Source organism: Lagopus leucura, unplaced genomic scaffold, assembly GCF_019238085.1.
Source record: "Lagopus leucura isolate 7727_CA_CO unplaced genomic scaffold, USGS_WTPT01 Super-Scaffold_100009, whole genome shotgun sequence".
Taxonomy (NCBI): domain Eukaryota; kingdom Metazoa; phylum Chordata; class Aves; order Galliformes; family Phasianidae; genus Lagopus; species Lagopus leucura.
The window spans coordinates 18,593,654-18,737,832 of NW_024962266.1; the positions used below are offsets into that span (position 1 = coordinate 18,593,654).

Consider the following 144,179-nt stretch of genomic DNA (forward strand, 5'->3'; position numbering starts at 1 on the left):
ATTTGGCTGGAAACTGCCATTTTCTTTCTGCTAAGAGGCCTTGATAGAAGCAGAGGGAAGTGATCTGGACATCTTCTGGGGATGAAAAGGTTGACGTTATTTTTGCTACATTGTTTTGGAAAAGAAATTCCAGATGTTTTTTCTTCTTTATTCAGTTAATTAACTGTGAATTGGTAATCAGCTGATTAAAAAGATAGAAGAAAATTTCTGCTCCTATTCAAAACTTCTTTTTCTGAAAAATAAAATCAGAAGGTAATGCAACATGAAATGTATTAAAATTTAAACTTTTAGTAAGATGAAGGCTATGGCAAGCTGAGAAAAAAATATATTTTTTAAAAAGTATTTTGAACAGTCAACTAAATTATGGAAGAAACGTCTGGTGACGACTTAGCTGACTAATGGAAAAAAAAATAAACACCAAATTATTTGTAAGTATTCCTCTAATAGCAACAAAGTGAAGATCTATTTTGAAAACTTAAGGTAAACTCCCTGCTTGTTCCATACTCATAACTAGTTCATTAAAACAGGACTGCTTGAATGAATAAGCAATTAGGAACTGATTACATTCAGGTAAATTGTAGTAGGCTTTACTTTAAAGAATTAATAAATGATTCTCAGCTGATGTCTTAACTGCTCTCAGAAGGTGAATCAAGATCTCTTATCATACAGCCAAGCAGTGAAATTTTTTCTTCAGTACCACAGTGCTGATTTGTAACAAATTTCTATAAAGTCATTTCTTTGTAGAATCATCTTCAACACAGTGGTCACAGTTCCTTAATCATACAATAAAAATCATGCAAATACGTGTTCAGTTTATGCTAAAGACAGGCTTATTTAAATAATGGAACCGATGTTCATTTACTGTACTGTTAATGAAGTCTGACGCAGTGGTTCTAAAAGCAGATCTCTCACCACAAATCCAAGCCTCTCTACAAACAGGGAGCAACACTTTTACTTTTGGTCTGTGACAACCACACTCTAATGGTCTTCTCTATTTTGCTGTATGTTTTACTGTTCCTAGAGCTATATTTTTCTTAGATACTCGTAGCACAAGATGTTACTTCATACTGCATGCAAGCATTCTACAAAGAGCTGCAGCACAAAACTCAGTTTACAATGCACTGACAAGCTGTAACTGCCTTAAAAATTTTCTCAGGCTTAAAAACTGCCTTGCATGTGAATGTAATTCAGGCAGAATTCTTACACTGTGTTTCCTGAAGAGAAAGTCTACACTTTGTGAGAATGCTTCCCATGTAAGTCTGTTCAGCCCAACTGCACTCCCTGTGCAGCACTTTCTTTGTATCATTCACTTTGCCCAAACACTTTCTAAACCCAAGTCCAGATTGACTTTTCAGCCCCTCTTCCCACAGAGGGGTTTAGATTGCTCCATGTTTCCCTGTACAAAATGTGGGACATTGCTCCTAATTCTGCACGCCTTGCTTTTTTCAAATCCTGCATTACAATTTCTTTATTAGATTTCTGTCTATCCAGCCATCCATCTGAACTGGAAAGATGAATATGTATATAACAATAAATCTAGCTCGCTGTCTTTTACTACTACAACCCTTCATGCATCCATGACCCTTTCACCACCGGATTTTATCCTGCGGTATATTAGGCTATGATTGGTTTTAAACTCCAGGGACAAGAAGCAGCCACTTTAAAAGTACTATTTTTATATTAGAGCATTGCCTGTAACCTTCAGATACGTTAGGCATCTCTTCTACAAGGCAGTATACAAATGCAATACATTGCAAATCTCAGTATCTGTCTCAAGAGCTTACAAGAAAGTCAGTCAGTCAGGGAGTAGGAAAACATCATTGTTCTCTTCTTCCAAGCAGGCAGATGAGACATCAAGTCACAGAGGTCTGGGACAGAGTCTGTATTTCGATATAGATATTTATCTCCTATTGTAACAATGGCCCCAGCCTTTGGCATCCAGCACGAACACTTACGGCACTAAACAGTGAAAGATAAGCTATATTAAAAATAAAATCAGTAAGTTACATTTACAGGAGAAAACACAAAGGGCAAGAGGCTTTATAGCTTAGCATCACCTAACAGGAAGAAGAAACCAACGGTCAGAAGGAGGGAAACTGGTAAAGAGATTTTTTTCCCATCCTCAAAGAGTTGCAGCTGATGATGAGAATATACATATGTCATGAACATATAAAATATAGATTTATATGTACAAATATACAATAGGAAATAGTATACAAATACTTACATGTAAAAATATCTTTTTTACTTTCCCCTTTTCATGATTTACAAAAGCATACAAAGTTTCCTATTGGTTAATGTTAAAGTAGTGAGTAAACCCTGTGTGTTGTGTTCCACACGTAATTCTTTCAAGTGTTCACAGTATTGGCTATTACAGTGTTGAATCTCACATTCCAGATGTTAAAATACTCTTAGGACACATTCTAAACTTAAAGCATTCATTTAAATACCGTTTAAATAAAATTCATGGTCATATTACAAATGAATCTGCTGCAGTTGAAAACTTTCTGTGAGAGTAAGCTTGGAAATGCATGTTTCAACTAGAGATGAGTATATTTTAAAATTCTTGAACTGCTTCTTGATGTGTAGATAATACAAAGTGGTGAGTTCTTTCAACTCCATCTGAAGCAATGCAGCTAGGGGAGCTTAGTATTACAAATTATCCTCAGTAGGAAGAAGGACACACAGAGCAATCTGCCGTCAGATCCAGACATGCCATCACTTTCTTCAAATACCCAACGGACAAGAATAAATGACAGGTACCATTGTTTTTGTGGTAAGAATGAATGCACCGTAGCAATCTTTATCAGCAATGTGCTTTATGGATTCATATTAATCCTCACAACTCCCTTGTGAGGTAGATGGTATCATCCCCATTTTTAAAGATGGAGAAGCTGGAAAGATAAATTATGGTGGCTAGAAGGAAATACTGTCAATACTGCCTTTGGATGTTGGAGCAACTCAGAGGCATAACTGGAGAAAATGGAGATGCTCATGTGACAGCCTTACTCTAACCAGCTCGGATACTGACAGCAGGTTAGTTACACCAACAAAAGGTTCAGTGTGGGCTATAAAAGAGAGCCCAGTTCCACACTGCTGGAGCAAAACTGTTGGATAGCACTTTCAAAAAACATAAAACACATCATCCAAGATGGTACAGACTGATCAAGACGGAATGAAGCTGCATTTTAGAAGGTATGAATTAACCCAGAACCTTGAGCAAGTAATATTTTCTGATGAGAGCTGTGTGCAGTTTAAGAACCACGTTTAGCTCATCTCTAATTTTAGCATATACCCAAGCTGCATGTGAAAGTATTGAGATGTTTTTTAACATTTGCTCACTCACAGAAAAGACAACTAGACTTTGGAAGTCCGTATATTTCTTCATATTTCCTTTGTGGGAAATTCCAGCTATTATCACAAGTGAAACTATTTCTGCAGTACTTTTGGAACAGCAATTGAGCCGCAGATATTAATTTTGATTAACTAAGGTGATGGACAAGTTTTAAAGGACAACCAAGTCCCCTGTGTACATCTGCAAACACAGGAAATCTCATCTCTTTTTAACTACTGAAGAAAAATCCAGTTAAAGCATAAAGTGCATTGGATGGAGTAAAACCCTTAGAAATAACAAGCAATGTGTCTGCCTTCCACAGTTTGGTTAACTTTGCTTAACAGCTGAACCATCACCCACTTTGTCTCCTGGTTTTAATTTACTGTTATCCAGGCTGAAAAAAGCCTGCCAGATGTAAGCAAAATTATTGTAAACGGACACAATTTTGTAATATTATGCTATTCAGGGGGAGTTAAGAAAACCAGTATCAAGATACCGTCCAGTTGGGGTGTGTAAATATTATTGTGTGTTTCTTGGCCCACTTAGCAAATACTTTCTTTTCTGTGATAAACCTATGGCCTCCATATGGAGCATTTTCATGCAGAAAGTATTCTTCACACTCATCTCTTCCTGGCTCGTAATAATGGTAGGGAACTTTGCGAAAGCCTTCTGACCTAGGGAAAGAAAAGAGAGACTTAAGAATCATTTCCAAGAACATCATTAATATATACTGCACCTGAATTAACTGAAATCCTTCCCATTTATTGGCACTTCAGCTCCTTCTCTAAGGGCTTTAATTATGGCACAGTTTGTATGAATTGCACTTTAGAAACAGAAGCTAAGTGTACCTCTCAGCATACTGCTGGTGCTGGTATCAGTCTGCAAGAAGCTGAGGGGACAGCTCTTCTGGGTGTTACATATTTACTTTGGCCATGAGGAACTATTAGTCCACAAAGCTCCATTCCTGAAGTGTACTCATTGAGTAGTTCAAAATATTGAAACTGGTCCTTGGACTGGATGAATAAGGTAGTTAGAATCAACGACACTCCAAGTAGGTGATGCAGGCAGAACTGCAGCTTTGAGGAAACCCAACCTTATCTGCTGTCAACAGACTTAAGTGTTATCCACAGCATTAAGTGGTTTTACATCCTGGCAGTGGCAGCTCAGCTGAACTCAGCGAGGACAACTTCAGTTCTGCCACTCCTCATCTCAGGGCACCTAGTGTGTTTTCATAAACAAAGAGCAACATATGTTCATTCCATCTGGATGACTCAGTCAGTGGGATCTGCAAATTCTAAAAAGTCTCTCTCTGCACTTATGATATCCTAATTAAACAGCTGTGACTCAAATGCCTTTTCTGGGAGCTGGTCTACTGGAATGACTGCCACACTGGAGTGATGCAGAATACGAAGTGAGGGTCTGCATGACCTTACTCTAGGAGCTGGGGACCCTCTGCACTGATTATATGCAGGACACGAACCAGCCTAGGTACAGAAAAATAGGCTTAGATTAACATCATTTATTGTTTATGACATTTCCTGCTTTTGTGAATGAGGAATTGTTTCATTTTATATTTGCTGCCTTATACTGTAGGTTCAAGCATTTAACTTGGACTTTTAAAAATAGTGTTTATAGTTATACTTCTGACAATAGAATTAATCCATTGTCACTGTAAGGTCACTAACAGTAGTTGGTTGGAATTTATGTCAGTTTACTGTGATAAAGCCTGCAGGACTTGTTTTATTATCTAATTAGAAACCCCCTACTACTCCAAACAAGCCATATATAAACTAGAAAGTTCAAGTAGGTTGCTCAATGGTGGTAAAATGTAATTTCAGGTAACAATCCAGGGTAATCAGTATCTTTCATTTTCAGGTGCAGTTGGCATACTGAGAACTAGCACATTAGTATTTCTTCTTTAGCAGTAAAGTACATTTCATCAAAATAGCAAGATACTTTATTTCTAGCTAATTCAGAAACTACAGAAGATCTTCAATTAAAAATAGTTCCTTACAACATCTGATATTGGGTTTTGTAAGTGTTTTTATTTTAATCAACAGCAAATGCCATATCAGTACTAAGTATGCTGACAATATAGCCTTACATCAATGCAAAACACTGGGAAATGGCTGCCTGATCCATTTTTTGGGGATTTATGATGTTAAGATCAATTGTGAAATTTTGACAAGACATCAGCATTGTAGATGCATGAAAATAATTTCCTGTGATCTTACTTGCAGTAGGTGTCATTTATCATCCCATAGACGTGAATTCCATAGCAGGCATCCATAGCCAAAATTAAGGTAAACCAACCCGTACTGAGATATGAACCTGACTGGACTCTGTAAAAATACAACATACAGAAAATAAATTGCAATGAGAAATTACCAACACTTTATCAAAGAAATGTAATCTATTACTTGGGACAAAAGACATTAAGCAACTTGACAATCTGTCAAAACTACACAATTATTTTGAATTATTTATAGATACACTCTCATTCTTGCCAGCTTGAGGCCTCCAGCTATTGTCCACAGAAAAAAAAACCTTCAAAGTTAAAATCTGAAGTCAAACAACGCATCTCCCATTAGACAGAAAATTATTTATTTGTACATCCAAAAGATAACAATTACTAGATGTATAACCAAGATGTTATAATCAGAATATAATTGTGTATAATCAATAGATATCAAGATGTTATAATCGCAATATAAACAAGAGAGTAAGGCAAAGCAGACAACGATAACAAAAAGAGAATAAGTGGAAGAGCTTACCCTTCAGGTTGAGCTCACCAGAAGACACCAAGAGAGGTGATCTCCAGAAGAGATCCTTCCCCTCTGGTAGCCAGCTCTTAAATAGGTCCAGGAGAGGTGCAGCCTGGCTCCACCCCTTCCGGCAGCACAGGTGAATTGCCTTCAGCTGTGCTCCTCTGGCTGACTCAAGGCTCACCTCAGGTGATTAATCAGAGGTTCAGGCTGTGACTCAGCAGTTCCCATACACTAGAGCTTGTAAAATAAGATTACGTTCATCAGAAAGCAAACTACTGGCAGAGTTTGAGTTGCATGTATGTGGGTATTCACCATTCTCTTCCACAAGCAGAGCTTTACATCCCCTGCCTGAAAATTTGCACAGAGATTAAAGCTTTAAAGCCATTTTGGTGGAAAGCCAAATGAATATATGGATGATATAATTAAGAAATATACAAGAAAGTTAGGCTAAACAGGTTATCGTGCTAAAGCAGAGTGGATGGAAAGCTCAACCTTGTCCTAGGCTTGCTGAGAAGACTCCAAGAGGAGCAATCTCCAAAAGAGATCCTTCCCCCCTGGCAATCAGCTCTTAAATGGGGTCTAGGAGAGGTGGAGCCAGGCTCCATCCCTTCCAATAGCACAGGTGAATTGCTTTCACCTGTGCCCCCAGGGCTGACTAGTTTCTCACTCAGGTGATCAATCAGATGCTCTGGCCATGATTCAGCAGTTCCCATACAGCTTTACACAACCTTGTGCTATCATTAAGACAACAAAGCAAAGAGAAAGCACAAGACAGCAGTGCCCAAATTGATAACCTTTGCTGAAATAACCAGTTCCATTAAATCAGGCCAAAAGTATTACCTGCATGAGTGAGAACAAATGACACTCAAGGAGTTGACTCACGTATTGGCTATGTAAGCAAATGTGTCAAACAAAACATTGTTAATTACAGACCAAATCTTGTTCACTTTACTCACACAAATGTTACTAATGGTGGACAGGGAGTCAGCAAAACTACACATATAATCTGAGCAAGCAATACATACTGCTTTACTTTGTAAATAAGAACTCAGCACTCAATGTTTACAAGCAGGTTGAAATCCTGCTTTGCACATGTATGGCTTTCAGTTTGTTTGAAATCAATGAAAATCATTATTTTGAAATTATAAATAACTTGTCCAATTTCCAAGAAGTCATAGCCCTAGCTTGAGTTAATAAGTGTGAGAGAACTTGCTATGAGTGAGAGGAGGGGATAATTTAACTTTATGCCATATCTTCCAGCTTTTAGCTCTGGGTACAGCAGGGAGCAGTCTGTTCTCCATCATAAGTTAAAGTAACCTAAGGTTTGCACTCAATTAAGTTTGGCTACAGGAGAACTCCCATGTAGGCCTACGTGCAAATCAGGTTTTCCCAGCAACAATATCTTCTGAAAACATTTTCATCCTGGTGTAGGAATAAAGCCTTCATTTGGAAAAAAAACTGGATAGATAGATAGATAGATAGATAGATAACATAAAGCAACACATCCAGCCTATAAATTCTAGCTTTTCTGTGAGACAGATAAAAGATCTTTGGGGGCTTCTTCCCAATTCAGAGCATGGATGTACCTTGGTAACCTCCGGGTAAATCTGCCAATCAGAAGCTTTTAGCTCAGATTCTCTGTTACTTCCTTGCAGTTTGACAAAATACTAAGAACATGGGTAAAAGTCTACATGTACAAACTTTATAATGACATTTACCTGACACATATGAGACTGAGATTCAAAGTCCTGCCCTGGTGAATGCTTACTATTATGGAAATTAGACTCCAAGAACTTCACATTCCTAAAGAAACTCTAGCTCTTCAAACAGATATTGTTATTTCAGTAAAAAACAACTATCTTAACCCCCACAGAGTTCTTCTTACACAGGAACACTCACACAACTCAAGGCTACATCTTCCATTCCTTGCACATGTCAAGCACTCCTCACAGCTTAGACAGAGTGAACTTCTATTCTTACTCTTTCCAAAAAGTCTTTTCCTTGGGGAACCTCTTCTGTGGAACTGACTTTATTGAGTAAAGGGCCATTCTGGAAGCAAGAAATAAAGGGTTAACAGTGCTGAAAATGGCCAATGGGAATAGAAGGCAGGGTGTTAAATATTCATTTTTCCTTAGATGGAGACCAATTGTAATTACATTTTTTAACTTGACATAGTATAGCCTCAAAACTGTACATTTGTTTGTCTGTTCCTTTAGGATCTCCATTTCTTCAAACAGAATGTTTCTCAAAGAGAATTCCCAACCCATTTCATGTTACTTCAGAGTAGCATCCTGCCATGATAAAAAGCTGCATTGCTTCTAACTTGCTTCCTGCTCTTGCACCAGAACACTACTCTTGAACTTTTAAAGCCATTTAAAATCATAATAATCATTTATAAAACACTATGAAGATCAGGATCCTTCCAATAATGGATATTTATTGGAGAATATTATATTGACAATAACATCTAAAATTTGCTATACTCAGGAGAAAAACAGAATTTTAAAAAAGAATTAATCAATATTTCACGTCCTGTTTTAACATCGTTGAACCTTAGTCCTCTCATCTATATACTACAGTGGCAGAATAAATAAAAACAGGAGAGTGAGTTTCTAGATACCTTCCCTGGGAGATGAAATACATGACAGAATATAGATTATGTGTTTTAAAACAAAGCACTTATATTCCTCTCTTTTTTTTTTTTTTTTTCCTCTGAAGAGACACAGGAATATGAGGGAATACTCTTACGTAGTGGGGACTCTGATGATTTGGTAACACCTTAGAATTCAATCTGTTACTGTAAACGTACTTTCAAAATTCCAGTGAAAGCAATATTAGAAGTGTGAAAACAATTTTAGCTGTCCTTAAAAAGTCATAAATCTTGGAATACCTTTTAAAATATCATCCCATAAAACTGTACTGCAAAGCAGTGTCTCAGCCCTTGCTATTATGCTAACACCATGCATGCAATTTCTTTCTCTACAGGAGAGGTTTTTTTGGCCAGGGCTTTTTGAGTACTATGTGAGAGTTCCTCTTGTTACTGTAATTGCTCTGAAATTTCAAATTTTACTTTTACATTAGAAGTAAAAGAATAGCATACATAGCATCTATGTTACTGCACAAATCTGAAGGTAGAAGAACATTCATCTCCAAATAGGGGAAATAAGAGTTCGCCAAGAGTCATCTGTAGAAGTACAAAAAAAAAAAAAAAAAAAAAAAAGCATAGGCAAATGTACTGTGATATATGTGCATGCAGCAAATCCAGAGTTCTTCCCTATGGCTCCGAGTGACTTTTTCTTATACGGTAAAATTAATGGGGCACCAGATCTAGGCAAGAAATTGTCTCAACAGCTGAAGAGAAACTAACGCACTATTTTTCAAGAAACGCATTTAAAGAAGGATGATTTTGCTTTCAAGAAGTGATTTACAGCTGGGTGCAGTAAGAAAGAAGCAATGCTCACAACAAGTTACTTTGTCGGTTTTTGTTGAAAAGGAAAGTTTACTTTGCATACCTCCTACATTACAAGGATTCTTAAAGAAATGTGTTACTGGGATGTAATTTGTTCTGCTAAATATCATCCAGCATATGCTTAACATTAAACAATTGAAAAGACCAATTAAATCAATTTAATTAAGATGCTTAAAACAAAGTATATGCTTGTCTATCTTGCTCTTATTGAAAGTTTAACTGTTAAACATGTCATTATCTTATCTCATAATATAGAAGTGCCAAGATTACTTGTTATTTGCAAATGGCAAAACGTATAGTTTGCACTTTATCTCTGGTTTCTCACAACATGCTAAGACTTTTCTTCTGTATTTAAGAAGAAAATGGTAAAAATATATCTACAATTATTAGATTTGTCATGTGTGATACAAAAAATTTTAATTAAAAATAATTTTAAGTACAGGCAATTAGACAAAGTTCTTTTGCCTCGGCTTTCTGATATTCTACAAAAAGCATATGAAATGGATATAAAGAAGATGGAGTACAGAATGCCTCATAAAAATACTGCAGACTGAAATTCATCTTGACACCTATAACCATGCTTTGATGTCGGATAAACGAAGGAAAAACTGGTTCTTTCTTTCATCAGAGGAAAATGAAGGTATATTTTTTTAATGCTCAAGTGCATGTGAGTTCAAATTGGGTAAAATTTTTGCTGTCACTTGAGTTCTGATTTTACCATAAGATTCCAGGAGGCTATTTTCTTTATTCGGTTGTCCCAGGCCTTTTATGCGGACAATCAATTCTAGCTCTATGGTTCAGTGGATTGTGATTTCCAGTGAGGAGTTTCATGTTAAAATTTAAAATTGAAAAAAAAAAAAAAAAAAGTTTGTTAAGGTGGAGACAATCAGTAGAAAAGTAATTTCATGTCAATCTGATTCCAGAAAATTATTTAGGAGCTTATTTTTTATTCTTTCCTCGGAGAAACCAAAGAGCACAGAAGGTCAGTAGAGAGTGTTAATTAAGGGGAGAATCTAAGAAATTTCGGACTTCAAGAAGCTATTAAGCTGCAGCCAAAAGTATTAACTAGACAAGTTTTTTCCTCGTTTGAAAATATTGAAGTAAAATGGAATTCAACAATGACAGATTGAAATGACAAGATTCTTCAGGCCAATTAGTTGACAAAAACACATCTTTTCATAAGTGCTGTTTAGAGACTCGGATCCTCAGTTGACCCGCCTACCAAAACTACTGAATCATCAGCAGTTTTACTTATAGCAGCTCGTCAGGCCCTGGATTAGTAAATAAATAAAGGTATTAGTTTAAGCAAAGAGATGTGTAATGCAATCAGTAGAGGCTTAATAGCTTGAGAGGTCCTTCAACACCATAAAAGATTTGTAGAAAATGGTTTAAAACAAATAGAAATATTTTCAGTAACGGAGTCGATGTTTGTTTGAAAGCTGTTCAGGTAGATACGGCCACGGTACTTCTGGATTTCTTCCTGCAGGGCATCAAGATCCCGTTAAATTTCTGGGAGCAGTGCGTGTGCTCTGGCTTTGACTGGCACTGCCACTCAGGGTGAGTGACCCTCAGGAGTGAGGGGCAGAGTGCTTATCCTTCTGTCCTCCCCTGTTGAAGACTTCCAGCTCTCTTTCTCCTAAGGTGACAGTAGGTTTCTGAATAACAGTATGTCCTTACAACTCAAGACAAAGGAAAATAATTATCTACTAGGACAAACCGGTGATCCATTACTCAATCCTATGCAAACCAAATTAACGCTGCCATTGTACTTATCTTGATTGAGATTTCTGTTATTTTTGTTTGTTTGTTTTGTTGGTTTTGTTTCTTTTGTGAAGAAGGAGCTCTGAATGTAACTGCTGAACAGCTCTTCTTTGCTGAATTAAACGTTTGCACTCCCCATGTCAAAGATTTGGTCTTTGTCTTTGCAAGAGTGGATTTGTATCTGTCTGAGGTAACGGACAGAATGCCCCCACCTCAGAAAGAATAGCAATGTTCATTTTCTATGCACCTCTTCTTTGAGAAGAATATATACTTCTCGTGCCAGAACGCTGTTAGAAAGGAAATAAATTTAGGACAGGAGAAGGCTAAGACTCTAAATGCTGAAAAGCATTAGCAATTGCCTAGATTTAATTCTGTTTTCTGTATGACTTGGTGCTTTGTTGCTAATAATTTCATTATATACATTCTGCAGAAAAAATAGCACAAGAAAAGCAATGAGCCAGGCACCAGCACAGAGAATTGATTTCACTTGGTAAAAATGGTTGCTGTTTCTGCATTACAAAGATACCTGTTAGGCAGTCGTTTATCATAATTATTTATTCTTCTGCACGTGTGTGTGTGCACGCATGTGTTTGCTTTGCATTCCTAACGATGCAGGACATCTAATAATAAACAGCCATGCCCCTCAAGCAGTGAGCAGGCTGTCTCACACATTCAAAGGCTCACATGGTGCTTCGGGTCATTCTGAAAAGTGAAACATTTGTATGTGGACAGATGTTTTATTATCCATTGTGTATGGTTTCATGCAAAGCTTAAACAAGTATAATGCATTATGAACAGCACAGACCACATTCCAGATTCAGAGAGTGACTATGCCCAACATGATGTACGTGGGAGTGGAAACGTGATGCCCACCTGCATGCCCAAAGTCTTGGCAGACCATCCTTACATCCTTACAGTGAATCCTGAAAATAAACTGCAGTCAGGTTGCACACTGTCCAACTGATCTACAGAAAATATAGATCTTCTATCTATATTCATGTTATACTGACAGAACATAGAGGAAGAGGGCAAGAGTCCATCTCAGTTGAATTTGCTATGAGTACACATGAAAAGGTGACTCCTGGGTCACAAACCAGCCCAGGAGAATTGAAAAAGAGATGTAAAAATTAATTCCAATGTCAAAATGGCCTTGAAAAAAGACAGAAGGGATGCTGCTGAATTAGAATTAGAATTAGGGAGGAATGTGTTACTGCAACAACTGAAATCCACACAGCATCTGCTTTGGTCAGTGACTTATGCATATAATTCCCATCTTTGTGTTGTGTGTAATATTTTTTTTCTTTCCTCTCTTTCTCTGCTCTACTCAATAAACACATGGAAACCTGGAACCAAGGAGGAAAAGAAAAAATCAGCTTAAAGAAATTGACTTCTGCTGTTCAGGCTTCTGTGTTTTCCTTATTTCTGATTTCTTGACCTGACTTTGATGCATCTCAGCTCAGCTGCGAACTCAAGCAGCAAAAGAAGGAAGTTATTTCACCCAGGCAGAGAGGACTCCTTCAGACACCTGTGCTGCTGAGCTGAAAGGAGAAAAGGACAATTCCTGTTTATCAGTAATAACTATGGAGGTCTAACTTGCTGCAAAGTGCACAGGGAAGGACCTAGACTAATGAACTAGTCTAGAAGCTAGATTAATGTCTTCCTTCCAATATATATGTACCATTTTCAAGCTGATTCTCTTACTGCAAAGCCTGTGCTAGTCTTTTCACATTGAGTGACATTCCCTGTAGAGAACAAGAATTGCTAACTAAATTTCTTACAGCTGTTGAGCTTCTGAAGCCCATACTTACTCTTCAGATACAAATTGTGATGTCGGTGCAGAGCACTTACAGAACAGTAAGCCATACTCTTAGACCCAACAAGATACTATTTTTCTGTACAAACAGACCTCAAATTTCTTTTCTTCTCCACTCTCATTCCTCATCCCACCATTTCCAGAAAAACATATTAACTTGATTTCTTTTGAACACTTGTCTTCATTTCCATTTCATAAGTGGAACATAAGAAACTGTGGTCTGAGGAACAGCTGACGCCATTGCATGTGCTCAAGCTATTAGTAAAAGATGTCTTTTGAAAGTGCCCTGCTTGCAGCTGCCACCTGGGATCAGAAGTCAAGCTGCTCATGCATGATTACCAGTAACCTAAGCTAAGTGTATGGTGCAGAAAGAGAACTTGAATTGCATGGCTCTGCATATCTCCATTAGCACTTGGATTTACTTGACAAGAAAGTAGACGATTAAATAGGAAGGGATCCATCTGTTTGATGTCACTGAAAAATTGATCAGTAATTTTTTCTTTTTTTTTTTTTTAATTATTATACTAATAAGTATCACAACTATACAACTATATTTATAAAGACAGGAAGCTGACAGGAAGCTAAATTCACGTCAGCATATTTGAGAGCCAAGCTGTTGGCATCCTTATATGGTCATTTTTCTCTTTGGAAATCACCTGAGTAAAATTCACTCCACTCTGAACTCATCAGGAAATGTAGCTATTCTGTCCTATGCCAGTTTACAGCTTGCTCTACAGTACAATTAGTTATGCTTGCAGGGACTGAAGCAAATGGGATGTAGTGCCAAATTCCCTTGACAATACTCAATCATGCAAGTTAGTTGTAGCACCGCAGTATCCTCCTGTCCCACTACTCTTCACTTTCCATTCATTTGCTCAAAGCCTTCATTCAAAACAGCTCATCTCTGATAACTGGTGACCTGGGAATTGATGGCTGCAGCCTTGGCACTGGTTTCATGACTTCTGTAGGGCAGCTTTAGTCATTCTTCTCTTCATCAGAAACCCACAGCCAGTTTGGTGTGTGCTGGTTTAGCATTTTCCCATCACACTGAAGGGAGTGGAGAAGGATTTAAATTTTCATTCTTTGTAACTAAAAATGAATCAAACTCAGAAGTATGTCAAGTGGAAATAAAACAACCAGTCCACAACACTGAATTTTTCCTGTATCGACATTTAAATCAACACTTGCTGTCTTGAGTCTGCACATTATTCTCCAGGGAGGATGTAAACTAAACAGAGCTGCAGTTAATCCAGAATCCCTGAAGAGAATTAATTAGGCAGGCTTTCCCACCCTTTTCTTTTGGTAATAAGGGACACTTACTACTCCTAGCTGCATATTTTAGTGAAATCTGTTGTAGGTGAACACAGAAGAAATTTCTCAATAGCTCTTATCTTGTCAAGACAAGAAACCGAAGGGAGTTCCTCTAACCTTGGCTGAAAGCAGCATGCATTTTTCATAAAAACAACTTCTATTAGGTTCTCTATATTGAAAACAAAAAGTAAGAGACAACTTTCTAAAGGTGCACCTTGTAAGTCCGTGACACTGGAATGGGAACACAGGCTATTTATTCCTACAGTGAAAATAAAAGCCAGCACAAGACCGTACCCTAATTCTGTTCATCCAAGTGGGGAAGACACTGCACCCAGTGGTACCTAAGTATTAATTTAACATTCATGCTAAAGTCTCCCCACCAAGTATAGCAGGCAAAATGCAAGACCTTCTACTCCTTTTCCATAGGGACTCCCTACAATACTGTATTACAAAGCCACATTTAATCAGGAACTACAAAGAATGAATTGTGCTCCCTACACTGTCTATTTGTACAAGCCAAAAGATCATTCTAGGTTATGGAACATTAATATTTTTAGCAAAAAATGAAATCTTCAATCCAGACAAATTATTCTGATGTAAAAAAAAAAGGAGTTAAAAATAGAACCTGTGTGGATCTGACTTATAATTCAAATGCAAGAGGCCATAATGTACCTCATCAGTCAAGCTTTGAAGATGAACTGCTAATTAACACAGATGTTACCTTCCCCTTTACTACTGTAACTTTCTCCAGATTAACTTTTTCCTTAACACAGAAAAGGAAAATAGTATTTCTTTTGTCTTTCTTTTCAATGTAAACTTTAATAAAACACACCCATATATAGAAGTATCACACTACTCTTTAGTTATCAATGTTGGGATCTCATTTTATTCTGCTTTCTAACAAACTCACCTCTGTCCAATTACCTAGAAAGAAGCAAATAATCCTAGCCTCTGAGCTACTGAAGCATCTCCTTCCTTCTCCACAGCTCTGTCTGCATAGCAGCTGATTTTCTGACGGGCACCTCTCCACAATGCTCACTGTGATGGAAGATGTAGAGGTCTAATTAAAGGTTCATTTGAAATATAAGGTCCCAAACCCTCACAACATGCAAGATTAGATTTTGTCTCTTCCATTCTCTTCAAGAACCACTGCATTTACGCAATAGGGTTGTCTGGAGACCAGATGCCTGCAGCCATTGAGGTGAGTATTTACCTTCAAAGCAGCATCTTGATGGCAGACAAGACAGATTAGGTAGAACAGACAAAGAACCATGCATTTTTTTCCTCAGACATTTATACTGCAAAAAGTATGACACAGCAAACTATTTAGAGAAGTCAAATAACGCCACAGAGAAGCCTATAGGAAAAGGACCTATAGATCAGGGTAGATTCCCATCTAGTCCACTTTGTTGTTCCCCCAGTATCGAACAGAATATTTTTCCCCCATACTCACTGAATAGACTACAGGAAGGTAACTGAGCAACTGTACAAATGGAAGCTGGGACAAATGCTCTATAGGATTTTTACTGTTTCCCTGCGATTAACTGAAGTAGCAAACTTCTAGTTAGTTTTCTGAGTCTTACCAAATCTAGCTTTTTGATCATATAGGACTAACCACTTAGCCAGCTCACTGTCAGTAAAAGCTAATGCCAAGTTATCAAATATGGTAAAGAGTTTAATTAGCTAGTGACTTGACATTTTCTGTTGAACAAAGTGATGAAGACAGTCACAAAGCCAGATAGTGTCCTCTGCTTTATAAATAAATACTCTGATTACTGCACAGCACAATATACTGCTCTAAGTGACATCCTATCTTTAGTGATTCCTGGTATAAAAAGTTAAGATTCAGATACACTGCCACTGTGCAGGCAAAAAGCTCTTCACAGTGCTGCACACCTGACAGCATACATTATAAGAGGCTGATGCTGTTCTCTGGATATCAAAGCTCAGGACATCAAAGTTTACAGAATTCATATCTAGATGGTTTTCATTACAAACATTAGAAGAAGCTAATTCACTACGACTACAGACTACAGCCCAGTTACACATGAATCCAGACCATATTTATTTGGTATCAAATTGCAAAATTCAAAACTGCCAAAAATTGATTATATAGTTATATTACAGAGAACCTCAGGTAATACTAATAGCTGCATTGCTGGCAGGAATACCAGCTTAAAAATTAACAGTTCAATCACACACAATATAGAGATAGCATCACAATTAGCTTTACAAAACAACATCATTCTTTATGAGTCTTTTTCTTTTCCTCTTCATGCTATTTGCCTGATAAGCCCTTGCCAACAAAGACATTATACTAATTACAATTAGTTATACAAAGTGTGGGACAACTGAAATGATTTATTGATTTTTCCTCACAAAATAAACCTTATTAGGAATTCCAAGTGTACAGGAAGGAGAAGCCCCAGATGGCATGTTTACTCCAACATGTATGAACGTGAACAGGTGTATATAGAGGCACTCAATCCATTTAAAACTTTCATCTTAAAATATTTGCCTGCAAAAATCTGTGTATGGTAGATTCCAAGCAATTAAACAGCGTCTATTGCAACTACTAGATATTTTGTCCTCAGCCTTGACAAGGGAAGGTAAGGTACTTAGGCAAAATATATTTCTTCTTTTTCTTTTTTTTTCTGGTCTGCAAGTCAGCATTATCTGATTAGGTCTACTTCCTACGGCTTGTTCAGTCTCGCTTATCAGACATGCTGGAAAATATTTCCAATAATAAGCCACCAGAAATCTGCCTTCATATCTGGTATCGGGCTACATATAACAGAGATCTTTTCATTTTAGTTTTAAAGTATTGCTCCATTCAACAAGCCGACTGCTGGCTGACACACAATCTAACCTAAAGGCTATGGATCAGCAAGTAAATGCAGAAATTCTATTAGTTTTCAGACCTGAGTTTTACGCCTTTCATTTCAAATGAAATAAAAATCCTACACATGAATAGGTAAAGCACAAAGTAAAGATCCTTTCTTAAAACCATCCATTACTTATTACACGAGAGCGAGGAAGAAAGCAGTTTCTGCATCTTGTAGATACTGTGTTTCTTGTGCTCAGTGACTCTAGCAAGGCTGCTAAATAGCAGACATAAAAGAGATCCATCCTGAAGTAAAATTAAAACCATGAAGAACGTTATATTATGCAATATGAAATCTTGCAGAGGCACAAAGGCAGGCACATGCTTCCTATTAACAAAACCTCTCTAAGCTTGTACAGATAGGACCTCCTTACCCTACTCCTGAATTTAAAAGTTGTAAGAAAACTTCTCTATGCTTGAGGGGTTTGGGAAATAAGCATCTTCATTTAGACTAAAGAAATAGCCCAGAATATTCATGAAAAAAAAAATATATTTTTTTTTAAACCCAAAGAAAAAACAGCAAAAAGGATTTTATTCTTTGGTTCCTTCAGTAAGCATATGTACTTTTGATATATAGTCAGATTGCCTACTCAGCTTTAAAAATAACTGCAAGAGAGAGACTGATGAGTGATTGACATCTGCCTCCATTTTACCATTGGCTCTAAATAGATAAGTTCACTAGAAATTCTCCAAGCACAAGCATCAGCACTTTGGCACAGTATGCAGCCAAAGATTAACAGCAGAGGGTACGACTCACTTCTGGTATGGTCTTGCAAAACTTCACCGAAGTCACTGGAACAACCTCTTCCATCCCAGCTTTGTGGCTTCTAAATCTCTAGATTTCTTTACTATATACACCATTCCTATGTAAATATGCCATACATTGTTTTCCACCAGAATGGTCAATGATGATTGTCTTAGTGAATGAAAATCCATGGTGATTACCTTATCACAATTACCATCACACTGGCAGTTGGGTTTTTTTGCTGTATGTCTCACTGTGCACATCCAGTTAAATAAATTGCTCCATGGTTTTGCTATTTATTCAAAAAATTCTTAAGAAAAGTATGACTTTTTCTACTTGGAAAAATTAGACGTAATGTCTGTCATTGAAGTATGGCATTAAACAGTAAAGAAATCATCTTGTTAGGCTCCTTCATTCTCATTATAGAAGCCTTTTTACATTTTTTATTTGTATTCTGTGCTTGTATTTCGTCTGTTTTCCTTTGACAACAAGTTTGATGGCCTCTCATTTCATTGTGCATGATGCTATTTTATGGCTTGATGATTACAAGTAAGCTGGTAATTCCTTACCACAGCTCATAGCTATTATGATACCAGTCCTATGTATGGATTTTCCACCACAGTTCTCAGATTTTCCCCAAGAAAGGGAGAATTGCAGCTGTTACACAGAAAACCCTCTGCAGTATAAGAAAATTTCACTCTATGTGGTCAGTTGAGTCAAGAAATGTTACCCCAACTGGCTTCCGATAAAAGCAGACAGAAGCCTCAAGATGCCACAGCCAGGTCCAGCTCATTTAAGTTCAATATGCTAACTACATGACAGCTTACAAAATAGTAATAATAATAATAAGCCATGATTTTCTTTTGTCTTACAGAGGGTGATAGTGGAAAGGCTGGTTTTCTAGCCCTTTTGAAAGGTATATACCAGTTATAATGCAGAAGAACTTTTGACAAGGAAACAGAGCTCTGTTCATCCAAAGGCTTCAAAACAGTGCTTCAAAACTGAGATGTTGGTATACGTTAAAATCAGGGTTAAAGAACGCTAATACAAATATTAACAATCTCTATTGCTTATGTAGCTCATTTTGCTCCGAAGGTTCTTGGTAGACAAACACACCCGTACACATTCAGCCACTTGGGGTGTGCAGAAGCTGTATAATGGTGAAGCAGTGATTAAGGATGAATTAGGACAGGGATAAAGAACTATGGACCAAGAAAACTCCTCAACAAAATGGGAGATGCTTGTGCAATGCTGGCAAAGGAGGAATACTGATATAGAGCAGTATCCAAATGCACTCTTGAATTGCCTTGCAAATTGTTCATCTAAGTATTGAACAAATCTGACTACGTTTAACTTTAGATCTGATGAGATCAGGTTGTATGGCTGTAGGTTTGTGATAAGAAGCCCAGGGTTAGAAAGAAACTGCACACCTCAGAAATGCAAAAAATAGAAAATCCACTACCCTAAACTATTCATACGGAAATTATTCAATATAAATAGCTAATTTCTACTTAAGCTGCTCCTATAATTATCTATAACCATCTATCATTATGAAAACTACATGGATACACAAATTATTACCATATTAAATAATGCAGGCATCTGACATCTTGTAGGTTTACTAGCATTGCTCAGGCCTTTGCTATTTTAGAGTAACATCATTATTCTTTATCCTTATGCTGTAGTATTGTCATTATTCTTCCATATTCAGCACACTTTGTCATGCACTACCTCTACAGATGTATATGCAATACTCACAGATTAAGCTAACTGATCTACTGATACCATAGACACACACTGCAATGAGATCTGTCACACGTATTCCTTACACTTACAAGAAGCAGCAAATGAGTTATCTTTTATATACTTGAGGATCACTCTTTGTAAATGTTGAATGATTTTAGTGGTGACATTATGATTTTGTTTTCCTTCAATTTGCTCCTAACAGGATGGAAGAAATAAAAATTTACTGGTAGGAGTAAGAATATAAATTAAACTGTTTTATGAAAGCCATTCCTTAAAATGATTCAGACAATAAATTTCAACAATCATTCATGTTCAAAAGCTCTTGTACCTGAGAACAACAATACAGGTGAAGAAAGAAGAGAGAACATCTTCAGCTGAGAAGATGCAAGCTTGCCATTGACTTTTGTAAGCACCATCAGAGGGCTGCTCTTCAAATGGGGAGCTGTCACTTCTCCTATGGGCCCTGAGTGACACTGTCTTGTTTTACCTGCACGCAAAGAATTAGAAACCAGGCTCATTTTCAAACACAATGGAATAAGTTGTCCATTTCTGCTTCACAAACTGTGAGGTAAACTAGACAGGCTCTATAACCTTTAAATTGGGTTTATAGAAGCCGTTAGAAGCACCTGGAGTGGAAGAGGTTTGTACAGCGCAGTGTTTGAAAAGATGCTAGATATTATCTCACCTCGTCCTGAACTAATACAGAAAATGAACACATAAGGCAAACCTCGTTTTCCCTAGGAAGGGGGCTTTTAACTTTCTAGAGACTTTTGGTGTTTACCTTTAAGAAGAATCTCTGAACAAAGGCATAACAAATGCAAAATTATCTCTTTTGTGTAACTTATATCACTAGTGCATAAATTTCATGAAATGCAATTCTGTATTGCATGAGTGCATGAAAATTAAACATGGGGGAAAATGGATTTTCCACTGTTGTTTGGAACTGAAACATACATTGCTTAAATGCTCTTTTTAAGCAGTTTAATAATGAACATAAGTGAGACCTCAGCATAACGCAAGGTATTCAAGGGTAAAAACTACCATTTAAGAATCTAAAGGGCTGAGACTCAGATGAATAAAGTTAGGTCTATATGGCTCAACCAAATCTATGCTGAGCTTACTTAACATCTTCACTAAAGCTCAGCAGCATGTCAGCCACTGTCTGAATGTTGCTATGTGCTGGATGATGTTACCTCTCCAACTGTTTGTCACCACCAAACGAGTGGAAGTTACTGAACCCACAGTTCAGTTCAGAAAAATACACTCAATCCAGGTCCTAATCATCTTCAAGCAAAATAAATGAACTGGGCTAAGTCATATGTGCTGCAAGCACAACAGCAGGTAGCTACATTCACACCACCACAGGAACCTCCAGTGAACTGGCAGACAGAAGCAGTTAGGAAATGTCTGCGTCTTACAGTAGTCCAGCCAGGAGTCCATGTCTCAGTCCTTTGGGAATGTGCATTCTTGAGATGTGATAGAGCAGCTTCCAAGTATTTTAATAGGAAATTGGGAAAGTAAATGCACCTGAGGACGGAGAGCAAAATATCTGATATTTTGATTGTGGACAAGTAATTGATTTCAAAAAGACTTTGTGATCATAAAGACAATTATCAGAATCACATCTTTTTCAAGTATGCATTGAAATATGCCTAGTATCATCATACAAAGATTATCATGGCAATGGTAACTGCTTTGCCACTCCGAGCATACACTCCAGGAGCCTGAATAGCAGACCAAATATCATTCAGCTCATCTCTTTGTATCTTTTACCTGATACCACACTGTTATTTACCTGAACAGTGCTCATAACCAACCACAATTCTAGTATTACACAATGTGACAGAATATTGCTAACTTGAGAGAAGACCACTAGGGAACTACTTGTCCTTAAGCAAACAGTGGTGAGACCTTTGCAATATCGTGCCTTAGGTGCCTAGCTGTGTTCAAAAATAATCGTGAGGGGAGGCAGCAAATACACTTGACAGAGCGATGAGGTGAAGGCTTTCATTAACAGCAGCTAGATGAATGCACGTTCTAAGAGGTCATTTATCCTTTGATCTATTTGTTTAAAGAAAAAGATTCAATTTTATTTATTTAGTTAATTAATTATTTAATTATTTATTTGCTATAAGAACAAAGGTGTGAGATTATTTATGTTCTTTGAGATCTTCCCTTGGGTTTGGTCTGGCATTACACTGTAGTGTGGTCATGTATAAATGATGCTGGCTTCAGCTGCCAATGTACTAACAGTTGACATTTGCACAAAGAATTATGAAGTTACCTTAAATGTAGTAGTATGAAAGGAGTAGGAGCCTTTCAGATTCTGTTCAGTTTACTGGGAGAATGAACACATGTAAGTTCAGTATGCATTCTGACTTATTAACTGAAGGACACACAAGTTATCAGAGATACCCAAACAGCTTCCTCTTGCTCCCATTGAAATCAACTGCAGTGCTTACTGTCTTCACATTCATATGATCAGTCCCACAGGACCAGCAGCAAATCAGCTAAAGATAAATCTTACTCTCAATCATTTTAAATATGCATAGTAGACTATAGGACAACAGGAAGGCAATGTATTTGGTAAACACAATTTGCACAAAACAACAGCTAAATACAGCACACTCCACAGGGTGTAGGCAGGTATTTACAATATGACCACCTGTGTACAGTTTTGCCTTGCTTTTCTTGAATGTCACTCTTACAGGTGGGAAAAGTGCCAGTAATCACGCGGTTGTGATGGAACAGCAATTGAAGATGCCTGTTTAGATAGAGAAAATCGCTGTCTGCTTCTTCCCTTGAACTTCAAGCAGACATGATGGACCTGATGACTCCCTAGGAGGGAGTGCAAATTTCATAGCTCATCATAAATAATGAAGGGGATATATGCTTAGTTTTGGTATGCAAAGAAAACCATCCTGGTCTTGGATGAATACAGAAATTTTTGAATTAAAGAATTTCCAATAAAATTAAACTCTGCTAAACCCTCTTTCATTGTGCTTCATTGTACAGACTGTTCTTCCACTGAATGCATGCTTGAAATATGGAGGAACTGACTTCTCAGAGTGCTGTTCTTCATCAGCTGAAATTCTTACACGTTTGTTTTCTCAGCCAACCCTGCACATTTCTCTCACTATTGAGTGCACGTCTACTACAGAACAGACATCAGAATGACTACCATGGCACGGAATCCAGGTTTTTACAACCAAGAAATAGAAAAGAGAAGTATATTTTTAAACCCTGTCTTCCAAAATGATGCAGAATTTCCTTCAATGAATTGGCTTAATTTTTGTAGTGGTTTTACATTTCTTTTCCAAAATGTCCTATTCAATAAAGTTTGAATAAATCTTCAAAAATGTAAATTACCCACTCTGGAAAGGGCAAGCAATCAAAGCCAAAGGAAAATGACCTTTTTCATTACAGAATTTATATATCATTTGGAAGCAGTATCTTAATTTTAACCTATATGACACCCACAAATGAGTTTCAGCCTCACCTGCAACATGTAAAACTTGCTGAAAGGAAAAATACACTTGTATCCTATTTCCAAGTTCCAACAGAAGACATGAAATATTCAGGAGGAAAACAACGCCAATACTAGAATACTGAAAATTATATTGAGAAACTGTGAAACCTATTTTTTTTTCTTCCAAAGAGAAGGAAAAAATTTGTGAATGTCTATAACTAATGTATTCTACAATAAGTATTAGGCACAGACGTAAACTACACGAACAAAACAGTATGAAAAATTCTAGTCAAAACTTTTTAATAATTTTTTTAATACTGAATTTTTTTTTTCCTGTAATAAAGATAAGTAAGTACATGAGTGATTTGAAGGAAGAAAAACAATGGCTAATTAATTTGTTTCCAAAGGCAAAAGAATAAAATCCTTAAAATCCTAGATGTATTCACTAAGGGTTTGCTAAGCTATTTCACACCTTCTGAGACATCTGCCAAGAAGAGGTCAGCTGAACTAATCCATGCTTACACCTTGGCATCTCCACTGAAACATCATCTCTCCACTGTAGAGACTGGAGCAGTTATTACTTGCTGCTATGACACTAAGTCTCAGAAACAGCCTAGACTTTATCCTGAACTGATGTGTGACTGATGTGTCTTTTGTAAGCTAAAGAAATCTATACATTGGGTGGCTCAGAAGACCAATAGTTCAACTTCCTTTGGAATATCTTCCTCCTCTCTCTGGCTTTCAGAGCACTCCTTTTCCTGACGCAGTAACTACAGAAGGAAAAAGGAATCATCGACTGAAATTCAACATCAAACAACTAACTTTGCAGACATAGCTCAGAGAAAGGTCGAATATTTTTGCCTATATTCATTTGCCTGAAAAACAGGACTTAAGTACTCACTATTAGCTGTGAATTCACCTTCTCTCCCTGCAGAACCACAGCTTGCCTTGTTGGCCTCATAGTCTGTTTCCATACAAAATGCAAAGCCGTACCTTCTTAAATCGGGAACCCTAAAATCTCATAGTGAATGCCTGGCAGCAAACAAACAAATGAAAAAGCACATCACGGAATAAAAGCATTCACAAAAAGCCCCTCGTGTATAAAAATTAGTTGTCAGATAGCTGACAACTCCATTCTGTCTTCCCACAGCTTGTAACACCTAGGAAACCACCCCTTCGCATTTATCACTGTTTACCAATACTGCTCAGGTCTCGGAGCTTGGACCAGTTACAACTGACACCCACTCCATATTCATGGAATCCATCTCTTTCTCATGACATCTGTTCTTTGTCCCAAACTAATCATGATATATAGGGTGATGTGACTGCTAACTGCTCTGAACACTGCTCCAGGTGTCTTGCCATGGGTTTCAGCAGAATCACAACCGTGAGGCTGCTCATGTAATCTCTAAAGCTGTGGCATAAAACCACTGGAGCAGAGAGGCAAGTTTTAGGACTAACACCACTTCTTATATTGTTATCGTTCCTTCTTCAGTGTCAGAAGAGAGATTCTTTTTGATTTCTTACCACTAGTGTCCTTCAAAGCTACGTTTGGTGCGAATAAATCTGGTGATAATGGCTTCTGTTGGGTAACAAAGGGTCATGTTTCAAAATTGGACTTTGAGCGGACTCAAAGATTTACCTCTGAAAATTAGGCTTTGATGGTCTGTTTGGGAGAAAGGCTGGTTATCAATGATAACATGTGTATTTAGGCTCTTAAAGAAATCAGACATATGCCAGACATAAGGAATTGTCATTTTCCTCTGAGTCTGGCTCCATTACACTTGTGTTCCAATACCATTTTTGTTAGCCAAATCTCTGTTTAAAAATCATTTTACAGGTTTTAAGAAGCCCATAGTCATTTATTCAGAATTTTTCCTTTTTATTTCAGTCAGATTTTAATAGAACAGCAAAGAAAAATGTCCCGATGGTTTAAAGAACACATTTTTCTCCATATCTGCTTCTGCTTACATGAGAGGGAAAAAAGGCTCTGATTATCTACAGTACAAGCATGGAAGGTGTCAAGGGAAAACTTACTTTTTAAAATGCTTTCCTGCATTATTTCAGGTGAAACAGACAGTTAATATGCTAGAGGCTGTTTTTCTGTGTAGCCCAGAAACTGAAAAGCAGCAGTATGCTAAATACCAGCGATAGAGCCCGCATCTAACAGATCAGCTGAGACACTACAGGAAAATCTGTGACAACCTGAGATGGATGTGCAGGGATAAAAGTTTAACCAGTTTTGAAATAAAAAGTTAAATACCAGAGGAAATGTTTCTTACTCTCTGCCCAATATTAAGAACGCTAAATAATTTTAAAAACTACAGCAATGGTAATATATGCAGCAAATCACACAAGACTTTATCCTTGCAAACAAAGTTTGAAAGCATTTTCACTCACAGGAAAAGCATCTTAGTTTGAATTTGTATGATAAGTAAATATTCCCACTTCTCTGCTGGTTTGGAAGAGAGGTTAATAGAGGTGAAACATTCAATGAACATCTCTAACATGCACATTTTTCTGTGCAAGAAATCATTATTATTCCTGCTTCAACATTTTATCAGCCTGGATATAAGATCTAGCAAAATGAAGGATTTCCAAAAGTGAAGATGACTTTTAGAGAAAAATAGAACTATGCATTTATGATTTTGGTCAGAAGGAAAGTTAGGGTCACCATTTCATCGAATAAACAAACCAAGTCATCACCTCTCTCTTTGCTGTGGTCAGTTCTGGATTTGCAGTTCCCATCCACTGAGACTTGGATGTTCAGACCTATCCAGGCTGGTGGCATTCAATCCAGCCAATATTAATATTTAGGTGGATTCTATTTTTTGTTCTGCTTGAATTAGCTGTCTGAAAAATTCATTACTTACATAGTTCAAGGCTCTGTACAAATCCGAATTAGCTTCCATGGAGATTTAGTTCATACACAAATTCAACTGGAACTTCATCAGTGACTTGGGCACAGAACAAAGAAAACATGAAACTTGAGGATGTTAAAATCTGATTTTCTTCATTCACATTAAAACCAAATGTGCATTGTATTGTAGTTTAAAAAATCTTGACGATTACAGCAGAAGTGATAAAATATGGGTCTAATCAAAATGACTCAGTATTGAACACCAAACCATGCAGTACTCAGTTATTCATTTCTGGTTCTGGTAAGGAATGTGATATTCAAAGGTGTAATCTAACCTACAGTCATAAATAACACATATATTAAAAAGAACAGCTTGATGGCAATGCCTCTAAATGCTGTTCTTTTACTGTGTGATATTAGCTTTCAATCCACCAGTAGCAGTAGTAGTAGTAGTACAGTAGTTACATGGTACAGTTTTATTTAAATGCAATCAGGTCCACAGACTCAGCAAAACCATAAAGTGGTGGTGCTCGTCAGGATGCAATACTAATAAACCTGGGTTTGGTATTGGAATGATGTTCCCTTAGAAAAATGATTCACATGTTTTCTTTTGAACTTGTCATTTTGATTTGGCTGGGAGACTCTTCTTGATTCGCCCTGAAAAACCTTATGAGGGAAAAAGAGGGAACTTTTTGGGATGTCTTGTCACATCTTACTGTCCACCCAGTTTGCTAAATACGTGACCTGCCATGCTCGTATTGGTTCACTCGGGCCAAGGCTGAAATTCATTTTGAAGCTCATATTTCACCATTTATCTTCTCAACTTTATTGAGTTTGTTTTGTACAAACACAAAGCTGTCTGTCAGAGAAAAGGAAAGCAACTCAAAAAAAAAAAAAGGAAAAGAGGAAAAGCTCCTGTCATATGCTTTAGGTTGTTTCCCCTGCTCCATTTCAGTTCAAACAAATACCTGTTTTGTGCAGCAGAGATTGGTACAACACCTCATCCATTTCAAAAGAGACTGCTTTATGAACTCATGGAAAACGGTTATTTTATACAGCAACTTGCAGATATGATCCTCTGACAAGCAGCGCTCATTAAAAGAGCATCAGCTGGCTCAAGCAGTAGTCTTGGCTGTTATTGAAGTAAGTCAGACCCTTGGGGATTTTAACACCATTTGTTCAACAAACAGTCTCATTCTGTCCAGCTATAAAAAATTTTCCAATTTAAAAATAAATCTTTTGTAATGGGCTCAAGGAAATCTATCGTATGGGAGGATTGTGAAGTTATCTATTACACAGGCATTCTGTTCAGATGAGGATGATTCTGCCTTGATAAACGAACAGTGACACTATTGGCAAACCTGGGATTTGAAGTAATGGTTCATTAATGCAACTGCACACTAAGTAATGTACTTGGGTGTCAGTGTTCTGCCGGGTTTTCTACCTCATTGTAATGCTCTTTTTCCTCCTAGATATGCTTAAAAATATCCTGGCACTCCTGTCGATATATTAGTTTGAAAAATGTCACCACGGGCCTGGAACTGTTGTGTGTATATGTAACCATGCATCGACACATGCACAGGCTTGATGCATTCCAATGATGCGAGTTCAGTCTCCTGTAGAGATTCAAATTATGATACGATTGGGCTGAGCTTACAGACTTTTCTCATGCTGGGACTGAGATGGTGTGAGGAACTGAAATCGCAAAACAAAGCAACATGCTCATACTGCATGGTTTGAATAGCTCTTACAGCTTCACACAGTGCTTTCTTTAGAGGAAGGAAATAGGGTAAAGCTGAGCTGGGGGTGTGAGACATTTGTTTCTTTCCTTCTATTAAAGAGATATCTCTTCTTCTGACCTGAATTTCCACCATCCATTCCTTCCCTCTTCTTCTTTTTTTTTTTTCAATCCCATTGAAACAGTTCCTATATCAACTTGCCAGGGACCAAATGTCTAATTCAACAGTTTGCATAGCCCATGGCTGTGTTCCAACAGGGTGAGTGCTCAGATGCCCTGGCAACAATATTTCAATGTGTCATTTAGGATTTAGGACTTATTTGAAACGGGCAATTGGAATTGCAACTGCTGGTAAGGCGAAGTTTTAAAGTGCACACACTACAGGAGAGGATCTAACAAGGGAATGACATCCAAAAGGGAAGGACTTAGCAATTTATTCCATCTGTCACCTATAGATGACAGAAAGTTGATTAAGCCATCTTTGTGCTATCAGAGGGGAAAAAAACATTTTCAGCATAATTATGTAGCACCATGTTTAACTGTTTTCGTGTTTGTCAGCAAGAATTGCTAGTCATAGGATAGCTCATGTAAATTTATTTCGTGTAGAGCTCTGAAAAGGTGTAATTGTTTCAAATATGTTTCATTAGATTTTAATTTGTACACTGATGTGTCTGGCACAGAATAAAGTGACCTCATGCTTCCCGCCCCAGGAAATTCTTGGAAATTAGGTATTTCCACTCAATGGGACTCACACTGCAATATATTTTAAATTACGAAGAACCAAGTATTTTGCTTGCAGTTGTCCATCTGTGTTATATTCTTTGATTTACTCCAATAAAGAGAATGTATGGATGACTTCTTATTTACATAGCTTAGCGCATCTTACTCAGAAAAATCGGGAAGGAAATCTCAAAGGCAATTACGTTGGAATTAAACAGCTGCAAGGAATTGTCAAATGCATTCTAGGCAGATCCAACAGGAGTGTTTGAAACAGCCTAGGTTCCTGTGGAAACTCACCTCACGTGGACTTTTTGAAGGAGCATACAAGTCCCTGGTTGGGATTTTTTGATATTTTAGAAAATTGCAAAGTTTTTCTAAGCCCTATGAAGACATTACTAGCAGTCAGCAGCTCTCCCTCCTCATGGCTACTGATTGTAATCCCTTTTCCTACCCCCCACAGGTAGGGAACCTGAACAAATACCCACTGCAGTTAATGGGATCATCTTAAATCCTTCAGAAGCGACTATCCTATTTGATTAACCCACTGGGGACTGGTGGATTGTAACAGAATCCAGAGTGTGGTTTAATTTCTAACCTGTCTCAGTTGCCACAATGTGTCTTAGGGCACCATTTTCCAGTGCATCTTTGCACACAAATGAGGCTGGATGCACTGAAGCAATGAGGATTACCTACTGCTCAAACTGTAAAGTACATCAAGGAGCATGCCTAACTAATTCCACCACTGGGCGAAGATCATGCTGTATTTCTGACAGTAAGCACAGTCTTTCCAGTTTGCCCAGGGGAACTTCCACTCTTCTCGTTCGGCTTTTGATCTGCAGCACCTATGAAATAAAAATACTTAGCAAGCTGCAAACATTAAGGGTGCATTGGAAAACTTGTTCCAAGCCCAGCTATCTAATATTGAATGCGCCCATTGGCACACTGCAAGCAAGAGCAATTTAAAAATCTAAAATGAACATACTATTATTGATCTGACTTTGTCTGCTGTGCAAGGTGCAGGCTGCTTCCCCGAGGTACCTCTGCAGTTCACTTGGTTGGCTGTAGTCCGAAGGCCACTGAATTAGAGAACAAGCTTATTGATTTCCTATTTGTGTCCAGCAGCATTTTGTGGCATTAAATATTATTTAATGGCTCTGATTACATTTTAATGAAATGGACCAAAAAAAAGAAAAAAAAAAAATAAAAAGAGAGACAAAAAAACCCAACAACTAAAAATAACAGAAACCACCTCTCCCCTATTCTATTTATGAAGCAGGAATGTTGTCTGGTTGCATTGGATGGTCACGTCTTGATTAAACTGAGTGTCAAGGGTATTGATAGCATCTTTTCTGTATTTTGGAAAACAGCCATCAATAAAACCTTAACAGAGTACAATGGCTTTTACTTTCTTTTTATTAATCATGAAAATATATTTACAGTTGGAGCAGAAGTGCATTCTACAGAAGCATCAGTTTTCTCAGCTACAGCCACATTACAATTCCCTTTCATTTTATAGGAACTGAAGTCTAAGATGGGAGTCAGTTCTCATGAATCTTCCTGTTGCAAGCAATTATTGTTACTAGAAATCTTCAAGGAAAATCAAAACAAAGCTCACAGGCGAATCAAAATGACAAGTTCAAAACAAAAGCACATTAAAGCTTAAACAAAAAAATAGATCCATTTCCTTTACCAATTCTAACTTAATAAAGATCATGACAAGCACAGTACTGTTATAAATACAGCTGCCTGAATACCCATTCCTGATCATTTTATATGAAACTGTGTCAAGAAACCACACTTTAAATGGTACTAAATGTGGAACATCTCAACTATATTGACTCTAAAGATCTAATGTAGGGGAGAACACTAGGTTACTTTCTTTTTTACGGTAAAATCTTCAATTCTGGACTGCAGCTGTCATTTGTTTGCAAATGGTTTGACTGTCCAGAGGAAGGAGAATGTGGGCAGAATCTTGAGATTTCAAGCAGAGCAGAGGGGACAAGCTTTCTCGTGCAGATCTGCAGTATGTGGTATGGGTCAGACAGACAAGTTTGCCTGTTTTTGGTTTGGTTTGTTTTGTTTTTGGAAAGAATTTACTTCACCTGCTCGCTGTGGATCTACAGCCTCCAAGTTACTTGCTTTACCAATCCCAAGAGGTGCAAATCTCCTGGGACATGACCTGCTATGGTATGCATCTCCTCATGGGAAACACTCAGTGTCTCATGCGATTTGGTCTTAACACACAGAGGCAATGAAAGAAAAAGAATTAAGCTAAACTAACATGCCTGCATGGTTTCTGTGCGTGAAACAAGGAAGCCTTCTGATCACACACTGCAGAGGGTGAGAAGCCATAGAAATGGAGTTCCTAACTAGAAAAAGTTCTGTCTCCTATGTCAATCCCACAGCAAATATTTGCAAGGACAAAGTAAGCATACTTAATTGGCTACTCTTTTTGTAAGCAGAAGTCACAGAAGATGTTCATCTTCAAATCTGATTTCATACCTTAGCTGTCACTGAGGAAATTAAACATTCAGCAAGTCACTATCTCTGTCAAATATGGAGATGGTTGGCAAATGTAGGCCGTAATGGTAGAGATTAATTACCAGCTGCATGAATTGTTGCTGTTTTCCTGTCAGTTACATCATGCTTAATCGAGGAGTGAACTCCTGAGAGTTTTGTATCTGTCATTCCTGCATTTTTATAAATAAAAAGCAAACATAACTAGAGGTCATTCTGAGCACTCTTTGTCTCTGGGCAGAAAAATTTCTGGGAGGCACAGCAGATCGTTCCATCAACACAGATTTAAATGCTTTAATCAGCTTCACAAGATGATTTAAAACTAGCAGATTAAGCCATAGCATAATTTATTTTATGAAGCTGAGTAATATTTAGATACACATTTCTTCTAGTAAAAGAATTTCCGGCCAGTTTTTTCAGGTATTTCTTGCTCTTTGGGGCTCAGAATGGTTTAAATTGGGCTCTGTAAAACTTGTCAGTAATGGTACAGAGCAAAGAATGATACCAAGAAGAATGGAAGAAACGTATGGATTGTAGATCTATCTTCTTAGTCATAATTACTGAGCTAAGCCTTTCTCCCTCTGAGGCCAGGCTGTACTGGATTTCTACCAACAGAATCAGTCATAGCAGATAAAGGCTGAGTTTCATAAAAAGTCAGAAGTGTGGATTGTTATTAAACAACAACAATAAATCAACCCATGTAGGGCAGCCAGCAACACATCAATGTTACAAGCATTCCAGTTTGTTCCACTGTTTTAGAAAAAGCATTATTACAGACATCATTCATTAAATAAATGCAGATATCAGTGTTAGCCAATATCTCCAAAGAATTTCCCACGGTAGACAAAAAGAATACTGCAAAAATGTTGTTAAGGTACACGATAGCTGAGGGAATTAAATCCTCCCAAATACTGATGTGGGACATCAGAGGCACAGATTTAAATTTGCCTTGAATTGCAAGAATGGTCCAATTTAACTCTTATATGAGTTAAGGAGTGTCCTTCTGTCAACTTTGAAACAGGACATGAGCAGATAGACAAGGAAATTATTCTTATCTGTTAGAATTAACCATCAGTTCTTTCCTTCCTACAGATAGTTACGGTCACATTCTAATTAGCACAGTGTCTATCAATACCCCAGAGAGGACTTTGCAAGAGCAAGCATTATTCTCACTCCTACATTATAGAGCCATAAATACCTTTATGGAATATTTTCTTCTTTTCATCTGACACTAAGGAATAGGAAGTTAAAAAGCCTGCTCTGGATCAAATGACAACTCTTGCTGACAGAACTGAAGAAAGAATTTTAATTTCAGACATGAATGAAAATGCTCTTCAATTAAAAAAAAATTAAGACTGCAAAAATTAAGAAAAAACATAGGAATATTTGCATCTAATGACACAATTGAAAGGATCTTTAAATTTTGCAGTTATTTATGTTTCGTACTTAACAATAGTCAGTGATACAGTATGGGTATAAGAGCTGCCTTCGCTCACTTGTGTCAGAACAAGCCATTTGTATCGTTTGAATCAACAAAGATAACAACACCTCAGTCTTAAACTAGAAAGATTGGCAATGCGTAAGATAAGCAAGACATGCTGCTGAGATAAAAAAATAAAACCTAGCAATTACTGAGGGTCTGCTGTTTGAATTTGCGAGAGATAAGCATCACCATCTTTCCTTCCTGCATCACGGAAGATGACTGGGGTAAGTTTTCTGTTGATTCTCGCCTATCAATATAAAGCTCCACATTGCCGAGCAGTTGTGGGAATGTAACAGAAGCTGGAAAATACTTTTGCCTCCACCTGGAAAGTGAATGTACTGAAATATGTTAAACAGGTAAAGCTGTTGCAGGGGTTATGGCAGTTTTGTTGTGAGGAAGGAGAGGTTACAGGAAAGAGGGGACTTTCTTTGTCTAAAGCATAAAAGCTATGCTCTGGTTCAGCTCTTTATCATCTGGCTAGTGAGCTCTGCTGCCCTGCGAGGGACTCAGCAAGGTTACCATTTTGGCACTTCTTTTCACTGAAGTGTATCTTGATCTGAAATGAACCTCCTTTTCATGGCTATTTTCTTTATGCGATTGCAGTGAGATCTAAACCTCCCTGCAGGTGTTATAGAAGTTCAAACCTTAGCATAAATGTTCAAACCCGATACAAGCTGTAGACTGCAACCCCTGCCTACATACAGACTGATGACCTCAATTTATACACACATACATTCTCAAGAAAATAATGCACTTAATTCTTCACTCAAATTGCTGGTAACAAACGAATATTGAGTGACAGAGAACTTGGAGTAAAGAGCTGCAAGGGCTGTCATGACATCCAGACACTTCTGTGAACCACACAACACCAGTTTGGCATGGCAGGAAGGAGGTGGTATTCAGGCTACAATCAAATGAAAACTGGAGTATTCCCATGTACGCTATTATGACTGTAAAAATAATTAATTGGCTTATTAACCAACAATAAGTTTCTGCTAGTTGGGCATGTCCCCTTTGATTACTTCTTCTGCTTACAGGGAATTAGGGACTATTGCTACTTACTGTATCAGCCATTATGAACAATCGCTGAAAAACACTGAAAATATAGGACATTTTCCCTTTTCCAATCTAATTATTATGGTTACGTGGCTTTGCCTTTTTCATTATCTCAATAATACAATCACTATTATTGGTATAAGTACAATCTCTCTTTTTTTTTTTTTTTTTTTTTTTTTTTTTTTTTGCCTTGTTTTAACAATTAGGCAGCTTTCAGACTTGGCCATAGGGTTGTCAAAATTAATTGCAATATGATGATAGAGGTCACAGCTGGGATGAAAAGACCTAAAGCACAACACGGTAATATTAGGTAATGAAGATGAATTTTACAGTGGTAAATTTGTATTGTATACAATCTTGAAGTGAGGCATTTCAGCACATACCTGACTAGTTACTTTCCTGACAGGCATATGCATAACAAATTACGTTCAGTCTCCAGTGGAGAGAGGTTCATTGGTTATTTCTAATTCTTTTCTAGTTCTGAAATAGATCCATGCAATTATCTGAAATCTGCATCTGAAATTAGCTGATTGTTTCAGCTCCTACTTCTTATACAGAAAAAAAAAAAGTGAGGGGAAGAAAGAGAAAGAAACACCACAGAAGTGACAATTTGATTGGATTGCAAACTTACTCAGCCATCACTGAGATGCCTGAAAGGCCAGGCACTTAACTTTCCTTTGTACAGATTAATTAGCCAGCTGTGACTCCTAGATCTCTATTTTTAAATAACGACTTACATAAATCTCTGAAGACAAGAATCTACCACTGCTGCATTACACGCAACTGTGGCTGCAGTTATTACTGCCAGTGGAAATTCAAGTTTGCAGGAAACTGATGTAAAATTTTTCCACAGAGATTACAAAAATTAACCCTGACACCTATACAATTCCACTTGGTCTACCCCCATTTCTGATATAAGATTACAATAAATTGCATATCATACAACTGTGGCATTGGAAATATTCAAAAAATCTGGCATAGTGCCTGTGTTTTAGCTAGAATTAATACTTATTGAATGCAAAACCTGGGAAATGTTGCAGTAAGCAACGGCAGGTGAGTCTGTCCCAAGGCTCCTGAAAACTACATTACACACACACATGGGTACTTATAACTTCAGTGAAGGTAAGCAGAACTATTTTTGCCATTTTTCAGATTGTTTTTGGATCCTTGTGTTTATTACCATTGAGCTCCCGGCTCTCCCCCATTCTGAGCAGATACGCTGAAGTAGATTTAACTATCTGCAGGTTTCAGATAAGAGTTGTTCCTTTTTCCACCTCAGGTTTGGATTCCTCCAATCCATGTAAAATTTCTGTTTGTAATCATGGTAAGACAAAGTGCAAGATGAAAGGAATAGCTGCCTGCTGAGTGAGCCTCGATAGCGCATACCGCAGGATGCTGTCGCCAGCTGGGATAGCATTCAGGATTCAGGTGTCATTTGTAAGCAGGATTTTTAACAAAATGATAATCAGTGGAATTGTCATAGCATTAAAGGGAGAAGGGGGACAAGATATGAAACGTTCCAGAGCTGAAGTGCTATGCTGCAGCATTAAGGAAATTACCAACATTTTGCAGCAGGTTTGCCTCAAGGAACACAAATAACCCAGCTTTGAAACAACCTGGTAGTTATTCAGTTGGCACAAAGGATCAACAGATAATTACAGTGCATTTTGTTAATTACAGTGGATATGATTTATGGTATATTTTAATTACCACAGAGAGCCTAGCATGAAGGATGAATAGTTAAAAGTCAAGACAAATATAAGAATACTTCATCCATAAAAATAAATCCATTAAGTAACATGTACTACATTGATATCTGCAAGAAACTGCAAAACTACAGAATAGCCCTTCTCAATTTGTTCTGCAAACTACTGACATTTACAGGATGGTTTCACTATCTGCAGATTCTTTAGCACAGTTATGTTCCCCATCGTGAGCCTATAGCTTTAAGACATCCAAAGGAAAGAAAACACCCAGTGCTTCACTTTAAATAGGTGACATCAAATGCTATTTTCTTAGCATTATTTCAGCCTTATGCAAATGAATTCCAGCACTGTTGTAGGTGAGTCTCTCCTCAATTATGCAAACTTTGGTCTTCAGTATAGAGGTCATTATGTGACACACAAAAATTGTACAGTAATGAGGTTATTCACATTCAGTTACAGTGCATAAGAATTGAAAGCCAGAAGTGAAATTAACTTTCTTCCTGGTCTTTTTTGTCTTCATAGATTTTAAGATTATTGCACAGTGCTATAGCATGCTTGAGATGTGAATATTTTAGAACACAGCATCATACCAATATAACAGAAGCAAACACCATAGTGGGGAGCATTGCATTAACACCCCGATTCTGAGCTCTAGGAGATGAATTTCATATATAATGCAGCATGATGTTTACCAATTCATTACAATGACCTGCCTTGCTACTTCCTTCCAAAACTGCAAAAATGAAAATGTCACACGTATTTGCATTCAGGGGGTTGCAGTGTATCACTGCACACTTCTCATGCTGTCTAAACAAAAGTCTTTCTGCTGTCAGTCTAATGGCTCAGCTGCTAACCCCATCTGAACTGCCTTTGGGAGGCATCAAGATACTAGTAGCTTGAGGCACAAAAAAGATGAAGCACTTTGTTCCCTAAAGAAAGAGAAAAGCTGCTGTCAGGTCAGTGTATATCCCACAGGATCTTTGTCTGGAAGTTATTAGAAGAGGCTGGAAGTGTGACTACCAACAAGCAGAGCCAGGGGAAGCTGGAACTACTCTGAGCACAGGAAAGGGATTGGCAGATTAGGAAACTGCCTTATCTCAAGCTGGTTGAGAATGCATCTCCAAGGACAAAAGATCACATTTGCCATGTGCATGGATAAGGACACCCACATGCTGGTGTCTCAGCTTAAACTCTGTTCCAACTCACTCTTTGTTGAATCCTTCTACACCCAAAACAGCTTTAGAAAAATGTGTATGATATGTGTGATCCCAATGTCTTTAAAATAAGTCTCCATATAAGCCACCATAGAAAATATCCCCAAAGCATTAAATTAAGATTTTTTTTTTTTTCCTTAAATGATCATTATAAATCAGCTGAAAACCATAAAGTGAAGACTGTAACTTTACTTTGGAGTAAAGTACTTTGGACATGCCAGCGTGGACAGGATGAACTGCCCCGCACCTTAATTTTGTGGGACAACACTGATGTGGAACACACGAGGTGTGTCATCAGACATTTTTTATCTTTAAATTTCCATTTGAAAATGAGTTTTGAATTTTCATTTATTATTTTTCCTGTAAAACAGCAGTAATCTGTTATGCACTATTTTGTGCACACAGCAAACACACCTGAATGAGTCACGATGTGTTCAGAAAATGAGTATGTCTGATTCATTACCAGTAAGAGACAATATTATCCTTTGCTTTTCTGAATGAAGAATACAGCTGTGCAGTACAAAGGAGTGTAATGCAAAAAAAGAGATATCCAACATTAGCTAAGGAATGAAGCACAATTCCATGTCTCCTCCCTGCACTGTAATAGTGCAAGAAATGCCTGTCCAAGTGGCCTCACCTTCTAAAGTAATGAATACCCAGCAGCTACCACTGAGAGTGCTGTACCACAGAATTCATTTAAACTAGAGACATTTTTTAAAGAAGATTTTTCACAAGAAAAACATGCAGTTATGGGAATAGAAATACGAGGCATACCCTACAAAATCTGCTCACTATAAAGCCCTGGAGTGAACATTTAACTTTTGGTACCTAAGTGCATACGCCTTTGTTACGTTTTTCCCTACGTTTTATGAAATAAAACTATTTAAAAGGAATTTTTAATTTCTGGTGACACTTGGTAATTCCTTGAGGCAACTGAGAAGTTAAAACTCCTAATTTAGCTTTTATTTGCTTCCCAGCTCTTCCTCTTTTCCTCTTGCAGGAGACCCGTGGCCCTGTCAGTATGTTCGAAAAAAAAAAGCATGACAGAATGCTGCTGCATAAAATGCTCTTTAAAATACAGGTCTTCCAAAATATTCTCTTCTGCGACTTTCTGGGGAGTCACATGAGGAAGAATCCCATCACGTCTTCACACACCTTCCTGAATATCTCAGCTTTTGGGAGATAATAGATGTTCTCTGACTCCTTTGTGTGAAACGCCAACGTATTTGTGTTGAGATCTAGGGTCTGAGGTTGAAGCATTATTGCAAAAGCAGCAAAGTAGCAAGAAGTTCTAAATGCAATTTTCTGTGAGACAGAAGTACATTCTGTTCCACGTTTACATTCAACAATCTTTTCGTGCTGAATGCAATACCATTATCACATCTATTTGAATTCTTTCTCTGCTAAGGCACAAAAGAAATAATTCTTAATCACACAGCCAACGTAGACTTGCAAGCCATTAGGAGAGCAAAATTTCTCTCTGTGCTGAAAGAGCTACACCACAAGAGATGTGGAGGTGAAGGAGAGCTATTGTTTAGCTGCAGGACAAATCCTGTGCCCTGCACACTGCATGCTGGCACAGTGCCCGGCGTTCTGTTCAGTACAGCTCCAATCTCAAAGAATTATTCTGTATCTGGAGAAACTTCTTGCTAAGACAGTGCCCATTGTTTAGCATCCTTCCACTGGTGCTCAGTGTTCCGCTACTGAGTTTTTGAGGTCTGGTGCAACAACCTATGGATGAGGGCACAAAATTAGTTAGCTCACTTGTCTGTATTCTGTACCTTTACTTGGCTCAGGCAGGCGAGAGACAGATTCTACCTGTCGTATTTGCAAGAAAAAATCTGATTCCATTAAGAAATTGTCTCTGAGATCAGTCAGCCTGTTTACTCAAGTGCAGACCAGCAGAAATCTGAAAATTAGAGAATGTGTAGCTATTGTATCTGACGAGGAGGGAGGGTCTCTCAGGGAAAAATCTGCCCATGTTCTTCCTGCCAGGGTGGGAAGCAGCAGAGATTATAGTCAGAGATTCTCCTTGCTCTCATCCCTGAGGATTTCTGAACAGCAGTGTGAGAAGGGATAGGGTCTTTGTTTCATAGAGAAGCAATACCTTCATGAAGACAAAATCCTGGTATAAACATGCTCTGCTGTAAAAAGTAACTTGGATCAATGTGGCTTTTTGTACTGTCAAATACCAGGACTACTGCATTGCACCATTTTCTCTGTAAGAAACAGCGTAGAGCAGTCACTATTTCAGTACTACCAGAAGTAGAACTAAGGGTAATGTGCTATATTGGTCTGCTGCAGGGCAGTGAAAAAGTGGTGATGGGGAATTCCCATAATGGATGGTTTCAGAGCTTCTGGACTTAAATGAATCTTTCCCTGAATCCCTGGGACTGGGGGATGCCAAATTTATTTATTCAGAAATAAAGGCAATTTTTGTCACAGAGCTGTTTTACATATTATCCATTCTTGATGGTCTTCCAGCAAATAATTCCTGCTCTGTTCTGTGCTTAGTTCTAAAGCTTCAGAGTCATGTTTGCCTTAATATCTGTAAATTATATCCTTGGAGAATGCGATTAATAACCTCTGAGCTTAAAAAGTTCTTAATTCAAACTATGTCCCACACTTTCCTTTGTCATTCACTTTGTCATTCAAATACATAAAAACTTGCAATCTAAAATATTACTTCTGCAAATGACCATGATGACATTTCTAGTCTCTTTGTTACAGCTAGAGAACCTTTAATTCATTCCATCATACAAGAAGGAAAGAACAACACTCCAAACATACACTCTTTTCTCCAAGGTCAGCTTTCTAGGGAGGTGGTTTCCCTACATGATTATAAAACTGCAATCATGAACCTTTCAGGTTAACCCTTTCCTATTGGTTCTAAGTTTAACCCACTACTAGCATTAACATGCAAAAAATCTTCTAGAACGTGCAATTTTTATCATGATTGTTAATAAAATGCAACATTGTAAACAATAAAGTTTAATTAGTAACTAAAGTGTCTATGGCAATTAAATAAGAAGGAAGTGTTCTGGAACGCAGCAGAATGAATTATACTTTCAGTAATTTACATTTCAAATGAATTTTAAAGATGTTATTGATGGCAGTTTGGGGGAAATTGAGATTTTTAGAAAATAAGATATCGACTCTATGACATTCAAGTACATAACTTGGCTGAACACAGTCTTGGTACTGGAAGTGCAGGTGGAGCTAATGGGAACAGCTAATAATAATAACCGTGCTGAAAAAAAAAAAAACATAAAAATATAAAAGCTGGAGAGAAGAACCTAGCGTAATGACAGGACTCATTAGTGTTAAGCCAAAATAGCACTTCAAATTAAAGAATACATCTTCAGTTATTTAGGAAAGAAAAAATGCTAATGTGTTGCATGCCTGAGTGTTTGAAACTGAACTCAGCTGCTTTCTACAGTCATAACTCTACCTGAAATACGATAATCATTTAAGATTCAGAGCAAAGGTCCTTTTTCAAGACAATCTGGCAATAACTTAAGTGGACAAGTAGTGGAACGCTGTCTACTTGTTTCAACTCACAGTTCATTCCACCTGAATTATTCAACCTACAACGGCAAAGCCAGATAATCGTCTGGGTAGGAACAAAAATAGAGGAAAAGAACCAGGCTGCTGTGTCCTGAGGCCAAGATTTCTCCTCTATGACACAAAGGCAAAGAAAGCATTAGTGTTCGCTCTTTTGTGGAAAAAGTCAGTGAAAGATACATGGGGAAAGAATTACCTGTGGCTGATTCACTTGGAAAGTAGGATTTCAGCTTTGCACAGGATGCTTTGAAAGCCACCAAAACTTCCAAACTGGGTTTGTCTGTGGTGTCACCTCCAAACCAGGCTGGTCCTGGATAACACCGAGGCTGAACCGTCTGGCTTGTGTATTATCCACGAAGATATGTTTAAGAAGACACAAACTCTTTGTCTGTGGGTACAGCATTGCTCCCACTGACATTAGAGATTGCAGATTCATTTTCATGATACTGAGAACTGAAAGATACTGCTTTTGATTCTTGCATTTCACAGGTTTCTGTAAAGTCTTGTACTTTTTGGACCAACCTAATCTTTACAACAGTCTGCACTCCTAAGCTGCCCTCATGTTCAGGGCTTCTTCTTGCTGTTGTTGTTTTCTCCTGTCTTCCCCACTGTCCCACGATTGGCATAGCAATCCTAGCGAAATTTAAGACGCAAAATGCTGGGCTTTATTGCTATCTTAGAATTTCCCTTGGTTACATATTGATCCTCGGGACTATCTACTTTCTCCTTAGGGGAAGAAGTCGAGTAAACAAAGCAAAAGGCATTTGCCAATAGCTTCATAAACAAAAACCCTCAGCACTGCTCCTACTCACATTCCTCTTTGTTTGCATATTTACAAACATCCCAGCATCCAAAGATAGGATTTTCAAACGTATTCAGATGTTTGTTTGCTTTGCTTCCCAGTATAATGAAAGGTAAAAGCACCCCTGACCTAATGGGACTCCTGATAAGGCTTTGCTTGTAGCAAATCCTATCTCCCAGGCTTTTCTTCCCAAGAATGTTTGCACAATTAACACCACAAGAAGCTCATACCTCAGCCCAAGGGATGCTTGCTACATGGAGTATGCTCTCCCTGGAATATCCGCTGCTGAGCCACAGGCAAGGGTTGTTCCTGCTACCAGGTGACAAACTTCTTTCTCACTGCTCCTCATTATTACAGGGAGACAGTGCCAGCAGCTTTCTTCTGTTCTAAGGTACAGTGGGCAGAGCAAATCTCCTCAGATCCTCACTTCTGAGAAGTGCTTTGTACTCTGCCATTCACATCTGTGCAACATAAAGGCAACATGAAGGCAGAGAAACCGCGAAAGCAAAAATCCAAATGTGTCATATAAAGGCTTGAAGTTTTCTACTTCATGCTCTTCTAATATTTCTGAAATGAAATAACACTAGATCTTTTTAAGTGCACACAGAAAATCTGATCTTGCAAGTGCTGGCTGCTCCCCTCCTGGTGCTGAGTGCCGCTCCCGATGATTTAGAGCTCTGGCACTCAATGCATTTGCTTAGTACCTGCGGGGCCAATCTCATCATTTATATTTTTATTATCACAAAGTGGAAGAAAAAAACTGAACTCCCAGAGTTTGTATTGTTAGTATATGAGTGGCCACACAGCTGACTTCTGGAGCAAAGCTTAGCAACTGGAGGGCACACACAAATGTCTGCATACAAAGTGGCTGAGAGCTCATTTTTCCTTGAACTCAAACTTCAGATGACATGACATATGGAAATGGCTGCTTCCGGCTCATTCAGCTCTTCACTGGCTCATTACAGCTCTTAAGATCTCTGATTCACCTACTATTCTGAATGCATAAGATTCCAGAACTTTTGTAAATATTAAACAAAATAATGGTATGTGCACAAATGTTTTCAGACAGCTTGAAAAAAAAGCACTTTATATCTGTTGCCACAAAAAAAGCACTTTTTTTTTCTTCTGTGAAGGTCAACACGTGATGGGTGGTGGTGAATTGTGACACGCATAGATCACTCTGCTCACTTAGCCTTGTGCAGATGAGGGATGATAGCGCCTTTCAAGATCAAAACCAGAAAAACATCTAAATTTTGCAAAGGGTTGTGGGTCTTTAAAATGAGCCAAATCTAAATCTCATCTCTGAAAAACACTTGCCTTTGAGATGTTTTCCTACCAGCTAAGCACAGATCAGAGGTCTGGAGTTTGAATTTTTTGTTCCTTGATACCTGTTTCGTTCCTGTGCATAACAATGCAACAAAATAGGGAAGAAAGGCTGCCTTATAATTAGAGCAAAAGGCACAGCGTGAGGAGAGGAGATATTCACACAGCTTAATTGAGACACTTTTCCCCAGGCTTTCTGCAGCCACTGAAGAGAGAGAACTTCAGAAGGCAACTTCTGGGCCACTAAGTAGGGCTCTATTTTTAAACACCTCTCTCTGATGACTCTCAAAAGGTCTTCAACAGCTATGAAGAGGCTTTCTCTCCAATGAATACAGTAGGAGCAAGAAAGCCAACCCTCTAATGCAGGTCTCTAATTAGGAGTTCAATCTTTTGTTGTTTCAGCTTATTCTGGAAGGTTGTGTGCCTGACAAAAAGCAGGTGCCTCCATCATGTCATCTGCAAATTGGGACAGCTGCTCCCCCATCCATCCAGCTCCAGGGCTGCAAGGGTGGTGGTGAAGTCTGAAGCATTGCAGCTGTGCAGTGGGAATACACACACAGCACATAGGGTGTGGTGCTTGGCATCAAGGCACACTGCGTGCTAGCTTGAGCAGCAGATCTCCACAGACAACCAAACTGGAGGGAAAGCTGCTTTACCAGTCCTTAGCTGCTATGACCAGAAGTTAGAATATGAAGAGAAGTACTGACATAAATGCTGTGCATTGTACAGAGAGGCCATTTTCCCTCCTGTAATGCTACCCTGGATGTAGAATAACTATTTTAAAAAGTTCTATGATTTTAGAGCATGCAAAAGGTCAAAGTTTAATAACTATGGTTTATAATTCCCTCTACCTTCAGCTCTGCCTCTAGTGTTATTAACTTATCTACAGTCTGGACATAATACGCAGCGCACAGTTCGAGCAGCGCTCTGCCGAGCTGACAAGATCCGCTTCTCAGGGGATGTAAGGGTAATTCAGCCTCCAACTTCATTGAATCCTCTTTGGACCAAAACCTGCTACTTGAACAAAAGTTGCCACAACGTGTCATATTCTACAGCACAGAAGAGATGTGAGATGCAGTGAACGTTTGTAATTGAAAACACACAGCTGAGCACAAAAGGAAGCTAGCAATATTTCAGAAAATGAGTGAGACAGTTCTACATGGGTAAATAGCAGTTTTCACTAGTGCTAGCCAGAATAGAGAACAACAGGCTTGCTCTTGCTTCCACTGGAAGCAGTCTTGGGCTTTACGTTGATTATGCTAGCCACTGTTCGTTTACCAAGTGAATCAAGGCCTGAGTCAATATGTCACTGCGGGGAAATGCGGGGAAACATTCTTCCGGCATCACCACAGTCAAATTCAAAATTCAGCTAAACTAAACAACATTTTCCATGGAGATGGACCTCCTCAGCTACATCCATGAGGAGATGGATCTAAAACACAAGCCAATGAATGACCACTTTGGGCTTCAATAGCTTCAGTTCAGCACCTCTTTCAATGAATTTGGTCAGCCTTTCCTCTAAAATTGATCACAGATACTTACTAATAAGAATGTAAGCTGTACTGAATTTTTAAATATTCCTGTAACAGTGGTTGGTGGTTTTTCACGTAGGTCAGAGACTTGCTCCTGGCCCAACACTGGATGAGCATTAGCATGCATATTTGCACATTCAAAAGGAAAGCCCTGATTCTACAAATCTCATATATGAAATGTCAAAATTTACTTTCTGTAAACATTTCTACCAGATGAGATTGCTTGAATGTTTGCAGAGTTAATGTGAGAATCGAAAGTAAATTAATTTTAAGATTAAAGTGAATATTCATAGAATTTTTAACTCAAATTACTCATCCAGCTTTGTTTAATACAGAGGCCAAGGAACAAACATGCATGGAAGCAAGAGCTTAATTCCAGTCTTCTTTTCTGCTCCAATCTTTTATGCTTTCTGGGCATGGCATAGCCTGTGACTCTTCAGTGCTGGCAGTCAGAAAACCTTCATTAGTAATAACATTTATATCAAAAAAGAAAGAAGATAATTTCATTTTTCTCATCTCAAGAAACAAATCTGGAAAGAAATGTGACATTTCTCAGCTGTAAATACCCTATACTAGGGATTATCTCCCTTCCTGTGCTTGAGTTTATCTTCAGAATTAGTATTAATGCCATGACACCATGAAACAGACATATGGAAGTGTTATTTCTCATTTACCAAATAGATAAGAATATGGAAATAGTTTCAGTCCATTTGTTTGATGAGCTTCCTAAGCCAGTAATAAACAAATCAATACAATTAGTTTTAGCTCATCATCATTAGAAACCTTCACTACTGAGATACAATTTAATTATACCTCTTGTTACACAGCAACAGAAAACCTTTGAAAATGGGCTACTTTGCCAACTATCGAACCAGGAGGGAGGAGCAAGAGGGTATATCAATGCTGGTAGAGTTATTTTCTAAGCAGGGTGTACAACATATAAAGCATATTGTGTGATACAATTTCCCCGATTGCAAATCTAAAATATTCCTGCCATTAAGTGCTTATGAGCAACCAATGTGAAATCCAGCTGTAAAATGACTGTGTATGACATGCTTCATGAGAATGTTGCAATTAATGTGGCACGCATCAATCACTCTTGGACTTGATTACAAACTGCACTAATCCTAATTGATTAATTAAGCTCCAAAGTTACATATAGCAACGTAGGTCAAAAATCCTCACCATATGTGCTCTAATGTCCCCAAATTCATTCTCACTGTGGAAATTGGTGCTGTTACTTTGCTCTTGGCTGTGCACATAGATTCAGACAAGTAGTGCTGGACTAAACGTGGATAAACCCCAAAAAGGAAATTCTTTGGTGTAGGAGCACAGCTACATCAATGAGAGACACAGGAAATTAGCATCCAAATGAAACCCTTCAGACAGGGTTTTGGGAGGAGAGAAGGAAAAGGCTGAAATCTTAACCCACCTATTCTGCAGAACTCACAAAGCCTACTTCCACCGTGGACACAGAACAGCCCTCACCTTAAGGGGAGAGAAGAGAACCTCAGGTTTTGTTAACTGCATGCGCTTAGAATGACAGCTCTCCAGTGCTGCCCTTCAGTGCTTCAAGACTTTAATTGCTGTTTGCACAGCAACACATTGCACCGCAGGTACAGTCACTGCTCTCTAAACTGTATCTGTATTCATTTCTACAAATGAAGATTACTCCAGAGAGGGGCAGCTGAGGCAGAACAGTGCCAGCCTGCATAGGGAGAGGGGACCCGAGAACACATAGCTGGAGGTGACAGAGCCCTGCAGGGGAGGAGAGAAAGCTCCAGAGAGCTTCCCATTGGGGCTCCTTATCAAAGGCTGTGTTTGCCAGGTTTTATTTGCAATGGTTTCAGTCCTCCAGGAGAAATGTGTCAAAGGTGACTTGATACATAAATAACACTATTGGCATCAGTCAAAAAGCATTACATCCACTGCACATCCAGCACAAAGCTCCCTATTGTATTTATAACAATGCATCTTTGGATGTCACATTTTTAGATCGACTTGTAGGAACTTTTTAAAGAATCAATAACTGTTATCTCCAAATTAATTGCTTAGATATTTAAAAGTGTATTTCTGCTCAGTACCCAGCACCAGACAGTAGTAATCAATGCATTCCATTGTATAATTATTGTCCTAATTATCATCTTATTTTTGAATGGTACCACAAAGAAAGAATAATTTTTAAAATAAAGCAACTGCTGCATATGTACTCGGAAAAAACTGGGTTTATTTTAGTTTTCTATATACAGACTTAACATTGTAACCTCAGAGAGGCACGTACCTTGCTGTAACAAAACATAAACATTACAGTGGGCTGTCCCAGCAGCATCCTGGTTCTGTCCCTCCTGTCCCCTTGTGCCCCTCCAGCCCCATAGTAGGAGTGTTCAAGAAGATGGAAAGCTGAAATGTCCCTGGCTTTGTGCAGTACTTCCAAGCTACAACTGAAACAACAGTGTTGATAACGCACTGCTTTTTCCTCCTAAAGCCTAAACATTGCATCATAGCAGACAGCGTGAAGAAAATCAACTCTGTCCAAACTGACACCAGGCAAGCAGAAACTCACGATGTTGGAAGAATGACAACATGGGCACTGTAAGGCACTGAGATGCAGTCCATGAAAAGGCTCTGCTTTCAGAGTCTGTGAAGTTAGTCTTCACTTTCCACTGGACTCTATCATCACCAGAAAGAATAAGATCAAGAAAATCAACAGAAATAGCTATGAAAGGAAAATTACCCTAAGCTTCTCCAATAGTGCCAAAGTGACACTGCCAATGCAGTATCTCAGCCCTACAGTCCCAGAGTGAGCATCTGAAGATATCCAGAAAATAACAGGATTTTTTTTTTTTTTTTTAACAAGCCTCTTATATGGGACTTTACATTTTGTTTGGCAAAATCTATGAAAAATAATGTGGTCTGCTTTCATGTTTGTTTATGGTTACTTTTGTCACTGGATTCAGTACAGTCTAAAACGTATTTTTGCCACAGGCGTATGCATTTGCTCTTCTTAAGGTTTAACACTTTAGCTTCTCTTCCATCAGGTCTCTGGATCATAATTCAGAAGTAATGTACTAGCATTACTTAAATTGTCATCTGGGTACAAAACTATCGAGTAAAGCTGAGCTGATAAAAAGAAATAAGGTACCACTGGTGAAATGTATTGATAGCTGAGCCCTGTTACAAATTTATCAGTCTATCCTATAACATTATCACTACTAACTGGTGTTGCAGAGTGAAGAGGGCACCGTGTTGTCAGAGTTACTAAAAACACATATTTTTCAAAGGAAGTTTGCACTGTTTAGATTGAAGTGCTCAGGTGTGCTGTACTGTCTTTGCTGCACCTTCTTCAGCCTCACAGGACATGGTGCTGGCTGCAAGCCAATAAAACAAATCGTACAGGAGGCTGCAGTTAAGATGAAAGGGATATGAGTTTGGAGGATGAAATGCAAATTTATTAGCACAGCTGTGCTTGAGGAACATGAGAAGCCAGACCTTTGGCATAGGCAAAGTCTCTCTCAATAGACCTGTGCCTGCCCCGCATGTTGCCACTGCTGAGTCCAGGAGGAAAAGTCAGCAGTAACCTTAACTCACACCTCCCCACAGTGATAAAGGAAAGCTACTGCTAAATATGTTAAATACGTGGCAAGGCCATTTTCTAGGACATCCCACCATCTACAGCACAGTAACCCATCCAAGAAAATGCATGAGATATTTGTCTCATTGAACCCTTGCAGTTCTTCTTGTCTGACAACTTGATGCATATGCTACCATCAATGGCAAGCAAGCCCCTAGGGCTGTCAGGTTTGAGCTTACTGGACAGATGACTAGATGGAAGGTGCCATTTTTGCTAAAGCAAGACAGTTTCTAGCCAACATGATTCCAGAGAACAGCCAGAAGACAAACTCAGAATACAAATGTATGGAATTCCATGCATTTCCTTCTAAAACCCCCATCTTTAGCTTTTCATACCTGGAAATGACGGCATTAGGAAAGCTATTACTTCTGTTCCAAAATCCACACAGGGACTCAGAAAAGCCCCACATTATGTGTTGGTGTGGATGCGATGACAAACACTGGTGCCACTTCCAAAGAGACACCTTCCTGAAGCATCTGCTGTTTTCTTCCAACAGCACTGTTTCTCTGCATCAAATGAGTCAAAGTTCAAAAAGCAAGGAAACCAGCACACATTGGAAAATGAAGGTAAGACAGCTGTCTGACAGTTTGACCTTTTAATGCCAGTGAAAAATACAGGGCTTGTTACTACATGTATGGAAATCCTTTCTGAAGAGAAAATAGGAGTGCTTTTATTTCAGTGAACGTGAACTCAAAAGAGCACACACACTCTGTGCTTTTATCTGAACATCTGGTCATATATATGCAAAACTATTGATTCTTCTGTCATCACCTTGGTAATTCCGTTGTTTTACTGTTTCTTTTAAAACAGTTGATAGCTGCAACTACTGCAATATCGGGCTAAAAGCTTTAAATGTACACAAGCTTACACATGCATTTTCTGTGGTGCCTCACAGTCTGACAGCTCTTCACTGATCAGGTCACTCCAATCCACAGTTATAATGTCCATTAGGATCTTGCAGTGAAATCCGGTGTTTGATTGTTCCAACAGTTTTTCCTAGGAGAATAAAGCAATATGGCCAAATCCTCTATTTCTATAATGTAGTTATAATAATAGGCCTATAATTCCTATAGCAACCATTTAGCCCTATTCACATGCTGTAAAATACAGAAGCTGTGAAATTTAACAGTCATGAGACCCCTCACAATTGCCTCTGCTCTCCAAGATTTAGTTAAGCTTATCTGGGAAATTTATTCCAATGGAGATCATAGAAGTTCATCTGCAGTTGCTGGTTTGAAGGACAATCTTGTGATTTTAGAATATAGCCTTCCATTTTAATTGAACCCAGGATGTTGAAATCATGCTGCTAAGCACAGTCCTTTACCACTGTCTTTTTATCCTTCAAAACTGAGTGGTGCGAGTGGAAATGAATAAAAAATGTCAAGAGATTCTGAATTTCAAGTGTTCTGCTGCTGATATTAGATCAGACAGCATTGTATTACGTAATTAATTGTGTATCTGCCCAGTGTACTCAATTAGAAAGCTTGTTTAAGCCAAAACAAACATTTCTTGAAAGTACGCACCCAGATGGCCAACTTACATGTATGCCCTACAACTGTAACTTGTCCACACCATGCAGTTAAAATCTCAAGGATCCTATTCCATCACCATACTTTCTAGAATTTCATATGATATAAATTCAGCAAGGCACCTAGAAAGCATTTTAGATGAGATAAAACAAACAGAACGTAAAAATTTCACCTAATCTAGAGATCCAGTAACAAGGGACGGCTCCAGTTTTATAGTATTGCTTCAGAAGAGAAAGTCCTTCACATGATCACTCAAAATTTTAATTTCTCGGCACAGAATGAAATTCCAAGTGGTTTTGACAGTGGTAACTCTTATGCAAACCTATTTCATTTTTTCATTTTAGTAGCTGAACATCAATTCATACCGTAATGAAAAGCAAATCTTCAAAGTTATCTCTCGCTTCCCTAGCATTTAATATAAATCGATGACACAACGTGACCGCTATCACAACATCTGTCCTTGCAGATTATTTTCTTAGTTAGCTTCACACATTTAATCAACGATGCTAAGATACCAAAATGACTTTGCTGCCTTTTTTTCAATTTATCAAGACTCAGTCTCCTTGTAACTTTCAGTCAGAGTGTGAGTTAAATAAAGCTGGTTGAACGTGGATTGATTTAGCGGTGATACTTATACTAGAAATAGCACATATTGTATTTAAATCTGGTGATCTAATTTAAACGGAGGAAATTTTGAGTGCATGCATCACAGACAGTGTAGTAGTTTATCTTTCAATAGGTCTCCTGTTATACACTGTAAAGTTCAATCAACAAGCTCAGAAAACATCTTATATATATAAACTGACTCCTAATTTTGTGCTGACATTTGTAATAGCACAACAATCCCACAGATCTTTCTATTTTATTTGGCAAAGCGCTCTTTACAATATCATTCCCTCTCTCTCTGGAGATATATAAAGGTTTAACTGGAGCTTTAGGACACACTGCACACGATTAGAGAATTCATCAACAGCCAGCCAACCTCTTTATTACTCCTTCATTCCCAGGTTTATGAAAAGGGCCGTTAATTCAGGAGGCAGCACATTTACCTCTGTCCCAGTGCTGCCGGAGCGATGGCCCGGATTCCTCCCACACTTGCACTGTTCTGTGTTTGCAATAACTCCAGTGAAACCATCAGTAAGACTGATGCAAAGCCCTTTATCTTTGGGAAAACAAGTGTTCTTTCTTACTGTAATGTAAGTGCCTTTTTCCTACATTGGAGCTATTAAAAATGTCAGAGTTCATCTTGCAAGGCAAGAGACGTTTTACTTTTATAGCCAAATTCCACTTTGAATAATTATAAGAGCCAGTTAAAAATATGTTTTCAACAAAAATAGGGGCAACATTTTCATGAAAACATTTTCTTTCCATGATGCTTTTTCCGCTCTGTGCCAAACACATGCTTGTTCTTTCCTTTTGTTCTTAAATGGCTATATGCTATTCAGCAACCATTGCATTTCATCCCAGAGGTGGCTGCATTTCACAGTGGATAAGAGAGACTCTTTTATAAATAGTAAAGTTAATTATTTCGTCTTATTTCTTCATTTCCACCAAGATTAGCTGTTATAAATAAATACATTTACAGTCATCAAATATTGCTGCCTAATTTCCCATTAGATTCATTCTCCACACTTCTTTCCCATAAACTCAGACTCAGCTTTTTTATACAAAGAGGGTACATGATTTTTAATTCCACCAGGGTTATGTCTTTGGGTCAAAGCATAATTGCCTACAGTAAATAGAAGCACAATAGAGTGACTTGGATATGGTGAGACAACATGCAGGCCTGCTCAAAAGACACCTGGTGCCCCAGTTCACAGATAGCAATGCTGAAGGGCATTTGTTTTCCCCTGCTATGTGGAAATTCAATCTCCTTTGAATGAGGGGGAAATCATATTTTTATCAATTAAAGAGAAAGTAAAAGAGCAGACAGATACCCAGTTTTGGGTGTATCACTACTGCTTTAACTAAAGCACTGCTAGTCTTTATTTCTGTAGGTAGTGATCAGATCTAGGGAGCCAAGGATGTGTCTGTGGGAAGACCAGCAGAGAAACAATTCTAAATCTCTACATTTAGAGCTAGCTTTGGGTTCTACTATTCACTAGAGCAGCATGGCAGGAAGGCATATAATTCTTTGTAAATTAGGAAGAGGTCTCCACTCACCACACTGATGCCAGATGGAAGTGGTGAACTGCAATTAATATTTGTTCCATGCACAGATGAACAGGCTAACTACAAACTGCAAGGGACACAGCTCAGTACTGCTCTGGGAAGGAGATAGGAACAGGCATTTTCAACACCTGGTAGCCAGGAATCCTCAGCATTCTTCCCACCAGTTCAACATTTTCTTGAGTTGCTGCAGCTACCTGCAGGACCCTAAAAGCCACTTACATCTTCTCAATGTCATCATCCATGCCATGACTCCAGGACACGTCTTGTACACAATTCACTTCAACAGTTTAGACTTTGACCCCTCGAGGTTATTTACTCAAAGGGAGTAAGTGCCACTTCAATCAGCTTTAAAGAAGTTGTGAACAGATGAAGCAATAAAAGGCAGCCTTCTAGATCTGGATCCTCTCCATCCAACCATCCTACCTCTACAGGAGCTCCCAAAAGTATAAGAAGGTGATGGGCATTCAGCATCCCCAAATACTGGAGCAGCTGCCATCAACAGGGCTGCTACAAGCCAGCGCTGACTCTGCTGTGAGGGCTGTGGTGAGAAGCCATGGAAGCAACATCATCACGATTTACTGCACACCTCTGCTATGGCCCAGTGGACACACTCTTGTTAGCAGCTCTAGTGCTCATGTGAGCAACAGGAAACGTGGAATAGTAACATCCAGTGCTGAATTGGTTCATGACAGATGGTAAACTTAATTCACTCCTGGACAGCAGATGCTGCAGAAGGTTAGTCACAGAGACACAGGTCTGAGCAGGTAATGCAAATACAGTCTTGCACTAGCTGAAAGGTACCTGACTCCTCTGTGATCGAAGATTTTTCTCTATCTCACTTCCTCTGTGATTTTCAACTCTATACATGGCCTCACATCTCAAAGGAAACTAGCAGTGATCTTAAGCTTAGGGCAGATTCCCACTACAGCCCTCAGACAAGGCTGGCCCAGCTCTGTGGGTCCCACAGGGTGAGATTACAAGAGCAGGACAGTATGCTACAGGGAAAGGACAGACCTGTGAACACTTTCCTTGCTGAATTAAAGAAGAAATGGATTTCAGAAGAAAAGGCAGTCAACTAAAACCACCAACAGCATTCACGTATTTAAGCCCACAGTATTGTTAACTTGAACATCCCAGCTAAGCACAGTCACTGCAGAACTGGAACAAAGCAATTTCTGAACTTTTCTGAACTCAGTTTTTATAATGGAAATATTTCAGACAACTTTGGGCAGTAGTCTCCCAGCAGTGAGATATGTCAATGTATTTCTCTATCAAAGTAAACTCTAATACACCTGGCGTGTTTGTGGAACTTCTGGATAACAGCTGAAGTTTCTTAACACCGTTTCTTACAATAAATGTCATGAATACATGTAGTTCCTACACTTGGAAAAGGCACTCCAGCTACCTGGCCAAACTTCTACAAATGGATTCTTTTTGTTCCTCCCACTTTTCCATGTCCCTTTTTCCCTGCATTCCAGGATGGAACTCATTTTCAGATCAGTTTTCTGCAGCCAGAAATAAATAGTTCTTCAGCACAACTGGAAGGCTACCAGAGAGAATAGTATGACATAGCAAACTGCCTTTCAGTTATACACCTGTCAGAAGATATAATGCACAGTCAGAAGACATATAACTACAATTTACCTCCCCATCTTTAGCTAACAAAGAGCTAAATATGAATTTTTTTTTTTTTTTTTCAGAAAGAAAAGCTGCCTGAAGGGAGAGGCAAGAGAACTATCCAGACCAAACTCCTTATCCCTACCCTTCACATTGCCAAACTGGCCCACTGCAAGTCTACCTTAATTAGTGACTTTATGTCTCAACCTTAAGTCAGTTTCAAGCAAGTTCTCTATAGTTTATATATTAAATGATAAGTATAGAAATGCAGTCAGCTAACTAGGTTCAGTTTAAGCCTTTGGTTTTTTACTGGGTTTGGAGCTCTTGCCTGCAGCAGCTCTCTCCTTTAACATTAACATTCTGTGTCAAGAAGCTGCACCCTATGACATTAAGGATCTAAAACTTTTATGACTGCATTCTGTAGCATTAAAATCAAAGAAACCAACTCTGTGCTGTAGATCACAGGCTGCATCATTGGGAGTTCTTCACTATTAAAAAAAACATTTCTCATCTGCGTTGTAAATACATAATCAATTTTTAAAACATATTTCTCTGAGTGCACAGTGATGGTAATGCGAATGGCAAGAATGTCACTGAGATGCTCTTTCCCAAATCTCTCCCCTGAGCGCAAGAAGTTTTATTGAACTGATCTGTGAAACTATCAAGACAGTCATTATAGACAGACACACAGTTTGTTAGTTATAGCCGGACTCTTTTGTACAACTGAAGGGTGAAGTTATAGCCATTAATAGTGCTAAAAATGGTTTCTGTAAAGCCAGTACTTTTATAGCCCCAGAAAGGGCAGATCTGATGATCAAATCAATTTTCCTTCAATGGATAAGCCAGTAATCCAGGAGAATCCTATCTGCCCCCCCCAAAAGTACTCAGGTGATGACAAACAGGTTACTGTTTCACCCTTGATATTACATGGATAATTAAAGGTGTTTTATTAGGAATCAGACAAGAAAACTTTAAAACAAACAAACAACCAATGAAGCCAGTTTATGAATAAAAACAGACCACACTGTTCCAAATTCTGTTCTGCTACCATGCTTTTGTTTCTTGCATTTCTGTGCATCTGTTAACTACAAGGTGGAAAATGCTGCTGACCGGGCTATCCAGCATCCAAAGAGCATGAAAGAATGAAAAGGGTCTACACCACATCCACAATGCACTTGGTCTCCCTCAGCACTAGGCTGGTATGACTTTACACTATAGCACTGTAAGGTACTTTGGAATTCAATTGTACTTTAAATAGTGATGTCTCCCCCAGGAAGTAGAAGAATCAATTACTGCTTATTAGACACAACAAAGATAACTCTTGTGTGAGCCTCTAATTTGAAACCAATAGACTTAGTCCTCAGTAGAAAAGTATGCATATTGTAACTTAGGTTTTTAAACAGAATTTTCTCAGATGTTTTTCAGCTGAGACTCTGCAAGTTCTATTGTCTTTCTTCCCACTCCTTTCAACTCATTGCTTTTACACATCAGAGACTGAGTTACACTTTGGAGTGTTTCATCGTTAAAGCACTGAGTAAACCGCATGCAGCGGTAGCACAGATCTGCCAAAAGAGTTTAAAAGTATTGCTAAGTAACAAATATCTACAATGGTTTCTGATATCCATTCTTTACTCCACATATTTAAGGCCAAATCTAGACTTCACAAAGCTGATAGTTCCACCAGTTCCTCACAGCAGTTAATGCTCAGTTTACTTGATTTGGACCAGTGATCTTTGCCCAGAAAAGAAGCCAACGCCTTAGAGAACAGTCACAGTGAACTAGCACTGATGCAGACTCACATAACTGGAAAAGCTTTAGTAGGTTCTAGCATATGACATTATTCTGACTCTTTCAAGAGCACTCAAATTATTCAAGCTATTTACACATAAACTAAGATTATCAGAATGAAGGGTACAGACCAGGAGGTTAACTCCAGTTTACAGGGACGAAAAGTCATCACTACTAGATGGCTGATTGTGTGCAAGATGAACTGCTGTCTGTGGTTTTAGAAGGCAGGGAATGCTCACATCACAAAATTATTTCTCTCAAAGCATGTTTTGTGACAGCCTGAAAAGAAATGAATGGGAAGAGAGACCAAGAGCAATGCATTACAAACAATGCATTCTACTCAAGATATAATGTTGATACGTAAATGCATATTTCTTTGCTGTGATATTTGAGCAGAACACTTTTAGACGTGGGTAAAATACATTGAAAACTCTCAACTATCAGTACATTCCCAGTATATCCATCTTTTATCTGCCTTTACTATCATTTCACAATACTAAGATAACTGTAACACCAGCAGTCACACAGAACTCCATCATTCTTAGGAAAAACAGGATGAGATTTAGACTAACGTTACTACAAAATCCCTTATTATTCAATTAATGAAAAGTTCCACATTAGCATTCTGAATTCCACTTGCTTGACATTCCACTGAAACTCCAGATGCTTCAGTAGAATATATATACATATATATATATATATACACACATATACATACATTTATATATATATATAAAGATACTTAACTGCTAAGGAAACGATTTGGAGGTGCTGTATTTGTGCCACGTTCACTGCCTATAGCCAGTAGACATTGATGACCAAGAAATGGAAAAATTCAGCTGCTAACTCAGATTTCCTAAAATTAATCAAAATGTCTTCACCACTTTGAAGAGAGTAACCAGCTCCTCCCACACAGCAATCCCATTTGGGAACAGAAGAACAACATGAAGGCTGACCTCCTGACTCCAGTGAGGAATGTACATGCTGAAAACCAGAATAAAGATCTGCTCTTCCAACCAAACAAGGATTTACAGGGATTTGGTGGCAGTGGGAATAGGGGAAGAAGGAGATCATGTCTGGCTGAAAAAGCTGTAACACTGTTCAATTCATTGTGCAGGTAAAAGGATGTCTGCAGCACACAGCTTCTCCACATTTCTCAAAATGAAAGTTTGGATCTATTTCTATTGATGCTATCGAGGTACCACAACCAAAGCTCACACTTCACCATACTGAGTAAAAGAAATAGCAGCCTATTGTAGGCTGTTTTCATTAGGATTTCTTTAGCTAACTTAATTCATCTCATGCTATAAGAACACTCATAACAATGCAGAAATGCCTAATGAAAAGAGAAATACTGCATCTGATTCCAGTCATGCTATTCTAAGGGAATTAATTGGAGTTGTCATTTCCTTAAACACTCCCATTCAGAGTGGTTTTTACGATGAGCTCTAGAAGAGTAAATGCTGTCTCAAATATGTACCTCTATATATTAAGTCAAATAAATGTATGATGAAGCACTGGCACTTCTTGGCTATAATCCTATTATTGCTTAAAGCCATTTCTAATGCAAATGAAGAATGAATGATGTAGCAGAGCCATTTAGCAATTTTCTTTGAAGGGCAGTACTGACTACCAGAAAGTGACAGGAATGCAACTGCTCAGATGTGGGAGTGCTCCAGCAGGTCTTAGAAGGTTCCTGCCAGGTTTGAAGGACGCTTACCAGCATTTGTGCAACAATATTTTACTCAAACATTTCTACCTGAAGAATGACTTCAAAAAAGGAAAAGCACGGCATGCTGAGATCCATATGTTACAGTGAGAAGGGATGTAACTCTGAGCTCTTCCACAACAGTGGGCAGGGCAATCTGTCCTCGAAGAGCATATTTACAGGAAATCATCAAAGATAAATTTGTGGTTTCCACTTTCCTGATTGGAGCGGATGATGCTGTATGATTGCTATTCCAAGTCCTCAGGTTTCCTGCTGTTTTCAATACTTTGCACTTTAAAACTCTCTTACAACTGACTTTGGTCTTTCGGTTCTGTTGTTTTTTTTCCTCATGAACTTCCATCCTTTTAACTAAAAAATGCTTTCACAGCCCTTAGAAATTTTGAAGCATCACAAATTTAGAAACTGTTGTTAATAATCATTGGGACAAATGGATCCAGAAAATTGCATATTGATGGAAGGAGTTTGTGTTCTTTGCAGTCAAATTCTTCCTTGTAAGTTTCATGCAAAATTACTTGGCCAAATAGATTATCCCAAGACTCTCTCAATAATTAATGTCACTTTCTTTTGTTTCTGGCTTTTCTCCGAACCCATCAGGAGAATGTAAGGCATAATGACACAGGTCTGCTGTCTCCTGTAACCTTCTGGGACTGTTTTCTGTAACATGCCTATTTGAAAATCAGCAATTTTCTGCCAGGAAGAAAAACAAGCCATTTTCCATCTAAATAACACTGATAAAAAATCTGAATGTCACAGAGCCTGCTTACTCATGCAACATTAATTTTTAAAAGAATCAATTTTGTAATCTTTCAATTATATTTTATTATAATGATAATAATCACAGAGAAATCTGTTGTTTTTTTGCTGCTGCTAGTGCTGGCGGCCGTCATCAAATCACATTCAGCAATGCTGAAAACACCTGGACTAATAAAGCAGGCATTATTTATTCATACTTTCGTTTTACTTATTTAGAAGCATATTAAACATCAATTCCCTAAGCAGTTGGTGATGTTACAAAAACTAAAAGCAAATAAATTATATCTGCAGTGCATAAAGACCCAGGAGTTACTGCAAGTCGAGCTCCCCTGTGCTGTCACAGATGAAAAGTACTTACAAAATCTAAAGCAAACCAAACGAACCTTGCTCAGTGCTAACACTATGGAACATGTGAAGTAAGCCTCTTGATGAACACTTTCCATGCTCAAAGCTCACAGAAGGGCTGTGGTCAGGCAGTCGCATGCCAAATCCCTGACTGAAATCCTAGAGCTGAGTGCTTGGTATGCCTCAACATGGACATGAAGCACCTCCAATAGTTCATCTGACAGTGCTGTGGATGGGGGGAATGCAGTTAGTATGCTTCATAGTGCTGCAATTTATAGGTGGCAGGGTCAATATATCCACTGGGTCCAACAAATGCCTGAGGGTGCATTTATTTTACTGTAGTTCCTGGGTGTTTCTAATCCTTCTTTGGGTGTTTCTCCAGCCTAGAATCTCAGAAAATAGAATTTATCCCTGCTGCACGTCACTTCAAATCTATACATGTGTATATCTAGTGAATGTGTACATACATTTATATACACACATATATAAGAATTGCCGAATACCAGCAAGCTCCTACCACTGCTTGCATATACCTCAGAGAACAACACATGTTTCTGTTACATAGCAGGTCACACAAGAGTACTTAACAGCAGAAGCACATTGGGTTCATGTTATGTTCATATTTAAAAATAAAAATTGTCCAGGAAATCACTTGGTTTCTGATCAAAATCTTAGCTCCCTGCTGTTTTAATTCATGTAGCCAACAGTCATCAATAAATAATCATGCACAGCTTCTACATCCCGCTGTGATATTTTGTTTTTGTTTTATGTGCTGGACATATTGAGTTGGGATCTGCAATGCCAGAGCAGTCTTTCAGGAATTCTACTCCAGTATTCAGATGAAGGAGTCAGGGCAAGGGCACGGGCACATAAGGGAGAGTTGTTCCTCATCAGATATCTTGCAGGGCTTTGAGTTGCTTTTAAAAGATTGCACAGAAAACAGGAGGCGTATTTGAGGCAATACATTTCACAATAAAAGGACAAAAGGCTGAAAGGCAAAAGCTATATAGATGACAGAGTTACAAACAATGAGGCAGAAAGTCAAAGAGGAAAAATGTGGAAAATATCTGTAAAGTAATGGGAAAGAAAGGAAGAAAGAAAGAGAGAGAGAGAGACAAAAAGAATATTTGAAAGAAAGCAAGAATTGTGCCAAATAGAAACAAGTATGCTACTGAAGAGAAACATGAACAAGAGTTTGTGACTGAAGTACAGTGGCAGCATGAAAGCCCACAGTTTCATTTAGATAACCCAAATGGAAGAGCCTGAGATGGTCAAAAAGAGAAGCAGGAACAAAAGCTGAAGCCCCTTGGAAATTAGTTAGAGCAATGTAATTCCAACCTTCATGAGTTTGGCATTTAAAGGTAACATTCAGCCATGTCATTATGTATAGAAAATATTGCAAGTAGCACACAATGCAAAGGCCAACATCACTGCATTGTGGAAATCCAGTGTAGTCTGCTCGAGATGTACAAAAACCAAAACAGCTTAATTCTAATGGATGCTCTTGCCCTTAAGATCACTGGGAGCTATGGCTCTACGTTCCTGAACCAAGCACATTTAACTCTGAGCTCAGCATCTCACCATACAAAATGAGAAGCTTCTCTATCCATGTCAAAGCATGACCTAAAGAGAGAATTTATTCTACTGACCGACTTGATGTCAGGCTACCCTTGCTTTTGTAACACAACAAATTAAGATGACCTAAATGTTGTTGTTGTTATTTTTTCCCCTCTTATTTCTGTTCAATATGGCCATGTTGCAAGACACATCTGCCTCAGGAAATCAAATTTCCAAAATGTTCCAAGTCTTAGCCTTTCTGAAGACTGTGTCGACCTTTTGAGAAAATAAAAGTAGCTACTGTTCTAAAAGTAGTCCTACTTGAAGTACACAGAATGCACTGACAAACTTCAGAAAAGCATGCAAATCTACAAACCTAAGCAAAATGTGATATTTACAGGAAATGCAATGGCATTGTTAACTGTAATTAGATACAATCTTCCCTGTTTACATAATGTTGATAGCTAATGAAAAGATAAGCTAAAGCATAGTGACTCTTTTCATTATCACATAATTGTTATTTTAATGGTCACATTATGAGCAATATGACACCATATAGATTTTTACCTTTCACATTCGTAGGCAATTATTTTGAAACTTTCTATTACAATCCACCCACAGAGATGAAAGTATTAATGCCACCATTTTAATATAATGAAGATCCTGTTTTTGAAATCAATGAAGCCTCAGGGAAAAATGTAAAGTAATAATGAAGAAAATATATTATATGCCAGTCTCTGTCCTGGTACATAAGGAAAAGTTTAACTGAAATATACAGAGCTGCTCCTGCTAGTGCTACCCTGAAACTGGTCAAATGTTTATGAAAGCAGTGGCTACTGTTTAAAAAACAGGAGAATTTCGAGATCTAGAAGTAAAAGTTTGAAGGGTTACTAGAATAAGATTGCATTGGTGATATCATCCCCAAGTACCACACCATAAACCACATCTAGAAATATCATCTAAAATACTCTTTCCAACTGATAAACAATGAACTGGCCCTCAGTTATTAATTTGTTCATTACCTTCCTCCTAATCAGGTCAAGTAGCATAGAAGCCACTGATGCTTCAACAGGTCTAAGCAGTATCAAGCTGAGGATATCCTATATAAACATAAATGCCTTCTGTTTCTGCAGGGCACTTTCACGAGTGAGACCTGAAGTACTTTCAGGAGGGAGAATGCTCTGGGATGCCACTGCAGCTGAGATTCCCTGGGAGAATCTGTAATTCAGCTCCCTTGGATAGTCTGCCTTCTTGGGAGAGTAGGTAAGGGACATTTAAGACAATTGGATAAGCCCAGAGGAGGTAAGGACTACTGCTTTTTTCTACTAGTAATACAAAATACATTTTATCAAAAAATACAAAATCACAGCAGCCCACAAAGAGAGCTCCAACTAAGACACAATTCTCCCTTCATGAAAGAAAAAGTCAATTAACATAACAAATGTTAGTCACATTTCTAAATGCAGTGGAGGAAGATGTGGAGATGATGCAGAGAAGAATGGACATTTGATAGGACAACATATAATGCTTGAAATAAAAGTATTGAGAGCAAGATGATTCTTATAGAAATACTGCTTTGCAAATACTCTTCAGATTATTTTCTCTCCTTAATATTTTGACTGATTGCAAAATGTCAAGAGATTACTGCTAATTTCATGTTGAAAGAAGTGCCGGAACATTACTGTGTTTGGCTGAAAACAGGTTATAGAGCAACAGAAAGTTGTTCTCCTATGCAGTTCCACCTGCACAGTTCCAGACTGTTCCAACTCATAATTAGCAACACAGAAGATTGAAACGTCTTCATGGTAAGTATACAAAATTCAAAAAATCCCTATGGCACAAAGTTCTATACAACAATAGCTCCTACTTTCCCCAAGGAAAGTCTCTTTCTCAAGGAAATCAGCTTGTAAAAAGCAGATAAATATTCCTTGCCTCACAGAGGCATTTTGAATCTTAAGCGATATCTGCTATATTTTAGGAAAAGCTGTCATTGGGAAAAGGTTTGGGATGCTCCTCAGAGACAAGAGGGCCAGTGTGTCTAAGATGTGTACTTAAAGGAAAACTCTGAAGCAGCATATGGAGAGGCAACTGAACTCAGTGCATGTATTTCTGACAATATTTGTTAAGATAAAAGCATGCTGTTTGCTCCTTAGGATTTCATCTAGCTATCACTTCCCTTCTCTGTGTCTTATTCTACACTACTGACATCATCTGCAGTAATTTTTAACTTTTGCAGCAAATCCGGTGCATTGGAAGTTTTAATGAGTCATGTAAAGCATGCATTAAGAAGTTCATTTTCCCATTCTGTAACCAATACAAATACAGCAGAGAAGAATAATGGCCTCTGTTGGCGCCAGGAGAGGTTCAGCTTGGATATCAGGAACAATTTTTTCCTCCTACAGAGCAGTGATGCGCTGGCATAGGCTGCCAATGCTGGGCATAGTGGGGTAGGTTGGGCTGGGTAATCTTAGAGGTCTTTTCCAACCCTGAAGATTTCATGGTTGCTGATGCTTTAAAATAAAAGAAAAAGAAGTCTCCAAAGATCAGGATGGTATAGGAACAGAAAACTTGCAAAGAATAAATGAGCATTTGGAAACATTTAATCCTACTGTATTTGCATATTTATTGAACCCTATAATGGGCTGCTCAGGTTCTGAGAAGAGTGCTATCTTTGGCACTCAACATCACTTGTACTGAATGCCACTACTAGCAAGAACTGCTAACGAAGTGCTGGAAACAATGTCTGAATCTTTGAATAACAGAATTGAAGAGTATTCCTTTCACACCCTTTCCTTGGGTGTGGAAACACCCAAACTAAGTTACACACCAATTATCAGTCATAACATCAGGTAAACTCTTTGAGGACAATCCTCAAGGTTTGTAGCAGGTCCCTAGGTTGTGCTGTAGCTTCCAACACCTACTGAAGATGTGAACACATGAGTAAAGTTGTACATGCAGCTCTTGTGCATGTGATTTTTTTAAATGCACAGCTACCTCATCATTAGAAGCTCAGTGAATGTGAGCATTATCAGAACTTCATGAGGACTTACCCAGCGACTGTTTCCTAAATGCAGGTTGTAGTATATCCCAACAGCAACATCAGGCTCACTGATGTGTCTGTGAATCCTGAGTTACCCTCCAAGACATGCACTATAAATCCAAATGCACACACAGCAGCTTCACTGTTCTGAAACTGCAGCCCAACTTCTTTCTATGGAAAAGATCACCAGCAAATGAACTTAATGAGACCCTGGAATTTCACCACTTTCACCCCATTTTCCTCCCACCTGTAAGTATAGGAACTTGCAGAGTTCTTACTCCTTAATTTTTCATTGGAATATTTGTTTCTTAATCTTTCTATACATGTAAGGTTAAACATTCCAAAAGCATTTCCCATTTTTAACCAGTTTTTCCTTCTACTGTGTTGCCTGCCTGTTCCAAGCTTTGAGAAGAAAATATTTTCTCTTTCTCATGTTCTCTTTCACTGAGATTCACTGAGAAATTAGTTTTGAGTCACTTTTATTCTCATACAACTTTTTCTTATGAAAGTCTGTTCTTGTAAACTTTACTAGCTAGCAGGCAGAAAGACATACAGAAAGTCCTTCCTATAAGAACCAACAAATTACTGCAGTGTTTTATTGCTTGCCTCTGAAAGTTGCTACCCTCACTCAAGCAGCAACTCCATAACACAATCTCTCAGCACCTCTCATGTAATTCATTTGCAGAACACGGTATTTTGCTAAATACTGTAAATATGAAGCAGTGCACGTTAGGGAACTTCCATTAGGAAACCCATAGTAATCAGTAAACAATGGGTAACACACTAAAGCCATAGTGATACTGCATTTATTTCCTAATCTATTTAATACATCTTAGAAAAGCATTGTTAAATGACAACCAGGAATAAGCACAGACTTCAATGGTAATCACTGTTTTTAAAGAAAATTATTTCAACTGGCAGAAAGGTTGAGTTTAAAAACAGATTAAATTCTTGGTTTTATTTTAATTAGTTTTGTTCCTTTAAAAACTTAAACTCCTTTAGAAAAAAATCAAGGTCTATTTTAAATGTTGTGATCTGAAAAATCAAAAATGCTGCAGTGGAAGTGCAGCTTCTACGAACACCAAAGGCTTCACTGAAAATCTGCACCTCTTCGCTTTTTCCTCCAAATCTTCTCCCTTTACAGCCACAAAATCCCTTGCACCACAAACAACAGAACAAGAGCAAAGTTGGATCCACAGCGCTACCAGGACTGCCAGCATACGTATCATTGGGTGACCTCATCCTTCAAAAGGATTCATGGGATGTGAGAAAAGTCCGGGAGGGATCTCATCTATATGTGCAATCAGAGTGTAGCTCATAAGAGATAAAACAATGTGATCGTGGCCATAAAAGCTGCAGAACATTCAAAGGACAGGATGAAAAATGTGTGCATGTAATTAGGTCAATATCAAACTTTGTGTAAAGATTTACTATCTAGCTGGTCAGGAGCAGAAAGCATTCAGTGGCACCCAAAGACTCAGTAAATTAAAACAAATAAACCTCAGATGAATTCACACAACATGTGAAAACACACGAAGACAAAGTAGATCCTGATCATGTACGCTTTCACTTACATCATTATTTAAAAAGAAGTACCTCCATGGGTAAAGTCAGCAACCAGCACAGCATCAATAGGTCTCTAAATTCATACTTACGCAGCCACAGTTTTCCACAAAATAATAGATAATATTGCTAATTTTTTAATAATGCATTATTTTACTAAATTACTGTAGTGTAGTGGGAGCTGCATTTCTTGTAAAAAGTGCTTGAGCTTTGAACAGCGTTTACTGCCACGTTAATAAAAAACAGACTTCGATTGAGTTCCATCTGCCTAATAGAGAAAAATGTTCATCTTAATTAGGAAAATCTTCATAAAGAAACATAAATGCAGATACTAATAGGCTGCAGGGAATAAATCTAGGATACTCAGGAACAACTGTTTTTTTTAGCAGGGAAGAGTGAATGAGATACGTGTAAACCCCCAAATGGTTGTTAGCACTCTGGTAATTGACCACAAATAGCAGTAGAGGTTGAGATTTTAAGTGTTTTATAATGAAAAATCTATTTATTTCATTAAGGTTTCATGCTTTAGATCTTCACTTTTTTTTTCCAGGTAATAAAGCAGTCTCAGTTGACAATGAAACTACTTAAGCGCTCTTTGAATTAAGACAGACAAATCCATTAATGTTTTCTGAAGGAATTCCTTTGCAAAAAGAAAGGCTGGAAGTACCAAGCAGTGGTTTGAGAAAGATCTGTAGTCAAGCACTTTAGAAATGGTGACCAGGTCCAGCACAAATTTGGGGGCTTACTCTAATGTTTGCAGGCAACAGAGAACTTTTTGCTTTATTGGTGCAACAGCAGAGAATACATCAACATGACAAAGACTATATCAAATTGTAAACAAGAATTTTTATCCTTAAAATGTTTACGACACATTATGTTTCCCATGTCAGTCTGAATCCTTTTTCCATCATTTTCTTCCAAGAGTTCTATAATTTAAGCATGTAAATGTTCCTTAACTCTGCTTGTTTTCCTTTCCAAGCAAAATGAACGGTTACTCACCTCCCAGTTTTTAGAAAACTCATGTTAATACCAAGTGCAGATGAGAGTATGCCCAACTCCCAAAAACTAACTCTGAGCCAAATTCATTGTCAATGTTCACAACTTCCCAATGAAAAGCTTCATTCTGCAATTATTATCTAACACTGGGTAAGATTTTATATTTTCTCCGATAAGGAAACTAGTATGACTATGAAAGTAAGCGCAAAAGAGTTACTGCATTACTGCAATACTCTATTCAAGCCAAGAAATACAGCACAAAACTTGTGTGATCCAGCCACTGACAGGTTTACCATTTCTGTTCTGAGAGAACTTCCCCAAACAACAGAACTTGCACCCACCTGTATCTCAGAGAAGGTAATTTCATTTATTCAAGACATTTTTACTAGACTACAGTTTTGCGTGGATCAGTCAGACACATCAAAAGCTACGTATTAGCTGAGGTGAAGCTGAGATGACTTCAGTTGCCTAACAGTGTCAATCTGAAATTCAGATGAATATAATTTGTACCTCTAAATGACAGAGATTTAATATAGATCTCACATATTGCCAAGTTTAGAAAAAAATAGCGTGCAGAACTGAGTAAAATAGCAGGTTGAGCGCACCTCCAAGTTTTGAATCTTTATGTAGAAGTCAGCGATCAGAATGATCCATCTTTCTGCCTCAGATGATAAACCAGCTTTGTCACAACCCAACACATCACACCATCTGGCACAGAGGAAACTGAAAACTGGAGAAGCACTAAACTAATTTAACTTCTTCAGAATTGTCCAAGACATTAGCAGAAATCCTTCAGAAACACCAATCTGATTGAAACACAGCTACTTCCAGTGAGCATGCTTGTATAGCTAATAATCTCCATAAAACGTTGAATTCATGGAATCCTTTGAGTTGGAAGGAACAAGTCAAACTGGATTGTTTCAATATGGAGTGGGTATTGTTAGAGTTAAGATAGCGTGTAGTCAAACCTACACCCAAAGGGCTGGCTTTCAGAACATCGTCTGAAGGTCTCTTTACAGGAATTTCAGGGGATCAGAACATATCTCCACAGGAAAGTCTATCAGGCTCTTTTCAGGCAGTTATGTATGAGACGACCTCAGACGTTAAGTGAAGCCATGAATCAGGTGATATCAGCACATGCATTAGTGGCTGTCTGCTGGGGCTCAGTGTCCCCCGCAGGCAGTGTCTGATCACACTGCCAGCCTCAAGGGGGGACTGGAGCTGCACCTGCTGAGTGGTCAGCCTGAAATGTTTGTACAATAAATACAAATGTAGGCTGAAAACAGGATGATATTTGAGTGTCTCAGCAATATTAGCAAAGATTTATTTTATCATTGCATTGAAAAGTCACATTTAACGCAGTCTGTTTTCTAAATGATCCTTAACAGGCACTCCCTTCTTCCTCGTCACCTTCACCTAAGGCAATGACATCCAGTAGCGCTGATCTATGTGCTGCTATTTTTCATTAATTTTACCCTCCCTAAGGGTGGTGCAGCTTTGGTGCCAGCTAATTAAAACCTATTTAGGGCTGTTCAGTGCACTTTATCAGACCAGAATTAGCTCTGCTGCTTTAATGAAGACTACAGTTTTCTCTGTTATTACCAATTAAATGTTGTTATATCATATTGCCTTACCACATAGCAAAGTTATAGATGTCTTTAGAACCACTTACCTGGATTGAAGCAGATACAAACATGCCACAGTTAGTGATTATCCAATGTTTTTTTAAATGTTTCACTTGACTCAATACATGCAATATAACCAAACATTAGTGAAGTATAAGAAGAAGCTGCCAGGTTTATGTTCCCTCTAGGGAAGCACCAAGTAAAAAGCTTTAATGAAAAACCATGAGCGTCTGGTAATGAATATTATTTATGTACAACAATTATTCAAAATGGATGAGTATTCACTGCATTGAACTCAAATGCTTCACTAATGAAGACTCTCAGAAGAAACGTATGTCCTCCAGATTCATAACACTGCATACAAGGTTAATTCTCCAGCACTGATAACTCATATTTCAGGATACTGCTACAGAAAGAATTAAAAAGTTTGCTTCCAACCTATCTGCTAGAAGTTCTTCAGGAACAATCCTTATTTCTTACATGAACTGATATACAATTAATGAATATACTGATGTTATGGTGCAGCAGTGCACAATTAATGAATATACAGATATTATGGTATAGGAGTGCACAATTAATGAATATACAGATGTTATGGTATAGCAGTGCACAATTAACGAATATACAGATGTTATGGTACAACAGAGAGCTTGGCTATGATGTTGCTACACCAAAGCAGGAACCAGAAATGACAGGTACACTCACCCATATCCTGGGCTTGCCTGGGAAACTCCAATAGAGTGGATCTCCAGAAGAGATCCTTCCCCACTGGTGGTCAGCTCTTAAATGGATCTAGGAGAGGTGCAGCCAGGCTCCCCCCCTTCCAGCAGCACAGCTGAATTGCCTTCACCTGTGCTCCTGTGGCTGACTCATGGCTCGCCTCAGGGGATCAATCAGAGGTTCAGGCTGTGATTCAGCAGTCCCCATACAACTGATAATAAACTACGGATCAATAGCAAAGCTGTGGGGCTTGAACCTGTGCCCACTGAATTCAGTGATGAAGCTCCAGCGAGAGTGTAGGACCAGAGCTTTTTTGCAGTAGTGAAACAACTGCAGAACACATCTGTTTGCCACTTCTCAAAACACCCTTTGAAACTTAAGCATCAGTAGGATGAAATTACTTTAAAGTCTCACTGATTACCTGAAAAGATAATACACCAAAAAGTAGAACTAGAAAGCTATTGAAGGCTTGACAGACTAGCAATCTGTTGTAATTTTACTATGCCTTAGTAGAATACACTGTACATAAGGACAGTATTTTAGGATTAAGCTAAAATAGACGTGATTACAATCCACTTGGTACATTTTAAAATATGAGTTGAACTTGGTATCCTTCCAGATTTTTTTCTGGGAACATGCTGAAGCAGACCTCTGTTCTAACTAATACTGCAAGCAGGAGTTGATGTTTCTCTGAGGAATGGAAGGAATATTTGGCTGAGGAACCTGATTCTGTCTCAGCATTGTAACAGTCTGGCATAATGTGCGAAACTATTTTCATCACTCCCAAATTTCTTGCGCTCTGCCTTTAGTGCTTCCACAACTGGCATATACCTCTAAGAGACTCATCACCCTCCCTAGAGAAAGCATAAAGATTCTGTGAATTGAAAATGATTTCCAAATGGAGGCCCCCTGACTAGTAGAGAGCTGGTGACATGTTGACTATTTCCCTCATTTCTAGCTGACAAGTGCACAAAATGATACCACTTGCATTTGATGTGGATAAGCAGAACTGAAAAAGAAAGTTACAGTAGATGCAAGGATGTGATCTGATTGCCACTGTGAGAAGCATTGGCTGACTTCGTAGTGTTAAAGTTATGTACACCACGTCACGTGGATCATGAAGTCCCTCTACAATTTGCCTCTGCTCACAGTGTGAAAATTTTAGTTGTAGTGGCAGATAAAGGAGAAAGACATTGGGCTACTGATGCCAGGATTCCTAAGAACTTTGTTTATAAGCTCTGAGAGAACAGAAGTTCAATCTGTCTTTGACATGGAAAGGATAATTTGTATTGTGTTAATAAGGAACTAATAAAACTTTGTGATGTATTAATTTGTTGAATTAGGAACACATTAGGCTGGAGATTAAGACACTTGAATGATGATGTTTTTTGATAGGCTATGCTAAGGTATCTATTTGCACTGAGCTGCTCTCACAGTAAGGATTTTAATGCAACATTGTTAAGTCTGTGACCTGACAACCATTATCATGGAATATATACAAATTTAAATATAAACAAATTGAAGTTTACAAATGCAATGATATTCTCTCGATCATATTTAGCTTGATGAATAGGTAAACTGGATGCCTTTGATTATTAAAGGACATTTTTGAGAAATGCATCTCGTGCATTTTCTGTTAGCTTCAATTCATCAGCTTCAGTTTAAACCAAAAAAGCAATGACAACCTTGAGACATTTATGGAGAATGGAAGCCCCTTCCAACTCCAGAATTGCAGCAGCCATATATGCACATGCTGAACAAGCCCCATATTTCAATTCATTTTCAAAAAGGCAAAATTGACTCTAACCAAGATTTGGCACTTCAGTAACAAAGGGAATCAAGGGAGACTGAGAGAACAAGCACTTCTACAGCAACAGCCAAGTCAAAAGTTTGGATAAGGTTAAACTATTAGTTAGCATCTGTATTTTTATAATGTGGTCAGAATAGCTACTTTCCTTCACAACTGCAAAATCATGATGTGCAAACTGAAAAATAAATACTGAGACAGAACAGTGGTCTGGAAACTCCTTCCTACTAAGTGTGTAGCAGAGGCTGCCTCAATGCCAAAACACAGAGGTCCCCTTCAATGCCAAAACAAATCCATTTTCACCAAGAAACACAAATAGCACACAACCCTGTGGTTTGTGCTTGAAGTAAAACTAAAGAGAATATCAATAGAGACAAAAATACAATATCCAGAGTTATCCTGAGGTTGTGCACTTGGAAATGTTGTTTGAGTAGGATTATCCCCTTCAAATAAAATATCAATTTAATCAATAGTAAATTGAGCTGAAAACAACACACAGCTTTCAAAACATTTCAGAAAGACATCCAATATTTTTTGGGACTCAAGCCAACAGAAATTGAAAGAACAGAAGGTAGCGTAGGTGGGGTAAATGGGGCCTAGCTGCTGCCTCATCAAGTGCTTATAACAGTCAAAACCACAAAACAATCCATTAAAAACATATCTAGGGATTCATTTAGTAGCTGGCATCCAGCATGGTCTTCTCTCACGTCTTTTATCAAACATTATAATTGCTCTTCACAAGTATAACTTACCGGTCTTTTCCTGTCTCCTTCTTAAACACTGCATCACAGTAGCTCATGCGCTTTTCCGTTGTCACATAGATTTTGGCAGTTGGGTAGCTGTCAACAGCTTTCTTCAGCATGTTGTATACAATGCCATTTCCATCCTTCCTCATGTTTCGAAAAGGTCCCCAGATCACATAAAGAGTGCTGTTGGTTTCCTTGAAAAAGTACTCAGGATTCTTGAGTAGGAGAGGCACACTTGTGTGAGAGACCACTCTGATGGTCGTCCTCTTCCCAACATCCTCCTCATAGCCCTTTGTGGGTGCATTGTTCATTCTCCATATGCAGGAGGACTTGTCTATCTCAGCTCCCACCTTCTGGCCTACCATCTGTCCGGAATTGGAAACGATGGCACAGAGGTCACAGTCCAGTTGTAGAGGCTGGAAGAGAGAAAACAAAAATACATGGCAGGTTCTTCTCTACAGAGCAGACTGAGAATTCAGTTAACAGAAAGACAAGGACAATCCAAAAAACTGACAGCGATACTTCTCTTTATAAAACAAGAAAATCAATCCCCTTGTGGTAGAGCTGATGGAAAAACATACTGCTACACATTTCTAAAAGCAACCCTTTTCAGTGCCTGCAGTCTTTTCCTTTGTTCACCTACTGAAGTCAACTAGAAAAATACTCATTTCTTTTTCTCTCTGGATGTTACTCTTTCCCCTAGAAAATGATAAAAGAAAGCAGCAACAGAAAATAATTTAGATCAAGGCCTGTTTTGAAAAGGTGTCTGCAAGAGGGAAAACGTACAGAAAAAATAATGCTGAAAATTTAACTATACGCTGATTCTGGTTATGTGTCTGAAGGAATAATTCCCAAATTCGTGACACAAGTCAAACATGAAGTGTACTTCTAACAACCAACCTGATAGCACTAAAACCCTGCAGCTGGAAAGAGGTGTAGATAGAGGAATGTGGTGCTCTCTCCAGAGAACTGTTACAACCATGAAAAATGGGAGGCAGATGGAGTGGTGACATGTGACTCAGGAGCTTAATCCTGGGCAAAGAGAAGTCAAAGACAGTATTTCCTGAGTGCGTTCTGGGTTACTATTTCTCCCTTATGTATTGAAAATAGGAATAGTTATCTCCTTAAAGAAATATAGGGACCCAGACAATATTTCATTTGTCTGAATATAAACTGTATATATATTGTCTGGTTCTTTTGCATCAGAGGGATGCGTTACATTTAAGATGCATTTTATTAAAGTTTTACTAGAAATTTAAAACAAATGAAAACTAGATCCATCCAGAAAAACTTAGAGAATAGGGTCCAGGCCACACACCATTTGTAATTTTTTGTATGGTCACCGACTTGATCTTCTAACCCAGCTTTGACTGGGAGTGATTGACATCATTTACATGTCTGTTAGTATTCATTTCTCTTATGTTTTGATGATTTTTAGCTAGATGCTTTTTTGAGTAGCCTTGTGGTTGTTTCTCTTCAAAATCACACCTAATTTACCTGATGTGGATCACATCCTGGCTACATTTGACCACAATGGACCTGGTCTCTTAGATCAGATTTCTTTGATAATGGTGCACAGTATAAGGACAAGAGATAAACACCTCAAGACTATAATAGCCAAATTATAATTGCAAAAATATCAAATGTTTGGGGGACAATTATTATATTTGTATATCAAGTTTCTGCAGTAGGTATCACAACTGCAGCCTTTTCACTTCTCTGCTGTGATTGATTTGATCTCTCTATGTGAGTGGTACCTGAAAACATTCTTTCATCATTTCTTCAGGAGTTAAAGATGTATGACTGTATGCAACAGCACTGATGGCGTTTCCTTTACAGAACACCATGTATTTTTTATAGCTGTTGTAGTTTCAGAGAGTTGTCCTGCTTGGCTGTTTAACAGCAGGGATGAAATCCCAGGAGATACAGCTGAACACAACAGTCTTTCTGTTTACTGCTTAGTTACAGAAATTCTCTCTAAGATACATTATGAGGACATGGCTGTGTGACCTAAACAAATCCATGAGCATAACTCACATCCTAACATGAAGTGAATTGTTCAAGTCCCAGTAGATTAATTTATAGCTTTCAGGGTGAACTTTCAAGCTAACAAATACTGAATATGAAACTGCCAGACAGGAAAAAACAATTTGGTCAAGAATCTGGTCCCATTTAAATTTGTCTCAACATTGATGGGTGTTTTTTTCAGAATATTCTTCTGTCTCCATTGAAATGGAGCTGCTCTCTTAAATTTGGAATTGTTTGATTTTCTGACCTTAGTTAGAAATGCATTGAGCATTTTCTATTCACTGAGTGAAACTGTTCTGCTCGAATAAACTGAGTACACTCACTCCTGCAATTGTGTCCCCCAGTTTTCGAGCTCTTTTGTTGTGATTCATTTATCTTGTTCCAATTTGTAAAGTGCTTTCATAATATTGAATGCCTGCGCTAGGTCAACATATAATCTGCTCTACTTCAGTAGAGGTGGAGGCTTAACCCCTTCCAATCCTATCTCAGAACAGATATTTTTACAACATAGAGAAATTTCAGATGCCCTAATTATGCACATTTGCTAACAGAGATCCTGTGGAGAGTTAAAAGACTGACTGACACCCATGACAAACATTCAACTCATTCCAGCACCATCCACTGAACTCAGTATCTTTTTGCACCACATTTTCTGCAGTATGTGCACAACCACGTATCAGTATTCATTTACTGAGCCCCCATATAGAGACAGCCTTGCTGCCTGTGGTCTTGGTTTATAACAGCTAAAGATAAGAGGGGCAGTTTCTATAATCCATACACAACAGCTTTCTTATTTTCCTCTCTTAGTTCGGCGTCCTGTTTGCTATGACACCACACCTCAGCTATGGCTATGGTGGTGAGGTCTCATTACAGACTCAGAAGATGCTCAAATGTAACTCCTCTGCCAGATGGCTCCTGCAGGAGCCACTCAAGCACAGGGATTTGGGTGCCAGAGGGGTCAGACCAGGGAATTATCAAGGCAGCCGTGGCTGCTATTTCTCTTACCAAACCGGGACAATCTTAATGGCTCCGAGACGACCCCTGAAGAGCTGGAGTAATCTTCTGTTATCTCTCATCACCCCAAACACTGACATCCCTATACCCTTCATAGATTTTTGGTTGGGATAGTTGTTGATTAAAGCCCTAATCTGCATGAGCAACTGTCACTTTTCTATTTAACTTGATGATTTATTTGCATTAAGGATGAACAGACACAGAGAGTCATTTCTTACACAAAGAAACCAGAGTTCAGAGAGATGAAAAACCAGAGAATTAGAGAAAACATGCATTGTTGGTGGACTATTCTGCAATTGTCAGTAACTGTTTATAGGTATCCATATCACAAACTCCAGGATAGCAATTAAATGCTCAGTCATCTGCAACCATATAAGAGAGGCAAAAATAGGCTGCACGGAGGGCAGGCAGCCCTGCCATCCACAGAGAGCAGTCAGCAGCAGATCAGCAAGGGAATACGGAGACCTGTACTGCTGCTATTTGTGCTTTTTAGACAGACCATCACAAATTAAACGTCTACTTCTACCTTTTATGAGATTTTCATCCACTTGTATTGCAGATATATCAGCCAAAGGGAAAAAAAACAACAGAAAACTTTTCTTCTCTTTTTACGCATTTAGACAGATATTTCACCTCCAGACACCATGGGATCTGACCTATTATCTTTGAAGAACTGCTTTTTGCTCCTCGAATATTATTCATTTTGTTGCTGACCAGGAGGACACAGAGCTCCTCAGCAGAGCATCTGGGCACGATTCTGACAAATTATTCCATCTTTTCCCTGAGTGATACATTGTAACTGTTGTGAAGCACTTATATTTTAATCAGTAAAGAAAATGAAATGTCTGACCTTTCCATTTCCTGTGCAAGCTTACAGACAATAGAAAAGATAATTAAAACTGTGAGTTAGGACTTGCAAAACAGTGCTGCTTCTCTAGCAGAGAGAAATAGCTGTGCAATAAAGGTCACTTATCAAACAGTTCTAGTTATTAAATCTTTGCATTTAGCTCTGAAGTAGCTTCACAGAATCAAAGGTCAAATCATTAAATAACAAAAACAGACAGAATTAGAAAAGGTCACAAGCAAATCTAACTAGAAGAAAGTCACAAAACATGATGCTTTTCCACAGAGGATTTCGATATTTGGAAATTTTGTTGCTCTCCAATTTGAAACGCTCCCCCCCATCATTTCATAAGTCTCCAGCAAGAGAATGGCTGCAGAAGACCAAGGTAACATGATGCAGGCTGGGACTTCTTAATATCTTTGCAAAACTTCAGCACAACCCTTCTGATTTCCCGATGTCACTGGAGCCCAACAACACAACATCTTGATGGGCCATTCCCACTCCAAGCTGCCTTCCTAGCCAGGATTGCCAGATTCAGTTTTCCAAGGCTAGCTCAGGACCTAAGCAGATGTAATTTACGCTAATGAAAAGCTCAATTTCTCCTGAGAGTTCTCAGAGCTGAAGGCCCATGTTGTGCTGCAGAGCTCACTCCAACGCACCAACCCCACTTCATTCTGCGAATCCCACAATGAATCATACAGATAGTCGGGAAATTCAGATTAAACTTTCCCAATTGTTACTTTAACAATATGATAGCAATTTTATAAATTGGACGCATTGCCCATTCACTACATAATGAGGCAATTATTAGCAGCTTGCCACATATTAATTTGCTCCTTTAATGTTGAAACAAATGAGATCTTTTCTTGTAATCATCCTATTTGAGTGAATTCTAACAAAGCCGATTGAACAAAGCTCCAGAGAGACTTTCTTTATTTCAATGCCATTTATTCTCCTACTCTTCCTGGATGTCTTTAGAGTTTTAGAGGATACAACATTTATAATGATGCCAGTGGGGAATAGATTTTGCCTTTATTCTTCTTGATGTTCTTCTGAGGTCTTTCAAATGAAAGGTACAAGAGAGGCATTAACCGTCTGGCATTGTTTTTTATTACTTTTCTCTACTTTACAGTAAAAAAATGTATTTTAATTTTTCCTGTGTTTCAGTAACAATTAACTAAGCTGCTCTTAGCAACACTTAGTCCTTTTCTTCAGACCTCTGACTGATGGAAGGACTTGCCAGGTTTCTCTAAGTAAAAATTTAACACATTTAAGGAAAAAAAAAAAAAAAATTGTATGGCCACCCAGTAAGAGTTCTCAATTAAGCAATAAAAATTATATATAAAAAAAAAAATCCACAGGTCTGATTACCCTAAGTTTGTGGTTGTTCCCTTTTCCATCCTGGAAGAAATTTTTTCCCATCTTCAGCTCTTACTTCTGGTCTTAGCCCCTGGCATTGCATCCCAGTAAATACCCGTCTCCATAAAATTTAATGCTAAGATTTCATAAAGATTTTAACATTTTGACATTATTTTGAAATAAGCCCTATGTCAACACACATTCCATTTTCAAATAAATAGAATATGATTTGCCTCTTCGTAAGACTGAGATTGAAGTGCCAGGTCTATTTTATTTAGATGATTGTCACTGATATGTACATAAGTGCTAGCAGGAAGTTTTTATTTAAATTGAATGAATTGGAAGGGAACACATAATAAGACTGATCTGGTAGTAACAGATAGAATAACTAAATGTCACTGAAATTCTTTCTATATGCACTGACCCAGTTTGACTTGCAGCTCGTGTTGAACCTCTCTGAAAGGTCTGGTATCAGTCCTTTTCTTGAATGGGTATCCTGTGCATTCCTGATGTCAGTGGTAAAAAGACAGAAAAGGGAAGGATGCTCAGACCTGGGGCAGAGCTTGAAATTTGATGTCTCCAGCACTATCTAAACTTTCCTTCAGCAAGTGTATTTTTGAAACATTTCAGCTTCCTTTCCCACAGAATGAAAAAAAAAAAAAAAAAAAACCACAAATCTTTCAAACATGAACCATGGTGCAAAGTGATGCAGTGTCATCTTTCTCACTTTGAAGACAGCCCCAGTGACTCCATGCCAGCTAGTACATTTTTCAATGCATAGCAGAGCAAACACTCATCAGAATGTCACTGATTTTGCTGCTGCTATTGGGAAGAATAGAGGCAGCTTTGAAACAAGGCAAGAATCAAGTACAGTTTGTATATCTGAGAATAGAAAAAATAAACACTTAAAATATATGTGAGGAAAAAAGAGTCTCGATATCTCAATTATCAAGTAAAGGCTGAAAAATGGAGACTTCGCAGAGTAATTCAAGAACAGTAGAATGTGTTTTTCCTCTACACATAGGGTTAATGGCAGAAGGAATCTTCCAAATTCAGTGTTTCAAGTACAAGGAACAGACCCAGAAAAGGTTGATGGCCAGGAGATCCGGGATTTGGGGCACTGAGAGAGTGGCAGGTGAAGAAAGTTCTGGCCTAAGGCATTGCCTGAAGGATGTGTAAGAACTGGTCCCACAGGTGCTGGCTGGGAGAACAGAAGCCACAGTTTAGTTTGCTTCTCGGATGGTTGGTAAACTCCTCTCCACATGTACAGTGGTAGTGAAAATGTGCTCTTATTAGCAGAAATGAATACGCTGAAAAAAGGAAGGAAATAATTGGAACTGGGATACCAAAAGAGAAGACAAAAAAGGAATACAGAGAAGTGCAACAGGCTATGGAAATGCAGAATGTAAGTTAGTTTTTGAAAAAGAGACATGTTTGGATATAGAGGATTTGGGAAAAAGTAAAATAATATTTCTATCACCATTGAGCCAGCCCACAATGTTTGGGAATGAAAACTAGCACAAGAGAAGATCCAAAAACCCCTAAAGATATTTGTTAACTTCTGCAAAGGAAGCTTTAACAGATGTGTCAACTAAACAGCTCAGCATTAGGCAGAGAGAATAGCTTTTTTCCCTCAAACTGTAACTGCCCGGGCAGAAAACAAATAAGAAACATAGAGAATCACTTCAGCACATAGTACTACAGGTTGTAGTTAACCAGAAACCCTGACATCAATAGACATATACATGTCTACAGTCCCAGGTCCACCCAGTTAACATCTCTGAATCAGGGGAGAAAAAGAGTAGCAAAGTCTTTTTTGGTATACAAAATATCACAACAAAAATATAAATATACTCAAGAACATACGGAAATATTCATGTCAAACAACTGAAGATTGAATGCCTAATTGTAAAGGGGAAGCAAACTCCTTCCTGCACAGTCTGTGCAGTGATTTCACAGGACAGGCACTGAAATAACATTCACTCTCAAAAACATCCTATGGGGAGAAAGAAGAAAAAAAAAAGACTAGTTTCTCAAATATCCAGGAAAAACAAACTACACCCTTCTAGAGTACCCCTAATTTCATTCCAGTGGTCTAGCTGGTGACCATAAATAACCACATTGTTTGTCACACTCCATCTATCACTCATTTGCAAATACACAGCCTTTGAACTGCCATGGCTTTGTAATAGTTCAGAAGCTGGGAATTCTTCCAACCAAGCACTGTTTGCTGAATGCTGCATCCAATAAGTCATTTATCTTAACACCTGCCACATTGCTCACTTGCTCTCATTAGCACTTCATGACTCTCAAATTTTGTGCATGGAAAACATTACTGGAAACATATTATTAAAACCAAGAACCATCCAATGAACTTCATAAACAACTCCAAATGCAACCAGCAAGTTTAGCTGTGGCACTTTTGCCACTTCATTCTAAAGCTGCATTTGCAGCAGTATGTTCAAAGAATACTTGCTTCCTGCAAGTTATCAGAACTGTCATTTTTAGGCTTACTTTTACCTTCAGCAATTCTCCATTTATATCGCATATCTTTTGCGGAAACTGTATGTAACAATAAGGGAGATAAGAATTTGTTTCTTCTCTATACAGACATATTTGCTCCACAAACAAAACAAAATAAACAAGGAAATAAAATGTCATTTACACCACAAGGAGACATAGAAGTGGGGAATGTACTCTTAGCTGAACAGACTGAATAGCAAATGAATTGCAGTACAAAGGACAACAGCCAGTACATCCAGTTCTGTGCATGGCAGTAGAGTGCAGGGAACACATAATCCATATGAAATGCAATCCTTCCTCTCCAGTGGACTACAGAATTATGACCTTGAAAGCAATGCAGGCCAAAAGGACTCTCTTCACGTAGGCTGCTTTTTTCTTTCTGTATAATACTAAATATCTGTGCAAAAACCTGACAATTCTTCATTCTGATTTTGCTCAATATAAGACTGTATCTAAGGAATTCTTGTTCACATATGTAAGATATTGGAGAGGAAAAGTTACATAATTACTCTATAACCACTAACTTTAATTTGTATTTATTATAAATGCCCACAGATGGCGGTAAAGTATATGATGTATATAGCACGTTTGTTCCAAATTTGCTTTCTCTAATAACCTCCTTCTATCAGCACTCACCATTAATCACAGGCCATTATCTAGGAACTTATTTGGCTGAATTACAGATGCAGGACTGACTGCTAGGCCTCCAGTCTCAATCCATTTGAAAAATTTATATCCAAATAAATTATGAGTCTTCTAATAAGAAGTGCACATCTTACTTCAGGTCAATAGGTCAATTTATTTGGGGAAACTATATCGAAGTAAGCAGAAAAAAAAACTGTCAGAAAAACTAGCTTGGATTCCTTTTTTTTTTTGTAAATGAAAATCCATCTAACAGAGTGGAAGCCTAACCTCTAATTTACTTTAGTTCCATGCTGTCTAGACCTATTATTTAATTTTGTCTCTCCTGGTGGTCTATCTATCAAATTATTTGTATGCATGCAGGAAAAGTGATAAGCTAAAATGCTAATTATCCATTTTTCTGAAATTAAAAAAAAAGTCCATGCCAGGAATAACAATAAGGTTTATTACAATAGCATTAAAAGCAGTTGCATTTTTCATTTGCCAAAATAAGTCTTAAGAAGCTGAGTCCAGTGTTTTTAATTGCAGGATGTCTTATCTGAAAGAAAATACATGCTTGCTTCTGGCCGATTTCATTTATTTTCCCCTTACTGGCATACTGGAAGTATTTGCTCTACAGCACTATGACTGTCAGCTTTTGCCCCAAAATTAAATTCTCTTAAATAGCCTTTAAGATTTTTAAAACACTTTAGTTGCAGAAAGATATAAACTTAAATTACCATTTTTCACCCATCTGAACTTTCAAACACTATAGCATTTTGCGTTAGGGCAGAGATTTATACTGGATAGGAGGATTCTGCTTAAAGAATTAGGAAGACTTATTTTAAACTTTATTTATTTAAAGTCTTATAAGTCATTAATAGAAACTGTGGGAACATAGCTGCAAATTTAAGAACTGTGATGCTAAAGGTCTGTCTCAAATGGAAAATCCGTTGCACATATATTCTCTTCTGATTGCTTTTACAACCCAGTGCATATGTCAACTAACCAGATTTTAATCAGTGCAGAGTTTATTGCAGGCACTAGTTGGTATCATGTCCTAAAATTATCCACAATAACTTTGTAAGCACTCTCAGTTGGGAGCTACTGGGTTAAATGATTTGTAAATAATTCAGAAATCATTCTTTATTGGTCCTCCTTCTCACGGAGCTCAGCAGCGTAGTTTCTGCTATGACCACATTCTGTACCAACTCCCTCGCTTTGAAAGACTTCACTAAAGAAAGGGTCCTGTACACAGTGCCATCCAACGGCATGCTGCAGTCACCAGGGCCTTGTGTCGATTACTACCTCATCACGGAGCTCAGAGGAGCAAGGCCTGAAAGTGCTGAATAGCACAAACGCAAATGAGGTGGTAAGTTATGAAGTAAAGTATGCTATGAGCAATTGCAAGATAAAAGCTAACTAACAAATGAAAATAATAACCCAATCAATCTTTTCTTCGCTATATTGTCTGGCCTTCCAAAGATATAGCTGCTAGAATTAAACAACATTATCACCAAAATGGGTAGTCTAAATTTTATAACTATCCTACCTATAACTTTAAAGTTTTTTCTAATTTAAATTTAAATTAATTTCTAGTCCTTCATATGTCTTAAGGACAAAATTACTCATTACCACTGTCTTGCACCTATGCGCTGGCTTCAAGAAAAATCTACAGCTCATTCATAGCCTCCTTTGCAGTCAAAAGCAAAAACTCCCACTGACACCATTGGAGCCATTATATCACCTAATCTCTGTATTCTTGAATCACATATTTGGGTTCTCAGTTCCTAGGTGTAAAAGCTTTCTGTTTCTAAACAGAGAAACAGCAAGGAAACTTCTTATATAATAAATCTGGCTTGCAGTGAGAATCCATACAAGAGTGGATGGATTAACAAGAACTTCTCTACCCCGAGGAATAAATTTATGCATAGGACCACAATGAAAGACCTCAGAAAAGCATACTCTGTGCCATTACAAAGAATATAGCACTATTCTTTATCCCAGGCAGTAGCAGAAGCCTCTCAGATAAAGTTCTGCTTCCATGTGTAAAAAGGACAAATGGTGTTCAATATAAACTAAGTGTTCACAAAGCCAGATGGCAGTCTTTCCTTCTTTGCATCCATACAAACGTTACCTACAGGATAGGCTTATTTTGTCTCAGTGTCCATTCCTGAGATAGGAGGTCACATTATCTTCCTGTTCCCGGTATCACATGGGTTAAGACAGATCCTATGTTCCAACTTAACTCTGAATACACAAAGTTTGGGTTTTATTTTGTTGTCTTTTTTAAAAAATCTGTTGACCTTAAGGAAGCTTCTGATTCCTAAACCTTGCAAGGACTGTAACCACAGCAGAATATTTGTTGCTTGACAACTTGAAAAGCAACTTTAAGAGTCAACATCAACACTCATCAGTTCCTCTGTAGCTCCAACTAGTGTAGCAAGAACTAGTAGTGTTGACTACTACCTAGGAAGGTACTTGGAGATAGTAATAACAAGGAAAAGTTAGTGCCCCCTGAAAATATCCACATGTTGACCAGTTTGGCTTGTTGGCACCATGAGAATGATGATATATGTGTACAAGTCAACTGAGGCCTTTGCATTCTAGATGGCAAGGGGAAGACTGACAAATACCTTCTATAGCAAACAGGATATGCGTTCCCTTCTCTCCCTCTAGAGAACAATGTTGCTCTGTGCTACAGGCTCTGCTATACCTCAAGCTGCCAGCAGCTCACAACGACACACTGGGAACCAGAGATGCTAAGGTCCACTTCACAGCCTCACTGTACGTTTGGGGGATTGTATTAGATGGCTAAGCAAAAAAATCCATCCTGCGGGAGTCATCAAACGATTGTAAAATAATCATCCAAAATAAATACTCTTAAAATTACAGCTGGTTTTGATCAAAAAGCATGGAAATTAACCTTTGCTTGCATAGAAACAACAACTCTTTATTTCCATGAACATTATATATCAGCGGACCTTTTTCTTAAGTTATGTTAGTCTTATGTTCTCTTGTCTCTGTTGTTTCTTAAAAAAATAAAAATGTGTATTTATATATATGTAGATTCACACATATACAAACAACTAAAAGCAGTGACAGAGGTGTATGTGTGGAGGGTTTAACGATGTATTAAGTTCATTATTAGAAAATATTTTCAAAGCAAATTTGAAAGCTTTGGCATCTCTTCGCTGTGAGTCACATCAGTGTAGAGTTATAGATGCAATACGAAGGAAGAAGTGTGTGTGTTCAATTAGCCCAATATTTGTGGTCTCAGATGTGCACAGTGTTACTGCTAAAAGGACTAAGGGAGATGAGATGAGGAGGGAATACAGGTGGGCTATGCATTTCAGCCGAGATCCATTTTTTAGGGAATATATCTTCATAATACAGAACAAACTTTGGAGCAGGTGCTCAGGAAGACTGGAATTTCCACCTCTAGAGATTTATAAAACCTGCTGAGGCAAAAGTCTGACCTAACCTTGGCGTTAGTCACCATGTTAGACACAGTAAACTCCAGAGGTCCTTTCCAATCCCTTTTTCTTTTTCAATAATTCTGTAATTCTACCATTTTAAGAATCAGGTGGAACCTGTGTGAATTTCTATGAAAATGAAGATGTTTATAATAGTGAGAACTATTCATCATTGAGGGGGTAACAATAAAATATAATTAGCAAAAATAATCATCTTCTTTGTTATCTGTCCTTGGTTGCTTCTACTGCCTCTCACACACACAATTATATAAAATGTAGCAGGAGAGAGAAATATTCCTAATGTGAAAATAGGATGATAAGGTTTGGTCTGCATAACATTTCATGATTCTGCACAGAACCTAAATCTTGCTCCTAAGAAAACATTACTAGCCATGCTTACAATGTTGGAATCCAGATTGATCAAAGATTGTAACAAATACACTCCAGACAGCAGAGCACAGTTTATGGGTGGGCAACGTGATGCAGCTTCCTTCCTGGCATAAATAAACTGGCTCCCAGATCTGCTAACTTGGGTTGTTCAAAGAGTACAGGTAGGTTCGTTTCTCCATGGATACTTGTAGAGACTAAATTTTATTTGAGTCCTCCTCATAGATCTTCTTTCTAAGTCCTGTTAGCAATGAATATAAGGTGATACAAATCACTTCATACCTGGAGACAAAGGCTATGTGTCTTTGTCATTGCTTCCAGCTTTTCTAGCAGTGGTGCAACCCCTACAAATGGAACAGGGCTGAGATGCAGAAGTGGTAGCTCAATGAACTCTGAGATTGGGTGAGGGGTAAGAAGGAAAAAGAAAAAAAGAAAAAAAAATCCAGATTGGATAAATCTTTTCCAAAACAGAAGCCAAAAGTGCTGTCATGTGCCAGTGATCAATAAGCAGTAAGCTGTAGATTTGCAGCTGGAGGACGGTAATTGTAAGATACAGGCTGACAGAGGGGAAGGAGGAGAAGAAGTATGTTGCAAGAAATCAAATGCCCATTGCATTCTAGAAAAATGGGAAAAACTCCCATACAATCAGACCGGCAAAGCTGCAACTATAATACACCAGACTTATTGCAGCTATGAAATGTAGGATGATGAAAATCAATTCTAAAGAATTATATCACGAGTAAATACTGTACTTATCCCCTCCCCTTGGAATAACCTCACTGTAGTAGCAAAAACATAGCCTGTTCTATCACACAATCCTTGCAAAAATTCTGCAGACCCTGTATTTCAAAAGAGTAATAATGAAAAAATAAAGTCCTGTTGTGCTTTTCCTCCATCAGCCCTGTTTATGAATTCATAGCGCAGCATGAAGGTTATTAAAATCCCATATGTGAGCACCACACACAGCACAAGGAGATATGAATTGGCATTCCACAGAGATAATGCTATCTAATGGGCAAAACAAGTAGCATGGTTTCATCCTTATTCAAAGTACATTTGGAAAGGGTAAAGCATCTGTCTGCCGCTCATGGATAGCTGACCAGATACAATCCACTGCTTCTTCTTACCTGTTGATTAGTAAGTTAAATGTAAGGAGCGTGGCTGTTATCTTGCTGGGCCTTGATGTTCCCAGGACACCTTTTTACCCATGAACCATTTATTCTGGAGTGGATTAAATGCTATTTGGACTATCCTGATACAGCAACTATTAAACCCATTGCTGTTTACTTCCACTTAGTCACATTTCAAATAAAAATGTAATTAAGTGTGGAGGTAACCAATACACCTCACAAATGAACTAATTAACACCAGACTCCTGTCCATCTGGTAATTAAATTATTTTCCAGAATTATTCATTTAATTCCCATTTTATTGCTGAAATAAAACAGTTAGTGTTGTCTTTTATTTTGCTGCCAAATGTGATTTGGTCTCAAGCAGCACAGAACTATTTTGAACACCATCACTATCCGGAAGAACTCTGGGGGCTGGGGGGAAGAAAAACTATTTGGGAACAAAGATTTGTGGAAAAACATAAAACCAAAACATAGACATGCACTAAAAGTTTCCTCAGATTTGAAATGCTCTGAAAACTTTCTAACAGAAAGAGAAATGATTCTACAAACCATTGCAAGAGTCAGATGTAATATCTAGAACATATTTAGTTCAGGACAATGGTCAAAGGTTTGTAAGGCTGTTTCTCTGCCTCTCACGTATGATCAATCATCCGTCATGGTGAAACCACAGGTGTCTGATGGCAGTCATCACTAACGACAGAGATGGAAAGCACTCCAAAATAGGCAAGACAGGATCTGCCATGAAGCAACATGAGACACAGCCATCTTCTGGCACAGTTAAAATCCATGTTGTTGCTTGGTACCACTGCTACATTGCTCTCTATCCATGCTGCTGTGAGCACACGCTGCTGCTTAGCCTCCCCCACTTGAAATTCAGAAGTGGGATGATGCTGTGAAGTTTGTGTTCAGATCTGATCTTTTTTTAAATTTTTGGAGCTTTCAGACTCAAGATTCTCATTTCCACCAAATTATACATTCTTTCAGCTACACCTTTCAACCTTGTCACTATGTGATAGGCCCCATCACAATATTACACCATCTGTTTCAGCTGTTGGATATTACTTACATGCTACAATCAACATCACTGTCAGAAATTATAATCCTTATCAATATTTTACAGAGGTAAGGGAGTGAAGACAGTGAAAAGAAATTAAGTTTCAAAACTACAATGAAAAATCCTTTCCTCTAATGACTCCTGCCTTTTACACTGTCTGTCTTTATGCATGAGATAATGTGACTTAGAATTTCGTACCCCATTAGGATTAACAACAGGCTTTGGAACAGGAACCACTCAACAAGAAACACAAAAAGCATAACAATAATTTTCTGCAGCATGCCATCCCAAACAAAGACAGCTACCCTTCCTATCACCCTTGCAAATAGAGCTACAGTTGGGTATTTAATACTATTCCACAAATAATTGCTCTTCGCTTGCATTCAGGATGCAAACGTGAGACTAATAGCTGAGAACTCCAGGTTCTTTGTGAGCAGCCAATTCCCTTGTTCATTTTGTTCAAAGGAGAAGGCATATAGATCTCAAAGGGCAAGAGTTGGGTGACGTTTGGGTTTACAATTCAATGTCAAGATGAGTTGTGGAGATACCTCCACGATCTCATGAGCACTGCCTCACCCCATCACAAGTGTTTATAAATCTAAGGCCATATCTGAAAAGAAATTTAGGTAATAACTAATCCAAAATTCCAGACTCTGACAAACCACACTACTTAGCACACGTTTAGCTCCAGACTTGCAAGGTGCATTCCATTCCAGATTAAAACATTAATTTGGGTTATTTTAAGTTCCACATACCACTGTGGCTACAATTTTCTTACAGCACTGATCTCATATCTCTAATCCATCAGCATCCAATAACAAGACTTAAAAACAAAACCGGAAAAACCACCTGAATCTGGCAGATGACATGAGAGATGGTCTGTCACAGACCTTTAGCTCTCATTTCTCCCTTCCCATCAACTCAAGAAAAACTTCCCTGTGATGCTGCTACAGTTTATTTTCCTCAGAATCTTCAGAATTCTTAAACAAAAATCTTCGAAACGCAGGGTTTTTTTTATTTTAAATTTTTCAGTTTAATTTAGATGTCACCTGTTATTGTTTTCTTTGGAAGGTTATGGGCACATCTGTTTGTTTTCATTGTTGTTTTTTTTTAACAGATTATGGCTGTTCTGAGTCTCTGATATGGGTACAGACTGGTATCAACACTGTCCAGAAAGCAACAGCTGAAATATACAGAAGGAGCCGACCTGCTGATACAAAATTTGACAACACAGTTCCATGGGCATTTCCAAATTATACAGATGCATTCATAGTTCAAAGTAGATTTTGCAGTGCATCATCTAATGAATGCCAGAACTTTTGACTTTGGTGTCAAGGGAAAGCATGTTTATGTCTGTTTATATCTGTAAGTATGTCAAGACTGAAATTCAGGTTGCTGCATTTTTAATGTGGACTCCAACACAGTCCGCATGGACTGCTCAACAGAACACTTCTGCACACCTGCACCTTGAGGTGACATTTCTTTACTTTCTTATTTATGCTATTCCCACCTTAAAACAGACTGATTGCTTTTCTCACCATGAAGTTTTCTGTGTTTCTTCAGTAATGACTCATCAGCTATGATACAGAGGGATTCAGAGTGCAAACATGGGGACTTTGCATTCTTGCTAAATGGTCAGAAACGCAGAACTAAGTCTTCAGCTGCCTCAAAGGGAAAACCAACTTCTCATAATCCTGGCTACAGATAAAGAATGCTCCAGCTTTACCTGGAAATTGGAACAGCCCTACAGCAACTTAATTTTTGAAGATTTGTGGTGAGCAAGCCAGGAGAGTATAAACAGAGTGCACTTATTTCATAGGGATACCAAGATTTCATTGCTTGAACTTGAAACAGAAGGCTGGTATGTATATGTAATTTTTTTCCAGACACATGAAGTAATGATTTGTTGCTTTGAAAAGGCATTTCTACAGGGTTATTGCATTGTGTAATTACAGTCTTTGCACTTTAGAAGAAGCGGAAGGTTAGGTCACTTGCCAGAACAAAGCAAATGACCCTTCTTAAAGAAGTAGATGAAGAAATGTGTTTTCCAGGGCTGTGGAGAGTTCCTGTTTGCAATTACCTTCAGTGGGAGTTCAGCTCTCTCTGAGGATATTCTTTCTGCATCATACTTTTTGGGTGATGCTACGTTTAACATTCTGAGGCTGCAAAATAGCTGTCAGCTTTTCCTCTTTATATAGTGTTGGATTATTTTTACTTCAATCACAAATTTACTGCACTTTGCTCTATGCTGAAGAGCCCACCCCCTTCTCACTGTTACTAACGTTACAAAATGTGAGGGAAACAACTCCATGCTGCTGTTTCCTCAGCTGCTCAAAAGAAGCCTTTCTGCATATCTGTCAAATCTGGGGAATCCCCCCTTCCTTCCCCCCCAAAAAAGAGGAAAAAATCTGACTTCTGTTCTCCTGACCTTGGGAAAAAAAAAATTCGCCAGAGTTTCCCTTCATCTTCGCACTTCATTTCTGCCAAGTCACAGAACAAAATAAACACCCAAGGAAAAAAAGAAAACTTCTAACAGCCTTTTGAATACTTTTGGGACAGAAATCACTTAGAAGTGATGTGTCAGGGCACCTTGTCTGTTCCTTCGTCTCACTTTCTCAGTCTAAGGATGGTATGGAAAAGCAAAAGCACTTACAAGTGCTGTTTGGGGCACAAAATCCCCTGCCATTCATCTCTCACTAGGGCAAATTCTGAAAAGAAAAGCACTCAGAAGTCTCTTTTTGTCTCTATATTTTTTTCTCTTTTTCTCAGATGTGTTTTGAAATAAAAATAGCAATGAAATGCTATTTTCACTGTTTTGATGTTCAAATCAGGCATGCCTCTCCTCTAATTTCCTCCTTTTCCATTTGCTTTGTAGCAAATATCGGTTTTGATCTGTTCTTGATTCCATTATGTCCTCTTTTTAATCTCACCCCTCCACCACCACTATTGAAATAATGAGATTACGACATTATAATCTTATTCTGCTCATGACCTTTGGTTTCTATGGGTTTCTAGTTAAAAAAAAAAAAAAAAAAAAATCTATCTGTTCTGCTGGCCAGATGACAGCAGTGTGAACACTTAGCTAATTTAATTGATGTTTTAACTTTCTACAGTGTCAGTTGTAAACGTGCGCTCAGTGGCAACAAAATCGTCACTACAGTTTCAGTAATGAAAAAGGCAAGTATAATTGTAGGCATGCGCAAAGGGTCATGAAATGATCTTTTCTGTCTATTCAGCAACTGTGACCATTAGTTCAGTCTGGCCATTTGGCTTCAGCACAGATTTGGATCAGCTCCTGAAAGGATAGAAAAAGCAAAAAGAAAAATTCCTGACCTAGAAAACTTGACCAGCAATGGAAGGGCTGGGTTAGTGCAGAGGAGAGAAAAAAGAGATGTGATAAGCATTTCCAAATACATAAAACATGCTGCAAAGGATTCTCCCTGCCTGTTCTACATGAGGAGGGTGGTAAAATGCAAGATTTGGGTTAGACCTTCAGCTACTTTCTAGCAAGTGATGCACTAAAACACAATAACAAACAATCTTGCTGGGGGCACACGAACGAACTAGATAACGTTCTTATCCTATTTGCTATGATTCAATGGTTTTAGTCAGCTGATATGCGTGCAGCTCTTCATAACTCAGCCTTCCTGGAAACCACCAAAGGAAGCAGGTGACATTCCATGCAGAGAAGCAGTGACTGCTACTAGCTCAGCACCGCACCTGCAGCATGCAGAAAGGTAGATATCCAGGTACTCATCAGAGAAACAGGCAGTGGGGCAGCCGCAACAGAAGAGTTGCAGTCAACATGCTGCTGCTGCTGCTGCTACCTGAAATGCTTCTAACAAACTCCTGCTTTTCTACAACGGATGACAAAGTTGTCTTTGAATAAAAGCTGTGAGTCTTCTTAGGTTATGATAACTCCAGGCTTGCAGTCCTTTTTTTCTTCTTCAGTAGAAAGAATGGGAGTAATTGTGGAATGAAGTACCACTCATCATGAGTAAGCAGATCAAATTCTGGTATAGTGTAAGCTCTGTAAAATGATAAGCAATTAGACTCTGCTTTCAAGGTTGCCTAAATAAATAATATATTGTACGAGTTATTCTTCAAAAAACTGCCTAATGTACGGATCACAGTCTGGAATAGCAATGTCTACACTGATTGTGCTAAGTGCATTTTCAAATATTTCTCTCTTTGCAAAAAGAAATGTTTTTAAAACCAGTCTGAGGATGCGCGTTTTTACATTTCTGATCAGCTCTTCACTTCTGCTTTTCCAAAATCTTTGCCATATTGTCAGTGTTATCCTTCATATAGAGCTATCACTGGAAAATGGAACAGACATTGCAAATTGCTCAAGGGCAATGAAGTCTGGAAGTGCCTTTTTGCAGAAAGCTTCTGAACACACAGCCTGAGCCCGTGTTACTCCATGTGTCCTTGGTGGGATTCTGCAGTGATGGCAAACATACGCTTGTTTACTGTGGAGGCAGCATGCATGTCCTACGGTGAAAGAATGCTAGTTCATGGCTAATACATTTGATAATTTATTCACCAAAAAATTATGAGTTCTTTAAAAAACATTGCTACATGACTGAGCCTACTGACCTACAAAACACAGACCGAATCTGCTTTTCACATGCTGCTGGATTCTAAGCTCTTGCAAGCCTACGTACTAACCAAGTCAGTATTTCACATGAAAAAAAACAAAACAAAATAAAATAAATGAAGATGTTCCAATAGCAACAACCTTTGATAAAACACGGGCATGTTGTGTTTAGCCTGGGATGCCTACAGGAGCAGAGTGGTATTGTGAATCCGACACTCAGTCTGCCAACAAAGAAAACCCATCATCACTGGTGGAAATGCCCTTCCAGAGATTCTACTGCAATAGATTTCCACATCCCTCTCTCAGCTGAACTTGTTCAGTGAACTACAGGCTGGCTCGAATACATGCAAATCAGTGTAAGTACTGAACTTTGGCAAAGATCAATCTGTCTACTCTGTTTCCCATATGGAAGCAAATGATGCACAGAGCCCTCTGGAAACAGAACCACTGGCATACAGTTACACAGAGGAGGGGCTCTGCAGCTACAGGGACAAGAGGACAGAAGGACAACAGACTTATGAGATTGAAAAACTGGTCTGCTTTCTGGGCTGCCACCAGAATGCAAGCGCCAGTTTCCTAAAATGTCTTTTATTGTGCTTTGACTTTACCCTTGTAAATAATAAATGTAATAGCACAACAAGGTAACTCTATTCAGGACAGCAACGCTGAGATTTCCTCTAAGATGCCACCTTTTGACTACTATTGACTACTATTCAGTTTATTCCTTTCAGACAGAAAGAGCTGGATTTATACACGGGTAATTTAAAAATACATATATCCCAGCAGTGTGTGAGTCTGCTAATGCACACAATTTCATCGCAAGGAAAAGAAACCTCATTGTCCTTTCACACTAATGTAAACTTGAAATCTTCAGTAAGTCATTTATGCCAGTGGCAGAAGAAAGAAAGCTGCCCTGTGAATTGTAAACCCCTAGAGAGAAATCTAAACAAAAGATTGCATGACTTTCTGATGGGAAACCACTGTGCTGAGGGAAGATATTGCTTCTAGTTTATAATTGTGCTTTTTTACCTTTTGTTACTGTTGCTGAGCATGGAAAATCCCAATTCCGTTCACCAAATGCTGATACATGAGAGAAAATAATGAAAACAGATATTTTTTAGACCAAGACCAGTTGTTTTAAAGTCTTCTGTTTATGTAGGTAGCATTGCTTGAGGTGTATTTAAGAGTACAAAGGAAAGGTAATTTTTCAAGGAGGAGAGTAAGAGCAACAACCCCTGCAAAGAAAAAAACTGCAGAAATTGAGATGGTCTGTGCATGCATGTTCAGATTTTGGAGTCTGCAGTTTGGCAGCCATATCCATTTCTGAATTTCCAAATGGGTAGAGTAGCCAACAGGGCTACTTTTGATATCAAACTATTTCTCAAAGAAATATAAATCTTTTCAGTCTTGAAGCAAATGCATAATAAATGGTATATATAACTCACAATCCCTTAGAGTGCAGGTTTGGTAGCATCACCTTAAGCAGCACTTCCTTCTGAGTAAGTCTTGTATAATCAATAGAGCGAGCCATTGCCTATGTGCAGTAGACCTCAGTTTGATGCAGTATTCATTTTTGTGCATTTTTTTCTGTGCTGTGTAACATTTGCCCCCACCTGTGGGGAAAATCCACAGGCAGTTGCAAGGAGGAAGAAACGGGAATAGGTGTTTAGTAAGGCAGAAGGCAGACAAGAACAGGAGGGCTCACATCTAAAAGCCAGTTAACAACATATGCCTCGAGGCATATATATGTTCTGGTGCCAGGGCAAATCTGAATAGAGAACTCTGAATGGTGAGACCAAGACTTCAGTCTGTTCAGTGACCTGGCAAAAATATCTGATTGGGGTGGGTGGGAGTTATAAAAGCAGCACCCATGCTTTTAGTCTCAGTGATGCCCAGTGATGGGACAAGATATGACAGACACCAAAAGAAATACAAGAAATTCTGTTTAAACACAGAAAAAAACAATACACTGTGAGGGTGACCAAATAGTGTCACTGCCCAGAGAGGCTGTGGAGTCTCCATCAGTGGAGATTTTCAAACCCAACTGGACTGAGTCCTGGGCAACCTACTCCAGCTAAGCCCTCCTTGAAGAGTGAATAGACCACGCAATCTCCAAAGTTTCCAAAGCCAGAGACAGCTAACTTGAACAACACCAACCAAGCTACATTTACAGTAGAGATCAGTCACCATAGGTTTGTAGTTCTGTGTGAAAAAGCTGTTTGCAATCCTCTCGTTATTCAGCAAAGAAAAAGGTGTAAGGGCAGACGTAATTTTTCTGGATCTCAGAAAAATGATTTGATACTGCTTCATCCAACAGATTGATTTCTAAAGCAGGAAAACATGGCATTGAGAAAGACAGAAAACTGAGCAGGTTATAAATCTTTCCAGAGAGAAGAAAACAGGGATGTCTATAAAAGGAACATTTCAAGGTTTTAGCACAGAGAATGTGTGGTGCCATATAGATTCCTACTAGAACTACTTTGGCTTTTTTTTGTACCAGTTGTAGCCATTAGAAATAAAATGATTCAGAGCATCTAACGTGAGTCAAACATAAAAATAGAAAAGCATAGTAAATTTCTGCAAAAGAGAAACAAATGAACTGCAACCTGCTGTGCTAGCCAGTGAGCCTTAGACTTAGTGGGGTAATTTCCAGTCTAACAAGTAGTTTTTATCAATGGTCTCTAATACATATGTTTGGTATGCAAACTGCACATAGATTTAAATATGTATGTATAACTTCACTACATATTACAGTCGCTGCTAAATGCATTTTATTGCTTTTTACTCCCTGTGTAGAACGAGCAATAAGCTGGTCTTTACAGAAAGCTGCAGAGGAATAAATAGGCCCACATGTGCTGATCCAGTTTGGCTGTTTTAAATGCAAGACTACAGAAAGCTGAAATCAAAGTTTTGGGGCAAAACATCAGCAAACTCTATCAGCTTTGTCTTGTCATTCCATAAAGGTATTACAGTGTCAAGACGCAAATGTTGTCCTCTTCTCTGCATCCACTTTGTAGGTAATTACTCCCAAATAATGAAGAATGGGGGGCAACAATTTATAAAGATTGATTTCTACTATGTGTTGAAATTATTTGTTGAAATTTTACAGTTGCTTGTAGGTAGCAGGCTGTATTGGAGAGCTATCCCATAAATCAAAATACATTCTCCCTTTCTCAGGTTCATTCTTATAGACAAAACCCATGTTTTACAAAGGAGTTCAGGAAGGATGCCATGACGAAGTGCGAATTGCTGCAATTGAATAGTAGTAAAAGTCATATAGACCAAATCATGAAAGGAAGAAATGAATAGCACAACCACTAGAACAAGGAAAGGATTTGAAAATAATGATAAATTAAACATTATGCCATCTGTGCAGTATATTTTCAATAGATGTTACTTTCTGAATCTGTCAGAGAATAGAACCACATCAGTAAGTAGCTTCAGTCTTGTTACTTGCAGGTTTACTGTGGATGAAAAATAGAGCATAAAATCAACCAAAATCATGCATGTCTATGATAGAAGAAAGTTGTTAAAGAAAAAAAAATCAAGCAAAACCGATAGAATTGAGGGAATATTGCTTCAGTGTACGCTTGCTGACTACCTCCCTAAAGGGAGAAATTTTATCTATTACAAATTGGAGGCAATTCAACCAATATAGAATTTAGCATGTGCTTAAATGCTTTGGGAGCCATTCCAAAACACATGAAAAATCAATGTCTTTATCTGGTTTTGGATGAAACCACTGTTAAATACATCTGGTGCTAAGCACAAGCTGAAGTGCTTAGCTAAGCAAGTACCAGAGAAAAAGAAGGGTCTCACAGAGGTAATTTCTGCCCATGTATAGGCACTTCATGCTACTAACCTGTCTGAGATACCAAGTTTTAAACAATGTAGGATAAAAATACTTGGACAGATTTTTGAATAATCCTAAATGAAGCAGCAGAAGATACCATAAGTTTTGGATGAGTACAGAGCTGTGCGTGTCCTTCGGCTTGACTTTCCATCTGCATTTGCTATCATCTGATCATCTCTGTGCAGTTATCCATGTTTCTAATTCTAATTCACATGAGCAGTGTGTTACAGCGACTTTACAAATCGTTAACTGTAAAAGTCACGACATTCAGATATGAAGTTTGAAGACAGTACTGTTGTATATCAAAATAACAAAAGGATTGTCAGAGCTTCCGCAGCTTATGTATACTCTAAGGCTGTCAGAACTTGTATCAACCTAAATTAAAAAAAAAAAATTACAAAGGATTGCAAAACATAAGACAAAACAATAATTTTAGGCATAATTCATTGCCAAATGATTTCCATACACTTTAAAAAAGGGAGTTTTGTGAGAACAGAAAGCTTTATAAAAGTCTGATAAAACTGACATGAAAATTACAATAAAGAAGTCAGTATAATTTCAGAGTTAGCCATCTCTTTTCAGTCTTACTACAGGTAATTTGTGAAAGGGTTTCATGGTCTTACAGACTTTTTAATGAGTCATTCCTGAATGCTAAACAATCAAAAGAAACAAAATGCAAAAACCATTCCAGTGGAAAACTGAAATACATGTTAATACTAAGTACAAATAAAAGGGCACTCACAACTTGTTTTCTGTCACTTGAAAGTTACATTATGCTTATTTCCTTCAATTATTCTACTAAAACTCATTTCTTTGTAGGAGGAAAGACAAATATCCCTTCATTCCTGTGCATCAGAGTTTCATTACAGATGCAAACTCTTAGGTAAGGACCATGGAAGTGGATATGCACTGGAGCAAAGGATGTGCCTTCAGGAATGCACAGTGGCAAAGGTGGGTCTAAACGAGCATCCTGCAATTTAAATATCTCATTTCAACCTATTGCTCTGGCAAGCTGAGAAGGGGATCTGGCCTCTGACAAAGGCCTCTCTCCTCACCAGAGAAGTGCAGGAAACAAAGATTCCTTGTCAACCAAGGACATTTTTTCAGAATGATAGCATCCTACCTTCAATTTCAAGTAGGCCACTTCCTAAATAGGTGCACAATCCCACCCTATTGCAGGAGCAAAGCACAGGAGACCACCATCACCAAAGCGCTGAAACAATTTATTTGCACGCACAAAACAAAAAGTCTGGATAAACCTTCTTTACTTTCCTGTCCATCCTTTTCCTGCCCCAGTCTCTACATTTTTCCAGTTTTCTATTTATTGTTCTTCACTGATATTCTCAAAAGTTCCAAATCATACAAGCAAATAATGCCAATTAGAAAGCAGCAGAACTAAAATCATCTAGTTCCAGCTAATATTTTTCCTAAAGGAGTAATGGATGAGATAAAATTATTTTCTTAAATGAGGGCCACAGCTAAAGACTGCTCAGACTCCAGGGAGAAGAGTGTAAGAAACATAATTCTCATTAAAAATATGTTTCATCCATACCATCATCAATAAGCCGTGAAGAATAGATGTAGAAGCAGAACTAGAAATAATTTAACAGTTTAAGAAAAGAGACTGGAATGATTATGCACCAGAAGCATTACTAACTTAAAAATAATTAAGCAAAGAAAACAAATTCATCACCACTGATGTAAAGCCTTCAGAGTTCTGACAGCCAGAAACTTCCTGCTCTGCAGCATGCTGGCCAAGGTTCATTGCAAACCGCTGTTTATCCAACAAGCAGCATTTCTCAGTGGTTCTACCTAATTAACAGCATGGCAATGGAGGAGGCTATGGGGAGCATATATATGTAAATACACCCAGAATATGCTAGAGAACATTAAATGTGTAAAATCAAGCATTGAAAACTTAGGCTAGTGTCAGAATTAAGGTTGCCATGCAGCCCTAATTGGGCAACCTTGTGTGCACACATTATGATGCTATCTTTAATTACCCAACCACCCACTATTTTTTCCACCGGACCCCTGCCTGCACTAACTGACATAATGAGTAGCTCCTCAGTGCCTTTGTTTTCCTGTTATTATTCCACATGTCCCTATGCCTCATTTATTGAGCACCATTCACACAGTGCTCTGAGACTTATTAATTTCTGCCTGGGCTGTCATATGGTACTTATACTCCACCAGCTCCTCACTTCTCAGAAACCGTTCTAAAGAGAGAGAAGATTGTGTTAATCCTCTTGAGTAGAAGGGGTCTTAATAATTAACGTAAAACTTAGTATACACTCTACGAAATGCAGGATCTCAAGCAATTAGAACTCTTTGCTATTTTGTATGTTCAAATAATTTTCATTGACTTGATCCATCTCTGAGAAAGATTGGGTCTGATTTATGAAGCACTAAGGGGCTCAAACTAAGTATTCAGAAAGTAAACAACATGCAATTATTAAAAACATGGCCTGATTAGATGAGAACGATACAGAAATTCCCTAACAGAGGCAATAAGAGAATCTAGCAGCACTAATGCTTAACTGTCACAACCCTGCCTTACATTACTGTAATATCCTGTGCCCTTTATACATTGCCACATCTTCAGCAAATAAAGCAGCAGTCCTAGCAACCATCTTAATACGCTTCCAGCTGATAAGAGAAATGGGGAAATCAGGACAACGAATGATGCCAAAGTTGTCCCACTATACACAGCCACAAATGCATTCAGAAAGTTCTGAATCAAAAGTGGACAGGTGATTTTGCTTACAGCATTTCCCAGTTCCTGAATCTCAGTTTTTAAACTCTATTAGCATTATGACAGCTTCAAAGGTACATAAGCATAATGATAAATCCAGGAAATCTGCCCACAAACAGGAATGATGTTTCTGTTGCCTTTGGCAGGGCCAGAACCTTCTTCCCCACCACCCAGATTTACGCCCTTTCAGCTAACTCCGCAGTAGCAGCAGTAACAAGATAACATACTCAACTTCAGTAGACAATCCATTTTTCTTCTTTAACCATAACCTTATAGTTCTTTTTAGGAATTTTTTTTTCAACCATTTCTATTTAAAACAATTAAACTTCTCCAATCAACAAGTATATGATTAAGAAAAAAAATATTTCTACTAAGGAAGCATCTGAACTTGAGTTTAGCATAGAATCATAGAATCACCAAAGTTGGAAGGGATCTACAGGCTCATCCAGTCCAAACGTCCACCGATCACCAATAGTTTTCACTAAACCATGTCCTTCTATACAACGTCTAAACCTTCCTTGAACACCTCCAGGGTCAGTGACTCAGCCACAGAATCACAGAATCACAGAATGGCCACGGTTGGAAGAGACCTCAAGGATCATGAATCTCCAACCCCCCTGCCACATGCAGGGCCACCAACCTCCGCGTTTAATGCTAAACCACCTTCCTGGGCAGCCCATTCCAGCACCTGACCACTCTTTCAGAAACTAGTATTTCCTAACATCCAACCTAAATCTCCCCTGGCACAACTTGAGGCCATTCCCTCTAGTCATATCACTAGTTACATGAGAGAAGAGGCCGACCCCTAGTTCACTACAACCTCCCTTCAAGGTATTTATAGAGAGCAATAACCTCTTCTCCTCCAGACTGAACAATCCCAGCTCCCTCAGCACGCACTTGTCTTCCGAAACTCAATAAGTTCATTAATATGATGTACTTAATAGGACTATGACCTAGATTGTCTTTTATGCCTTCTTTTCACCAGGTTTTTATTCAGGAGGAGAATCATAGAATGCCTTGGGGTGGAAGGAACCTTTAAGATCACCTTGTTTCAACCTCAGAGCCCCTTTCAACCTGGCCTTGAATACCTCAGGGTGGGAGCATCCACAATTACACTGGGCAACCTGTTCCAGTGTCTTACCACTCTCACAGTAAGCAATTTCTTACTAGGATCTAGTCCAAATGTACCCTCTTCCAATTTAAAACCATTTCCCCTTTTCCTGTCACTACATAGCCTCATAAAAAGTCCCTCCTCAGCTATCCCTAGGCTCCCATTAGAAATTGGAAGGAATACAAGCTATTTGCTGGACACAAACACCTTCCCCACAGACATAGTAAAACAAAGGTCTGGAGGTCAGAAAAGGGCCCTTGGATTCAGGAAGTCAGAGCAGCAGTCTGGTCTGGTGCCAATATGCTGTGTGGTCTCAGAGGTACAGCAACCTCAAGGTCTCATTTTCCCAGCCCTCAAAAACAGGGTTGATACTTAATCTCAGAAAGAACTTGTTATAGTGACAACATTGGCAAAGAGCCTCCCTGCCTCAAAGACCTGCGCACATAAAACTGCATGCGATGGCAAAGTGTTAGCACAGCCCACGTACTCAGAGCATTATCATGCATCCCACAAAACAGCCGTCTTTGCTCCCTGTGCACAGACATGAGCATAGTGATGCCATGCACCTCCCTGCAAGAAGCAGAGCACAGAGCGGTACGTCAGCCCTAAGACTTACAGCAGGGGAACATAAGGCACTGACACAAGCTCCCAGAGTCAAATGTATAAGGAATAAAAAGTGGTTTGCAAAGTTCTTCTAATTTGATGTGGATTTGGCCACTGGTCATCTCTAGACATAACAAAAAAACCAAACAAACATGGGAATCCTACAACAAAAGGACTGATAAAGCACACTCTGTGTTCAGTTTCTCTGCACAACAGATACAGGAATAGTACAGTTAGTAATTTAATATGGTAAAACCTAAACATCTATGTAAATATATTTGAAAGTATGAAGAAGTCGTCTCACTGCTCATAAAATATAGCAAGCAAAGCAACACAGCTTTTCATTATTAATATTCCTTTTGTATGAACACTACAGAAGCTGCAGTGAAAAAACAAAACCAGAAAAAGCAAAATCCAATAATCAGCCAAAATCTTTTCTGTAGACAGGTTTTACTCCTATTTGCTCTGCAAAACATATTAATCCTGAAAGAGTGATATTGCCTTTCTGTTTTGCATAGCAGCATGTACAAATAAAAACGTTAACTGCCTGGACATAATTTTCAGTCTGTTTGTCTTACTTCAGATGTGTGTTTTCTGCTTGGAGCACAGCTGTTCATATTTCCCAACATGAGCTTCAGTGCCGTAAATACCTCCTCCACTGAGGGCTACATTCCCTAAGTACTGTACAGGGGCCACGTGTCCAAATTGCATTAGTGCTGATGTGAGCTGTGTGCATGCAAATCCATGCCTGGCCTGTTGAAAATGCAGAGCATGGACCCTGACCCCACCGCTTTGCCACTGAACCAGAATTGCTTTATTTAATGCTGTGGCTGTGACATACATCAGGATTTTCAAGAGGCTTTTGTTCAGCTAAGAGAACTCTTTCTGGGGTAAAATTTAAACAGATCATGATGCAGAACTGCATTAATGAGGCAAATTACTCTCAGCAACCTGGAAAACAAAATTGTTTGTAAGCTGAAGATAAAATTGTCTGGGGTTTATTGCCACTTGCGATTTTCACAACAGTAGAGATCTGTGTGCATGTGTGTTTAGCTCAATTTCTTTGCTTCTAGATATCAAAAGCGAGTCCTTTCCCTGTCAGCATATCACAGCTGGCAGCACTATTGCCTCTGTGCTGGAAGGTCAGAGATGCACATCTCTGGCCGAGACACAGGCTTGCATCCAGTGCTGACACTGCAGCAGCACGTCTGGGGGATGGTGTTGCACAGTGAGAACTGTCTGCCTTCAGATGAGACATTAAATCAAGGTCATTTCTGCCCATCAGTGGGGACCACCTGGGTGAAAGGTAACAATCCCATGGCAATTTTCACCACAGTAGGACGTAAGTATGACAGTCTGCACAATATTTGCTCCTAACAAATAGCTTCTGGTATCCAAGGTTCTTTGGAAGCAATTGTTAAAGGAAATAATAGAAATCCATGGGACTACCCAAACTATGGCAATGATATTGCCCTCCTCCCTTTGCAAAGCTCCCTGTGTTTGGGAGGAAGGGTAGCATGTTTCTAGACACACTGAGAGAAGTAAGTATAGATGCAAACTATTCTGTTCCTAAAAGCACACTTGAAGCAGTATTTATCAAATTACATTAGAATTATTCATTCAATCTGTTTCTTTAGGAAGAGGCCAAAATGCAAGAAGCATAGGAGTACGGCAAATTAAATAAAAGCTATTTCTACACCATTCTCTTCTAAATTCAGCAGTTGCATTCAGTCTATGGCTGGTGACAAAGGTGGCAGTTGGTGGCCGTTTACCCCCTCTGTGCACCAGCACTGTGACTGCAGGAAAAGAAGCTGATGAACAGACAGGAGCATTTTTTAGCTTTCATAGGATAAAGATATATTGTAAGATCAAGAGCAGAAAAAGAATAGTGCAGCTAATGATGGATGTCAGGATGCCTTTCTGAAATCAGTGAGGTATCGCATCATATCCTTAATAAGAGCTAGAACAATACAGAGATAATGTAACAGGAGGGCATGAAAGCATGGTGCACAGCACTCAGGGAACACAGGCAATCCCCCATTCTGATCAAGGGTTCTACCTCTTCTTCATGGACTACAATCCAGATAGCTCTCTTTCCTCATTTCCTTTTTTTTAATTCCAACACTGTCTGAACAAAAAACAAAGGATAATCACACTCCAAGAAGCTTTTGGTTACAGCAAAAGATTCGATGAAAATAAATAGTAGAAGTCTGAATTGATTTGTAGGCAAAAAAATATATAAAGTGTCTTTTTCTTTCTGAAGAAATTCTCGAAAGGAAATTGAGAGGGTTTGCATCATTTCAGTTATTGATAAATAAGGCTTCTCTTTGTGTTAATTTGAGGGACCCTAAGCAGGCCTCAGGACAAGAAATATGTTACTTTATTCATTCACAAGACAAGTAAAATAAGAATGGAAGAATATCAGATAAAAAGAAAAACGGACTCAGGTCATCTTTCACCACAACTGAAAATTAGAAGTCAAACCTAATATATATATTGCAGAAAGTGAAATAAAATTAAGCATACAAACAGAAATGTTGCTTCTGTAAAAATAAAAAATATCCATACACTTAATACCCAGCATGGGAGAAATTCCAGCGAAGTTACAATTAGATTTTGAGAGTAATTTCAGCAGCAACCTATTTCACTTCTCTAATGGTATAATGATTTCATCAGTAACAAATTCTCTAGGTAGTTTCACACTAAGTTGTAAGGATGGCACCATTAAATAGCATCAGTAACTGTTACAATCAACTGCATATTACAGAAGAAGAAAAGGGAGCATTTGCGGATGAGTTGAATTTTTCCGATTAGCATTTTGCTGAAAGCAAATCTTGGTGCCTTCAAGAATCTATTACCTATAGACCAAAGCTCATGCCAAGTTCATTTTCTGCTGCAAATGAGACTGAGCATCTTTTCACAGTAGAAGTTACACTACAGCTACAAACATTGCTGACTACCATAAACACTATAGAGTTTAGTTATGGGGCAAAACTTGCTTATTTTAAAGGTATTGTGGAGCACAGGGCTGAGAGCTGAGATTAACAGCTGTTGATATATGGTGTTTCTTCAACTTATTTCACACACCACTGTGACTAGTGCTTTGCTAAGAGCAACAGCATTTGTATATGAACCTGAAAAAACAAAATCTATTATACAGTAAGAGCATCTCATAGATACACACTGGTTCCACAAAGCACGTAAATGAACTTGATTTTTCTTTTACAGCAGCACTGGGGGTGAAACTAAACAAGCCATTGAGAAATACATTTGCTTTACCAAAGCCTATAGATCATTAAAAGATAGCACTAACTCTGCGTACAGCTTGGATTTTAAAGATTGTCTGGTCCCAAGTGCACAGGAAGTATTAGAAATCCAAGACATCCTCAGGTAGATGAATACCTTACGGCATCCAGAAATAACTATGGGTTTTGTGCTGAGTTACTCGTAATGGAAAGAAATGAAAAGGCAATATACTTAAATCCTCCAGAAATTTCAACATTTAAAGAGATTCCAAGTGTTATTACACGATATCTACTCAGTCACGTGTAACATAGAAATGCCTGTCAGTTTCTAAAGTTGTATTTACGTTTATAAAGAAGTTGCCAGACAAACTATATTTTTCAAAGAAAAAAAAGGATGTATTTTGCGAATGAAGAGAAAATACAGATGTGCTCTGGTACAGCTTGACAAAAATACTGATTTTTCAGGAATTCAGAAAGCAACTTCCTTTGTAACTGCACAATTAATCCTAAGGTACAAGAACAAGATTTACGCAGAGATGGGTGTTTTATGAACATAAAATGAACAGCTAATTTCTTAACAGATCTGGCACACTCCATTGTGAAAACTATTTCTCTAATGAACAGAAAGACTGAATGGATAAAATGAGGGCCCCAAATCCTCTAAGAACAACTCAAATCTTTCACATGGAATGAAATAAACAAAAAATCACTTTATCTTTTAGCTCTAAATTTCTTTTAATTGACCCATACAACTCAAAGCTCTCTAATCTTTTCCTAGTTACATCAGTCTTATTTTTCCTAACGATCTTCAGGAGAAAATGCATTTGGTATTTGCAAAAAGAGTGGGAAAGCATGAGGAAATACCCAGCTGGGCAACATCCTGGGAACCTGTGAAGTAATTCATCTCATGAGAAAGCATCAAAGGATTTTATGAAACATAAATCACAGGTAATTTGATATCTAGAAGCACAAGTAGCTTTATGTTGTCTGCTTCTTCATTGCAGATGAGTCCCATGCAGAGTTCTGGGAAGCTGAGACAGGCAAGAAGTGAGAAGCAGGGGGACTGGGGCTATTCACAAATTAGGGAAAAATAAGGAAGAGATTTGCTTGATAACTTCAGTGATAAAGATGAAACTGGAAGTGTCTATTTACAGTGAAAGAAAGTAGAGAATAAGAAGTACAAATATTTAATATGCTTAAAGAAGACAGACAGACAAACATAAAACAGGAGTAATATATTCAATTTCTCAGTATGTAAGGAAAAACTGAAGTGGTGAAGTGTTAATTCACCACATGACATTTCTAAAGGATGCAGTCAAAGGCCCCAAAATAGGAAGTATAAAAGCAGACAGGTTAAAACCTGGAATGGGGGTTAATTCATATCCTAGCAGGGAGATGAGCAACCAGTTACATTTTTTTCAGCTCTAGATTTTATTTTTTCGTATATGCAACTACATAGTGCACAAACTAGCAGAGAAGTACATGCATTATTCATGCTACCCATGGTAGACATGCACTGCAGTTTCAGTGAACAGGACTGGAAGTAATACCAGAGGAAATAGAGGCCTTAAAGGAATACACTAATCTCAGAAACCTCAGTGTCACTATAATTTTATTTTTTATTTTTTTAAAAGGATTCTGTTATGATAATAGTACAGTTTGCAGAAAATGATTTCTGCAGTATTCAGATAAATAACCTCAGAAAAGGCCATTTCTTCCCCAGGAAATGAGCAGTAGTTAACATCCAGCAGAATGGGAGAAAACTATTTAATGGCAAGTGCAAGGAGTCCCACAATGTTCATTCCTATGTGATTACCAACAGCCTGAACATCGCAAATGTTTTAGATTTCATGACAGAATTATATCACATTGTGCCCAGCAGAGGCAACTCCTCATTTTAAACAGGAAACAATATCACTCTCATCCACTCCTTGAAAATGACTCCTCATCTACAATTATCTGTCAATTCTGCCTTCTCATTTTCAGCTATCACCACTCTCCGTATTTACAAAAGTCCATTTCTCCTTGATTCTTGTGCTCAGCCCCAAAATAATTTATTAGGAGCTACAAATGCTTATCAAAGACAGACAGAAATTATGCAGAAACTAATGGCAGGTTATGAAAGTCATTATACAATTTATGCCAAAGCTGCTGTTACAGTCCTGGATTGCCTTGTCCTTTGTTAGCCAGAATAAAGCATTAGGATAGTGCAAAGACTATTTTTGTTGTTCTTCCAGTGGCATACTGGCAAGAAGTGATAAGATGTCACAGATCTCAGATCCACCAGCATTTTGTGAGGAGAGTCTCAGTGTGACTGATCCTACTCTGCCTCTTTAACTTGATCAGAAGTTACTTGATCCAGAAATGTCACCTGCTCCTACAAACACGAAGATGCTAAAGTGGTGAAGAGAGGAACTACTTTGATCCAGGCCAATAGAAGGACAGAATCTGAGACTAGTTCTTAAATATTCCACCTTGCTCCTCTGCCCATTCTCTTCTGAGTAGCAGGTCAATATTACCAGTTGCATTATGGTAATGCTACCACCTCCACCACTGATGCTGGTGATAACAAAGCATATGTAAATCAAGGACTAGCTGGAACAGAAAAGAATAGGACAGCTCCAAGACTCATCTGAGTGGGGGATCCCACAGGACTAACCCTCTACCAAGACATTCTCCTGTGGAATTCCCTATTAGTAGGAAGATGCTTGGACCAGATGATCACATAGGTCCTTTCCAACCTTGTGGTTGATTGCTCTGTCGTTGAAAGGATTAATGAAGAAACACCATCTACTACATGTTCGAGAAATTGTATTATTCTGCCCTCTATTCTGAGACCTTGTTTAGCCTCAAAAACATTGAAAAGTGCACACTATAAACTTTTGGAGATTCTGATATGGCTGCAAATAAACTTTTTAGATTAATCCCATTTGATAAAGAAGTAATGTTTGTAAAGACATCTGAAATAAAAACATAAGTGAGATATGAGCTGTGACAATTCTGCCAAAGGTTCTCCTGGTTTGAAATCTATGCCTGGTTGTTCTCCAGAACCTGTTACCCAAAGACTGGATCAATATAATGTACTCATCTTGGGGCTACATCTTGAATCCTATTCAGGAACCAAACCTTGCACAAAATGCAACTGTAGCTGGCTTTTTAAGAACAGCCTGTCCCAAAATCGCAAAGCAATGTCTTAGAAACTGTCCTAAACAATGGTATATGTGCTGGGAAAAGGTAATCTGATGATTTAATGAAAGACATTTTGGGCAGTGAAAGGATAGTCAAATTGGGAGGACGTAGGCTGAAGGAAGTAATCGGCAGTTTTAGACAGTCTGCTGTGAATCCAAAACTAAAGAGTGATAAAGAAATAGAATCACAGAATCACCCAAATGCTAGAAATTAGATGTGTTAAGCTATAGGACATTAATAAATCAATGAAATTAATTACACAATAACACCAGAGAACAAAATTTTCAGTCATGGATAAATTTTATAATATCCTGTATTTTATCAAATATGGAGCTGTTGTTTTACCTAAAGTTACCCATAACTTTGTCCTTCACCTCTGTGGTTAATTTCTGTCACGGGATATTTGTCAGTGCTGCATTGAGCTTTTCAGTGTACCAGCCTGCCAGCGCTTTGGAGCAAGTCTTGTGCACACAGTTAGGCATTTTTAATAGGAATCTGAACTGAATATACCTGAGAAAAAACTTAGAAAAATACTTTTTTAATGAGATCACTCAAAAAATACATGTTCTTTAGAACATGGATCCTAGGCACAAGCATTCAAAAAGGCAGAAGGTTTGGAGGATGGTATCACTGAACTAGAACCAACCCAAACCAACCTGCACTTCAGCAGGTGTAACGTTAATAAAAAGATCTTGAGAATTCTCTGCAGACTCTGAGTGGAACAAGCAAGTTCTACCCCCCAGAGAAATATTGATCCAAGACCGGTGGCACTTTCATCACTTTCAAATTCAAAACTCTAGGTCCTGACTACAAGAGACGCTTAAAGACAAGTTCAAGAAGCTGATCTTCAACAAATGATGCTATTACTTGTGGAAAAGAGTACTAGACTACTATGAACAAGGTGAAGGCAGTAATGTGCACCCCTAGAGTGGGTGAAAAAATGGAGGATAAATTGTTGTTATTAAGTAGACAATTCCAAAATCACTCTAGTAATGTCTTTGCACTGGTTTGGGGAATTTCATTTAAAACTGTGTTTATTCATCTAACGACAACTCAAGAGTTCTCCTGCATGACAGGAAGAAACAGATTACTGTAATCTCTGACTGGCTGAATATGACAAATATATCAAGGGGGAAGATATAGATGAGAGAAAGAAATACTATGAATAAATGGAGAACTTCATTTTCTTTCCATTCCTTCCCAGACTGAATTGCTTTTTCTTTTAGAGTGCAGCCACATGGACACAATTTCCCATGAACTTTTCAGTGTTAGTGGTAATAACCCTTATTGGTATAGAGGTGGTAAAAAATGATTTATGATGAACAGACAGACAAAATTTACAGCTATAACTACGTTTACAGAAAACTTAAGTTACACTGTCTGTAACAAGAGGCTACCAAGTACAGCACTACTAATTATACTCTGCCAGCATACTTAAAACAGTTAGTAACATGACGTTTTTTTATATGGTTCATACAGGATCTCTTAAGGGACAAATGATACATATTTGGTAGTAGGAATGGCTGTATTTAACCAGACAAAGTAACCAGACAAAGGAGACTGTTCAAAGAGCAGAGATTGTTGCTGGTACAGTCTGCATCAGATCTAAGATGGTCTCCAAACTCTTTCTTTCTATGCAAGTGACACCAGGCCACTTGTTCCAGACCAGGCTGAGTCAGACAGCACAGATTAGCAACTGAAAATGCAGTCAAGGTTCACATTTTAATCTACTAAAAAGCTTAAGACAAAAGGCCCATGTGTTACAAACTTTAAATCAACTCAGAGAACAATAGGAGGGACAAAACTATGTATTCAATCTGCAGAATGCAGCAGAACCTGAAGCTGCCAAACACTGCTATGACAGATGGCCAAGGGAACAAACTTGGAAGGCAAAGGCTTAAGGAAGATGGCTGCGGCTTTAAAACTAGCCAGTAAATGGCATGGCTGTCCCTCTAAAAGTCTGTCTCCTGAGCAAGTTCTAGCTGCCGTGTTTACATGCACATCCATGCGTGTACGTGTGCCTGTGGCTGGCACTCAGCTTCCCTGCAGGGAGGTATTAACAGCCTCAGGTCAGCTCAGTGTGGCACAGCTCTGCCAAAATAGCTGTGCTGGGCAAGAGCTCAAAGAGCTCAAATTCCTGACTGCCACAGCCAGCAGAAACCCCTTGCGTAGAAATAATTATGTGAGCAAAACTCCATTTTCACTGGCTCTTTTTATTTCATATTTTACCCACCAAAACAAAGCAATCATCAGTCCATCCAGAACTAGGAACACTTTGCTGCAAGGCTTACCTGGAATGTCTACAAGAAACTAGATTTAAAACAGAGGAAGCTGACTGGACTGGCTATGCTGAAGGCATCTTAATTTTTAAACAGCATCATTGGAAAGAAATTGTATGAACAGTAGGACAGCACTCTCAGCCGATGTAATGAAACACTAAGAAAGCTTGCTTAATGCAAACCAGCCCACCTGCCTTTTGCCTTATTGACAAAAGCTGAAATCATAGCATGGCAACAAAACTCATGAGCACATGCAAGAGCACATCGAGATATAATGAATTTCTCTTCTTTCCCTTTAATAGTAAGCCTTGTTCTTGTTTGTTTATTGCTCTGGTCAGCCTGTCTTTCCCACCTTCTTGTCATTCAAGAAGCCATTTTTACAATAGAGCTCCCTGTTCTATTCCTACCTGTCCATAGGACGCTTCATTCACCTCATCTGGTCTGTCTGCTTTTTAGCTAAAAACAACAAAAGCAAAAAAAAAAAAAAAAAAAAAAGCATTATATATGTCTTTACATTACATAAACCTTTCCCACTCACTAGCAGGAAAAAATTTTTTTAAAAATCCTCAAGAAGGTGGAAGAAATGTCTAGAAATTACACGCAGTCAATGTAGAAAGCAAATCTGTAAAACTAGGCAACTCTTCTGGTATAACCTGTAAACTCTGATCAACAGAGCTGTCCAGCCCACCACTCTATGCCTTATACACATTTATTTCTACCAGTCTAGACTCCTTACGGATTGACTTTTGACTATCACTGGCTGATAGTAATCTCTTCCAATTTTTTTTATTTTATCTTTTTATTTTTTTATTTTTTTCCTGAAAAGGCAGAGCAGCCACACAGGCAGCACTGCTTGGCTCATCACATTCAGGCCCTGTGTGAAGCAGATTTAATTCCTTTGTAAAGAATACTTGTTGTATTTACCCTGGCACTTGACTTTTTCCTCATGAGGCATCAGAGTTGTGGCAGCATTAAAAACCTAAGCCAATTCCATATATAGAGAAGGAGGAAGGCTGAGCTGGCAGGATTACTCTACAGAGGACACACATCATCTGTGTTCCTGTCCCTCTTGTAGGTTCATAACAGCCTGAGTGGTGTCAAGTGGACCTTGCAGATTGTTCCAAAGGTTCACTCTCCTCTAAGGCAAAAGGTGCTGCAAAAAAAGGAAGAAAGCAGCAGGGCCTCCAGCAGTATTTTCTTTAGTAAAATCTGTAACTCTAACTTAAGATGTGCTTCCACTGATTAAAGATTTTGGCAGGAATTTTAACTTTGTGCCTTTAGCTCTCAGAGCCAGCAACGGGAGCTCCAATAACAGTCAGAAAACACAGAAAAAATATATATAATTTATCTACTCTCTCTATATACAACTATTACATACACAGATACAGATCTATATCAGAAGTGTAACAAGCAGTATGTTGTCACTGAAATGTTATGTAGCTAATCCATAACATTTCCAGCAAAAATTGTCCCTGCAAGTTAGTATGGTGGAAGCATAAAAATAACCAGAATATGTAGCATGTTTAGTTTTATGTCCATGATGAGGATTATGAGATTGCTAAAGCTGAAATGATGTGACTAACTAACAGACATAAAACTGTCCCTCATAAAGGTTGTCAGTGATAAATGACTGTGAAACCAATGACCTTTTCTTAACAAAATATCATATGAATTCTTAAACCATAGCAGTGAATAAAATCCCAAAGGAGAAGAAGAGATGGAAGACATGAATGTGTCAAAAATTAAAGACTAAAGCAACTTTTTGTCACACTGAACTCTGGTTGATGCTGCTTCTTTAGTCTACCAAGGACTCAGTTCTTCCCTGCAAGGATATAAAACGCACACCTCTGAAGTTAACTGAACACACCAATGCAAGCTCACAGTTTGTTACTGCCTGTTTTGACGTGAAGCCCAGTGCTATTATCCAAGTTTCTCTTCACTGTAAATGTGATTCTGCATCCACCACAAAGCAAAACTTAAACCTTCCTAGGCTGATCACTAGCTTTGCTTATTCTTAGAATTTCATTTTAAATTAATGCTGATTTCCCATATCTAGAAAGAAACTAACATTAAAATATCCATCATATTCTTTGTGCATTTTTAAATTTAGCTATTAAAGTTTTATAAGAACATGGTCTCTCATTATTTCTATGTCCCCTTCCTATGATTACTCCTAACATGCTTGACAGCTATGCTTTTGCTATTGCTGAAGTTGTATATGCCTTATTTCATGAGCTGATAGCAGCTCACATAGCCTGTATTTTCGAGTTACATTAGTTCTCCCCTACACTTCAAGGTGCTGTTGTTCTTTTAGTTTATGTTTTTTTTTTTTTTTTTCTCCAAATAACTTCATTGCTAATAATAAAAACAGATTATGCAACTAAATTATATGGTCTGCAGCCTCCTCCCATATTTATTAACATCTGGGATATTTCATCTAAATAGAACTTAATGGATGACTCCACCTCATGTGCATTTGAGTTCTACTGGAGAACTTCTAGTGAAAGGAATTGAAAGAATTAGATTTAGACATACACACAGCTCCATGTGCTACACGTAGAAAGCAGCTTATTGCTTGTACACTGATTTATCCAGCCCATGTGACCAAAGCATATGTGCTAAGATAATTCAAATTTATTTATTCAACATCAGCAGTATTGATGTTTTTTTTCAGTTACAAAGAGATTTTAAAAATCCTGACGGTTACAAAGCATGTTCATTTTGTCTAGTGCTCATCACAATACTATGAGATTCTTCAATGTTCGTGACACAAATCCTTTTCTCTCCCTCAGAACTCATTTTAGATTAAGCCATTAGATCTCACAGCTGCAGCTTAATGTAAGGATTTTAGGTCACATCAGAACTTACCCTTTTCCAAGAACGGTTTTAATCTTTGTGTAGTACTTGAATATGCTTCCTATAATTATGTATCAAGTGTTATTGCAGCTATATTTCAGATTTTACATACGTAAGAAAATGCTATATTATTTCAATACTGATGGCAGAATAAAAATCTATTCAAAATTCACCTTTCAGGGAGCACAATCAAATATCCAAGAACCCTATTAGACTTGCTCAGCAGAAAGTTTCAAACTCTTAATGGGCTTTAAATTGGTGCCATAATGCTGCAATTTAAATACATGATGTTCATTAATTTTGCTTGAACTCTTTGTAGAGAACTAGCAGCATGAAAGAGGGAGGAAGATTATATTTTCCATACCTGCTCCTTTTTAGCTGCTTGCCTCGATACACAAGAATTATTGCATACCTTGGGGCAGGTAGATGAAGTTTACTCAAAAGACAATAGGCTTACATTTGCTAACCACTCTGGAGCTATATCACAATAAAAATTTCTATTAAAATAACCAGGAGCAGGAAGAAGATAAAAAGAAGTAACACGATAGACATGGCATTTATTGAAGATGATGTCTTTTTTTCAGCTGGGACAGAAGTGTTCTCTTCAGAGTGCCTGGTACTGTGATATGCTTTGGTTCAAAGAGTAAAACGGTATTGATAACACACTGATTGTTATAGTTGCTGCTAAGCAGCGTTGTATGCAACCAAGGCCACTCCAGTTTCTCAGCAAAGGGCTGGGCAGAGGCCCAAGTAGCTGGGAGGGGACAGAATTAGGACAGCTAACTTAAACTGGCCAAAGGGATTCTCCATGCTGTATGAAATCATGCAGAGAGTATTGAAGTGGGTGGGAGGTTATCTTCCTTCTACTGCTAAGGGGCTGGCTGAGCATTGGTCAGGGGATAGTGAGCAATTGCTTGTGCAGCACATGTTCCATACATAGAGAGAGAGAGAGAGAGAAAGTCATTGCTATTATCATTTTCCTTTTGTCTGTCTTATTAAATAGTGTGCATCTCAATCCATGAGTTCTACTTTGTGCTTTTGGTGTTGTTTTGTTTGTTTGTTTGTTTGTTTCTGATTCTCTTCCTCATTCCACTGGGAAAAGGGGGAGTGAGAAAATGACTGTGTGGTTCTGAGCCACCTGCAGGGTTAAACCACAAAAAATAGATTTAATCATTTCAGAATCAATCACCACAATCCAAAAGGTGCAAAAGAGACAAAACAGGGGACAGAAAAGATAGCAAAGGTCATCTTACCCATATACAGATAGATATAGATATACATCTATACCCATATTCATGTACTTGAATGAGAGAGCAACACTGCATATCAGGCAGCCATCCTCTCAAATCTCAAGGAATTCTCTCAAATGGGGGCACTGAAAAGGGAGAAAAGATCTCATCGTGGAGGGCTAAACTAAAGAATCCTCTGTACTTAAGGAGAGGAAAGGGACTAGATGTAAGCTTTCTGTGAGGAATCATCTATTTCAGAAATATCTCAAAATCCAAATTTAAATGTGTCTAGACATGATGGGTCGGTATAGTACAACACTTCACATCTATTTATACTTCAAATATACTATGTTTACTGTACATAAACTCCATTTTTCTAAAGCTGTTTCTATAGATACAAATCAAGGGAACCATAGCAACAATATTGTATTATGCGCAGCCTTAATTAGGGATTAAGTTATGTCTCTCTTCACAGTTTATATTAAATATTTCTGTATAATCCAGTTATAGTAATCTTAAAATGTTTTCAGAATTTTTTATAACAAAAATTTCATACAATTATACTGTCAAGTCAAATACACAGCATACTTGAAATGTGTCTTTACCACATTATTCTGATCCTAACTAATAATATACATGTTGCTTGCTTTCACTTGAGGTGCAAATGTTCATATTACCACTTTTTCAGAGCTTGTTTAATACAAGGCAATGACCTCCTTAGCCCTAACCACCAAGAAACTGATGAGCCATCATCTTATAAGGTTTCCAAACTCATCCCATTCAGCCTTACCCTGAAAGAAGTAAACTTCTCCTAACTTTGCCTTCTTTTACCCAGGGATTAAAGATGATTGTTATGTTTTCTTTTTCCCTTTTTCCTCAGAGAATAATTATATGAGGTAGGAATGGGAAAGGAATAATAGACATTGACCGAGCTGGTGCTCAGTGCTTTGATTGCTGTGTTTTGTTGACTAAGTGCATGTACTATTTTAAAACACAGAGAAGTTGGGGTGTTGCATGCAGCCAGGCATGCTGCCACAGAGCGGAGCCTGAGAGGAGCAGGTAAAGAAGAACAGAGAAACAGTAAAGAAAGAAAAAAGACGTTGGAATTGGCTGAGGAACAGCAGGCAGCATTATCAGACAGCAGGATACATGTAGGACCTGGTAGGGTGGCAGGCTTCAAAAGACACCCTAGAAGACGATCAACATATGCAATGAGTGTGCACACATTCTCTCAACAAGAGAGGAAAGGTAATTCATATTCTTAAAATTATTTTCTCTGTTATCTTCCCTTTTATTGTGCAATTTTCTAATAACACATTATGCTAGAGTTCCGCCACCTTTTGGTCCTTACCTACCGATGAAATGGCATGAGTCCTTTTTTATAAAAACCTTAGCTACATTTGCTTTGGGCATTAGCAGCACTCACAGAATGGACCTTATATAATCTAGCAGCACAAAAAGACCAGAAAAGAATATATGAACCCAATGAAATGAACAGAAATTGAGAAAGAAATGAGAAGTATGTGTCCAAACTGAACAACTGAGAATTTCCAGCCATCTTAATACAAAGAATGTAAATGCATATTTACATCCTTCTATAAAGCAATCTGCATTATAAAAATTGTAGTCCCAGAAAAGGTCTGAGCACAGGTTAGGAACATGAGATGCGTAAAATCTTTTCACATGGGCAGCATGATAAAACTTTCCCCACACAGGGAATAATTAAGACAGAAGATAGTGCATTCACAATTAGCAGGGCATGTTCTGTTTCTTCATTATCATTTTAATTAGAAAATATTAACGTAATCTACAAATACAAGGGGGAAAACAACTAAAATTACTGAGTTTAAGGGGCCCTTCAAGACCTAAGCTAAATTGAGACAAATGTCTTACTAATCCATATTGGACACCAAATTTCAAGACATTCATTTCCATTTAACATCAGAACTTCCAAGAGTATTATCAAATTTAAGAATGAATTAAGGCTCCCATAAGATATAAGTAACCTCTGAAGAAGGCAATGGTGAATAAAAATGGATTAGATGCTCCTCTCCTCTCCAGTTATCAGTTCAGACTGATAGTGATCAATTGGCCCTGGCAGCTCTATCTCATTCAGATTCCACACCTGCAGCCTTGACATTCACATAACACAGCAGCACACTGAACTGCCCTCTCATTTCAAGTGGGTACCAAGTCCTTTCATATTTGAGATATGCTGGATGAGGCCTTACCCTCTTTGAACTCAGCAGCAGAGCTCCCGCTCACTTCACTGAGACTAGGATTCTCCCTGACTCAAACAAATTTCCTTTCTGGCACTTGTCCTTTTTCTGCTCTGTAGATAAAGTATTTTGTCATCCAGTGCACTCAAAGCTGCATCTTATGCAAACAATTAGAAGCTACCTCCTAAAGACAACAGTTCTTCCTCATTCTGATTTTCATTTTTAACATACTAACAGCAAAATAATAAATAATTTGTCCAGTGTACTTGTAGGACTGAATATCGTGAAGTAGTAAAGTCTTATAAACTATTATAAATAGTACAAAAACAGAGAGGGGAAAATTTTCCAGAAGAAGCACCACCACCACAGGGAACTAGTAATTTTATTAGGTATTTGCCAACTAAGATAGTTCAAAGCTGAATTCTCTGTAAAATACCTTTTTATCAAACTGCTAAGTATGTATTTTGCAAGGCAGCTACGGGTCAACACACTTCATAAATATGGACAAGAGATAGCAAGTTTTAAGTAGCAAATTTCAGAAAAATCCGGTCCATCTCTAGCTCCGCTCCTTCTCTATGCTCACAAATGTTTGTTTCACAAATCACTCTGTTTTCTTCTTCTACGCACACAGAAACATAGATAACTACTTCTTCCTTTGGTGTCTTAAGAAAAATTGTTTTCTTTTGTTTTTAGAATTTCTATTAAAAAATGCACAGGGAGAGTTCATGCATATGGACTGAAGTCTTGGAAATTCATTAGAAAACTTCTCTTTCTTGTGTAAAAGCCAGTCTTAATCATATCCAAGCACAATTTTTGAGACCAGATCACTTTTTGATCCACTTCAGACATTGCAAAAATTCAAATCATTCAGTAGTCATTTAAATGGTAGCACAGTTTTAAGAGACACTTAGCTCAGAAACATTGCCAACTTCTTTTTGTTTTCCCACTGGGCAGTGGAAAGCAGTAATGAGGGATCAAAGAGAGATCTACTGGTCCACTTTGCTGCTTTTTTAATACCAAAACTTACCTCTTGTGTTTTCACGTTTACATATCCATAGTGAGTTCTCAGAAGCTGCCTTTGGCCATTAGAAAATGGTATCCACTTGACACTGGTTTGTCCAAAGCAGTTTAGAATCAAAGGGAAAGTGACTTCATTTGTGAGACGAACAATGATCAGACAGAGGAATGCTGCAATGAAACTCACGGCAACAACAGACTTTCTCTGTAATGAAAAGAAAATAAATCATTAAAATAAGATATATTTTTTTAAATTTACAAAAAAAGTATCTCCTATTGGACGATAGGGAAAAATCCTACAGAAAACTTTATGTAAAATTATTTTGTATGACTGTCACCTTGCTGCAGGAGCACAAAGAGACAGGTGTACTGGGTCATTTTGCTTCAGTGAATACACAAAGAGAAAACACCATTTGTACCCATATCACATAAAGCTTATTTGGAAGAGGAAGATGACTGCAGGTTTTGTTCTTGTGCAAAAGAATTTACACTCTAACCTTAAATATTTTAAAACAAATGGTTGGTGAAGTTAGCACAATATTCTGTTTATTACAGAATCACAGATTTACAAAGGAAGGCATTGGTATCTTGGACAAGATGTTCTTTGTTGCTAATAATATAACAAATCTGAAGTCTGTATCTTAATTAACCTTTGCTTTCCACCTTTAACCTATCCAGCTGGTTGGACTGGTTAATGTAACTCAAAAAACACACAAACTTTTTTCCCTGGGTAAGTCCTCAATCTGCTGGAGAAAAACTTAAAGAAAGCTAAAAATGAGGGAAAAATTTTACTGTTTAAAACATTGCAGCCATTTTTTCCTAGCTACTGAAAAAACAAAAGCAAGAATCACAGCACACAGAAAATTTGAAGGAACATTAGCTAAATAATACATTACAGTGGATGTCAACAGCATGGCTCTGTCTGTTGTGAAGTGTTAGGAGGCTGCAATTAGTACCAAAGAAGAAAAAAAAGGCTGAGATAGGAAACCTGGATGAATGAGGTCACCACAAGGAGAAAAGGAAGAGGATGATGAAGGGCAGCGTCCTGGCAATGGGAATCAGTGAGGAATCTGAGTCAGCTAATGTCCGTTTAATGTGAAATTAAACCCAGCAAATCTTCAGAGGTCACTGTAACCACCACAACCCAATCATGGCTCTCAGCATCCACAAAAGGCACTGCACTTTTCATCAGCTGCATTACAACAGATTTATATTAAATTGCAATAAACTGGCTAGGGAGCACTTCTGTGTCACTTCTCTTTGTGCCAGATGGAGACAGAAACATTTAGCTATATATCAGGGCCTCGTAAGTGTTAAGAGCAGCTGATACGTGAAGCACAAGTGATAATCATAAAGCAGCAAAAAAGCATAGATTAGTCATATTATTTATTGCAAGTATTTAAAAGGGAATCTAGGTATTTATTCCACTACAATGAGATGCTTCAATCAAAATCTCCACAATAGGAAGAAGTGATACTGCCCTACAGGATGCCACTGATTTCCACATATTCTATGCTTCTGGTTTGTCAAATGCCACTCTTTACTTATTTTGTGCAGATATGTTCCAAACTTGAAAACATTGCGATCAGCTCTGTGTGCTTCATGAAAGCAGCTTTTCTCAAATAACCTCTGCCCCAAGAAGAATGCGGGTGGGGTATCTAAACCTTTTGGCCTTCATTAGGATGCCATGTGGTTTTTATATTCCTTCTCTTTGAAAACACTGCAACAGGGAAGAGGGAAAGTACAGATTTCTTTAGTTTTGTCATAGGAAAATGTTGTTCGAAGAAGAAAAATGCAAAGAAAGTTCTATAGGGTGCTTAGCCACAAAGAACCTGCAGTGATCGGAACTGCATGATGAAAGGAATGGATTTGTTTTTGCAACAGACAGAAATCAAGGCATGTGTTTCAAGGGTTTCAAAGAAATCTTGGCATATGTGAACAGAATGCCTGCTCAACAACTTGTACAAAGGGCAACTGTGTTCAAGAGCCACTTCCACTGCAATTTTTATGGAAGGTAAGAGATCAAGCAATTTGCATTCTCCAAAGGAAAGATTATTACAAATCAGAATTTCACCGACTTTATAAATTTCACAGTAAAAATATTAACATACAAACAAGCATCTACTTAAAAATTTCAGCCTTCTTAAAGATCAAGAAAGGCAGCCTGCTCTCTGGCCAAGTCTGCTAAAGGGCACCTCCATAAAACATTGGTTCCCCTTAAGTTCCTCCCTCTTTTATCTGCTGAAGGAAAAATAAAAGAAATCTGCATTATTTGTCGGTAAGCACATCCCGTAGGATCTCCCTTCCTGCAGATAAAGGCTTTTTCCAGATGACTGCCAGAGATCCCAGGAATTGTTCAGACACAACAGAGATGTGTGTGGATGCATATCAGTCTCTAATCCATCTCCAACTTTTCCCTAACACTGAAATATCTTGTGCATAAATCTCAATCTTTATGTTTTCTAATTCAGTATAGATGTTTTTGTGCTGCTAATATTGTAATTAAAATGCATATTTAGTTATAAGCATTTTTGAGACATATTCAGTGATGAATAAACTAAGAAATTTTTAATCAAATGGATCACTGATGACTCACCGCATATTGGCTTTAATAGCATTTTATTTCATTCCCTGAAGTTACACACTGGACCAGTATAACTGACAGTTGCAAGAATAAAAAAAGTACCTATGAATAGAGAATCCTTTTGGAAGAGTGGGGGGCTTTGTTGCTTAATTATATTGAGTCCAAGTAGACGGACATTAACGTGTGTTCTGATCTGTACTGCACCCATGCAGTACAATACCTGAGACCCCACTGGGTAAAAAACAAAATTAGAGTTATTTCTTTTCAACTCTTTTTGTTCAATATCTGCAGTAATAGAAACCTTTTTTCAGTTTTGGTTTTTTCCTTAGACACCAGGCTAACTGTCAAGAGCATATATCAAAATCAATAAGCAATAGGCATGATTCACTCTTCTAAAGCTTGAACTTACATATTGTTCAAGAGATGAAATGAAAACAGGGCTGCCATTCTGGTTAGGATTTCATGAAAATTTGGTGGCAATTATCCCCAGTACTTTCCTGTGTATGTGTGTATATATGTATTATATAATATTATGTATATAATACATGTACATATATTGGTAACATGGTGCCTATTGCTATTTTATAACCTTCACATCTGCTTTTGACTGTTTACCAGTAGAGGGGACATTCATTAACTTCAGTTTGGCAAGAAATTTACAGCTGAGCAAGTCTGTCATTTTTCTTTCTTAATCTTTTAAGAAGCACAGAGAAGACAAGGCCATTTTTTATAGTTCAATAATATCTGATGGAAGAATGAGACAATTTTTTGTGTTGTATACAGTTGTGTAGCTGGGAGGAAGAAGGGAAGTACTTGCAGGATAAGCAGAGAATTTTCTCAAGTTATAAATTTTACAGAGGTATCTAGTAAAATCTTTATTATGCTTTCTAGACCAACAGCAACACTCTGCCATTTCTAACATATAATATGGCAAAGATTGTCAAAACACTTTACAAACAATAATAAGCTCTCACCCTAGTGAGACAAATAGCTAAAAACAAAGCAAAACAAACAAAAAAACCCCAACACTTCCTTAAGATCACAAAGAAATCACAGAATCTACTTCTAAACTTTCTTTCTAGAAAACGTTACCTCTCTGGATTGTTATTTCTATTATTTCTGCCTGAATTTATTACATGCCAGAACAGAATATAGCAGTATGGAAGACTCCAGTAAAGAAACACTGGAACTGCTAAGGCTCTGTTCTACAAGCAGTAATTGAATATAAATATTTTTTCCAGAAATTGATTTTTTTAAAGCATTCATTTCATTCGTTCTCTTCATGGATACATAATGACACTGTGCTTAGAAGGACAAATGAAAGGTAAAGAGTTACACAAGGTTTTATGTATCTTAGATGACAATATGTAGTAAAAATTACAGGTATATTGAATAACTCAATCACTTTAATATCTCCGCACATCCAACTACCACTACTGAGGGACTGATGCAGGGTTTCAGGCTTTTTATTCAAGTGTAACACCAATTGAAAACAATAATGGCTACACTTACTGAATTTGTTTCGTTTTGTAGACCACTATATGGAAAAACTAGCTTTATTTAATTTTCTCTTTTATAGTCTTCAGTATCCTCTTCAAATACTGCTTTCTGTTACAGCAGAGCATAAAATGGAATTCTTTCAACACACCACTTTAGAATACCTTATGATTTCACCAGTTCTGGAAATAAATACACCTTCCAGCTATTCCTTTAGTCCAAACCACCCTCTAACAGGACTGCTGGAGGGATGCTCAGGCAGGGGTCCTGAAACTTTTCAGAGAGGAGCAAGACTACACAGTAAAGATCCATTTAGAAAGAGACATGTATCCAACACTATTTGCATAAAATTGGTAGCTGAGGATTTACTTTTCTCTCCTCCAGAAGTGAAAGTTAATATGAATAGGTTCAAAGGCAGCACTGGAGAGAGCTGTCAATGTTTTCGCTCTCAGGAGAACAAGCTGAGCAGGTAGGGGGTTATGTGAGAAGGATGTATTTTGAGTTAAAAAAAAAAAAAAGAGTAAAACTAAAATTAAAGTTGTCTTTTTTTTTTTTTTCTGGAAAAGGGGACCTTTACTAACCTGAAATTTAAGCAGCCAGGAAACAGTGTGTCTGAATTAATCTTTGAAACTAACATTTAGACAAAGAAGTAAAAATGTTCACATGGCACACAACCCTTCAAGGCAGCAAACTTGTGAGAAACTGGAGATATGTGAAAGAGTTTGTATTTGCTGGACAGTTGCACCATGGTTCAATCTACCTGATGAGCTAATTTTCCAGTACATGAGCAGTATGCTTTCTGCTGGACATACAGCAAATTCATTTCTAGGATGTTTTTATTTGGGTTTGTTTTTGGATAAAGGTATGAGGAACTCATAAAGATACTTTTTATAGTATATATTACCACAGTATTGTAGTATAGAGCATTTCATGTAGGATGCAGATCAACTGTGTTAAATGCCATGCACACAAAGGCAGACTCAAGTTTACGATCCAAGAGAAAAATGGTAGTGAGGCCCACATTTTACACATCTCATTTCTAGATGGGGCTGCACTGAAGACTGCAGTAGCTATACTAACCTGGACAGGCAAATAGCCCATACATTTTAGGCAGAGATTCCCATTTTAAGTACTGGCATGGTCTGACCTTACTTATTTCTCTTAACAAAGTTACAGGAATACGTTTCAGAATATCTTGCCCATTGAGTACAATTGTATTCCTTATATGGGCAGGAGTCTGTTCACTATTCATCCTTGGAAAACATGAAAAGGAAAATATCAGAAGCCACCACAAGAGAGAGATTCCAAATAGCAATGTATATGCAGTTAAATAACGTAATGACCACTCAGATACTGCTTAAGAAGTTGATGACATATTTCTCAGTTGACTAGTCCTTAAATCAGGACACTCAAACTGCATAAAAGCACAGATAAAAGTAGTGGCCTCAATTAAATTACAAGCTTTATCAGTTGTTTAAAAAGGCAGTGAGCTTGCAGTGAGGCCTGGTGGGACGCTGCAGAATGGGCTTCTTGGTGGCTCTGAAACCCAGGGACAAATCCCAATGCACAACCTTTGCCTTCTGTGCTGGTCTCTCACTCCCAGGTGTTAGGAAAACAATGTGTGAACTAGTTCTCATCAGAAGGAAGCAAAACACAATTTCACATTTACAATAAAATCTGTGATCTGAAACATATTTTGTGAATTTACAGACAATAATAGTATAATTACTTTAATAATTATAATAATTAATTAATTAATTAATTAATTTAATTAAATTAATTAATTAATTTAATTAAATTAATTAATTAATTAATTAAATAAATAAATTAATTAAATTAATTAATTTAATTAAATTAATTAATTTAATAATTAATTATAATTATAATTAATAGTATACTAGCAGTGCAATAGCACCCAAAAGCCACAATCAGGAGCCAATCTCCATTGTGCTAAAAGCTATAAATCCTTTGGATTCATTATTTCTGCAGTGTATCTCAATAGGACCTAAAGGAAGTCATAAAAATTGATAGTTTTCCAAAAGAAATTCCTCCAAGCAGTAAAGTTTAATCTCTCACTGATCTGTTATCCAGATAGAATAATACAGGGAGAGTAACATATATATCCTACCCAAACACACATTCTATCACCACATCATACTCTTCTCATGCTGGGTGAGCTAACTGAATTGAACTTGACCTTCAAAGCCCTTGGAATGCAACAAAATATCTCTATTTTCTGACATTTATGGGTAGCTTTTCTGCATGGCTGCTTTTATTGCCTAGAAAATAATGGTGAAAGCTCTGTGTACAAACCTACTATAAACACTGACAAATCACATGAAAGGAAGACAGATTTATTTGGTGTGGATTACTCCAGAACTAATCTAATCAAATCCAAGATTTACATTTTTAAAGCATATCAAAAATTCGCTGAGTTCACATTTTGATACAATAGATATATATTACTATTACTCTAATCTGCAAGTATAATTGAACTGATCTTGATTTTCAGTGCTTTTATTTTTTGCTTTAAAAAAGGCCTTATGTATTTCACATGCAAATGCAGCTTAGAGCTAGCACATACACTAGGAATACCCTCTGGAAAATGCATTCGGAAGAATATCAATCTAATAAAGCTTAGATAAGAAATGCACTTGAATGAATGTATATTAAAAAATGGAGGGCTAGGTACAAAAAGGCAAACATTTCCCATTCACAGTTTCCATTAAAGAAACCACATCTGGTCAGCATAACAGAGGTGATCATGAATACTTATCTGACAGACTGCATCCGCTTTATTGGAACAAACATGACACAGACAGGCACATCACAGTTTTTCATCCCTTAGCCCATGGAACATGGAAGGACTATCAAGGGTCAGAAATTATTCCAAACTCTTCTTCTGCCTCTGTGCACATTTTCCATATTTGCATGCAAAAAGCAAACAAAGTAATGAACATTCAGACTGTCTGCTTGTAAATAAAACTGGCTGTGGCACACTGCCCAGTACAACTTGTGGGCTGTTCTCTAGAGTTAGAGTCATAGAATTGCAGGGGTTGGAAAGGACCTCAATAGATTGAGTTCAATCCACCTGCTAAAGCAGGTTCCCTATAATAGGTTGCATAGGCAGGTGTCCAGATGGGTCTTGAATATCTCTAGATATTCACAATCCCTCTGGGCAGTTTGTTCCAGTGCTCCATCACCCTTACTGTAAAGAAGTTCTTCAGCATATTGGTATGGAACTTCCTCTGTTCAAGTTTTAGGGCAGTGCCCCCTGTCCTAAAAGATGAGGTGGGCCCATGATACAAACAATGCAGCTCCACCATGGGAAGGACACAGACTGCTCCTGTTATGTGGCCTGACGCCAGACAAGTCCTCTCTATTTTCTTTCTTAATTTGACTGTAAAAGTATCCTAACAGCTTCTAGGGAACATTGTTCTAATCTCAGGCAGTAGCTAGCAGTTTAAACCTCTACCTTTACCTCAGTGTTTCTCAAACAGGTACTACCAACAAAACAATAAGTCTGGACAGGACAGAGTGCCCCACTCTCCTGCAGCTACGAGCCGCCATTCACGCCACAGGTTGGCAGCAGCCAACCACCATTCACTGTGCCCGCATCCTCTATCCGAGTGTTTGGGTTTGCAGCACTTCATGCAGCCACTGCAAGTTATGAAAGTATTTTATGATCTACTCCAATCACTACCAGTCAGGAAAATAGTTCCGCAGTGCTCAGTAAAAGAAATAGCAAAGATTTCCTCAGTGAGCCTCCAAGTCTTTCAGCCATAAATCTCAACAAATAATGTCTTTTTTTTTTCTTTTTTTTTTTTAATTTAAGACTACTATACAGATTAATGAGACAAGTTGTCCACAAGTCAGGGGAAGAACACAATGATCCATCTTAACTTGTTTCATTTCCAAATTTATTCATTGTAAATGTTATATAATGTGACATTCACACATTAGAGGAGAAGTTAAGGAACAAAATGCACATCACTAATAAGTTGATCATTTTTCATTTGGCTTTAGATGCCAAAATTAATGATGCCCTTCATTTTTCATTAGTTTTTTTTTTTAATATATACTTTGCTTCACTAAATCAGAAACAGAATAGGTGAGCAATCAAAATATTTTCAATTTCCCTGTATTTCCACAGGTATCTGACCCCACTGCACTAGAAAATAGATTTAATGAGTTTAAATCCTAGGTCTGTTGGGACTCTGACATTTTTCGCTAGGAGATACAAATTCAGATTTCAATGTTCCAAGACATTAAAACCTGATACTTTCTATTTTGCATTCTTTGTCACTCAGCACTCACCACAGATGTCACCATCTAAAATAATAGGAGCAGTTGTGTTTAGGTTTTCGAAAAATGTTCTTCCCCATGTGACAGATAAGTCACGGAAACATATCTTGAGAACAGCATCTCAATCTATTCTTTGGTCTTCAGACAAGTTGAAAGATAGTTCACAATGGCCTTAAGCCACATTACTTGGGAAATATCCCAAGGAAACATGGTGTGTGTGGGCAGTACCATGGCAGGAAAGCTACCACAGCCACGTTATGTTACAGAAGATATATACTTTACCTTTGAACAAAGTGAAATTCTCACACTAAGTGATTTAGCCTCTAAAATTTTGACCAATACCAAGGATGACATACGTTGTCCACTGAAGGGTAAAAGTGTACATAGCATTAAAAAAATGAAGTATATCATGGTTAGAGACATTTTATTCCATCCTTCCTCCTCTCCCCCTTTTTTTTTTATTGAGCACCAGAGCTATCATCTCCTAAAAGCCACATATTGAGGTCTCAAAGACACAGCAGCTGCCATGTCTCTCGAAAGTGAAAGGAAAAGAGGTTTTGTGACACAATGAAACTGGAGGTGACAAAAGTCAACCTGAACACCAATAAGTACAGAAGTATGCTTGTGGCCTGTCTTCCACTTTTGTCCATTGTTTCCATTATATGCTCAAAGAAGTAGAAAAGTAATGTAGCTTCCCCTCATATACCCAATGTATTTCTTTCTAGCAATCCAGTGACTACTGAAAACAAGAAATCTCTTCAGCAATTAAAAATCTCAGTTATTTCCGTCTTTCCTGCCCGTGGAATAGATTCCCATTTCATATTTATATAGAGATAAATTAACATGCTATTTTATTGCACAACAGCCTTGGAGAAAGAAGAATCAGAAGATCATCAAAGATAACCTTTGCCACCTGCAGCCAAAGCTGCTGACTACAGTGAAACAAATCTATAATATTATGTAGGGGCAAATGATTTGATTTTTTGTTAAGTACATCAAGGCCAAGCACAGCTCTTCATAGGAATCAGGAAGGTCAACAAGCCAGACTAAAAGACTATTAAAAACTGTATCAGATAGAAATAAGTGACACAATAATAGTCCACAGTGGTTAAAAAATGTTCTGATCAAAATCCAAACAAGTTCAAAACTTCTCTGTTGCTTACTCTACATAAGATTCAAACCAGGTGAGATGAGCACATCACCAGCAGCAAAATTTGATTTTTTAATTATGCTATTGTCTAGTAATGAATAAATTAGGTTTGATTCATTTTATTCTTCCCTCCCATGCAGCACAATTACAATGGTACTGGAATAAGATTAAGAAATATACCATTTAATCAAAGCTTTTTAATTCCCATATATGATTTAATTTGATCACCAAATTTGATCTATAATGATATTAATAGATAGAAAAATCCATAGTAGAGTCCATTATTGTTGAACTTTATCATCTTCTTAGAAAGTACAATAGTAAAATTTTCTATTAATTAGATTAATTTCAAAGAAGTGTAAATCATCCTGACCCATGATACTTGCTTGCAAAGCTATTGTGAGAGAATAATTAATAGGCAATAGTCCAGAAGTGTTATTCAGAGCAGAAGCGAGCCTTGAACTTCCAGTCACTAGACTCAAATTCTTACCAAGAATACATCATATTACAGAACCTCCAGCATCACAGGGCACTGCAAGAAGGAAACTAAGTAGATTGTTACTGTTACATATATTCTGTGTTACTGCTCTGCATGACCTTGAATTAAAACTGGATATAAGTCAAAATCTCAAGGTGAGAAGGACCACGCCACTCAAATAACAGCTTCCCATATAAAGAACATGTCTTACAAGTCATTTCATTTGTAACCTATTCTGACAGAAAACTGTATGGCCTTGGGCAAGTATTTAACCCTACAGAGTATTTGGCAGTAAATACATACAGAAAGGAAGATGGATGAAACATAAGAATAGGTTTGTGATGGAAAGGTGAGAAAAATTACATAAAATCAATTTGATTCATCAATAGATTAGACCCATCCCAAACACTTAGCTGCTCTCAGGTCCTACATTTAACAATTATATTGTAAGATCTTTATGGCAGCAATAGCATCTGCTAAAAATGAATGGGAAGTAATCAAGACCAGAATCTTATATTCACATGTAAATTTTCAGTGGAAATTAGTTCCTATGTTTTCTGATGAGCTGTATGTCACACTGCACTATCTTTCTAATAAATAGCAATATGTCTTCAGTTGCGATGGATGACGTACTTATCTATGAAACCTCTTTATAATATACTGAGAGACAATCAAAATAATGTACTTAGAAGCTGAAGAGAGGACAGAATTGGTTTTGCGCGCACACAGACTCCCAGGAACATGAAACTGGAACACTGATCGACAGAGAGTGTTACCCCTCTCTACTATGACATTCCCCATGTGACAACTCCAGTTTCAAGTTTTATAACATCAAAGCTTTTAACACAGGGTAGCTAAGATGGCTGTACAGAACAAAAGCAGATCAGTGACCTGAAAACCTCAGGCAGAAAAGATTCCCAGTTGGTTTTTACCTCTAAGTGTTGCACTGTACTGGAGTAACAGAATGTGATAAATAGAATTGCTTAGCTATAATTCTAAGAAAGTGCTAAGCTTGATCGTACTAAGGAAGAATACTTTTGCTTGGGGAAAATATAGCGTTTTTCTGACAGACGGTTTAGCAGATGCTAACTGCTAAATTCAGCAGAATTTCAAAGAATGTCTTAAGTATAGTCAATGGGAGAAGTGCCTCACAGTGCAACCCTTAATTCCAAGTCAGAAGCACTTGGTTCAACACTCACTAACATCTGAAGTTCTTTTATAACCAAGCTTCAAGCAAAAACTCCACCAAAAACATCACCTGTACTTCTACTATCTCTCTAGAAAACTGAGGAAAAAAGATTTTTTTTAATTTATTTTCTAATTAGCAAGGCCATTAGGCACGAGGCACCAAGAGATATGAATGGAGAACAAGCCACATAAAGAAACAGAAGCATCTGAAAGCACCTTTGGTTTGTTGCACAGAGACTTTTTCAGGAGAAATCCCTACATGTGGAAGATCAACCTCTGCCCAGACTGCAGCAGCAGCACCATCAGCCACCCCAGGAACCCGCATGTAGGCAGAGGCCCACACATGCTGTCAACTGCCACCTCCAGAAATCCAAGCCTAAATTTGTCATAAGAACAGGTACCTTTCTCCCAGCTACTGAGACATCCTAGCACATTAGAGACGGTTTCACTAAGAGTCACATACTGTGAATGGCCCATGCAGTACTAAGAAATTCAAATCAGGGATTTGCACATGAGGTGAAAGAATTCATTATCCTCCCCATTCCCATCCTTTTCTTTTAAACCCATGCTCTCATTTCTTGTTCTTTGATTTTATTTTCTCCTGCTTTGATCATCCAGAGCTGACCACGAGGATTTGTTCCATCTAGTCATCTTGCAGCAGAAGCAGGAGCTGGAAGCCAAGCTGAGAGGTGCTGGACAGCAGTATATCCTGCTATAAAGCAAGGGGTCTGATTCTAATCTTATTTATCTGAAAGACCTGCCAGGAAATCAGGAACAGTGTGATACAAATACTATATGTACAATTTTTCATTTTCTGATACTAGAACAGATCAGCACACAGTGACAAAGAGAACAAAGCAGAACTGTTCCCACCCCCATTGCACACATGGTTTCAAATGCACAGATGGTCCTATGAGAGCAGAATGAATTCTTACATGCAGAATTATCGGATACCTTATTCTTTAATATCTGAAAGTGGCAGGAGTAAAAGAAAAATGGAACTTGAAGTGTCTTACTTCAAACAAAAGGGAGGTATTTAAATAGGAGACTCTCATGGGAAAGATATCATATCACTACAAACAGCACACTGGTTCAGAATATAATAGTAATGATAACATTACTAATGGAAGTGAGACATCCTCAATTTCCCTATGGATTGTAAATTAGAGAACCAAGCACTAGAGCCGAGTTACCTATAGCACATGGATGCACACACACCCCCACACACCCCACTCACCCTTCGCAGTCACTCAATTGCCATGTCAGATCAAAGACAGTCAGCACAGATGGAAAGTTCCTCATCTGCACCTACCTGCAGACTTTGTTTGCCACTGGACCCAGACTATAGCATGAAGCAATATTATATGCATTAGTCCCTGGAGGTTTCTACAGTTCATGATCAAACAGAGATGAGTTTTCCATCTTCCTCCTACTGCTTGTGTATCATTTAGCATTACAAGACGTTCTATGAATAATGGAAATAATGAAACCATGTCCTCTAAGAGGCTCTCCCCAGGCCAGAGACACACACGCTGTAGTTATTAAGGAATTACACGTGGCTTGATTAGCTGGCAATTTCTCCAAAGTAGCGCACATGTTACAGCTCAGTTTTGCCTACCTTTCCTTCAGTTGGGACATTATTTTGGGACTTGCTCTTCAAAACAAACACTAACATTCACAAAATGTTAGGAATAAAAGTAGCTCTGAAGTGATCAGGAAATGTAGAAGTTATTTGGACAAGAGGGCTTGACAGACAGGTAGATAGGTGGATAAACAGGGTGGTGAAAGCATTATTTCCAACAAAAGATGGCAACTATTCTTCTGCTTGTTTCCTTTTTGGTTATTGGACACTGCAATTCAAAAATAAATGATAAGATAGACATAACTTATAAGGTGTGTTGGGTTTTTTCCTCATTTATATACAAACTTAATGACCAGAAAGACCACACTCTGTCTGTTCTTAACAAACCTTCACAACCATACAAGTCATCCAAGGATTCAGGTCTGAGGAGCAGCAAGACACGATTCAATTTACTGACTACAGAATAATTTTTTGTAGTACTTAAGTACACTGTAACAGCAAAATTCTTCCGGGACTTATTTAGTAAAGTAGGATACAATACTCTAATTCTGGCTCCATGCTGGCTGAGTACATTGTATAACAAATCCAGGGCCATGCAGGAATTCATGGTTGTAACTGGTTAGCATAGCCAGAAAAAAACACTTTAAAGCAACTAAGATGGAACTGAATCTTGCCAAGGCAAAAAGTCTTTTTTTTTTCCCTTGAATTGTTGCCAAAGAGGACATATCACACAGTTTTAGTTCTGTTTGTTAGAAGCTCACTATTAGTTGAAGAGCAAGACCTACAGGAAGCAAGCATAATTACATGATTCCACAATCTTAAACAGAAGAACTCATTGCTAAAAATATGCTAACATTAGATCTGAGGCGTGTATGGTTTCGTTGTATTTTTCTGATTTTTTCCCCCTTTTTCTTTGCTTAGAACTTTGATGTGACTCATCTGTCTGCTATCCATCCTTTCTAACTCTTGTAACTTAAGTAGACTTCTGGAAATCCCAATGAAATCAGAAAAGCACTAGGCTAGTGTCTTATCTCAGAGGTAACTAAATTCCCAGCAGAGAAATCACAGCTGATCAGATCAACAACCAAAATTGAGGTCAGGTAGGCACAACTCAGCTATTCAGCATTTTGCTTGACGTTTTGCTGGCCAACCACTGTACATGCATAGTGCCTGACTTGACAGATCATTTGCCATCTTGCATGCCAAGAGAACAGCAAGGGAGAGCAGGCAAGCAGGAGTGTATAAGAAGGATAAAGGACACATTAGATGACCACTCATGGAGAAAAACCTGTATATGCAAATGTCACTGATCCTGTAAAGAAACTCTAACAGTATCTCAGCAGACGTAACTATCCAAAATTAAAAGAACCCAATGCTGTCCTATACATAGGTACCTCAAATCTACTTCTGAAGATGCTTTAATGCAACAAGCTAAAAAATACAAGCGTTTGTCTCACATGAAACAAATAGCTCCACAGTCACACCACACTGAGTCTGATTTTTCTCCTCACATACACAAGCTAATGCTGTGCATTATAAGTTTACTGAACTCCTGATTTTTCACCAGTGTGAAAAGAATTAAGTTTAAGATTAATAGACAATTAAAGTGGTATTTTAAACACCACAAGCTAAATGGAAAATGTGTATATGAGAATTCTGGTAGTCACTGATCTCTATCAGATTGTTGTGGTTTTGTTTTCTTTTTATTGTTCTGTATCAGTGGTAAAGTTACAAACTGATAAACAAAGACACAAGGCTAGACAGCCATGCTATTCTAGCATCTCACTGAAGATGAAAGGAAAAAGTACATTACATCAGATTTGAGCACATGGCAGGCTTATTAAAAAAAAAGCCAGCGAGAGGGTGAGAGAGAACAAAAGAAAAAAAAAATCCTGAATTTAGGGAATATACAGTGCATGTGGCTAGAACTATATTTTCCATTCCCAGGGATGTGCTTAAATACTTCCTCAAGCCAGCAACGTGATTACAATGAATTGGTGCATTGAAATGCTCTGAGAATGGAAGCTAATCCAGTTTAAACAAGTGAGAAATGAGGATGCTACAATGTTGAATATTTAATTAACGAAAGAAAAACAGAGAAGATTCACTAGAGACAACTGTTCTGTGTTCCCAGGCTTTGGCTAGCTGGCTTGAGAAACATTTCCACTGCTAAACTCAATTTAAAGAAAGGAAAAGAGGCAGAGGCATGCAAGATCCTGATATCGTTCAATTAACATTTTACCAAAAGATTTTGACACTAGCATCACAAAACAGCCCATTTAATCTGTAGGAAAATGCCTGCTCCGGATTGGTTCAGCATATTCTGGAAATGCTGTCTTATCATTCCTCAACCCAGAAGATTGAGAAAACTATCTTAAAGGATTACAACTTACAGACTTACATTTCAGAGTTGTACAATTGCTGGAGGGCGTTGCTGAGAAAAGGCATTTCAGGAGAGCATTGCACAGAATGTTCATCTCAAGTGTTCTCTACCTGTGAATTCAGCATATCTGCCTTCCTGGACAGCAGCAAATGAAGGACCCAGACAGTTCAGAAAGGAATAAGAGAGAGCAAAACATCATTTTCCTCTATCCCATCTTGTGAACACACTCTTGATAGTGCACAGGTCCATTTGATAAAGCATTTTGACTGATAACAACTGTGCCGTTCTTCTGAAGAGTCCACATGAGTATCACAGATGGTGAGATAACTCACTGTAATTTTCTCACCAAAGAACACGGAATCAGGCTTTCAGCCCACATACCAGTCAATAGTTTCCAATAAAATTAACTATAAGAAGTGGAGATTGTTATCGTTTGATTGAGTTTTTCTGAGGTAGAGAAATTTTTTGCTAGCACTTCCGAGCTTTAGATTTTCCCAACACCTGTGGCTCTGCTGCAGTGCTGGAATCTATTTTGCACTCAGCATGTTAAAAGTTTCTGCCCTGGTGACTCTGAATGCACAGTATCAGTTTTTGACAGTAAGAATTGAAAATATGGGAAAGCAAAATAGGGAAAATGAGAATAATAGTGAACTACAAGTGACTTAACTGAGATGCCAGGATGGTAGTAGGACGTATGGCAGTAGTGGGGTCTGGTAAACGTTTTGTAACATCTTTGCCTTATTCTGTGCTAGTGGGGTAATGAGACTCACTGTGTCCTGCTACTCACAACCTATGTAAAATAATTTAACTCAATTACATTTAGAGTGGATTCATGGGGTGAGGGAATCTAAATCTGAAAACAGACCAACTATTTTGCTGTACCAAAAGTTTATAAAAATTGAAAAAACAAATATATCAGTGTGTACTGTAAAGCCATAAGTAACTTTCTCACATGCTTTCCACATTAAGAGGCAATGCCCAACCATTCTGATTTGCCAAAACAAAATTTCATTCACACCGCAGAGGACTTATTCTTTTCAGCTGGTGGGTTGCAGCATTTTCCTTTGCAGATGTGATGAATATCTGAATTATTACTGTGTGTAATTGCGACATTTACAAAAATCAGATCATTATGCGTAATTTCAAAGTTGGAAACTTTGCCTTCCTGAATAAAGGTCACAGTTCCTGGCAGTGAGGGGAACGTTCTTCATTACGGCCACAGACCCTCAGCTGACTTTCCCAGAATTATGATCAGAGCTCATCCTTTCCTCAACTGCCAGCATACAGGCTCAAAATTAAAAAAAAATAAAAAGAGTCAGCAGAGATTGGCATTAAGAGACAACAGACAGCCCAACTCTAGCATGCTCTTGGATTTTTCAGTCAGAGTGACTAGATGGGTAATAGCTAACTCTAAAAAGCCAGTTTAGACACATCTTCTCTTCCTCCCTCCCCTGATCACTACAGTTCTTTCATTTCAGGCTTTCATATATTCTCAGTGGCATCAGATTTTTTATTAAGTGTTCACTAGTTCACTAAGTGTTCTCTAGGTTCTCTACTAGACCATAAACAGTTAAGATCTCAGACACATCTGGAGTCTCCAGCAAAGATAAGAAACAATATCTGAAGTCAGGTTAGATTAATCCTTTTTTTCTATATCTATTTTACTGGTCTTCTTGCTTCCTCCACACATTCAAGCTACAGCACTGTGCTGTACCAGGACCACATCCAGGAATGAAGTGCTCACCAAAGGCATCTTTCACCTGCTGCCAAATGGCACCATAGGTTTTGCTGAACTTGGTGCTCCAGGCAACTCTCACACCAACTTTGTATTCCATAACAAAGCCACTGAGGTGACAGCAGCATCTACCAAGAAATCCTGCCAGCAGTGCTTAAGATTTCTGAGCTGCACTTCAGCTGTTCTTCTTGTTTCAAAAGCTGAGGAACTATCCTTGCTACTTATGCTTGTGAAATTCATGGTGGCCTCTGCTATTGCCATTCCCCCATGAGTACGTAGAAGAACTATTGCTAATGAGGTAAACTACTGGCTTCCCACTGTAGGATAATACTGCACTTGTGTACTTGCACAAAGGCAGCACACAGCAGTGTTCATGTCATAGTGTAAAGTGTTTGGTAGAGGAACAGACAAGATGATGCTTTTGCCTCACTGAAACAGGATTGTGGAATATTCCTGGGTAGGGATTTTAATTGTTTCAAACCAGCCTTCCATTTCCAGTGGCTCTTCACACTCTCTAAAGCACAGACAGCAGAAATTACCATCTAGCCACTGACAGAAGGAGCAGCACACTTGGATTCTAACATCTCCCTGGACATGCGCACCCATTCTGGTGAAGAAATGCTGTACCAACACAGCAAATATCTGAATCTGAGCTTGTTACTTAAGAAGTAAATGAGAAACATAACTCTCTCCTTATAGCTCAAGGACTGTAGTAACGTTGTTCCCATGAATCTTACATTTTCCCTGAATAGCACCAAACTTTGGAGAGCTGGTTTCCCTGCCAGTGTTTGTCATGCAGGTATCACCCCTGCAGTCTCACCAGGCTGCCCACATGCTCCCTGCCTGCAGAGAAGCCCTAACAGCATTTCTGCTGTGAGCTTTCTTGGAATATGCACAGTACTGGCTATTTGCCTCCAAGCCTCCTCCTCTGTCATTGCTTTCAGTGATCTGTCTGAACAGCTTGCTTTATTTTCAACCCTCACGCCTTTCATTTACTGGCATTTAGTTCTGCGCTCAGCATCTTGCCTCTGGAGAGTTCTTTCCTTTGGGAAGAAATGCCGTAGCTCCATTGATCGGCCTGAGCTCTGTATGTAGCAATTTCACAGGAGCACACTATACTGCTTGAACTCTGTGCCACAATTTCCACTGTTTTGCAACAGCTTCAAAGCTCTCAAAATGGTCTCATCAGCAACACGATTATCTTTTTAAAAAGCTGCACTGCTCCTTGAGTGCTGTCATTCAGTAACCCTGCTTGCACTGAATGGAATAGCATCTGTGCCACAAGTCTAGAGCATACATTGTGCCTTGAAAAAACAAACACTACTTCAACTCAGAAACAGAGCTCCATCTAAACTGCCAAAGGTGCCTTGATTTGCCCTTGCTCCTTTTTACTGCAGCTGATAAAATTGCAATTAAATCTCTTTCTTTGCAATAAAACCTCAGAATTCGCTTCTGTTTTGAAAAGTTCACAACAGTATCTGCTACAACCAGCTCCCACACAGAGAACATGACTAGCTTTTCTTGCCTATTTCCATGCAAATCTCACTTTCAATTTTACGAACCAAATTTAAAGAAAATTGTTCTTCGAATAAAAAATCTATGATTTTAAAATCCTTAAAGACTCTGTTCCCAGAGCAGGAATATAAAAATTTTCATAGAAATCTGGCTTTTAATTTCCTTTCTACAGTCGCATTTTACAGTTATTTTTTCATAACACTGTTTCTGAATTGTCTGTTTTCCAGTCATGCGAAGTGAATCTATTCTTGTTACATCAGCACTGTTGAACAGAAGACATTTTTAACTCCAGCAATACCTAACCTCATCAACTTCCTCAACAAAAAAGGATATATACACATACATACACACACTTCAGTTATTTCATAGGCAAGTAATACATATATATATATATATGTACATATATATATATATTTTTTTTTCCTGTGGAGTGCCCAGTACTTTTCCCTCAACTTTTCCAACGTTATCACTCTTCAGACAGAACAGAGGTCTTCCTCCGATGAGACAGGATGAAAGCTACTAGTCCATTCTTAGCCAAAGCACTTGCAAATCTGAATCTTCCATTGCAGTTGCAGTCAGCCATTGCCTACAGGGGAGTTTTTGGAAAGGTCAGGTCATGCATTTCGTCTTTCTTTCCTGTTTCTTTTTGCTTTGTGTAACACTATTACATTCCCATGCCATGAAAAAAAGTTATTAAGTGTGGTATCAAAAGCAACCAAACAGCAATAAAAACTATTTTCAAAGAAATCCACAGAGGCAGATGACTTTGTGTTTCAATAGAAATCTGATACATCAACTTATCTAATGAGCAACACCCAATGGGCCAATCCCAGCATTTCTGTTGTTTCAGCTACAACACGTTTCAATGACAGAAAAAAACAAACTATAGAAACACACATTTCCCAAAGGACCTGAGTAATTCCATATGTCTCATGCTACCGGCATGGGAGAAGGATCTCCTTCCTATGGAGTATCAATAAAATGAAAGAATAGACTTCAACAGCAATGTCAGCATGAAAGGAGTGAGTTACAGATTTCAGTGAGCACTTTGTTTATTCTGCAGAGCAGGCAGATTCTTGCTCAGCATTCTGCAATTTTGGGGAACTTTAAGAGAGAACAGAACTGACACACATCAATACACTATTTTTTGGTTCCAGAGCACAGTTTATTTCACATCAGTCTGGAAAGGCAAGGGACACCATCCAGCAACTTCATTTTGGCTAATAAAGCAGTCTTGTATTACATCTGAGTGTTCTTGCTTCTAAGACAAAATATTATCCATAAGATTTAGCAACCATGCATGCAACTGCATTAAGCAGGTAGTTAACTGGGGATATTCAAATATCCCCGACTCCAAGGAAGGCATGCCTGTGGTATTCCTGCTAAAGTCCTGCAGAGAAGTACAAAGCTTTTCCAGAGGCTTGTCCACAAGGTGGGGAGAGGAAAAAAAGCTTTCTCTCTCAAGAAGGGCAATAACTAGACTCAGATGCTGCGTAATAGATGTCTAACTTCTAAATTCCAATGAGCACCGATCTCCTGATGCTATATAAGCAATAAGACAATTTTTTTTTATAACATCCCAGCCAATAGTTTTACCTCTGCAGACATGAGAAATATTCTTACTAAAAAAATAATCACAGAATCATTTGAGTTGGAAGGGCCTTTTGAAGGCCATCTAATCCAACTCCCCTGCAATGAACAGGGATACCTACAGACAGATAGGTTACTCAGAGCATTGTCCAGCAGAAATTGCTGCCAAAATCTGTGTATTTGTGAGTGTGGTAATGTTGCCCAATATGCAAGCTCAAGTTTTTCCTGGATTATTCATTAGGAACACAAAATAACTCAACTCTGTATTTCTCCATAAGAAGGCTCCATACACTGAGCCCAGTTAGGAGGTTATAATAGCTTCATTAGAAAGCAGACCCAGAAGGATACAGAGTTTAAGGTTTCACAGTTCACTTCAACGCTGTCACTATTTGCAGTTTTGGCTTTTGAATTCCTTTCTCTGCATCTTCTTTTTAACATTTTTATAGCACTTTCAAGCTGGACAGCTTACTAAAGCAGCTGTGTCATTGCTAGATAAAATTCTAATATAGGAGTCCTTCTCTAAAACAAAACAAATAAATGCAAAGAGTATGTAGTTCCAGCCTTGCACTACTGATTTCAAATCCAACAGGAGTTTCACTACTGTGTTATCATTTACACGATAACTCAGGATAGAATTTGTTAAGTGAAATGTATTGAAGTTTACCCTGGCACTTGACCCCATTAGGGTTCCAGCCTCCTGCATTTTTATTTTGCCTTCAAGTTGAGCATCCATTTTCAAACTGCATCAAAACATACATATGGCTCATGATAAAATTCTCAAGAGGAGGGCCACCAGTTTCTACAGTGGAAGGAACACAAACTTAGCCGTATGAGAAGAAATCTCAGCAAGGCTCTGCCTGATTGAAGTCTTTTTTACATTCAGCGTTTGAATTTTCTACACTATTTATTGCCACTATCAGAAGTTTAATCCTTAAGGTACCATTCTGCATGCAGTTCTCTTATAAGCACATGAAGGTAGCTTAATGCCAATACAGTTACATAAATTATTAACCTCATCTCCAAATACGATGCGCATTTCATCTAAGGAATTGTCTGAAATCCAAAACTTGTGTGGAAACCAAATTTGTTTTCAAGAACTCTTAAGTTATCTTTCAACTGAAGACTCTTTCAGATGCATTTTGTTAACTGCAATCAAAACTAAGAAAAAAATACTCAATTCCAAGTAATTTATCTAATGGAAACATGCATCCAGCCTACATTTCTGAATTGCTCCCTCCAGCAGACCAGACCAACATTTAAAATGCTCTTTTTTTTTTTTCTTTTAGCCTGAACTCTTCAAACAGATTAATCTATAAGTATGTAATTGTAAGGCATCTTGACGTAACTCTGTACTTTGAGTGCACCATACAACTCGGGATGAGACAAATCTCACCAGAGAAAACTCTGCAAGCATCACTTCTATTATTCATTCCTTATTGTCACCCTGAGTGTTCTCAGAAGAGCTCTCCAAATGTCACCTTCCTGCTAACTCTTGCATTGCTACATACATGAGGCTACAAATACTGTTTCAAGTACATCCCAGTGTAAATGTTCAGTTTCCAGATACATGGAAAATGCATTAGTTTCTTGTAAAGTAAAAAGGCAAGAAAAGGAGGAAAAAATAAAAAGTTATGTCCACGAAGCCAGTACATTCTTCTATCTTTGCCTTCTTTTAGTTTTGAGAATAAGTCAATAAGTCAGCTTTAACATCACTACAGTGCTAAAGATACCAAGGTCACTGAAGTACACAAAGACCAATGTTTATTTCCTTCTGCAACAGTCCTGACTACATATTGGGCCCACAACTGCCAGCTCAGTTCACCTGTATTTGTTTCTCAATTATTACTTCTGATGTCATCCTCTAAAATTTACAGCTCAAAAATGTTAACACTGAGCAAAATCTGTATCTTCTACATGAGGAAGTACGTTTATTCTTTGTTAATAGTAGTTTTTTCCTCTTAATTGAGAGGGTTGAGCCATCTAAGGAAAAGAAACAAACTTAAGTAAGCAGTTGTCATATAGAACGCTTTTCACCTGGCAAAGGACTGTTTGGATAAACCACTGGTAAGTACTGCCAATAATTCAGCACAGATCAGTAGAGTTCACTGCTTGCCCAAAACAGAAGAAAATGCTTTGTGTTTTGTACTATGAAATGAAAGCAACTAAAATGTATAAGCATCTTCTGTAAATATTTTCAGATCTTTTATGTGGAATAAATCAAAGATGCAAGAATGAAAATACTGTCTCAGCTGAACCCATTTAACATTTGATCTGAAGCTCAGTTAAGAAATGACAGACACAGTGGGTTTCTACAGAACATTAAACTTGTTTACATAGGCAAGTATGAACAACATCACTGCTACCAAGGAGTGCTTGTGAAGCAGGCATCACACATCTAGAAACTACATTGCTAATACCCACACTTTATTTTTTAGTGTATAATGAATAGCCTTCAGACACAAACTTTGAGAATCCCAATATAACAAATATTTCAAGTGGACTTCAGAATTGTCTGCTCTAGCCTATTAAAATAGCAGTATTTTTCCTCAATTAATAGATCCCTCAGAGTCGATATTCTGCATGAGTAAAATAAACATGAAACTAGAGAAACACATGCAGATCAGTGCAGTAACTCACATCAGGGTGGAAATCACAGCACACCAGATTCATCGCACAAACACCAGGTCCATAGTAGACCATTGATGTGCCTGCTCTCAGCACTCCCTTAGCTATAACACTGTCTTGTTAAAGTAATGCAAACACTGCTATTTCCCTTGCATGCTTTCTTACCTGAAAAAAAATTTTAAAGGATACTTTTTCTTTGAGTATGAAAGAACTGTGCTTCTTACAGCGTACTTTTCATTAGAAATAAGGAGTAGTATCAACTTTTCTCCAAAAATTACCTACGAGGCCTCATCTGGTTTAATTCTTCAAAGATTGCCTTGCTCCATCTCTTTGGCTCTTTATTCTTTGTCATACATTGGCTCGTTTTATGTCTGACAGTTCCTTTATTACCAGATTTCATTTCAAATCCGATTTCCCCCGTCTCATTACTCTGTCTTGCTCTCTGTTTGTTCTCTTTTTCTTTTTCTGTCTGACAGTTCTCCTATTAGTGGATTTGGTTTGGCTTTTGTTTCATACTTTCTGGTTTTTTATTCTCCTGTGTCTTTTTCTTGCTCTTTTACTTAATTTTCTTCTGTCAAGGCCTCCTTTTCTTCCTGCCTATTCTCTCTGCATATACGGAGCTTTTGTTTAAAGCTACAAGATTTCAGCACACTGTGACACTTGTTCATTGCTAGAAATTGTTAGACCCATTTTAGAGTCTTAGTTGCTTCAGCTGCTTTGGCGTAAGAGCACAATCACTAATCTAAGAACCAACACTTCTATATAGCCATCAGCTCTGCTTCTCAGCTCCTAGAACATGCCCTAGATCTAAGCTTATTCAATTATGAATGAGGACGCTGCTTTTGAATTCATTACTTTCTTGCAGCATCATTCATAAGCCATTTAGGTGCCTTCCAGTTAGAAGGAAAATGTGACTGACGCACATGTCATGTTTCCATTCTGCTCCTTGCAGGTTCTCATAACATTATCACTGTAGTAATTGAATGCTGTCCTGGAGCACATTAACAGGCACAATGAACATTACTTGCAGTTTCTTGCATTTCAGCTCCCCCCCAGGGAAACAAACATTTGTGTGTGCAGATCACACAAGTCTTGCTGTAAGACATTTCAAAGCAGAAAAGAGAGGTTTTCTGTGGATTTCATTTGGGAAAAGGTGAAAGGGTTTCTTTTAGAAGCATCCAACTGGTCTCCTAATCCTTTAAAGAACCCTGTGAAAACCATCAGGATTGCACGTATCCATTGAAAGAGGGCAAACATTTTCAAAGCACTCAGGGTACTGAGAAAAAGTCAGCAATACCTCACTTATTTGCCACCTGCACTGTGTACCAAAATACGAGCAAGACCAAGCAAGCACTGCTGGCCTGTTAATGGAGTTGATGGTTGGAGTAGGTGATCTTAGGGGTCTTTTCTAATCTTAATGATTCTACAGTTCTATATCCGAGTGCACTTGCTGCTACTGACTGCAAGGAGAAGGAGCAGAATGTTGTCTCCCTGACATACTCTCTCCCTTCATATTGTTGTCGTGTTTTTCAAATTAGAAAAAAAAATGATAGAGAATTTTCTGCTTATAGAAGAAAGGAGCTTTACTAGATTTCTAGGTGGGAGCTCAAACTGATTTATTATTTGGCAAGAGACACATTAAATAAACTTGGCCTTTTTTGCTGTCATCAGCTGTCTCAAAGACAAGTTACAAGCTCCAGAATTTCTTTTAATGCCACAGCACTTACGTGAGGGAAAGCAGAGTTGAAGAATCTTACATCTGGGAGGAAAGTGTGATTTCAGGGATGAGTGTTAACCTGCTCAAGCTATTCACTAATTCAGTGGGCAAACGGTTCCTGAGCAGGGTCTCTACTGGAGGGGGGGGGCGGAGGGGGCAAAGAAACTAGTAAGTTTTCTTTGGTGAAGTAAAATTTGGTGAATAAAGAGGAGGAGGAAGTGCTGTGTAATTTTTTAGCTTATAACAATGATCTCTACCTAGTGACTCAGCATTCCTTTAAAGGTCATTACTGCCCAAGTGCAAGGACTATACTTCCATTCGGGTATTTTTAGCCTCTCCAATGTCTCCAAAGACAATTTCAAGTCATGTATTGTTGACAGGATCACAAGCCTCTCCCATCTTCCTGTTTTTCAGACTCAAAAATCTGAAGTGGTACTCTTATAATAACCAGCAAAAATAAGAGGACAATGATTTTTGCCTGTGCTTCCAATAACTAACAAAAGAAGCAAATTGTGTGTCACGCTGCAATATAATCACACACTAACATCCCATTCCATTTGGTAATGAAAGCAAGAAAGTAAGAAGCTAAAGTTAAAGTAATAAGTTAAATAATCAAGTAAGTAATAAAATAAGCTAAGTAATAAAGTAAATTAGTAGTAAAGAAAGCAAGAAAGTCAAAAGGGTATCATTGTGTGTATAACGATGGGGCAGTGAATCACAGTGTAAAGGTGTGCAGTCATGCAACTATTTGCCATATTAAAATCCAGTGGATATCCTCAAAACTGCAGCTGTGGGAGCTAGATAGCAATCATCCCTTGCTATGCACAGATTCTGTATTCTTGGACCAATATCAGATTAATCAAACTGAGTCTAAAGTTAGAAAAAAGAAATTAAGACGTTCCTTTGCTTTTGAATAGAGTCATCTGAATCACTTTCTCAGACTTAACAGTATGAATCACATTTCCACAGTAACTCCCATAGCAAAGACAATTCATCTGCTCTGGGGATAAACAACCCATCTCCATTCTGGCAAACCTTGCCCCACCCCAAGTCACTTTGTTCCCTATCTTGTGATTTAGATAACGAAGACTTTCCAGTAACTGTTCACCACTATACAGAAAAAATCCTCTTTGGGTTCTTTGAGTAGCGTAGAACTTGACTAAACTGCAGCAAGCAAGCTGGGATTAGAAATTTCAAAACCATTTGGATGCACAGTTGTAATTTGCCTTTGAGAACAATCCACCCTCACAGCACCTCCTGCTCCTTCCTTCCAAGCAGCACATCTGGCCCACAGGGCCCTTCAAGCCCACCTCAGGTTAATAATGTCTGTGTGCTGCTGAACCCTAGGGCAGAGACCTCTGCCCTGTCAGCCAGCAGCAAAGACTCTTTCCTCCCACTTCAAAGTAGAAATCCAAGGCTAGACCCGACAAATTTAGCCTTAGAACAAACCCAATATAAGCCTAAATAAGTCCTGAAATCAGTCTGTTAATCCACTACATTCTTTGACTCAAAGACCTGGTCCACTCCACGGAGAAGCAAAGAATGGAAGAAAGCCCTTCCCCTGGCCCCCGCCACACTAACTGGAAAACTGTCTCAAAAGGACCCCTGCTGTCACTTCAATAAACGGGTCTGACTGCTTACACCTGAGTACACACCAGCTTCAATTATTGTGTGTAACTAACTTTAGAAAATAAAAATTTTATGAAGTGTTATGACATCTTGAAAAAGTCAAATAGTTCATAAGAGTCAGGATAAGAGGCCACAAGAGAGGAAAGAGTTGATGTTATATGACAACGCAGTATATCTTGCACACAGTTGAAAGAAAGCCTCTTGGCAGCCTCCTGATAGTCACGCAGGCTTCAACCAGACACCCACCAACAGAGCTGTAAGAGATCCATCCTTCAGCATCAGCATCATTCGGCTGTTACCGAGTAACTAAAAGGCAGGACTAAACATAAAGCACAGCTCAGACTGCACATCTACAGAAGTGATCTGAAACAATGAATTTGGTCTTAGGACTTTGATCCACATAAGCATAATTTCTGAACCAGTGAAAGACAATAAATTTCCTGAAATAGAGTCTGCACTTCACAATGATTAGTTGGGTTGTATTCAAATGCAAGAACTCTGTAGGCCAGCTCTTAAGTACGTGCTGACTGTCAATCTGATGCTCCAAACTGATACTGACAAGTAACATTTGTGTCTGCACTACAATTATCAGCAAAATCCAAGCAATCTTAGATGGAAGATGAGTACAGGGCCCCTGGTTCTCACTTTCTCATCCTCTGTGGATTGAATTCAGGACTGGTTCTAATCTGAATGCTCAGCTGGAATCATGAACTGCTTTTAAGCTTCTGCCAGGAGTCCATCTCTACCACATCCAAAGTAATTATGTGCACCAGAACCATCATGGACCCCACACAGTCCTGCCAAAACTCCAACCACTTCACTGGAACTAAAATTCGGCCCAGAGAATGACATTTCTTAATTCAAAGAGCATCTTGTTAAAAATTTGCTAGGAACTATCTGCTAGTTGTTTATCAGCAGGAAGACAAATTTAAAATACAGTTTCTATCTTTCAAAACTAAGAAATGCTGGCTTTATAGTAACACTGCTGACTTGTAAATAAAGAGTAAAAAGCAGGGTAAAAATCTATCTTGCAAGATAATACCTCCCTCATAAATACTCAAATTACATCTACCTAGTAAATACATGGCAAGCAAGGCTTCTGAGACACTTAGCTCTTCAACTGTTTGGAAAAATGCTTTGATATTTTTAGTAGATTAAATGTAAGTTGTGAAATAAATACTCTCTTATTTGCCTTTTACTTAAGGTTACTTGAGATAAATTACCTCAAATGCATCCTTCACAAAACAAACCATTCATATTTACATTTATTTCCTAACACATCTTTCAAAGATGTACGTAATACCACTTTCCATCCCATCCTCAGGAAAAGCCAACAGGATACAGAAAGCAAGAGTCAAACAAGCTGAAGGCTTTGTTCCAATCCACGTATCCTGATTCTTCATCATCAGCTTAATCACAGTTCCCTTACAGTTCAAAAGCATTTAGAGGAAAGTGTCAAGTTAAAGAACATCAACACAAGACTTCAAGAAAAAGGAAAGCAGTATGCAGGTAAAATCAAGTATTAAGGCATCTGCATATTTCAGATCTTAGTTCAGGAATGCTCTCCCTCATAAAGACCTGACTTGGTCAGTAAATAAGGCATCCAGCAAGCAGGCAACCCATATGGCTTCAGAAGACCAAGCTCGGCATGTTGCCAATTTCACAGCCTTTTAAGTCCAGGCCATGGGCTCTCATGATCAAAATACTTCGTTAACTGACAGTAAAAAAATTCTGTGGTAGAAGCATCTCATCTGACTGCTGAAGATGTTACCCTTACATGAACTGAAACGGGTGTGCGCCCTTTCCAACTTCACCTCACTGCCTTCATAGTTATTGTTCTAGAATTTGCAAGTTTCTCCAGATGCTGCATGGGTGAGCTACGGGTCCTCTGCAGCACTGAATCTTTCAGAAGTCAGGACAAAAATAAAGCAACTTATCTGGACCAAAAATACTTACTAAGTCAGTAATTGCAAAGGAATTAGAAAAGGCTTTGCTATTGCTGTGAGGCAAAATAAATTGAAGAAAAAATTACGCTCTAACTATTGTTTATATTCTTGTTTTCAAACAAAAAGCTCTCTTTTGTGCAAGATCACTCTAATCAATTGGTTTTAATCAATTGTTTCAAAACCTATGATTGAATTTTGTACAAACTGTAGGGAGACTGCCAATGAAGTCCATGCCTCACTCCCAGTAAGACTGTTTTATGAGGCACAATATTGCACAAATCTCATCTAAAACTGAGCTCTACCTCTGAACTATTTAACAGTTAGGTGAAAATGCTTTGCTACACTCTTGCTGTAATTCAGCTGAGAAGAGGCTCCAAGTGAAACAAAACTTCAGAATGCCACTATATTTATATCCATTCTTGTGTAGCTTAAAATACCCAAGACCACTTCCAGCAAAAATTTCAATTGCTGCAGAAACTTAATGGACCTTAAATTTTCATATAGCAGAAAGCCCAACATGGACAAACAGGTTGATGTTATTTGGAATATTGTAGGAAACCGAAAGAGCACCCAAGGGTAATAAAATAAAATACAGCTCCCAACCTCTAATAGTCCGTGTTTGAGCTGACAGCAGTGATGCACATGTTCAGTGTGAGAACTTCTCTAGACAAAATAGCAGTACAAATGAAACAGACTGTCTTTAGAAGGGACAGACACAGAGTTGTTGGTAAAATCATATGCAACAAAACCTTCTGCCCACACACACCCAATGCATGCTCACATGCAAAGCAGAAGCCGCTATCACTCTGCCATCTGTCCCATAGGAAAGCATCTATGTTTGGTGGAGTTCACCCAGAGGAATGGCAACTGTTGTTTCACCATTGCTAGCAGTAGGTTTAGTCCAATATCTAGTGACAAAATACTGGAGGGCAGAAATACTGCATTACATCCTGGTGCGGGTCTCCCTGTTTTAAACCCTTTAAGTGGAACTTTTTTGATGCTAAAGAAAAGTGATGGCATGAAAGCATTTCTGCTCTGTTTAAAGTTTCCTTAGCTCAAAAGCCACCCAAGGCCACCTGTATTTGACTTGTTTAAACAAATTCCCACTCAGTCATTTCTTCCTGAAGCATATCTTGAAGTACAATACAGTTGTAGTAATCTGGAAATAAATTTTATTTTAAGGAGGTGCTTCAATTTTGAGTTTAGCATGCTACAGTATTACCTTCATTTCAAACAATTAAACAGGAGGGCCCTACCTTTTTCTGAGCAAACAATGGGTTACGAATGAATGAACACATTCTGGCACAGCGCAGTGGTGCTGTTTCATGCTCATACAACCTTTCTTCTTTCCTATTCAGGCAGATTTCTCAACTTAACCTCTGTGGCTCCTGCCCTTGATCCATGAGCAGATATTATATATTCCTGGCACTGTGTGCTTGGTCCCTAGCTATAGACATTGGATTTATTTTAACTTTGTATTATTTGAAAATTTCTGATTTGCTGTCCATTTTTAAGGTCAGCCTTACAAAATATGCACTCTCTACCTTTGCTTGATTTAGCTTGTTAAATATTTTATTTTATTTGTATTTTTATTAGCTGGATACAGCCCTCAGGGACACTCTTATGAAGGATGCTTTTGAAATGTAAATGTGATTGATTTGATATTACAGCTTATATTATTCTACTTGCATAGTGCCTTTGGGAACAAAAGAATGTAGTTGTTTGTTTTTTTTTTTTACTGATGAGAAGGTCCTATGGTAGGTATTCTCTGCAAAAATCCTACTAATTTCTAAAATAAATAAACAAAAACTTTGAATGAAAGGTGTTTGCATGCTCATATCAACCAACTTTTAGTGCTTCCTCCATTTTCTGGACTATTTTGGATCATAAAAAACAGTAATTTTGATTCTTCCATTTAAGAGGCAATGTTGAAATTTGCACATGATGCAGACGCTTTGTGTTTAATAGGCAGAAGAGTGTAAATCATACATTATTACCACAGTTGCTAATGAAAATTGAGTTAAGCACTGTTAAGCCATCTTAGACAAGAGAAAAGGTGCGACAGAAAAAGAAGAATTTGTGAAGCCCTGTGATGACTCAGTCATGTTTTGAGAGTGATTCAACCATCTTTATAATATAATTAAATAAATGGGTGATTCCTTTATGTAACAGCACTTCCTTTAACAAGAGCACAAACCAGGAGAATATTCAAACATCTGGAAATGCTGGGTTACCACATCCCCATTCGAAATATTTTGTTCCACCTCCCCCTTCTGTCTCTATAAGAACCTCGAAGAAAAGAAATGAAGAATGAATGAAAAGAAAAGAGCAAATACATTTCGTTGTAATGCTGCAAGGAAATCTGGTGTTTTCAAAGGAAGAGTGTTTGAATGACTTCTACAACCATTCAAATTCCAGCAATTAAGTTGAAATATTTTTGACTGTAATGAACAGTGGAAATCATTTCAAAATAGCCGTGTATTGTCCAGGGAGATACTAAAAGCAAAACAAGTAACTAAGAAGCTATCTGCATTTCACATGCACAATATTAAAATACACCCACAAGAACAAAAGGCATTTGTGTAAAATTTAAGCAATATTAAGCATGCAATTTTTCCAGTGAATTGGTGAAGCTCAGAAGACATAACTAATTAGAACAGAAGGCTGCAACAGTTAGACTATTTCAGAAAGAATAGTTAAGGTACGTTGCCATATGGTTCTGAAACCTCATTTAATGCAATCCAAATAGAAGAACATGTGCACATACCCCTGTGAGTTGCCCAAGCATTAATACTGCCTTTTAACTCAGCCATTTAGTGCAGGCACAACTGTTACTGAGTTGCATGACTTTAGACGGTGAAAGTAAAATGAAGTTTATAAAAGCTTACAGGAGCTGTGAAAACAGCATAAACCAAAAGACAAGTTAAATATTCACTTACTTGTTATCTGACATAAGATTACCCATTCTGTTGAGCAAGACAGCAATGTACAGCAAGAATCTTTAACTTCAAAGCAGTGCCTGTACCTTTGCACTCAATGCCATGCAGTGGATTCTGCAGTAACGGGCACAATCTATATAGTATCAAAGTTGCAGAGTTACATGCCAAAAATACAGTCACAGCTAAAGTCACTTAATAGCAAAGGCCTTCATCTTTGAAAGTATTAGATACCATCTGTTCATATCCAAGCGCACTCTGTGAAAAAAAAATCAGTAAGAAAATTTGAGTTTTAAAAAGGCGCTGAGGTCTCATCTACAAATCTAAGAAGAAAAGAAAAGTTAAAAACATTCAAGACCTAGACAAACAAAATTTGGCTTTCATTCACTTCTGGCAAAAAATACAGGTGGGTTTTTTAAAACTAATGAAGAAATAGCAGTGTTGAACATTAGTCTTGCCTTTAATTAGGATATCATGCTATTGATGCAATC

At 38.1% G+C, this 144,179-nt stretch overlaps 1 protein-coding gene across 1 annotated transcript; it reads right to left on the reverse strand.

Moving 5' to 3' along the window:
• Window positions 1-2,456: 2,456 nt before the first annotated feature.
• Window positions 2,457-113,045, reverse strand: ST6GALNAC3 (ST6 N-acetylgalactosaminide alpha-2,6-sialyltransferase 3; the record flags this gene model as incomplete). Its single annotated transcript, XM_042873773.1, has 4 exons — window positions 2,457-4,008; window positions 5,569-5,676; window positions 69,440-69,849; window positions 112,839-113,045. Coding segments are annotated over 4 exons (912 nt in total), but the record flags the coding sequence as incomplete, so codon positions are not given.
• Window positions 113,046-144,179: the final 31,134 nt, after the last annotated feature.